This window comes from Scomber japonicus, chromosome 18 (assembly GCF_027409825.1).
Source record: "Scomber japonicus isolate fScoJap1 chromosome 18, fScoJap1.pri, whole genome shotgun sequence".
NCBI lineage: Eukaryota > Metazoa > Chordata > Actinopteri > Scombriformes > Scombridae > Scomber > Scomber japonicus.
This window is the reverse complement of record NC_070595.1, coordinates 24,963,831-25,106,374: the sequence shown is the minus strand read 5'-3', so window position 1 is coordinate 25,106,374 and position 142,544 is coordinate 24,963,831. Positions and strand designations below refer to the sequence as shown.

At 42.5% G+C, this 142,544-nt stretch overlaps 3 protein-coding genes across 3 annotated transcripts; all 3 read right to left on the bottom strand.

Annotated features, from left to right (window-relative positions):
- Positions 1 to 32,214: 32,214 nt before the first annotated feature.
- Positions 32,215 to 37,696, bottom strand: lrrc4ba (leucine rich repeat containing 4Ba). The gene is made up of 2 exons (XM_053338491.1): positions 37,451 to 37,696; positions 32,215 to 34,179 (listed from the first exon to the last, which is right to left on the bottom strand). Exons 1-2 carry the CDS (start codon positions 37,694 to 37,696, stop codon positions 32,215 to 32,217), a joined length of 2,211 nt encoding a protein of 736 aa, XP_053194466.1.
- Positions 37,697 to 78,567: 40,871 nt separating this feature from the next.
- Positions 78,568 to 99,739, bottom strand: med25 (mediator complex subunit 25). The gene is made up of 20 exons (XM_053338488.1): positions 99,620 to 99,739; positions 98,402 to 98,551; positions 98,257 to 98,302; positions 98,020 to 98,144; positions 97,817 to 97,915; positions 97,539 to 97,659; positions 97,201 to 97,357; positions 95,166 to 95,290; positions 94,931 to 95,006; positions 93,712 to 93,974; positions 92,260 to 92,361; positions 87,897 to 87,982; positions 87,747 to 87,804; positions 87,535 to 87,642; positions 86,702 to 86,878; positions 81,774 to 81,887; positions 81,466 to 81,537; positions 80,540 to 80,710; positions 80,310 to 80,430; positions 78,568 to 79,152 (listed from the first exon to the last, which is right to left on the bottom strand). Exons 2-20 carry the CDS (start codon positions 98,545 to 98,547, stop codon positions 79,049 to 79,051), a joined length of 2,271 nt encoding a protein of 756 aa, XP_053194463.1. The 5' UTR covers positions 98,548 to 98,551; positions 99,620 to 99,739; the 3' UTR covers positions 78,568 to 79,048.
- Positions 99,740 to 111,153: 11,414 nt separating this feature from the next.
- Positions 111,154 to 141,403, bottom strand: syt3 (synaptotagmin III). The gene is made up of 10 exons (XM_053338504.1): positions 141,256 to 141,403; positions 135,649 to 136,044; positions 133,587 to 133,695; positions 132,644 to 132,820; positions 123,972 to 124,098; positions 117,550 to 117,768; positions 115,875 to 115,995; positions 113,186 to 113,357; positions 112,315 to 112,444; positions 111,154 to 111,243 (listed from the first exon to the last, which is right to left on the bottom strand). Exons 1-10 carry the CDS (start codon positions 141,401 to 141,403, stop codon positions 111,154 to 111,156), a joined length of 1,689 nt encoding a protein of 562 aa, XP_053194479.1.
- Between the last annotated feature and the right edge of the window lie 1,141 nt (positions 141,404 to 142,544).

The window sequence follows — 142,544 nt, the reverse complement described above, 5'->3', positions numbered from 1 at the left end:
GAGAGAAGCCAGAGAGTAGTGTAGTAGCACTGCCCCGCTGTGACCACACACAGATGGATCCTTCTTATCTGTGAAGTGGACCTGTCACTGAGCACACTTATAAAACAGCCTTTCATCCATTACGGCTCCCCGTGTTGTCTGTTTTGTGTCCAGGACGTTTTTATAGGTTGGGATGAATTTATGATTGTGATGCAGCTGTAGCGGGCGAACCCACCGCAGTGTGACCGACCGGCTGCACACCCCCGCTTCCTCGCTGCGGTGTTAGGTTGTGTGATGTGTGAGCCGGGGCCCGTCGGCCCTGTGATGGTTGAATGGAGGGATCACTATTCAGCCAGGCATGGCCGACATCATGGAGCCACCAGGATTAAAGGGGTTCTTATACACAGATATGGACGTGCTGTGTCCTTCACGCACACACACACACACACACACACACATACACACACATACATACACATATACATGCAGAGGGCACACATGTCGAGTCACAGGCTCACACTCCCTGTCTTAACACGCTCTCATACTACATATCTCATGGCATGACCTGTAGTTGTTGGCCTTTACAGATACATGGCTTGCACTCATGCACATGCAAACACAAACACACACTTCGAATCAGGGTCTCATTAGCATCACACACTAGAGACTAATTAATGCACCCATCAACACTGCCCTAATTAGCTCTCCCACGTCATTACTGAGCAAACGAATTACCGCTAATTTACACACCCGCAAAACAAACACAGCACCGTCTCTGCTGGGAGAGTCCGCCGCAGCTCGCCTCACACACCAAATTAAAGCCTCACCGATGTGCTGCAACCCAGACCGCCGTCCCAAGCGACCCCGCCCTCCCTAACATAGACACACACACACACACACACACACACACACACACACACAAACAAACCGCGCTCCACCATGTGATTGAAGAAGATATGAAAAAAAAAAAGATCAAGTTGGAGACAAAAAGCAAAAGTTCTGACTGTTTGTTCTTTGGAGTTGTCTGCCGCAGAATAAATACACCCCCCCCCCCCCACTCCTTTTCTGGAGATGTGAGGTTACTTTACTTTCCAAGTCTGTCCCGCCACTGTCAGCATCAGGTCCTGGTCTCATGTCTCTCCAGCAGAGGGGGTAAGAGCACAGTGACAAAGACCACAACTGACCATCATTAGGGTCTGTGTTATAATCATGAGTGGCAGGTTCTTAAGGACTATTACAAACCATTATTTCATCACTGACCAAAGCCCCAAACCCCCAAACCTAAAGACTTCCATAATGTCCCAGCCTAATCCAGACTCCTGGCACTCACCCTAAAAACATTCAGCACATTCTTCTGACCACAAAGAGATTGCATTTCCTCTTTTACATCGCAGCATGCTGTTAAAGATGAGTTGAAACAGGGTGAGGGTATAAATGCCCAGATAAAGCTGGGAAAATCCTCCAGATACCTGAAAGTAGGTCACGATTGGTTGCACAGTAGACCTGCAGTGCAGCACAAAGCTTAAAATTTTGAACCCTGTCGAGCAGTAAATGACTGCAAGTGTGTGCGTGGCTGCGTGCGCGTGGATTATGTGAGGTGTTGATATAATCTTATTGTCAGTTAACCTGAGACACAGCGTGGTGTGTTACTTCACTGATTGACACATGAAAGCAGCGCTGAAGATCCACCGCATGCTACTTTGCATGTAAGTTTTTTGGGAAAAACAGATTCTTCAGAAGAGAAAAAAACAACAAAAAAAAACAGCTTGTAACCTCGATTCTCCACCTGAGCTTTACCCTCTGTTCCCTCTCTCCAAAGTGATGTTCAGTTGCTAAGCAATCAAACTAATTGTATCCACCGGCATCATCCGCGAGCCTTAAGAAACTTTCAAAACATGAGGAGATGCAGGTTTACAATGCTGCTGTCAGCGTTAGTGTTAGAGTGTGTGTGTGTGTGTGTTAGTGTGTGAGTGTATGTGTGTGTGCCTCTCCCTTTTTCTTACACATAACGGCACAGTTTCAGAAAGCTTTAAGTAGTAAGCAGGAAAAAATAAATAAATAAAAATGATAGAGCATTTTGTTTTCCCCTCATTCCCTGTGACACACCTTCAAGCTCTTTAAGTTTGTGATGTCTGAATGAATAATGAAGAAGCACGGCAGCCCAGGAGTAAAGCGTCGGGTTCTTCATACACACTGTATCTGCTCTGCTGTCTTTCCAATATTAGAACAGGCCTGCCTCAAAATGAAGAAGACGAGAGGAAAGAGAGTGACAAGACAAGTCTCACCACCGGGCGAAAGGGAGGCGAGAATCGACAGGGTGGGAGCACTATTATGTCTATGAGTGTGTGTGTGTCTGTGTGTGTGTGTGTGTGTTCAAGAAAAAGGAAGACAAGAGATACCGGAGAGACAGAAACAGACGTCCTGAAACAGTAGGATGGAGGGAACTATAATTATGCAAGTAATTATACATAGAATCACAGACTTGGGGTGAGAGAGGAAGAGAGAAAGTAAGTGAGAGAGAAAGAGAGAGAGAGAGAAAGCGCTGGAGGGAAAGAGCCTTGCAGTGAGTCTCATCCGTGTAATTACAGTATAAGAACTAAATGAAACAGAGGCAGAACACACACATATCATACAGGACCATCCACCTGTCTTCTCCACACTGCACACACTGTTTGTCCACCTATTTCACGCTGCTGCCAGATCGCCACACATTACATTTACACCACACACACACACACACACACACACACACACACACACACACACACATACCCACATGGAGTTTTTTTATCTTCATCTTCTTTAGCTCTGTGTGTAAATGTGTGTGTGTGTGCTTTTTTCCTCTCTTTGTTGCCATGGTATGTGCCACTGAATACCAGTATGACTTATACTCTGTGTCATCGTGTTCATTGATTAAAGAGCCCAAACCCTCCCCTCGAGCTCACGACCCATATAATGAGCACAATGTACGGTGGGGAATGGGGGTTTGGATGGGGGGGCGGGGTGGTGGGTGGGTGGTTGGGTGGTTGGTTGGAGGTGTAACAGGAGAGAGTTGCCCTCACATTTCACAATAACGACAACTTCATGATGGCATGACAGAAATAGACAGCTTTGTTTGCACGGAGGCTGTCTGGGTGGTGTTCTGCCCGCGCCTGTGTACGGGTCAATGACGCTTCTTTTTTGTGTCCATTTAGTCAAATTTAAAAATGTTAGCATTTGAAAATAAATGTATGAATAACTTGCATGCATAATCATTTTGTGGACCCAGCATTAAATATCTGCTTTTAATCCATTTTGAGAGAATATATTAGAGGATTATGGCAAAAATGTCTAAGTGGTGTAACCATAAAAACATTCTACCAAATAATTCAACTTGCTTAAAAACAGTAAATTCTCAATAAAACATCATATCAACTAGTTTGGCATGATCTTACATTATAACTTTTATATTAAATAAAGGTAATGGAATACAATTGTTCTAAATATTACATTTAATCTGGAGAATCATGTTAAGGATCATTTCAATTATTTAAAAATGAAGCAATTATTTGTATAAGTCCACTTAAATAAACTGTAGGTGGATAAAATATTGAATATATATCATTATTTTGGGGTTACACCATTTGACTTTTTCAGTAGCATTCAGTCTTTTGGTTAATAAATGGTGCAAATGTTATTTCAGATGACTTAAAACCAACAAAAATACATTTTAATAAAGCTGATGCTGCTTTTAAAACTATTTTTTAAAGATATTTTTGAATTGCTCATCTTGCCAACCCTTATTTGTCACTGACCCACAAAAGAAAATCCAACAACGTGACTCTGACTTATTATTATAAGTATTTTTACAAGGGTTTGGTTAAGGTGGAGTCATGAGAAACAGTCATTGTTTTGCAAGTTAATTTTAAATAGAAGAATAGAATATTTTAATTTTAACTGTTCCTTCTTTCCTCCCTTCCTTCCGTCTGTCCTTCCTCCCTCCCTCCTTCTGTCGTTCTTTCCTTCCTCTCTCTTTCCTCCCTTCCTTCTTTCCTTCCTCCTTCCCCTTTTTTCCTTGCTTCTGTCCTTCCTTCCTCCCTACCTCCTTCTTTCCTTTCCTTTCATTCCTTCCTCCCTCGCTCCTTCTCTCTTTCTTTCCTCCCCCTACCTTCCTCCCTTCCTTCTTTCCTCTGTCCTTCTTTCCTTCCTTCCTCCCTTCCTCTTTTCCTTTCTCCCTTCTTTCCTTCCTCCCTTCCTTCCTTCTTCCCTTTCCTTCCTCCCTCTTTTTATTCCTTCTTCCTTCCTCCCTTACTTCTTTCACCCCCTCCTTTCCTTCCTTCTTCCTCCCTTCCATCCTTCCTTCCTCCCTCCCTTCCTTCCTTGACTCGAGGACAACAGGACCAGTATGTCAAATATTTACTATGCTTACTCATAAACTGACCAGAATATATCATCAAATATTTAAAATGCTAAATTAAATACTGGCTTCTCTGACTATAACACTTCAGCCAGCGCCTCGTCCTTTAAAAATGTCCATTCTGTTTGTGGAACGTCTGTTTTTGTTCTGGCCCGTGTGATTCGACTCACTGCCCATTTAACCTGATTATGGTGCTGGCACGTAACTTTAACACATTACGTGTCACCAACACCACATAATACGGTGTTAAGAGCTTGTGGTCATTTCACATATTTCTGTGAGATCAGGTTGACGCCTAATTCAACACCCCAGGTTGCCAAATATGAAACAGTGGCACACAAACACAGCGTGCTGCAGCCATGGAAGCAAACAAACTGGATCAACTGAGATAGATTCCACCTGACCTAAAAACCCACGTGAACTTTGAGTATGTGGAGGAGGGGGGGACGAGGACAGAGGGGCAGACAGCTCTCTCCAGTATTTTAAACACCCATTTTAAAAGCCCTGCTGTTATAGTGTGACATATTACTCCTTTAAATTCCCCTCTATAACTGATAATAGAGACAGACAGGAAACATTGGGAGAGAGCAGAGGGGATTACATGCAACAGGGGTCCCTGGCCGCAGTTAAATCGAGGATGTTGCGATTACACGGTATGTATCTCAGACTAAAAGGGCCTAAAGTACTCTGTAAAATGTGTATTTCTTAGTTTTTCAGACACTTTCTTGACATAGACTTATTAAATACAACCAAATAACATCAGTGTAGAGCTATTATAAGCTGATTTAACATTGCATTAGAATTTAAAGTGTGTCTGGGTGCTTTTTTTTTCTTTCTCATTATATCACTAATTTCCCACCACTTAACATGATCCAGGTCATATGTGAAGCAGGCTAAATTAGCACAGATTGTCCTCCCCCAACTACATCCTCCAGCTCTTTCTGGGTGTATCTGAAAATGTTCTCAAGCCAGATAATTTCCAGCCTATAATCCCTCCCATGTGCTGTGGGTCTTCACTGGTATCTCCACCAAGCTGTACATGTTCATAATACCTCCAGAGTGAAGCATTCAGATCAGATCAGATGCCCAAATCACCTTCATTGGCTTCTTTAACCCTCCTGTTGTCCTCGAGTCAAGGAAGGAAAGGAGGGAGGAAGAAGGAAGGAAAGGAGGGAAGGAAAGGGGGAGGAAGGACGAAGGAAGGAAAGGAGGGAGGGAGGAAGGAAGAAGGAAGGAAAGGAGGGAAGGAAGGAAGGAAGAAGGAAGGAAAGGAAGGAAGGAAGAAGGAAGGAAAGGAGGGAGGAAGAAGGAAGGAAAGGAGGAAGGAAGGAAAGGAGGGGGGGAAGGAGGGAGGGAGGAAGAAGGAAGGAAGGAAAGGAGGTGGGAAGGGAGGGGGGAAGGAGGGAGGGAGGAAGTAGGAAGGAAGGAAAGGAGGGGGAAGGAAGGAAGGAAAGGAGGGAAGGAAAGGGGGGAGGAAGGAAGAAGGAAGGAAAGGAGGGAGGGAGGGAGGGAGGAAGGAAGGAAGGAAGGAAGTAGGGAAGGGAGGAAAGAAGGAACAAGTCATGTTGGGAGGACGACAGGAAGGTTAAACACAAATCAAACTGCGGTTCTTCTGGATATCTGAGCTCTTCATCCTGTATGAAGGCTGAGCCGCGACACCATGAAGTGGAAACGGTTTCAGCCACTTATACTCATGATCTTATTGTATCCGTCACCACTCAGAGCTCGTAGACCGTAGGTGAGAGTTGGAATGGAGATCAACTATTAAATCCACGGCTTTGCCATCTGGATCAGTTTCCTCTTCATCATGGCAAATCCATCCCTGTTTGATCCTACACCAACCTCCAGTTAGTCTAATGCTCAATGTTGATCTTACATATCCTCACTTAAAGGATTTGGCTGGCGATTTTTTCTATATTTTCTTATTGTCAATAATTCTCATGTGCAAGAGCCAAACCAATAATGAAATGATCTACTTACAAGTATTGCATGTGTATTCAAAACCGTGCATATTTGATTCCCCCTGTGCTGTAGACCTCTGTCATCAAAACGGGCCAAGTGTAGATAGAGACTGAAAATGGGATCACTCTTTAAAGCCCATTCGAAACAAACTAACATAACCAAATGAACCCAGTGCAGGTTTTGGAGGTTTAGGGCACAGAGGAAAAATATATCAGGCTTTGGTTTGGACACACACACACACACACACACACACACACACACACACACACACTGGAGTTGTAAGTCGATCAATCCATTGTCGGTTTGGCTCTACACCTGAGACTCCATGATGAAAAATATATAAAAATCACCAGCCATATCCTTTTAGAAACAACACTCTGAGTCCACAGAACTCCTCCGCTTGGGACAGCAACTTAGTCCAAAACCAGAAGGAAGCAATCCATAGTTTTTTTTTTTTCAAAGTATCCTGATCTTTAGAGGTGCTGCTGAAAATCATTCCAACTGCTGCAGTACAGTAGTTGGCTGCAAACCCTCTCAGCATGTGGTTTATGTGGGTCATCCAGTGAAGTCAGCAAAACTACATCATCAGCAAAAAAAAAAAAAAAAAAAAAGAAGTTGCAAATCTAAGGTCGCCCAAAACTGGACACTGCGTACCCATTTAAATAGATTTGTGACAAAGCCCAATGGCAGCAGAGGGTAACACCTGTACTGGACAGATGCCTGACTGTTCTTACCAACATCTGTCCAACTGCTTTATCATAGAGAATATTTCACTCATTGCTCCCCAGTAGAGCCTCAAAGCTATATCTGATACAGCTCTGTGTAATGAACATGTCTGCTGAATGTGAGAAGAGTGATCAGGAATTAAAAGTTGTAACACTTTAAAGCAAGGGTGTCAAACATGCGGCCCGCGGGCCAGATACGGCCTGCCGAGGGGTGCGATCCGGCCCACTTGCCTCCAGTGCTCTTTTCCTTCCTTTCATCTGTCCTTCCTACCTTCCTTTTCCTTTTCCTTTCTTTGTTCCTTCCTTCCTACCTTCCTTTTTTCCTTTCTTTGTTCCTTCCTTCCTTTCTTCCATCTGTCCTTCCTTCCTTTCTTCCTTCCTTCCATTCTTCCTTCTGTCCTTCCTTCCTTTCTTCCTTCTTTTCCTTCCTTCCATTCTTCCTTCTGTCCTTCCTTCCATTCTTCTATCCTTCCTTTCTTCATTCTGTCCTTCCTTCCTTTCTTCCTTCTGTCCTTCCATCCATTCTTCCTTCTGTCCTTCCTTCCATTCTTCCTTCTGTCCTTCCATTCTTCCTTTATTCATTCTGTCCTCCCTCTACTGCCCAGTAGAGCCTCAAAGCTATATCTGATAGAGCTCTGTGTAATGAACATGTCTGCTGAATGTGAAAAGAGTGATCAGGAATTAAAAGTTGTAACACTTTAAAGTTCATGGTTGCTATGTGGCGACGAAGAAACACTGATTTAAGGAATAGATATAATGAACAGAAGGCTCTCATAAGTAACATGTGTGGGTGCAACACACACACGCACGCATGCATATGTGTGTAGGTGTCTAATATGTTGGCACACACAAACGTGCCACATATTTTGTATGTAAATCCATCTGTACAGTGTGAAAAGAATAACAGTCTGGAAAATCATGAAAACATATGCAAGACAATGACAAACCCATCTGATGGAGACAAAGAGTGGTCGAGACAGACAATTACTGTAAGAGGACGGCTGCTACGTGATACCAAACTACACCCTAATGTTTTACACAGCTACTTCCTGTCTACAGAATAAGAAAGTAAAATGGTTAATCTGATGTAATGAACACATTTAATTCTATTTGTTCTCTTATCTTTCAAGTCAAGGAAGGAAGTGAGGAAGAAGGAAGGAAGGAAAGGAGGAAGGAATTAAGGAGAGAAGGAAGGGAGGAAGGAAAGTAGTATGGAGGGAGGGAAGGAGGGAGGGAAGGAGGAAGGAATTAAGGATAGAAGGAAGGAAGGAGGGAAAGGAGTAAGGAGGGAGTAAGGAAGGAAGGAAGGAAGGAGGGAGGGCGGGAGGGAAAGGTGGAAGTGAGGAAAGAAGTATGGAAGGAGGGAGGGAGGAAAGAAGTATGGAAGGAGGAGGGAGCAAAGAAAGAGGGAAGGAGGGGAAGAACGAAGGAAAAATTCAAGAAAGAGGGAGGAAGGAAGGAAAGAAGGAACAGTCAAAAGAGAGATGGGGTCAATTTGACCCGGGAGGACGACAGGAGGGTTAAATTTGGAGGAATTCAAATAAGAGATGGGTTCAGTGTGTATCATGCACCAACTGTGAAACATGATGGTGGAAGTGTAACAGCAGCTCTGTGAAGTCATGTACTGACATTATGATTGATCTGCATGGTCATGTAACAGACAAGGACTATGAGGCCATTTCAAATGGCAGTTGCAGCCTCGGGTGCAAACACTGCTGCATCGTGACGTCTCGACACTCCACCAGGCGCTAGTGTATCCGCACACACACACACACACACACACACACAAACATGCACTGCTACACGATGCAAAGGCACAAATTCAAATATCCAAACTGTGCTCACATATTGATTCTTGGACCCGTGCACCGATTGTGCTAAAAAAAAAAAAAAAGGGTGAGAAATACTTCATGGCACTTTGTTTAACTGTTAAAATTGGAAGATGCCAGACAGCACACACTGCCGGAAACTTGTAAAAATATTTTTAATCTGTTCTTGTCAAGAAAAATGAAAGCGTTCGATTTTTTATTTTTTTATTTTTTTTGCAGTGATTCAAAGAGCCTTGGACGTTTCTCCAACAAAAAGCAATTTGTTTTGAGCAGGAATTTATGATGCTGGTTAAAGTATTTTCTTGCATAATCTAGTCAGGTCAAGTTGAATTTATTTATAGAGCTCATTTAGGAATATGAGATACAGTTAATAAATAATTTTTAAAAAGAGAGAGCGAGAGAAATGAAGAGATAAATAGACAGTGTTAAAAATTAAGAGGAATCAAAGGCGAGTTTTTTCTAAAGGTGGGTCTTCAGCTGGGATTTAAAAGCTGTGAAGACGGGGAAGATCTGACAGTGAGGGAGCAGCGATGGAAAAAGCTCGGTCACCTTTGAATTTTGACTGATCTAAGGAGTCTGGATGTAAAACATAGACCAAGGAAATAAGAGATGTAGACTGGTGCCAAACCACTCACAACACTTTAAAAAAGAAATGAAAGAATCTTAAAAATAAATGCTTATATTTCGTTGGCCAAAAAAAACATGACCACCGCATCATCCCCCCGTATCAGTGAACTCTTATTAGATTTTACACCTCCCTCACCTCCTTGTAGAACTGGAGGTTTTCCCCTCTTTGAAAGACGCTCCAATATCCTACACTCCAAGAAGCAGCATGAAAGCATCACGGGGAGTTATGGAGCTGTTCTGGAGGCGGGAAAATGATGGCGATGGCGATGGCGGTCCTCCTTATTAACTGCCTGATACTCACATGTTGATAAGGTGCTTTTATTCTTTTGTCACCCCCCATCCGCCCCCCTGCCCCCCTGCCCCCCCGCCCCTAAATGTGTTCATTTTGTTCTCCCTGCATGTGTTTGATCTTAATGTCCACACCTCTGTTGGCTCCTCATCATTAAATCCCAGGAATCCTGTAACCGTTGGAAGTTTTATCTCCTCAGTCACACACCGGATCGGTTACAACCCCCTCACGCCCCCATACACACACACACACACACACACACACACACACACACACACACACACACACACACACACATACACAGATATACACATATAAACACACACACGACTCCCCAGAGAAGAAGGAACTGGCAGTACTACCAACTAATCTCTGCACTTTGGGAGTTTTTCTTTTCTCGTAGGCTCCTCAGCTCCTCACTGTTGAATTAGATTTGCTTACTCGTCCTCACCCATCTTCAAAGGACTCCGATAACTGAATATACCTTTTATTCATTTCATGGCACTGTAATTGTTTTTCTTTCTTTTATTTTTTATAAAATTATTATTCCCTCACTGAGTAAATCCTGAGCAGGTCTTTGGGGAATTGACTTGTGTATATGGCTGCTCTTTCATCTGCATTATGTTTAGTTATAGTATTATTATTTTAAGATATTGGTTTTGGTGAGATTTTTTTTCTTAGTATGTGATATATTTTTCTGCTGGTACCGTGTTTTTTCTGATTTTGGGGACAGCCTTGTGCTTTAGGTGAGAAGTCTCATCTGCTAACACGGGCTGAAGAAGAAGAAAAAAATGCCTCGAGGGCTTCTCATTAAAACAATTACGCTAATTTCTCTTTACTTGCTGAAGAAAAGACGAAAAAAAGGCTTTATTTTAAGGAATACGGCGGGATGGGAAAAACTGCAAAGCGGAGGGAAAAAAAAAAGTACTGTACATTAAAAAAAAAAAAGCTGAAGGGGAAGGTGAGATTGTCATGATTCAAGCAGAATACTGAGTAAAGCTTTATGTATGTTTTTTTTTTTTTTTTGGCTTTCTTTGATGAAGACAGTGAGAGTCGCTCAGCATTAAAGGGATGCAGAGATTTTTTTTTTCTCCCCACGTATCTGAACTTCCTCCTGTATTATTAAGGATGGAGATTATTTTATCTATTTTGTGTCGAGAGTGATGCTATTAGTTTCCCAGTGCTTGTATGACCACAGCTTTACAATTAGATCCTTCAGATAAAATCAAAGCACACTGATGCTTCAGAGCTGTGGGCGAGATATCAATTATTACTGACGGATCTAAAATAGGACAGATTAAATTTCACAGTTATGGCACTTCTTTTTTCCCTTCTTCTTCTTCTTCTTCTTCTTCTTCTTCTTCTTCTTCTTCTTCTTCTTCTTCTTCTTCTCTCTTTTGGCACTCAAAAGCATTGTTGGTTGCATGAATGTTTTCCTCACATCTCCTATCTCCTATCAGCACTGCCACACTCAAAGCCGCTCGGTGTTAAAGACACTTCTCTGATATCTACCTCAAAAAAATAAAAATAAACAACTTTTAATAGCTCTTAGATGATAAGTCAGATCCAGCTCACTGTGGTCATGGAGTCCAGTCAATCTGTAACTTCTCTCGGTAAGTAAAGGCAAACCTTTTCTTTTGGATGTGCTCCGCTCTGTAATTACATACAGGAAAACCACAGCGGATGCTACAGAAAGCTTTATGCTGTCTATAATCTTATCCATCCCTCTCATCTGAAGAGGGGGATCTTTCAAAGCTGGTAAATGAGGCAGTAAATATGTTTGACTAGATTGTCTGTGATGAAAATGAAAATGTCTGCTCTTTATGTTGCTCCTCTGTCGTAAAGTGAGCGTCGGCTGGTACTGGAGCAACATACACCAGTGCTCTTTTAAGCTTTAGACAACACTGGGGCAACAGTGTAAAGAGACAGATTCAAATGGAAACAAGAGGTAAGTTTGAACTACACAGGAGTCTGTTTTGACTGTTCCTTCCTTCCTCCCTGCCTTCCTTCCTTCCTTCCTTCCTTCCTTCCTTCCTTCCTTCCTTCCTCCCTCTGTCTTCTTCCTCCCCATTACCTTCCTTATTTCCTCTGCCCTTCTTTCCTTCCTTCCTCCCTTCCTCTTTTCCTTTCTCCCTCTCTCCCTCCCTCCTCCCTTCCTTCCTTCCTCCCTCCCTTTCTTTCTTCCTTCCTTCCTTCCTTCGGTCCTTCTGTCCTTCCTTCCTCTCTCTTCTTTCTTTCCTCCTCATTACCTTCCTTCTTTCCTCTGTTCTTCTTTCCTTCCGTCCTCTTTTCCTTCCTTCCTTCCTTCCTTCCTTCCTCCCTCCTTTCCTTTCTTCTTCCTCCCTTCATCCCTTCTTTCTTTGACTCAAGGACAACAGGAGGGTTAAATTAGGGCCCTCTATGTGTAGACAAACATGCTTATTAATAGGGATTATTGACGTCTGCCTTTTCTTATCTCTTCCTTTTCCCTTAAAGTCTCCCTCCACTTAAAAATGCATTTTTCTTCTTGTTCCTTCGTTCAGATGTTTGAGCTTCTCTGTTAGTTTCTACATTCATCTGCTGAAGAGCGATAGTGTTAGCTCTCACCTCACCTCACATTTCAGTTTAACGCCTGTTTGGAGCCAATCGTGGTCCAGTATGTAACTTACACATGATGTGATGTGAAAGCTGGAAGCCTCCAGTGCACAAACACTGAGAGTGGACTTTACAGTGAAGCAGGAGACATATTATTTCCAGCAGTTTAACTTCTGAAGTGGAAAATATTTGCATATTCATAGCGTCTGGAATTTTTCAGTGAGAATGACGGAGAAGATATGATATGATGAAGAATTTTTAACAGAATTTTTTGTGTAAAATTCACATCAGAAATAAATTATTTGTCAAAGCAGAGTATTTTTTATACATCTTAAAACATGTCTGGAGGGGATCTTTAAATTTAAGTGGTTTGCTTAATTGCGTTTACATATTTACATATTTACATATTTCTTTTTCTTTTTTTCCTTCATTTGGTATGAGTGTATAATTGTATTATATCCCATTCAGTATGTTTTCTATTGTCTCACTCAGAACTGTATTATATGTGTTCTACTTGTTAAAATCACACCATGGTGTTGAAAGGACCCTAAGCTTTACCGCAGCTTTAAAATCAAACCAAAATGTAATCTTTGGTAAGGGGCTTTATCTGGCCATAGTGGCTGCAGCAGTGCCAGGCCTGGTCAGGAGAGGGCTGCTGTGACTGGACTCCCAGGCAGCTATAGGCAGCTCAGTCTTACTCCGGTTCACATCATCAGGCTGCATCCCGGGGGAGGAGTCAGAAGTTTGACAGACAGGCATGCTGCTGAAACACTTGAAAGGACAAGCTCAAGGTAAGAAGTGGAGGAGGAGAGGAGGCTTATGCATTAGGCACTCATCCATAATCATGTTTGGTTCTTACAGAGAGTGCACAAGGAGAGGATGCAAACATGCACAGACACGCACACATGCATTTGTTAAACGACAATCGGCTCACACGGCCACATGGCCAAAAAAACCCTTCCAAAGCTCAAATCCATGCATGTGCACAATGAGGCATACTGAGGCAGGTGCAGCAGTGACATGTTGGGTTGCATAAAAAGTTCACCGTGCACTCTGCCGCACACACATGCACGTATATGCATGTGCAGGTGGACTGTAACAACAATATTGTCTCTGCTGAAGAGGTAAAAATGAAGCGTGTAAAGCCTGAGGGAGAGGGAAAAAGAGGTACAGTGAGGGGACGAGTGCAGCAGTTTTGAAAGCGTTTGGCTTATTTCAAATAGTTGCCATGGTTTCGAGATGTTTCCATGGAAATGCTAGCTGCCAATAAAATGAATTTGAGGAGGATCTTTGCAGCAGGTTGGCAGGAAGGTGAGAGCGATGCGGGAGAGGGAGATGACAGGAGGAGCAGCTGAATGTTGGAGGGTGTGGAGGCAGGGGGGTTTGGGGCACTCCACTAGTTTTGCTAATGCACCAGCCAATATCATGGGTGGACAACAAGAGGGAGTCCAAATAAGAATTTTGGGTAAGCAATGTGAGAGAAACATGCCATGCAACGGAAAGCAAAAGCCACTGAGGCTATTTCAGTCTGGATGGGTTGTCATAGTAACTATGGCCTCACAACACAGAGAGCAGGTAAATACATAGGAGCCTGGCTGGCCACTGATTAACATGTGTGTGATCACAATCACGCCTGTGTGTTTTAGAGAGAGGAGCATGTGTGTGTGTGTGTGTGTGTGTGTGTGTGTGTGTTTGCGCACATAAACTCACTCAGAACACTTTCCACTAACTCTCTTTCATGGAAGCGGAGCCAGCAAAGGGAGCTGAATGCATTAGTGGGGCGCCGACTCTGACGCACATTTGTTTATGTGTGTACACGAGTGTGTAAGATCACGATGTTTCATACTTTAGCTGCTCCTTCAAGGGCTAAACAAGGCTTTTAATGTGCGCTCAGACAGTGAGCGATGTCTGCCCCCCTGCATCTTGTGTCCCCCCACTTCCTTCCCCTCTATCTTCCTTCCTTGTGCCCTTTGTCTCATTCCATCTCTTCCTTCTCTCTCTTTTACTCTCTCTCTCTCTCTCTCTCTCTCTCTCTGAAGGACAGAGGTATTCCCACATTTCTCGGTCGCCATGGCAACGCTGCAGCAAGAAAGAAAGAGAGGCCGCAAGAGGAAGGGGGTGGTGGGGATGGAGGGGTGGGGGGCGAGGCTGGGGATGTGTGAACAATGCTAATGCTACTTCACTGATCATCGATTGTGTGTTTACCCCCCCCCCCCCCGCCCTATGTACCCACCCCACCCCCCTCCCCACATACCATCCAAACCCAAACTCCTGACACCCCCCCCCCTCCCCTCCACTCTTCCACATTTATTTCCCTCCTTTCATTTGTATCGCTCTCTTTCCATCCTCATTACTCTCGCGCTCCGGCCGGCGTCCTTCTCCCTGTGGTTTTAAAACTCAATCTCCACATAGTGCTGTCATTGTTATCATTATTATTATTGGGTCATTTAACAGGCAACGTTGGTATCCACGGCAACCCGGAGAAGTGGCACCGGTTCCTTGGTGAATACCAATATAGACAAGCATCCATCAATATCCCAGTGACTCATTATCAGTCTAATGGTGAGGCCGCTGCTGTCACACCGGACTATAAATAATGTCGTCTCATTAGGCGTAAACAGGTTCAGTGTGTGCAGTGCAGACACAGAGGTGCTGTGCCCCTGCACGGTCAACGATGTTTGCATGAGCACAAGTTTATGCTTTTATGATTGTGTTTAACGTTAGGTTGGCACAAATGCTGCCAAAGCCTGGTAAGTTAGCACACAGCAGTGGTGGAGGCAGCTGAGCCGAGAGGGGCAGGCAGGCAGGCAGCTGCATCAGAGCCTGACTGAGGGGGTTGACTCAATAAACCAGGTAGTGGAGTAAATAAGGCTCTCGCACTCCCTCGCATAGGTGTGCACCACTGCAGGCTCTGCCCCCGTGTCTGCTGTCTGTATCCCTATCTGTTGTTCACACTCGCAGGCCGACGCTTACACACACACAGACACACACACACACACACACAGACGATCCTGCAGGACCGCAGTGGCTGCTGCTTGTCAGTACTCCTCTGTAGCTAATCGATGGATTGAAGACGCAGATGAGACCGCGAGAGAGAGAGAGCAGAAAGAGAGAGAGAGAGATAGGGATTCACATCAACCATTGCCTCCTTGCCTCAAGTCATTACCGCAACTACTTGAATCGTTTAGTGCTGCAGCATAGGGGATGGAGGGGAGTGGTGGCAGCAGTGACCATGTGCAGGAGCGAAGGTTGCACGCTGCACAGTACATGGATTTTTAAATGTACTACAAGTGCACAATCAAGTCTCTGCGTGCACCATCAAGCCAGTCAATTCACCTTGGGGAAACAAACACAGCACCTTTATGTAACCAGGAGACACAGAGCGGAGAGTAAGAGCAGGTTGAGGGTGAGGGTGGGAGTGGAGGGGAGGGGAGGGGGTGAGGCGAGGCTGACTCTACTCCATCCAAGCAGCTGCTGTTTGCATGTCAATCATCTCTAGTGTGTAAGAAACCTGAGAGGACTCTTAATTCTGCAGGGTTGCACGACAAGTCATTGCGTGTTGATTGCCTGTCTGCTGGATGGTAATGCATTCATAATCGCATCGTGTTTGTTTGTACAGATTGTCTCCCGGTTGTTCTGCTCTAGTCTGGAATGCTGAATATCAGAGATAATTATCCGAGATAGCAAACCCCCGCTATCCGGCCGGCTGAAGCGCTCTCATCTCTTTTGTCAGAGTTCTGTCGGATGTCAGGATTTGAGAAGCTCTATGGAAACGGATGCGTGGACGTGAGCCCGTTGCCAAGGTCCAGACTGTAGCCTGTGATAGTGTCATATCACAAGTCACCATGCTGCAAACACTGTGCACCACAGAGGAGGCTCTGGCACCTCCTTAAAGAGCTGTTTTTTTACTGCACACGCACTCACACGTTGGCTGGTGGACTAGTGTTACGTTGATGCCTCCACCGGTGTCTGACAGAACATATGCTTGCTCTCAGGGAAAAAAAAGACATCTCTTCATGGATAGCTGTGCATGAAATAGTGTCCCTGGGTAAATCCTTGTTATAAATTACATCTTGTGTTGTTTGCTGGATTTTTATTATTTTTTTTATCTTCTCCTGGGATGACATATTCTCTGCTCTGTCTACTGCAAAACTGCTGGTGTCATACCTGCCCTTGTATGTGAGCCACATGTGGCCTAAGGTGTGTAGGTTTTTCATCATGTTATGGCGTTTATTTAACTAGCGCAGTTGAAATGCGTCACAGTCAGGTGAAAAATGGTATCATCCATATGTTGCCTTTCGGGGATTGAAATAAACCGCCTTGTTTTCAGCTTGACCGACGTGCATAGCCGTGCAAAGCCTCTCTGTTTCTTGCGAATTCAGTTTGTGGAACAAGATTTTATGCCGGAAAACATCCAGGGAGAATCGATTCTTGCTGGCAGCTAGGAGCCAGACCAATCAGACCGCTTTATGCAAAGTGGCTTATGTGATGACGACAACCAGCAGCACTAAATATTGTGCACCAACTCACTTTGCATCTCAACCCCTTAGCACATGGTCGTGCTCCTTAAACTAGGCACGGAAGATGTGAAATTAAGCAGGATTAAACATCAGCACAGCCTATTTGTCAACTCATATCTATTCAGAGAACGATGTGGGGAGGGGTTGAAATTAAATTTGTCCACATTTCCAGAATGGCCTCCATGATTTTTCAGTTGGCAGAAGATATTAAGGCCATCTAGAAAGGGTTCACATTGAGGTCTAAGTGAATGTCAATCATATGTTGGTTGGTCATTTTCTTTTCTTTTCTTTAATGAAACCCTGAACTCACACTCAGCAATATAAAACAATCCAAATCACAATGGATGAAACTAAATCTGTTATTTTCAAGGAACTAACAGGTTGTTCATTCATCCACTGACAGACATGTATACCTTAAATTAAAGTTTAAGGCCGGTGATGTTTTTCTTATTGTCATCCAATCTCATCCGTGGAACCAAATCAGCAATTAACTTATCCTAATTACAAGTATTGTGTGTCTATCTAAAGCCTGATAGATCTTATTCCTCTTTGCAAAAACTATTAAAACATCTAAATGACCCACACTGCTGCATTGGTTGACAAGTTACTTCCAGTTATAATAGTTTCTTTAAAAGCGGCTCCAAAGACTAATAACAGCCATCACGTTTTCAGTCTCTGGAGAGCAGTGTAGAAAAAGCTTGTTGTCCTACATTTCACAAGGTGTGTTATTGTGTGTTAATTTGTACTGAAGTTCTTTGACAAATTTACAACACTCAAGAGTTTGTGATATGTAGCACAATAAGCTATTGTATTGTGCTCTATTGCACATGCTCAGTAGCGTCTGCCTTACACAGAACTACTCTCCTGAGACTGGAAATGTGATCTCTGTTATTAATCTTCGGAGCAGTTTTTAAACAAAAAAAATAACATGACCAAACTCTTTGAGGCGAACAGTGGAGCAGTGGTGTAGCTTATTGACGTGTTTTTAATAGTTTTTGGATAACAACGGAGGTCTAACAGCACAGAGGAATAAGATACCTTAGGCTTCGGATACACACACAATACTTGTAAAGTAGATCAATTCAGTTTTGGTTCGGCTCTGCACATCCGATCTGTTGACAATGAGGAAAAATATAGAAAACCGCCAGACACATCATAGACACAGAGATTTCAGTTGACAAAGATTTCCTCACACAAACGCTACGATTTGTGTCACCTTTAATCATGTGTGCATGTAACAGCGTGCACACTTCACATTGCACATATGTTCCACCGGGATGCGTGGGTATGCTGCCTTGATACTGTATGCAGGATGTGTCATAGGTTGTACGTGTCATCCTTTCTTCACTCTCTCTCTCTCTCTCTCTCTCTCTCTCTCTCTCTCTCTCTCTCTCTCTCTTTTCTGAGTCGCATTACCTCTCCCCTGCAACCTGCTCTCTAATCAATAACTCATCTCTCGATGTCGATTCCCCTCTACCCCCACAGGAAAACAAACGTCCTTCCACAGGACAAACAAAGAGAGGGGAGGATGTGGGAGGAGGGGGGCAAAACGGAAGGAGGGGAGGTAAAGAGGTAGGTAGATAATTGAGAAAATACTGTAAACCCCATAAAATACCTAAATAGCCTGTTGCGGTGGAGAGGAGGGGAAAGGTGGAGAGGAGGTGGGAGGCGAAGGCGATGGGGAGAGGTGTAAAGAGCCAGCAAGGTGAAGGATTGAAAGGGTAGCAATGGGATGGATGATTAGCCCCTGTCTCCAAGGTTACACTTTACAACTGTATCACCGCAGAGTGGGTGAGTGGTGATGTGGAGGGAGAGTGTGGGTGGGGGCTGTGGAAGGGTGACATGGACCGTTCATCACAGGAGGCTGAATTAAAGAAGACAGAGGCATATATTTATTTTTTTTATTCTTTTTTTTTTCTCTTCCTTACTCTAACCTTGACATCCAGGAGTGACGCCAGCCTTGACCTCCAGACGAAGCTCACCTCCCAGAGTAACCACGCCGACGACCGAAACGCCAACGCAACTTGACCGCTAGAGCAGAAAAGTGGAGACAAATGGCAGAGAGGAGGCGAGTGGCATGCGACAGGCCCCAGAAGGGGAGAAGAAGGGAGGGGAGAAATCACTTAGATTCCAGCCAACTGCAAGAATTGGCCTTTTCATGAGAAACGGAGGCAAAAAAAAAAAAAAAACGGAAACTTGTTTGCTGCTCATCATTAGGACTCCCCTCCCCCCTCCTACATGTTTACCTCCTCCTCCTCCTTCTTCTTCAGCTTCACAAATCCCCATCCCTGTCTTCCCATCAGCTTTTATTTTGCCTTCACAGTACCTCCTCTGCCTGCCACACACCTTCAATCACAAGCATTTTAAGCTAACTAGAACTGAGAGAGAGAATAGAGCCTTGTGATTGAGCTGCATGCTTTAGCCTCACTCTCGTGTCATATATATATTGCCCCGGATTTCATGCAGTCTGTTCCAATCTTAAGTACGTACTCGCTGTTATACCCTTAAGTCATATAGATAATAGTGTCGGTGAGGTGAAAATGAGAATTGTTAGGTGGTTTTGCATAATCTATTCAGTGCGACCGAGGACTGCACCCGGCATAGCATGCATGCGAACGGAGGTGGTGTCGCATCAGCATTTTAAGGATCCAACACATGACTTCGGTACAAAAAGCACTTGCATTTTCCACTTATCGTACTGATAACCTTCCAGCATGCACTGACGCACAGGCATGCATGCAGAGAACATGTCACACTTTTTTATATGGTAATACAAATGACATGATGTTCATGCAAATCAAGCTAAAACATGAGTTGTTGTGCATAGACTTCATGCAAAAGAGGACAGTACTTGTTTGCATTTTCATCGTTTTTTTTTCTTTTTCTTCTCGTGCACCCCCCCCCCACACCGAAGAATATGAAAGCACAAGAGATGAAACTCTGGTGCTTTTTTGACAAGTGTTGCTAGACAGCCCTGCAATAGCCCCGGCCCCATTTTTGATTGAAAACGTTGCACTCAAATTCATCATACAGTATCTTACACACCCCAAAATAGGCAAATCTCAGTAAAATCAGAAGCACAACTTTACATTTTCAGTAAATTGTATGACACTTACAGTAAATACTAATGATGTCACCATACTAGATTTAACACTGCAGCTACACTTCTCTGAGTACTTGATTTGATAGTACTGTAGAAATCTTATTTAGGACAAACTCCTTTATTTTAAACTTTTAAAATGTTAAACATTTAAGAGAAACTGTGTGTTTTTCATTATTTGAGTATACAGGTTGCATTGGAATAAGAGTTAAAAATGAGATAATAGTCTGTAGTCTTCAAGTAGAAAACAAAAAGCCAGTCATTTTGAATCAGAGGAACTGTATGAAATGTGATGATGTAACAACAAATAATCCTGTGTGATTATGTGCTCTCATTGTGGTTTGCCATCTTGTAATGTTTAGTTACAGAGTGAGGCGTTGATACTACTGACAACTAAAAACGCAGGTGTTGGTATCATTTTCATCTACAGTATGTGTTTATAATATCTATGCATTGATTCTTCTTGATCGTTCATTTTAACCAGTCTGTAATGTGGTTATCGGGTTGTTTAGAGGAATGGTTTCCAAACTGGAAATCAAAAACCACCAGAGATCCTTGAGAAGGCTGCAGATGTGTCCCAGCAAAAGGATGAATAGATTAATTTTACTTTTATTACACTAACTTACAGGATACCTATCTTATCAGAGGGGATTCAAAGAGGGGATTTGAGATGGACTGTTTCTCAAAATCCCAAGAGTGATTGATTTTTCTAGCTTCCATTTATATCTATTGCGCAACCTTTGCTCCTCCTGTTATGCTATGCTATGCTATGCTATGTTATGCTATGCTATGCTATGCTATGCTATGTTATGTTATGTTATGTCCTATGCTATGCTATGTTATGTTATGTTATGTTATGTTATGTTATTCTATGCTATGTTATGTTATGCTATGCTATGCTATGCTATATGTTATGCTATGTTATGTTATGTCCTATGCTATGCTATGTTATGTTATGTTATGTTATGTTATGCTATGCTATGCTATGCTATATGTTATGTTATGTTATGTAATGTTATGCTATGCTATGCTATATTATGTTATGCTATGTTGGACCACAGAATTTGTAAATCTGACCCCATGATGGGGGTGGCTGGTTGGGGTTGGTGGCTTAATCCCTGGCTCCTCCTGTCCATGTGTTCAGGTGTCCTTTAGTAAGACACTGAACCCCAAGTTGCTCCAGCAGATGGTCAGGCCATCATGTGAAAATGTGTGTGTGTGTGAATGTGTGTATGAAAGGGTGAAAAAAATTGTGAAGCACTTTGTCTGCTAAGGTAGAAAGATGTTTGAAATTTGAAAGTTTGTCTTGTTTAATGGATGAAATGTACTTAATATATTAGTAAATTGATAATTAAGTATTATTTTATATGAATATTTATAATTTTTATTTAGAATTCTCATTGTTCAACACAAGCAATATCGGTAGAGCAAATATTTGACAATAAATAGAAAACATGTTCTTTTGCATGGCACTTCATGGGCGGGACAATTTACTGGTATCATTAAGTTCTCTGATAATACATATGGAAGTTCTTTGATAATATATATGGAAGTTCTTTGATAAAATATATGGAAGTTCTTTGATAATATATATGGAAGTTCTTTGATAAAATATATGGAAGTTCTTTGATAATATATATGGAAGTTCTTTGATAAAATATATGGAAGTTCTTTGATAATACATATGGAAGTTCTTTGATAAAATATATGGAAGTTCTTTGATAATACATATGGAAGTTCTTTGATAATATATATGGAAGTTCTTTGATAATAATATATATGCCTTCGGGCCAAAATGGCGGCGGTCTAGCTCTCTACTTATCAGTGTAACTTATTTGCCTATTGGCTGGAGGAGTAATGCATGATGTGTAACTGGATTGCAATAATCTGATTACAGAATTTACAGAATTTATTTGAGAGAAAAGCAGACTTAAAGTTAAATTGCTGAACTATCAGTTTTGAATAAATTCTTCTTGGTTTAAGCTGTTTTTTTATGGTAGAGTTTATGCAGAGGATCTAAATAATTCAACATGAGTTTAAACAGTTATAGGTGATCCACTGACACAGTTTATAAAAGCAAGATTACTCATGCATAGATTTTAATGGCAAAACAAGTTAAATTAAACATTGTGTCTGTGTTTTTGAATAAATTACACATTTTGCATTTGCTTGTTCGTATGTATCATACAAGTCAAGTATTCAGGAGCAGAGAGAGAACTAACATCTTTAGGGGCAAATCGAGACCTCGAGGACCCATCAAGTAACCGGAGTTCATAACAAGTCTTTCATTTCATAGCATTTGTCAATTTCTCCTTCAAAGGTGTGTCAGTTCTGGCTTTCAAGATTCTTTATTGAAGGCAGTTCAATGTTTTTTGCTTTCAAGTCTGGTCAAGTTTGAAGTTAGTCAAGTCTCGCAGCATTCAAGGCCAAATATAGTTTCAAGTCTGCTGCTCCGGCTGAGAGTCATTGATTATGTTTCATTCCAGATTACATTATTGAACACAGCTTAAACCTGGACATTTATAATACTTTATATTATCCCAATGAGAACGCTGCACCCCTGCTTGTGTGTACACATACACACATACAACATATCAGTTTTCTATCATTAGTTGCTGTTGTCTGTCAGCAGGTTTGAGCAGAGTTTGGTGTTAGGTTTGGAGAGGAAGTTCACTCAAATAACATCTAACACTTTCAGAGCTCAGCGCCTTTGTTGCAGTTCGACAGGCAGTTAACCGGCAGCGCTCTGATATTAAAATAGTTGAATAAAACTATTTATTCCGCGGAAATGTTACAGAAGAATCACAGTAAAGACAGTGAATCAATGTTAACCCATCCAAACAACCCCATCCTGCACACCCTATCCCTGCACCCACACACACACACACACACGCACACGGTAAGCCAATAATTGTAACCCTGAGTCAGTAGCATTCAGAAGCTGACCTCTTGGCAAACCCCCAGCCAGCACGAGCTAAGTGTTCACCGCAGGCTAAACAGCATCCCACGAACAACACACACACACACACATAGACAGACACACACAGACACACACACATACACACACACACATAGACACATGTAGCCACAAGAACACAGAGACACACACACGCGTTCATACAGGCAGACGTGGGGCGCAGGCGTAGGTCAGCCGCTCAGGTCATGATACACACCCTGCAGCCAGCCGGTCCACGGCCTCAGTGTCAAATCAGCTTTAACACACTGACACAATGCCTCGGAAACACTCACACACACTCTGCAACACTGCTGCGGCACACTGAGAAAAACCGATGCCGACTGTAGGAAGAGGAGGCTCGCTCGGAAACTAACAGCGACGTGGAAGAGCACACACATAAATTCATTCACACACACACGCAGGCAAAATAACCTGCAGACAAAACATGGTCTTCAACTTGTTTTTTCTGTCTCAATGATTTAAGTTAATAGACCTGCAGTCAAAAAATAAGCATCACAATCTCACAATGATTTTTTTGTGAAAAAATGTTATTTTTATTTCATAAATTTCTCAGTATGGCACATGAACAGAGATTGAATGTTCTGAAAAAAGATTTGGCACAGAACCTTGAAGCAGAACGAAACCACCCTCCTCCACATACACACACACACACACACACACACACACACACACACACACACACACTCTACCACACACACAAACAGACACACACACCCCGGTGACATGTTCCTCCAGTGTTAATACGCACATCTGTGGTTATAACAGGTTAAAACACAGTCTTAAGAAACAATCACAAGAACAACCATAGTCAATATTGCAGAAGAAAAGCCGAAGCGAAACAAAGAAGCAGATGGAGGCCATGTTTAATTGAACAGAGGGAAGGAAATATCAGAAGCCTTGGTTTGTTGTTGGGTTTGTTTTCCATTTTCCTGAGAGAGGATCGGAGTTGTGGAGGGGGGGCTAACAGGAGCGTGGGAATGTGTGTGTGGAGGGGGGGGGTGTGTGTGTGTTTATCAAGGGGTTAACACAGAATCACAAGTTGACATCTAAGCTGCAGGGGGGGTGAAAAATGGCAGACGGGGAAGGTGGGAGGAGTGAAACAGGAAGCATGAGGTAGATAGAGAAGAGCGGAGGAGGCAAACGGGGATGAGGGGTTAAGGGGATGAAAAGCACAAGAGGAGTGAAGGGGAATAATGCAAGACGCACTCCTGTGAGCTAACGAGCTAGCTACGAGTATTTATATGTGTGTGTGTGTGTGTGTGTGTGTGTGTGTGTGTGACTCAGAGAGAGAGAAGGAGAGGCCGTGACTGATGCTTTAGCTACATTTCTGAAGGAGAGGGTGAGAAAAAGGCAGAGAAGCAGGAGAAGTCAGCCGTGCTCCTTCTCTGCATCCCCTGGGTCGAGGACAGAGAGGAGTCATTTCCCCTCCGGCGCTGGGTGACATATAAGCACTACGGTGGCCGTTCCTCCTTCATGTCTTTATCTCTGCCGCACACAGATACACAAGCACGGATACCGTACGCACTCGAGTGCACACAAGTACGCACGCAAGCCACTCGGACGTATGCATAAATATGCATACTTATGCCACTCATGCAGATATTACACACAAACACATACACACAGAGTGAACAGAGAGCTGAGCTGTGTGTGTGTGTGTGTGTGTGTGTGTGTGTGTGTGTGTGTGTGTGTGTGTGTGTGTGTGTGTGTGTATGACATATTAAATTCATACACACAAGCGCAAACACAATCACACATGAACACAGATGCGATGTGGAGTGACAGGATGTCTCTCAGTATCATCTTTTATTTCTCCTGTCATCCTCGTATCTTCATATCCATCTCTCCTTTCTCTTTCTCTATTTCTGTATGCCCCGTCCTCCCTTGCCACTCTATTCCCTTCGGGCTCCGAGGGCGGGGAGGCCTGAGGCAACAGAAGCCGCAGCGTAGTAAGCGGGCCCTACAGTCGACTGAGCCTGGTAAACGCAGCACACAGAAACTCTGCAGCTTGAATGCCGTTCATGAGCATCGGGGGGTAAAAATATAACTTGTGAGTTGGGTGTCACATAGGATGTGTGCTGAAATGAGAGCAGACATGAAATGAGGGTACTAAGGGCCAGACCGAATAAATAAATCAGCACCAATGAGAAAAGCAGCATGCTTCACTTGGCTGACATGTGGGGGTGGAGACAAAAAAGGTTAAAGAAAAATCAATATCTCCAGTAAAAGTTTATTTCATATTGATGACTGTTTACAACTGTTTCCTGCTTTTTTAAAACTTCTTTCTCTTGGAGGATGCTGCTCAAAGCTCAGCTGGGGAGGCTTATCTGGGTCATGGATGATTTCTGCTCTGGCTTCACCTCTCTGGGCCCTGACAACTTCTGACCCTTCGCTTTTGACGTACAGTCCGGGTTTGACCTCACGTCCTCCTGGGCCTCTGCCACCTCAGTAGACAGATAAGGGTTAGACAGCTCTATTATCAAACCACCAGCTTATATCCATATGGCTGTCGCTATCTCTTCACTGCCCTCCATACGGTGCTCGAACCAGACCTGAATTTACACTTCAAAGCTTGAAATATACTCTATGGCCCCCGCCCAGCTTCAAACAAACATCAGACACAGCAGTGTGTGATTATGAGGCCGAGCCAAGGTGCCCATAAACAGTAAATCTAGGAGCCGGGCTGCTGTGGATAGGGGAAAATGTACGTTCAGAAACTTAACTGTGAGGCTGTCCTCTGAGAGGTGCACAGCTGCTGGGTCAGCACATCCTTTAGTAATAGTTACGGATGGTTCAGGACATTCCAATACAAGTCCCTGAATCCGCACACATCGCAAAAACACTGGATGGGTTTTCCACATCGCTCCAGGGCAAGAAGTTACTCCAGTAGAGTGTTTCCAAATCCCAACACGAGACACAACATCTCAGATTGTTCTCATAACATGAATCTCTTATTTGAAAGTGCAATATGGTCACTATCTAGTAAAAACCTTTCATCGCCCCAAATGTCAGCTTTTCAGGATCTGAGAAAAACAGCCTTCTTTTGAACGTGCAGCGCCATGTTTTTTTTTTTTTTAAGTTTTACCCCATGGAGTTCTGAAAGGGTTTCGCGAGCACAAAGGGTTGAAGACTGTTCCCGGCACAAATAGAAAAATGTAATCACTCCACTGATGTCCACTGAGTTACTAGGTTTTCACATGACGACACTGATATCCTCCTTTATAAAGCATTCATGAGAAGCTCTGTGTTAAGCAGCTCCGGCTTTACTATTCCCATTAATCGGTACTTTACAATTACATGGGCTGTGAGCGTGTCCCATTTTACTGTTTCAGTGACTGTGTGGATTTTTCTCAGTTTTCTTCTGAGCTGCCGCTCAGAGGCCCGCTGACCCACAGCCAAGTGACACAGAGGAGATAGTCATCTGGGATGAGACACCATTCATCACTCTCACGTCACAGCCCACACACACTGACAAGCTCCCTCCAACTCCACATAGCTCAAAGCTTGCAAGATGACCAAAACGGACATCTTGTGACCAAGGACATGGTTACCAGGGAAACAAGGAAATAAGCCACGTGCTAATGTCTCAGCCATTCTCAAATTAAGGACACCTTCACAGGATATAAAGCAAATGAACTGAACTGAAGTGAAGCACAGTGGCAGCGGTTGAGAGGTTTGTGTTAACCTCCACTGCACTCAGTCGCAAATTGTTTAAGAAAGCCCCACCTCAATCAATAAATCACTCAGTCACTCAGTGTCAGCGTGTGTGTGTGTGTGTGAGTGTTTCTTGCATGTGCATGTGTGTGTGTCACTGGTCAGATTTGATAAGTGGCTCCAGGGTAGTGTTGTTTTACAGTGATGGCAAAGAAAAACATCTGTGTGCATCTCATCTCAAGCTCCAGCAGAAGCAACATCAGAGTGAAAAAAAAAAAAAAGAAAAAAAAAATCTGTCTGCTCTCTCCTAACATGACTGAACAGAATGACCCGGGCATCAAAAAAACTGGTAGCATCAAATCTGCCTCAGACTAGCGTGATGGTGATGAAACCGGCCCATCACTGTCAAACATCCCGGCACAGCGAAGCATAGCGAGACAGGGCTGTTGCTGGTGGATAGAGGGGCGCTGACACAGTGGCACACAAAAACACTGCTGCACTTAACAGAATCTCAACAGCCATCATGTGAGGAGACAAGCTGCAATGTTTGCCTCAGCTCTTGCAGACCCTCTTGATGGCCACATGAAAAATAATAGCAATAACGATGCATATAAATTACAGCGGTTTGATGCTTTTGGCCTCTGCAACGGAGAGAAAATTAGCGCTGGTGCTTAAGCACATGCATCATTGACACCATGCGTATCAATAATGCATTGAGCTCTGCTGTCACTTCTCTGCTATTTTTAAAAGGGGGGTGACAGAAAAGAAATTAAGCAGTGTGGCGCTCACACAGGGCTTGTAGTGCTGAGGTTAACATGTGTGCAACACCGCCCTTGGGGACTGGCTCAAGTGTGGCCGTGATTTCTAACTGTGCCGGCCACAGCGAGCAGCAGACTGAACCTGGAACGTCCTCATATCTCTGATTACACAAACCTCACAAACCGTAAGAGAGCAGCCCCAAATCATTTCATGTGCATCGTTATGGTTATGACTAAAAGTCACATCACCGTCAAGGCGATTAAGCATAAATACAGCCACTGAAAATGCACATTAGAAATCACTTAAGCTTTACCAACAGGTGTTCCTCTCTTATATAGCTGCACCAGGGCTAAACAACAAAAACAAATGGCACAATACAAAATGGAAACGCTAACCTTGATTAGCTGGTTAAAAAGATGTGAGGTAAACAAAAGCTGCTACTAGACTTGAACCTAAAAACTCAACTCTGAAAAGCAGAGAGTGGCTTGTGTGAAGGGCCCCTTCATCAGTAGGGTTTGTCCTGATAATATGCAGAGAGAGAGAGAGAGAGAGAGAGAGAAAAAGAGAGAGAATGGGTGAACTGCTTAAGAGAAAGAATAGAAACATGCTTTTACTTTAAGTGTCGGTGAGAGGATCATAAAAGTAGCCTGAAGCAGAGGGAGACAGACAGAGCTGGTTTAAACTGGGGATTTAAAATGGAGGTCTGACCGCCCCTCCTCCCTCTTTTCCTCCTTACACAACCTAGCTAGAGTAAGCCCACCTGAACACGCACACATGTGCTCTCTCACACACACTCACACACACACACACGCACAGCAGTATTGCATCAACAATGGGTGTATCGTCTTTTGCCATAAACAGCGCACCGCTTCAAATGTCCTGATTTCTTTGCCTTATACAACAGTACAACAGGCATTTTATAATCTAAACCTGCACACACACACACACAAAATACACACACGCATACACACTCACTCTCACACATGCACACACACCCATATTTTGGTGTTTTTCACCTATTCCCTGAATGGGTGAACAAGCGGGTCCCTTCCTGCACAGTAAACACAGCATTTCCATTAGAGTGTTGGGAGTGTGTTCAGTGCTCTGTGACTCAGACACTGCAGCACTGTGACTGTGTGTCTCCGGCTCAAACGCTGCTCTCTCTAACACCGAGCCTCAATAACATGGCCTCTGGTTTGTGCCACTTAGAGCTATAGGGGCTACACAATGCTTTCCAAAGTGATGAGCTACTACAGGCGATAGGCAGGGCATGCAGTTTCTGAGGAATTAGGGGTAAATAGCTTTTGTAACAGTCCTTGCTTTCAGCCACTGATGTACACAAAACCGACATACATACACACACACACACACACAGCACGCGTACCCACAAGCATGCGAACATGATAATTTTTCTGTTATTTGCACACAAAGAGGCAGATGAATATGTAAATAACTTGTGAGGAGAATATGGATCCCTTGTGCTGGGAAAGGAATATGTTAATGACTGATGCAGGGTATGAGTGTTAATCACAAGTGTAGGGTGCATAAATGGTGTGGGGTCTATGCAAATTAAATGCATAGGGGAAAGTGGCATATAAACCGCATGATTCACTGACAGAAAGTCAGCGGTGTAAGAAATATAGTTGCTGGTGTAAACAAATCAAATACATTAACGAGGAACATTATGGCATGAATTACCTGGCAGAAAGGGGGGAAAAGATGGATGTATGTGCACAGACGGATGAAATTCTATACTGTCTGCTCCTGTCAATTTAGCATTCGAAACCCAAATCAAGATGCTGTGATAAGGGCTGTCGCAGCGGCAACAGTTGCCAGGGTAACCTGATGGCAGGATGCTGAGGGTTGAGGGGAGGGGGGTTGGGGGGGGCAGCGTTGCATGTGAGGACATGGGTACAATGCTCAGGTTGATTTGCTACCACTGAGAGAACACTGGCCGGCTCGTCGAGATATGGCACCTCGGAGGAACGTGACTGAGAAGGGGCAACAGGGTGCCATACGAGGCGCCAATGATGACGCTGTTTGGCGCAGTAGTCTGAAGCCTCTTTCACACATGCACTGCAACCCTGAAGTTATCCGGACATTACCCGGAGGAGCTGTAGGTAGGTGCAGTAGATCAGAACGCATCTGACATGGACAATCTCCTGTTGTGTGGTACATGTGTGAAAGGGCAACGCCGCACAATGTCCGGACCTGATGCTCCGGACATTGTCCAGAGTTCATATATGTGAAAACGGCTTGAGTGTGTAGTCATGGCAACAAGGTGTTGACATAGCGCAGTCGCACTCCGAGCACTGTGATGGCGATGACATTCAGGAAAGCACAGAGTGAGTGTGAGTGAGCTTGTAAACCAGAGCAGGGCCTTTCCTGTCCCCCTGTGCAGAAAAAAAGGACCCAGTGCTGACCATTTCACATTCGCTATGTCTCATCTCAAGCAGAGCCAAAGGGATACAAACAGTGATACTACAATTAAAGTTGATTATAACAAAAAAAAAGAGAAAAAAAATAGCCACCAAATTTCACAGACTTCAACTGCCATTTTATGTGCCAGGTTTTTTAATTTTCAAAGTGACCTCTGCTAACAGAACATCTCTCATAATTATAACCAGTGTAATTAGCTAATTATAATAACAATAACAATATTACAATAAAGATAACACTTGATTTAAAAAAACAGAAAATAATCAAACTAGATAAAAACCCAAAATGAAAGACACTTATCATAATAGTTTTGTTTTTTTAAAAGAGATCTATAAGGTTCTATATTTTTTCATTTAATTGTCTTTTTCTTTAGAAAAAAATTCACCCACCACTGTATACTGTACTGTATGTCACCTAAGTCTTTCTACTTCACTGAACGAGCTTCGCTTACCTTTAAAAATGCTTGGCAATGCCTGTCGTCCATTTAGCTCCCTGCTGCCATGAAATCCACTCAAACACGATAACACTGAGATACAGTTGTGAAATAATCCTCTGCAAAGGAGCAGTCTTCATCAAAGGTTCATGTCCTGCGTTTAATGCATGATAACATGAGGGGTCCTGACTGCTCCAGACATCAGAGCAGATGAGTCAAGTGAGGGCTGGACTGAGGAAGCCATTTTGAGGGCCAGGTTATTTCCTGCTGATGCATTTGGAGTTCACTTTAGTGGCAAGATGAGTCCATCCCACGGCTGTTCATTCGCCGAAGTCCAACAGGATCAGTCATTAAACAACTTCAGTGTCATATACAAATGAAAAAAAAAGATGTACTTCTCAGCTATTTGTAGGCACAAGTAGTAATAATAATAGTCATATGAATAATAATAATGATAACACAATAACAATAATATATCATATCATGATTGTGATAGATTTTATATCATGTTGAAACTGATATTGAACAAATCTAGATTTTTTTAGAGCATGCTAAACTAGCAGCTTTTTAGGAATATGCGCAGTAAAATATTCATCATTTAACATTTTAGGCATTAAATGATCATCATAACAAATAAACGCTTGTTATCATTATTACCATTATGATCATTATTATTAATACTGTAGCTATACTGTATACCAAATGATGACGAGCTCTAGTCGTATTTCATATTTTCGAAGTAGAGCATGAAGATCTCCGTCCTCCAATGACCCTGTTTATGTGAATGCGACAGGAGAGGGGGAAAACACTTTTTGTGTGGCTACAAAAGAGTCAAGACCAAAATAAATTCACTCAAACACTTTGCCAGGTTTTTGTTTTAGCTCCTGCTCAACTGACTTTATGCAGCACAGTTGGAGTGGCCATCTTGTTCCAAGTTAAGAAAGGTTGTAAGGGAGGGCCACTGCAACAATTGTGTGTATTTTTTTTTTTTTTAATATATTCTTCAGATGTTGTAGTTCTCAGTCAGAAACTCGTTAAAGATTCTTTATAATTTATTTCTTTGAATGAAAATATATTTACGGTATATATAATATGTACTTTCAGTCCTTTTCATATCTCTCATTGTCCACTATGCCACAGGACTTTTCTTCTCCCATGATAACCCACTCCGTTTCATTCCTCCTTCAAGAAGACAGTAGCCAAGAAGGTGTGATAGGGAAAAAAGTGAGAAAGTGAGAGTGAAACCACTCCGAAAAAACAATTGTTGTTGTTCTGTCTCCCTGCAAAGTACTAGTACTAGATGTGTGTCCTGGACAGAATCACTGCACTGCTCTAATTTAGCTTCCTCTGCTCTGTTTTAGTGCTTCCTAGAAACCTGGGACCGTAGCACTCACCCAAACAATTGTTTGTTATTCAGTGTCTCTGCCAAACACTAATCTGACAACATGTTCAATGGCCAATATTATGTCTCCCTCCAAATATATACACTGAATGTGTCTGGAAATATACGAAGCGTTCTGTATAAAACCTAGAGAGCTTCACTGCACATGTATATTCATAGCTTTCCACTTTGATTGTGGACGCAAATGAAAAGAGTTGGCGTGATCTCGGACTTTGGCAAAGACTATAGCAGGTTGCACAGGCAACTGAATGATTCTGATGTTTGTGGTTTACATTGTAAATGTAAATGTATCTGATTTAGTTGAACAGTATGTGCAGATGCTACTGGTGGGACTAGTGCTGATCAGATATCGCACTCTGTCTTCTACAGTCTCCCTATCTGCTTCTCTCTGTCAACAGATTGACAACGCAAAGCAGTGACTATGTGAAATTTCATTGTCCACGAGGACAGTAGGCTACAATCAGTCTCACGTACTTGGTCTCACAGGCTCTTTCTGTTTCTATCCAGCATCTCCTTCTTCTTACCTCTTACTTTCACTCTCACTTTTACTCAGATTTGAGTCTCTTGCACATTTTCTTTGGAGCCGCTTTTAAAAAGCAGTGGCTCATTCTGCCCTTTACCCATTAGGCCTTTCAGAGAACTGTGGAGACCCAACTGGGGCAGGGGCAGGGGCACAGGGGAGGGAAGGGTGCCACCCGAGGGCGTACCCCCAGTGGTGGACGTTGGAACCTGGGAACATGATATGGACATGTTCTGAGAGCAAGGCGAGGGGTTGTTGTTGTTGTTGAGGCCCATACCAGTACCCGTGCCCATGCCCAAACTCATCATGTTGTTGTTGAAATGATGGGTTTTGTAGTAGTGGTTGAGGTGCTCCGATCGGGCCAGGTTCGGCAGGTTGACTATCTCTGGGTGGTGCAACCTGAGGCTCTGGCCCCCTCCTAATCCACTGCTTCCAGTCTGCGTCACGGTGGAGCCTCCTGAGATACCGCTGCCCCGACCACTGGCCCCGGCACCCAGCTCATCCTCCACATTGATGATCTCGATGGCACGGGCGGGGCCGTGGTGTTTATGCAGCTGGTGTTGCTTCCTTAGCTTGTAGAACACCACCAGCATCACTGCTGCCATGAAGGTAATGGCTACGAAGCAGCCAATGATGATCTTGGTGGTCTTCATCACATCATCCAGGCCTGAGAAGCCCGGTTCCGTGATGGGCACAGTGAAGGTGGGTCGGGTGGCCCGCGGAGAGGAGGAGGACCAGCTGGCTGACAGAGAAGAGGCTGTGGTAGGAAAACCTTCCGACCACAGGTGGCCTGAGGGAGTCGGACCAGGATGAACACGAATGGTGGTCTCATTGATGGCAACTAATGCAGATTCTTCATTTCCCGGCGTCTCAACTGTTTCCACAGTGACTGTTGTAAAGTAGGTGTAGTTGACGCTGGCATCAGCAGCGGTGACATTGAGGACAGCGGTTGCCGTGGTATTGCCAGCTGCATTGGTGACCATGCAGGTGTACTGGCCCGTGTCTCGCAGGGTGACATTCGTGAAGTTGAGTGTGCCATCATGCAGGACGGATATCCGCACCCGGTAGGAGCCGTGGGTCATGAGAGTGCCGTTGGGGGTGATCCAGTTGACAGATGTTGTGGAGGTGCTTGTGCGACACTTGAGCTCAGCAGCCATACCCTCCGTGACATTGAGGTCTGTAGGTGGCTCGACGATGACTGGCGCATAGCAGGTGAAGTGGCTCTGGTCAAGCTCTCCGATGTACTTTCCCTTTAAGGGTGGGGGAGCATGGCAACGGGCGCAGCAGGTGGTGTTGCTGGGCACCGTCTCTTTCAGCCACCAACTAAGCCAAAGCACATCACAGTTGCAGACCCAGGGGTTGTGGTTAAGGTGCACCCTTTCCAGCTGGTGAAGGGGTGTGAAGAGGTCATGGGGCAAGGAGTGTAGAGAGTTATGAGACAGGTTGAGCTCCTCCAGGTTTTTCAGGTCGTCAAAGGCGTTGCGCTCAATGACGGACACCTGTGAATGCATGAGCCACAGCTTGCGGAGAGACACCAAGCCCTGGAAAGAACCGGGTCGGATGATCTCCAGCCGGTTTCCTGACAGCTCCAGCTCCTCCAAACGCACAAGAGCAGTCAGTTTGGGAATGTCCTTCAGCCCACACATGCCCAGGTTCAGGTACCGTAGATTGATGAGGCCCACAAAGGCTGCGTCAGAGATGAAATCCAACTTCTTGAGCTCACCAAGGTCCAGGCGACGCAGCGAGGGCACTCGGTGGAAGGCATAGCCTGGCAAAGTCTCAATAGGGTTGTTGCGCAGCCACAGTTCCCGCAGCTTGCTGAGGTACTCAAAGGCATGTGATGGCACCAGTGTGAGGCGGTTGTCGAAGAGCTCCAGTGTGTTGAGGTTGGGGAGGCCATTGAACGCTCCTACTTCAATCTGACGGATCTGATTCTTGGAGAGCTGGAGGATCTCAAGGTGCCTCAAGTGCTTGAAAGTGTCTGACTTGATAACCTGGAGGAACAGATAATGATAAAGTTACTGTACAACATGTAGAATGAAACAAAAGTGCTGTTAAGGTGACTTATTTGGTTATTTTTGATAATTTAAAGTATTGGTTAAAGTCAAATAGTGGTATCCACAAATAGAAGTAATTTGTTCTGATAAAAACACAATTTTTGACAAACTCAGGAACACATATAACTTTCAATGTGTGGAATCATTTCACAACTATTTACGTATGTGTCTTCTCACGTTGGCTCATGTTTCAATTTCCTTTTCTTAAACAAAATTTTAATATATGTTATACTGTATATAACATATGTTTATATGTATGTATTATATATTGCACAGACAAATGTATGGCTTCAAAACACGTCTTTTTTTAACACTCAAAACATTATGAATGAATAATTCAAAAGCATAAATGTGGCTGCTCACATGTTTAAATAAACAATCTATAAAATATGAATGATTTCTTTTATCTGCTCATATTGGCAACAGCTGACCCTTCCATCTCAGTGACTGTCCCTGCTGTCTGCAGGGGAAGAAGGGTTTTTCAGACACATGACAGACACAGATTCCCACTGACTGCTGACAGCAATGTGATCCGGCACTGCAGGCCACCGTGGCCTACATGCAGGAGCCTCCTTGTTATTGATGAAACAACACACATTGGGTGATGGACAGAGTGTGCACTGTTCCACTAAACAGGGTTGAAAATTCCTAACCCTAGCCTGCTGATGAGCACATTTCTCTGGTTTTGGTGGTTTTTCGTAGTTCAGATTTAGTTTTTTCACATAAATAAGTGGCAAGAGATTCAGAGAACTCTATTCACAACCCACTGCATGAATCATGACACTTTGGCATGGCACAGCTTGGTGGAGTACTGAGGGTAATAAATGGGACAAAAAATGATGACACAATTTGCAGTTTAGTGCTAATAATCAGCAAACTATCATGTGACAAAAAGCAGGTGTTCAACACTTGACTTTTTGTTACATCTCCAAGCACTGTGGTAAACCCAGTCCCATGTCTAATTCTGACCTTATTTCAGAGCACACACCCGACACCGAAAGTGCTTTTCACAGTGGGAAAAGTGAGACTCAGGGGACTGACACATTATAATCCCTTGATAATAAGCTGATTATCAGTGTTGGACTATTCACATGAAGTGTCACAACAAATCACCACATCTTGTTTTTAAGATGTTTTCATGTGAAGCAAGTGTCTAGCATCGTGTCAAATGCTTCTCATGTTTTTGTGATGTTTTTTTTATGTGAAGCAACGGACCATAGCACTGTGCCCAAAGATAAATTTCCCCTCAGGGACAATAAACTTTACTCAACTCAACTCAAGACAAAACTATGAAGCTAAATTAATCCCCTCCAAAAAAACCTTTAAATATTCTGTGTGACACTTTTAAAAACCCACTTTGCAAGTAAGCAAACAAAAGAGATGCTTTCCTTCATGAAGACATGATTCTGAAAAACATGGGTGCCATGGGCCATGGGCAGCACACACTAGTATCGGTGCAGTCCAACTGGAGCTCGTTTGGCAAGAAGTCAAAGACAAACAGCTAGTGAGCGCAACTAAAAGCCACTTAAATCTCTGACTGTTTGAGATATGTGTGGCCAAAGCCCTCTGTGAGACACACAGAGACTCCTGGAGTCAGGCCATTGCCTCTTCTGTATGTAGAGCAGGAAGGGGGGAGGATAGGCAAAAAAGGAGGGACAGAGAGAGAGAGAGAGAGAGAGAGAGAGAGAGAGAGAGAGAGAGAGAGGGAGGGAGGGGAGGGGATGTTAAGAGGGGGTGGGAGCTGTCAAGGCTTTACTCTCAGGGTACTCAGTGAAGGAAAAAATAAGCCAGAGAATCTAGGATGCCTTCAGGTGTTAAAACATTTTTAGATTTTTAATCATTTCAAGTGGGGCTGCAGGATACAACAAACCGAATCGGAATTTGTAGGCTAGAAATGAAACGCGATGAATATTATTATTATTTCTTTTTTTTTTTTTTTTTGTGAACCGTATCTTTTAAATCCTCACACACAAAATCATGTGTCCCATTTATGCAGCATTAATGTCCCATAACGTTTAATAAGATGTTTTCTCCGAGAAGCGGGGCGATGTAAGACGCCTCTGCCCCCCGACGTACGGAGCACTTTGACACGATAAGAGGTGCACTGGACAATTTTAACGATGTTTAGCAAACTCGTTCGTTTTCATTAGAGGAGATAAAAATGTGGTGGAATTGAATTAAAAATCACAAAAGAACAAAGCACTGTCAGCAACATGAGGAGGGATCCAATTACTTCAAATGCTGCTGCAAATAGTAAAATCAACCCACTCTGTTTATAAATGTAGAGATTAATGTGCTTTGTATCGATGGTCTGTGGTTAAATGATCTTCCCTTGCAGCTGTAAAGCCACAAAACGCTGTCGAGGGACTCTAGATAAATTGGTAATGCATACAAAAGGCAGCACGGTGTCATGGAAATATGCCTTGCTTTCAATTCATAAAATATTCCCTCAGTTCAGCAGAGGTTTAGCAGAGGTGCCTTTTTCTATCATCGTCACCGCTTTACTTTCTGCCTTTTCTCAGAAGTTAAGTTTCTAAAGAGAAAAACCTGTATCAACAAGTTAATCCTAAAATCCACAACTGGCTGTAAAAGCACATTCCTGATTGTGAGCAGACAAATAATTTAAAAAAACATAAATATTTTAAAATGTGTGTGTGTGTGTGTGTGTGTGTGTGTGTGTGTGTGTGTGTGTGTGTGTGTGTGTGTGTGTGTGTGTGTGTGAAGGTATTTGAGTCTGGATGTACTCTGAAGCAGAAAATCCCCAATCTGTTACAGAGGATTTGTCTTTTCTATCAATAACTATATAAATAGCAACAGTTTGAATCAATAACTCTATTAAGACGTGTCAATATGCTTTTTGTTGAAAAGAAACTGTAAAGCAGGAACAGACATGGAGAAACCGATACAGCCTTTGTTTTCTCTGTGTGATTTACGCTGTGATGTGATTGTAAATTAAAATGTGAGTGAACCGTGACCTCCAATCGGTCATCATGATATGGGAAAATATACCAGCCGTAAAAAACCTATTAAATTAAATCAATTGATATGACAGCAATAAATAAAAGGTATATATTCATCAGATAGTAAGAAAATCATCTCTGTATAATCTCTTTGATCTGATATTTACTCTCATGCAAAGTGTCTGTACAAATGAAGTTTTATATGACTTGATGTGAGCCGGAGTGACTTCTTACACTTAATACTTTACCTGTATTGAGTTCTCTTGCAGGTTGAGGTATCGTGTGTTGACTGATATGCTTTCGGGAACCTCCTCCAAGTTTTGCCTGGTGCAGATGACTCGGCTGGCCTGGTTGGAGCAGGTGCAGAGGGAGGGGCAAGAGGATGCGGCTCCCACCAACTCCGGCCCAGGGAGGAGGAGCCGCAGTAGCAGCTGGGCCAATAGAAAGAGGAAGGGGGAAGGGCCGGGAAGGCAGGTCAGCGTGGCGATGCGCATGGCAACTGGGACATGACCCTGCTCTTTAATCCGAAGGTACAGGTGAGGTGACTCAACGCCGGTGGATTTGTGAGAAAAGGTTTATTTTCCCTTTGGTCCTCCAGTGGCAATTTGTTCTTTCTAATTCCGCATCCTCCGAGATGTTTTTCGTCCTCTGTCGATCTCTGTGTTTCTTCCTCTTGTGTTTTGAACATAGAAATATGCAGATAAACAGATGTTATTCCCTTTTTTTTGTGTCTTGTGTTGTCTGGGGATTTGAGTGAGGCTTTTTGTGAAGTGAGACAAACCCAGGAGTTACTGCGGAAGAACAAAAGAGAGAGAGAGACAAAGAGAGGGAGAGAGAGCAGATATTAAAGACAGTACACAGACTGCGCCTCGTGTTTTCACCAACAGAGAACGAACAGAACAAATAATAGGTAGACATCTACAGTATAGCTTATCATGGGAGGGATTGTCAAAAAATCTTTGAGAAGCATTAGAACTTCTGTGTCACTGCTCATATCAAATCCCACATAATCCCTGAGCAGACATTTTGTCAGAAATCAAATCCTTGCACCAAGGGCAGGTAGAAGCGGATTTCTGTAATTAATGGTTCAAGGAGGTGATGCGGAAATATGACAACATGCAACCTTAAAGAAGGACAACGTGGTATTTCCAGCTTTTACAGGCCTGCGTGTAAAACTGGTGACATGAATAAATCACAAAGACATGAATCTTTTAAACATTGGTATGACTGTTGTTGTTGTTGTTGTAAACAAATGAGCTGGATTACAATCACACTGCCACAATTCAAGCAAGTCTAACTCATAAAATCACTGAAGCACCAATCTGGGTTTCCAATTTTTTACACTTGGTTTTAGGGCTGGAAGCTTTGCAGATATTTCTATTATCAATTCATTGTTAAAAAGTGATCTTTAGAAACCTGTATCATGATAAATCTGTTGATTACTGAATACTTTGAATATCTATTGTATGTTTTGATGACAAAGATTGATCAACATATAGCTATTTAATACATTTACTGTGTGTTTTTGTTATATAGACTCAATATAATGTCTAAAAGTGATGATGAATGCCCATTAGAAGTTACACCAGACCAGTGTGAGTCTTATTTTGTCAAATCAAGCTTCACAAAAACAAAACAAAACACTATTTTTAATGTATGTGATAGAGGGGAAAGTATAAATCATCACATTTGTACCAGGAAATGTCCACTACTGAATCACCAAATACCCACAGACTTAATTAATCTACACTCAAACGTTTAATTGGCTTATCGTTTCAGCTTCAATTAGGCTTTCGAAAGGTAAAGCAATTCATGCATACTCATACCTGACAGGAAGCAACAGGGTTTACTAGACGCACGGCCGTCATCTCATTTTTTAATTTTTTTTTAGAGCCATTAATAATATCACTGGTGTGAGATAGAGACTTCTAGTCATCTCTGCCACGCTCTCATTTGTTAACACTAATTATAAAAAGGTACAACAATTAATATGACAATGATATATTGATTCAGGAACATATATCCTTTAATTAAACGCATACTTATCAAAGCGATTAACAATAAGAGGCTGAATCCAGTAAGTAGGAATCACTTTTTTTAAACATTTCACAGAGGCATAGATGTAGTGGTGGGACTAAAATGCTAATTCCAGTCCTGTATGAGTGCAGCATTGCATGCTCTGGGGACTGGAGAATGGTAGCGAATGGTGCAGTCTATATTAACACTAATAGATGGCCAGCTCAAGTCAGGCTCCACCAGCTGGGAGAGGCAGTGAGACTTCCCTCCCCTCTGCAGGTTATTTAGACCTGAATAACCTTAAATAAGGGCATCCAGCAATCTAGATACGGTTATTAATGATGATGGTTGTAATGATGGGACTTTGACACGCAAACTCATTTGACACGCTGAGCATCCTCACTTGGCACGGTAAGAAAAGGAAGATGGGGGGAGAGAGAGAGAGAGAGGTAGAGAGAGAGTAGGAAAGAGAGAGGGATTATTAATCTGATAGATGACTGTATGGCTGCAGGCAGAGAAGGGAATTATCAACACTACAGTAATAGATGAATACTGAACAGCTGCAGAGAGCGGCCTGATGGTGAGAGAAAAAGAGAGAAAGAAAGAAAGCAAGCAAGAAAGAAAGAAAGAAAGAAAGAGAAAGAAAGTGAGAGAGGAGATAGAAATGGAGACAGATGAAGGGAAGGTTGAGTGAAAGGGATGATGAGGGATAAAGACCCGGAGAGAGGTATAAATAGTGGGAAGAGGAGAAAAGAGATCAGTAGTAAAAGAAAGATTTAAAAAAAAAAAAGTGGAAGAGGGAAAATAAGGAGGGAGAGAAGAGGAGACACATTAATATTAATAATCTCTCTCTCTCTCAGTGAGATAGAGAGAGAGAGAAGGGGGGAGAAGGGAGGAGGAGGAGAGAGGGAGTAGGGGCTCAATAGAGAGATGAATATAAAACAGACAGAGATGGAGGGAGGGGAATGACAACACAGAGACGCATATAAAACAGAGAGCGGCAGAGAGATGGAGGCAAAAGACAATACAGAGGGATGAATATGAAACAGGTGGACAGGCAAAGAGAGAGAGAGAGAGAGATGGAGAGAAGGAGAAAGAAAGAGAGAGAGAGAGAAGGAGAGGTTTGTCTTGAGTGCTGGACAAGTGGGGGGTTGGATGGGGTGGGGGCAAGATTGATCAATAATGCGCGTGCAGTAGTTCAATGACATTAAAACACACACACAAGGACACTATGATAAATCATATCGGCAGCAGCATCTGTGGTCAATGTGAGACAGAACAGGACGCCAGTGTGTTCGCGGGACGGCAACCAGCAACGGCAACCCGGCAACCGGCAACTAGCAACTACAACAACGACGCAACAGTCATCATCCCTGCAACTGCTTGTCATCCTGTAACCCAACACACACACACACACACACACATAGCAGCAGCAGCAGCAACGGATAAAGAGGCACTCAAGTGTTATTTTTGGATCGACTCTCACCTTTTTCTTTTTCTTTCTTTTTTTTTTTAACATATTTTAATTTCCAGCCACCTTTTTTTTTTTTTTCTTCCCACCCGTGAAAACTGAAAAGTGCCAGAGCTATTTCAGGTAGAGAGAGTGAGCGTCTGAGCTGAGACAAAAGGTGCAAAATATAAAAAAAAAAAAAAAAAAAAAAGAGAAGGCAGAGGTTAAGATGGTAGCTGAGATGTTGTGTGTAGGTGGGAGAGGAAGAGGAGGAGGAGAGGAGGAGGAGGAGAGGAGGAGGAGGAGGAGGAGGAGGAGGAGAGGAGGAGGAGAGGAGGAGAGGAGGAAGGAGGAAGGTGGAGGTGTTGAACAGGAGTCCATAGAGGAGACTGAGACTAGTTGGAGCTGACAGCTGGTTAGAGGCTGGTTGATTGTATTCTGCCTCACTGCTGTCACTATCCACATGTTACAACAGTCTCTACCTGTAACTCCCCCTCCTCACCCCCCCCACCCCCACTCTCTCTCCCTCTCTCTCTCTCTCTCTCTCTCTCTCTCTCCTGCTTCTACTTTTCTCTCCATCCCTCGATATCTTCCTCTTCTTATCTCCAATCTCCTCCTATAAAAGTAGGAACACTCTCTTCCTCTCTGCGAACTCATTCAACTCCCCCAACTCCCCTCCCCCCCACCCCCCTCTCTCTCTCCCCTCCCAGCTGCCTTACACCTCCTTCCTCCCTGCTACTACACATTTCCTGGACCTCCAATCTGCCCCTACCTTCCCCTCGCCCGGTGTGGTGCACTGTAGTGTCCAGTGGCGGGGGGGGGGGGGGGTAAACGTTGCACTGACCTCGCAGTTTGATGAAAGATTAACCTGCTACAATGATGCATATTAACCCTTAACCCCCCCCCACCCCCCCAAACGCCCCCCCCCCCCTCCCCAAACGTTCTCTTTCCGCCGTACACAAACACACTGCAGCTTCCTTTCCCCCCCCTTTTGCTCTCTCTCTCTCACTCTCTCTGCATTCAAATCTTAGCCAACAGGGTTACCATGGTTACCTATTCACCACAGTCTCCCACTCCGTCCAGCTGTATCCCACCAATTCCACATCCACCCCGCTCCTCCTCCTCCTCCTCCTCCTCCTCCTCCTCCTCCTCCCCTCATTAGCACCCTATACACACACTCCTATACAAATGGCACGGACCAAACATGAGTGTGAGTGACATCAACACTCCGAAAAAAGCTGCGAGGGTGCGTTACAGCGGGGCCGCATCACTTGTTTTTTGCACCTGCGATGACGCTGCTGTGATTTACGTCGAGGCAGAATACACTTTCATTTGTCCAGAGTGTCGCCACTAATGACAAGCAGCCACGAATAACGAGAGCAAAGATCAGGGTCATTTTGCCTAAGAGTGATGATGTAGAGGCAAATTAAATGGTGAGTAAATTGACATTATGGCAAGATTAAAAAAAAAAACAAAAAAAAACATTGAATTAATAAATTAAAAATGACAGCAGTACACCTGAGTGTTTGCACATTTTAGCTTCTTAAAGGCCAAGGCCAAAGTTAGAATATCTTATTATTATTTTACAGGAGGGACATGTTGCTTTTCTCACTGTTTGAAGTGGATGAAGCTCAGTTTGTTAAAGGTGATGTCACATGTTTTTTGAAGTTTATGAACTTTTAAATCAAGACGTGTCATCGTGTTTGGTGGCGTTGGTTCGGTTTCCACCCAACGGACAATCAACTTTGATCAATTCACATTCACACAGCTCTGATGGAGCAGATTAGTGGACTTATGGGTGTTAAACTCTTAACCCTCCTGTTGTCCTCAGGTCAAGGAAGGAAGGAAGGAAGGAAGGAAGGAAGGAAGGAAGGAAGGAAGGAAGGAAGGAAGGAAGGAAGGAAAGGGGTAATGAGGGAGGGAGGAAGAAAGTAAGGAGAGAAGGAAGGGAGGAAAGGAGTAAGGAGGGAGGGAGGAAGGAAAGGAAGGAGGAAGGAAGGAAGGGAGGAAGGAAGGAAGGAAAGGAGTAAGGAGGGAGGGAGGAAGGAAAGGAGTAAGGAGGGAGGGAGGAAGGAAGGAAAGAAGCAAGGAAGGATGGAAGGAAGTGAGGAAAGAAGTATAGAAGGAGGGGAAGAACGAGGGAACAATTAAAGAAAGAGGAAGGAAGGAAGGAAGGAAGGAAGGAAAGAAGGAACAGTCTTAAGAGACGGGGTAAATTTGACCCGGGAGGACGAGAGGAGGGTTAAAGGGAGTGTATTTTTTATTCTGGGACTCCATTAGAACATATTTTCATGATATACAGTTAAAATATTCCTCTTATAATAAAACACTGCTCCTCAGTTCAGCCTCTGTCTATAAACAAGCCGTTTTGGCTCCTGTCACTTTAAGACCCCCGACTCCTGATGAGCCCGCTCCATAGCCACCTCCCAGAAGTAACAAACTATAGCAACACATTTCACTTCCTGTCACACTTAACCTGAAATATGAACTTGTTAAATACATCCGTACAAGTTCGAGCCTGAATCTGATCTGAAACATGAACGAGCCAGCAGGACGAGCTCAGCGACAAAGTTTATGGAACAGACTAAAAGGTTGAAGCCCTGACTCTTGAGTCCCTGCGGAGCATTTTTGCATTTTGCACAAATTTTGGACCTTTGACCTTTGACCACCTTCGTCCTCCCGGGTCAAATTGACCCCGTCTGTTTTGACTGTTCCTTCCTTCCTTCCTTCCTTCTTTCCTCCCTTCCTTCTTTCCTTCCTTCTGTCTGTCCTTCCTCCTTCCCTCCTTTCCTTCCTTCTTCCTCCTTTCCTTCCTTCTTCCTCCTTTCCTTCCTTCCTCCATCCCTCCCTCTTTTCCTTCCTTCTGTCTGTCCTTCCTCCTTCCCTCCTTTCCTTCCTTCTTCCTCCTTTCCTTCCTTCTTCCTCCTTTCCTTCCTTCCTTCCTCCTTTCCTTCCTTCCTTCCTTCCTTCCTTCCTTCCTTCCTTCCTTCCTTCCTTCCTTCCTTCCTCCCTCCCTCCTTTCCTTCCTTCTGTCTGTCCTTCCTCCTTCCCTCCTTTCCTTCCTTCTTCCTCCTTTCCTACCTTCTTTCCTTCCTTCCTTCCTCACTCCTTTCCTACCTTCTTTCCTTCCTTCCTTCCTTCATCCTCCCTTCCTTCTTCCTCCCTTCCTTCCTCCCTTCCTCCCTCCTTTCCTTCCTTCTTCCTCCCTTCCATCCTTTTTCCCTCCCTCCCTTCCTTCCTTGACTCGAGGACAACAGGAGGGTTAAAGTCTCCCACCACTAAAAATGGTGTTTTGCTTCCAGTTTGGTGTTGGGACTCAAATTCATCTGCAAAATTCATCTCAGTGCAAAGTTACAGCATATAAAGATGAAACATCATGAATATAAAAGTCAGTTGTAGGTTGATGTCAAAACGTATTGTTTGTTATTTGTGTATTTTTTTGCAGTTCATTTTGTAGGTTTAGTTTAATTTTGTTTATATTTTGCGCTGCTAATAGTTCATTTGAATTTAATTTGTTAATACTAGTTTAAAGCAGGATGTATTTCTACTGTTTATCTGTGGTTAATTCTTTAATTGAGGTTTATCCATCCTTCTCTCTTTGCCAGCCTCACGCTCCCTTCATGAGTCATTAGTTAGGTCAGTTTTTATATTTATTTTACTTCTGTTATGTTGACCTCTTTTAAGGCCCAATTTAGTTATTAATTACTTTTTTTTTAATGATTTTTTTTTTGATAAATAAAAGTCTCTTTTTGAAACAAAGCCCGTGCCGCTCAGCCACTAACCAGGGTTACTTCTTCAGTCACTAATGTTAAATGTTACAGAGACATTTTCAGGCGCTTTAATTACACTCTGTATACTTTTCATTTAACGAACCATTTTTCAGTTTAAAACTTTTTAATGACTTTTTTTTTCTTCTTCTCGGCCTCAGTTCCGGGAAGCCATTGGTTTTCATTAATTTCTGTTTGAAAATTCAATTATTGGACTGAAATTACCTTATTTTGTGCACTCCATCAAGTCTCCATTCATTTTTTTTTATTGCAGATTGGTCATACAGTTTAAGTGCAGATTGTTTTGAAAAGTCTGGACTGCATTAACTCACAACAAAAATGAAAATGAATGCAGAATTTGTGTTAAATGTGATGGACTGGAGTCTGGAATAAATAGACAAAATACATTTAAACGGTTAGTTTGGATGTTAACGTCTGAGTAGTTGGTTGGAGATGGATTAAAACATGTAAAAGCACGAGTTTGGTCCTTTAAATATAATGTAATTAATCATCAACACTTAATGTTACCAATATTTCTCTTAAAGTTTCCCCAGAGTAGCTTCAAAGTGAAATGAAACATTTCCCCCACACTGTTATGCAACATCACATTTATAGTAAATTTTCTGCTCTGTAAAACATTCAGGAGTTTTTTTTTTTTTTTTTTTTAAAGCTGCACGATTACATCAAATAAAAAATTCGGGATGTCCCGTGCATCATTTCCTGCACACAGTCCTTCCATCTAATTCAGTCTGACATATTTGATATCTTTAGGATCATGACGAGAATTTAAAATAAAGTTTTGTGCATCTGAGCAATGCTTGGTTGCTCAGTATGAATTTTTAATGCTTGACTTGCCAGAGGCTCCGCAGGGTTGAAAAGGTTAAAAGACCCCTATCTTCATGTTTTTGATCCTAGCAGCAGTGATGTATCCTGCAAATTTTATTTCATAAAGATTTATGTCAGCCTCTAAAGGTTGGGTAATTGAGTTTGGGTAATTTTACCCTCCGCTTCATCTCTGCCTGTGACCACAGAACCATAATGTAACAGTGCAGGTTTGGAAAAGAAGCAGAATAAGGAGAGCGGGACTTTGCTTTCTTTCGCTGCCAAGCAAAAAAAAAACAAAAAACAAAAAAGCAGCAGGTAGCAGAAGAAGTCATCATCAGAAGAGTGTACCAGTACCGGCCTGCGGACTATAAACTTTTCTAAGTGACAGAAAGAGCAAAAGAGAGAGAGTGGCGGAGAAATAAGCAGAAAGACGTGCTGACAGTGGAACAAGCGACGAGCAGCACAGACAAGACTACTCTCTCTCTTTCTCCTCAGTGTCCTGTCTGCAGATCAGCACAGAGGCCCATCAATAATGACTCGGCACACACCAAGATGGCAGCTCAAGCAGCCACAAGCAAAAAAAAAAGAAAAAAAAGAAGAGAGAGAAGAGAGAGGAGAGAAAGCTCATCGTGTTGGTTGCTTGCAGAGTGTAGTCGGGAACAGAGCGATGACCTTTCCCTCATCGCGATGACATCTCTGCAATCTGGGTTGTGCCTGTGAGGCTTTGCTGACAGTCACACACAAGGAAGTCATTTAAAAAATAATAATGTACAATAACAGCAGAAAGCAAGTTAAGTTATAAGTTATCTAAGGAGGAAGGAAGGAAGGAAGGAAGGAAGGAAGGAAGAGAGGAAGGAAGGAAGGGAGGGAAGGAAAGAAGGAAGGAAGAAAAGGAGTAGGAAGGAAGGAAAGGAGGGAGGAAGGAAGGAAGGAAGGAAGGAAGAGAGGAAGGAAGGAAGGAAGGGAAGGAAAGAAGGAAGGAAGAAAGGGAGTAGGAAGGAAGGAAAGGAGGGAGGAAGGAAGGAAGGAAGGAAGGAAGGAAAGTAGGGAGGAATGAAGGAAGGAAGGAAGGAAGGAAGGAAAGTATGGAGGAAGGAACGAAAGTATGGAGGAAGGAAGGAGGGAAGGAAAGAAGGACAGAAGGAAAGAAGAAAGGGAGGAAGAAGGAAGGAAAGGAGGGAGGAAGGAAGGGAAGGGAAGGGAAGGGAAGGAAGGAAGGAAGGACAGAAGAAAGGGAGGAAGAAGGAAGGAAAGGAGGAAGGAAGGAAGGAAGGAAGGAAGGAAGGAAAGTAGGTTAGTTATCTAGCTGCTGATACTTGTGTTAAATCAGGGACGGTGTGTTTAATGGCAGCTGCTGATTCGGTCAATTTACTGAATCAATTCAATCAATAAGCTTTTTATTCAAATTTAGTTGGCGCTGGTCCAAGCCTGATATGATGGATTTGATAGAGCTTTTCTGATCAATATCAGTATTGATTAAGTACACTGTCTTCAAGGCGGCCATATTAACGTTGAAACAGGTTCTGCCTGCTGTAATCACTCCTCCTGGTCTTATTGACCATTAGAGGATTCCCTTCAAATGCACTTATAATGGAAGTGATGGAAATCAACAGTCCAAACATTTGAACTTAATATGGAGCTTAAACAGTCTGAGTTAGTCCAGTGAAGTGGATACAGTATCTTCTACAGTTATAGCCAAAAAGAGGAAGTTTTGAAGCATATCGTCATGATTTAACTTATTTGGATGGCTGAAGCTTCATATTAGCTTCAAATACACTTTTAAACACATTTTTGCCTCATTTTGAGCAAGAATGTATTTAAAAGTTAATATGGCGTTTAAACAGTCTGAGTTAGTCCAATAAAGTGGAGATCATGAGTTATAGCCAAGGAGAGGGACTTTTAAAACATATTGTCTTGATTTAACTTATTTGGACGGCTGAAGCTTCAAATTAGCTTCAAATACACTTTTAAATACATTTTTGCACAAAAGGACGTCTGTGGGTTTTTCCCTCCATCACTTCCATCCTAACTGCATTGTAAAGGGATCTCTTCGTGGTATGAAGTAGGAACAGGAGGAATGATTACAGCAAGAAAAACATATCAGTGTTCATTTGAGACTGCTGTTTTTAAGACAGGCTTGAAAAACTGGCAAACTCATCCTTTAATCTGAACTGAATTTAATGCGTAAGAGTTTCCACAGAGAGCAGTCGTCATCTGGTGCTTCGGAGCAGACTTTTAGTGCCCCACGCTCTACAGTAACTGCTGTTTCAGAGGCTATACCACCCCGAGAAAAATAAAATTCGGAGGGAAATTGGCTGTTTCGACCTAAACGGCATCAATATTGGCCTTAACAGCCCACATAACAGATACCAATAAAAAACTATTCAGAAACAATCTTGCAGAATTTGCTGCATACAAGATGTCTGTAAACAAGGACAGTGTTCCTGGTCTAATTGCTTACGACTGGCGGGGAGTTCGTGCGCTGGGGTAAAGAAGAGGGCAAGTGTAAGAACCCAGATCCAAATCTTGCCTCGTTCCCCTCCAACCCTTCTGTCTCCCACTTCAGTATGAATGCCAACAGCGACGAGTGGATGTCTCCTCACACAAACTGACACAGGCTTTGCACCTTGGGGCATCGCTAGGGGGCGAAGTCTCTGGGGGGGGGGAAGCGGAGTCCTTGTGTCGAAACAGAGGATGATCCGCTCTCTCCCTTCTTTGTGAGGGGGGATTCTGTTGAGAGAAGCTCCAGCCTCATTTTTAATGGACTGTAACAGATTTTCTGGGTTCTCGTCGATTGCAAACTTACACCGAAATGATCTGATCCGCGTGTCCCACTTATACTCTATGCTGAGTGTGAGAAGGAGAGCAAGAGTAACTAATTTTAAATGCATTTGGCAATATATCAAATGTGGTTTGGATATTTCCAGGTAGGAGGCTGCAGAGGTTGAATCAGCTACATTGCTACATTTTTTACAGATCCCCTCCAGATATATAAAAAATACTCTGCTTGGAATAATATCATCATTTGTGTTTCAAACAGGAAGAAAGAGCCAACAAAGAAAATCTAAATACCTCATTAAAATCCTTAAAAATACCACTTTGTGTAACTGCTGGACACAACATGCCATATGTGTGTGTGTGTGTGTGTGTGTGTGTGTGTGTGTGTGTGTGTGTGTGTGTGTGTGTGTGTGTGTGTGTGTGTGCTGGAGATTTAAAGTTTCCACATCACACTTGTTTAACCCTCCTGTCGTCCTCGAGTCAAGGAAGGAAGGGAGGAAGAAGGGAGGATGAAAGGGAGGAAAAGGGAAGGAAGGAAAGAAGGACAGAAGGATGTAAGAAAGGGAGGAAGAAGGAAGGAAAGGAGGGAGGAAGAAGGAAGGAAAGGAGGGAGGAAGGAAGGAAGGAAGGAAGGAAAGTAGGGAGGAAGGAAGGAGTGAAAGAAAGAAGGACAGAAGGAAGGAAGAAAAGGAGGAGGAAGGAAGGAAAGTAGGGAGGAAGGAAGGAGGGAAGGAAAGAAGGACAGAAAGAAGGAAGAAAGGGAGGAAGAAGGAAGGAAAGGAGGAAGGAAGGAAGGGAGGAAGGAAGGAAAGCAGGGAGGAAGGAGGGAAGGAAAGAAGGACAGAAGGAAGGCAGAAAGGGGGTGGAGGAAGGAAAGAAGGAAGAGAGGAGAGAGAGAGAGAGAGAGAGGAAGGAAAGAAAAAGAGAAGGAGGGAGGGAGGAAGGACAGACGGAAGGAAGGAAGGAAGGAAAGAAGGAACAGTCAAAACAGACGGGGTAAATTTGACCCGTGAGGACGACAGGAGGGTTAAGTAGCATACTGGACCACGACTGGCTCCAAACTCTCCCTCTCACAGACACACACCTTTCACTCAGATTTAAGGTGAGTGTGCAGAAACGTTCCCCTCTCAGCAGATGAGTGTGAAAACAGCCTTCAAGTGTCAAACTCTGCACGTACATCATTCTGCACAGTGAAGCTCAAACATCCAAGTGAGATAACAACAAGCAGAACACATTTCTGAGTGGAGGAGGACTTTGTTACTTATAAGTGAAAGTATTTCAAACTCAGTCTTTCAACCAAGTGACCAGAATCAAACGTTGGCATTGTACGTTTCTGTAAACCATGGATATGTTGTCTGTCTACGTTTCAGTGTCGGCCATTGACAGATGAATAATGATGGTTTATGATGTGATAACGCCATGGTTACGGTCTGGTTAGGTTTAGGCACAAAAACCACGTTGTTAGGATTTAGGGAAAGATCATGGTTTGAGTTAAAATAAAATAAAAAGCAGCAGCAAATGTCCCAACATTCGGTTTTGTTGGTTGAAACAGGAAGTGGGTCACGGTCTTGAGGTGGTCTTAAAGCAACTCTTACCTTTCTTGCATTTCACACAGCACTTTGAAAAAACTTGAACAGCAACAACCCCTCCTCCCTCCTATATCCCACCCCACCCCTGCACCAATCATATCATTCGGACTGAATGATCACAGATAATGAAGAGTTTCTATGCCTGGTGGATCTCTCTAATGTTTTAGAGTGCCATTACCTTATTGATTGCATTTTAACCTAGACAAAAAAATGTGTAAAAATGTAACAAAAGGTAAGGGTAGCTTTAAACAGAGGTTTCTGCTGCTTTGGTACTTTTCCAAATTTCCAACTTTTTATCTAATTAAGTTTGTAGCCAACCACCTGACCCTCATATAGGTATCATCTGAGCTACGTCACTTTAAATGCTCGTATGATGTGTATTAAACATATTAAACTTATTAAAACACAATGCATTCCGTGGTTTGCAGAACTGTTCAATGCTGACATTATATTCTGGCAATTGAGCAGCAATTTGCATAATGCTAACAGCTTATACAGTATACAGTAGACTAGTGAACACTTAAACCTGCATTAATTGATTCTTTGGTCATGTGGAGTCAGTGAACACACCACTGAGTTATCTATCTCACCTTTCTGTCCACCTGGTGATTGTAAGTCCAATATTCACTCTCTGTAGCTCTGCTTTCTCTCTCTACCAACTCCTGAGGGAGATATCTGCCTCTTTACCTGCTAAATGCTCTACTTTGTTCACCAGCTAGTCTGCAGCTAACTGTGTCAGTTTGCTGTTTGGTGCTGAGCAGGTAGAGTACAGCAGGCTTTTTAGAGCTTATACCTCTAAGAAGCAGATACCTGCTGCAGCTACAAACATTACAATGAGAGAGCTGCGAGTGAAGCAAAATAGTTAAGATGCAGGCGAACAGCTAAAAATGAGTTGAAGCTCTCTATAAAGCTCCATAAAGAGAGAGTCACTGATGATTCTCTGTAGGTTCATCACTACGAGACACAACCAACACATTACACACATTACACAATGTTTACTTTCATTTAAAAAATGAGTATAGGTGCTTTAACCCTCCTGTTCTCCTCAGGTCTAGGAAGGGAGGAAGGAAGGAAGGAAGGAAGTAAGGAGAGAAGGAAGGGAGGGAGGGAGGAAGGAAGGAAAGAAGGAAGGAAAAGAGTAAGGAAGGAGGGAGGAAGGAAAGGAGGGAGGAAGGAAAGAAAGAGTAAGGAGGGAGGGAGGAAGGAAAGGAGGGAGGGAGGAGGGAGGGAGGGAGGAAGGGAGGAAGGAAGGAAGGAAGGAAGGAAGGAAGGAAGGAAAAGAGTAAGGAGGGAGGGAGGAAGGAAAGGAGGGAGAGAGGAAGGAAGGAAGGAAAGGAGTAAGGAGGGAGGGAGGAAGGAAGGAAGGAAGGAAGTAAGGAGAGAAGGAAGGGAGGGAGGGAGGAAGGAAGGAAAAGAGTAAGGAAGGAGGGAGGAAGGAAAGGAGGGAGGAAGGAAAGAAAGGAGTAAGGAGGGAGGGAGGAAGGAAAGGAGGGAGGGAGGGAGGGAGGAAGGGAGGAAGGAAGGAAGGAAGGAAGGAAGGAAGGAAGGAAGGAAGGAAAAGAGTAAGGAGGGAGGGAGGAAGGAAGGAGGGAGAGAGGAAGGAAGGAAGGAAAGGAGTAAGGAGGGAGGGAGGAAGGAAAGAAGCAAGGAAGGATGGAAGGAAGAAAGTGAGGAAAGAAGTATAGAAGGAGGGGAAGAACGAAGGAAAAATTAAGAAAGAGGGAGGAAGGAAGGAAGGAAAGACGGAACAAGGAACAAAAAAGACGGGGTCAGTTTGACCGGGAGGACGACAGGAAGGTTAAAACTATAACTGTAATAAACATCCAACACTCGTGGCTGTTTTCAGTTTTCTCATCATTCAAAAAGTCGCCAGCAGATAAACTGACATTAAATAGTGAACACCAGAGCAGCTCAATCACTATTTCTAACAGTTATTCTCATCTCTTAGAGACCGTCCACCTCCAGTGAACTGCTTTTGAACACAAAGCGCCAAACCAAATCAGTCTCATCTCACTGCTTCTTATTAGAAGGGAATATGACGGACCACAATACAATCAAGTAGGAGGCTGCAGTGAGGTCTTTCACTTTCCCAGACGTTAATTTCTCCAGGCCTTCCCGGGCCGAGACGGAGCCGCTCTATCACAAGTGTGATCTCCGCTCTGCACAGCTCATAAGCAGCAGACAAATTTAGGATATGATAAATCAGCAGCTAATATGATTACCCTCAGTGTCTGCTGGTTAACATAAAACAACCACTAAATTTTCACTTAGCAAGCGCTCCTCAGTCAGCCTGCAATCTCTTGTTTGTCCCATCGAGGGAGGGAGGAGGGAAAAAAAGCAGCTCATGCAGAATAACACACACTCAGAGGTCAAACTAAATATAAACTGTGTCACCTTAGCTAAAAAAAAAAAGCTTTCCAAATATAAGCTATATAATAATAGACATGCTATTTGTTACTGTAGTCATGTCAGATGATAATCCTGCTATAGATACAGTTTCATCCTAATCAGCCCATTATAATCCCATCCAGACTTTCCACAGTCTGCTACACAACCAGCATTCATTTTTAGCTCAGTCTGCTCATCTAGCCTCATTTTTTGCTTCACACTCAGCCCCGTCCTGGTCCCAGGGTAGTCTATCACACTTAAAGCTTACACTCTTCACAAGCACTTATAAACATTTAAAGCATTTGACTAACCGCCAGCCAAAATTGACTTTGGGATGAAAGACCAGGGGGCTTTTAAAAAATGAAGAAGGAGAAAAAAAAAGGGGGGAAATTCTGCATCAGGACACAGAAGCTCTGATTTAATGGAAAACAAAAAAAATAAAAAGTAAAAAAAAAATAAAAAAGCAGTCTTATTCAGCAGAAGTACACACACGGACACACACACACACTGACACACACACACACACAGGGGTTTTCTCTTTTTTAATGATGGAGGAGGTGCTTGTGAATAGTTTTTAAATGGGGAATGGTGAGGAGGGGTGTGTGTGTGTGTGTGTGTGTGTGTGTGTGTGTGACAGGGGGGGTTTCTGGGGGACACCGCTGTGTTGCATTGTGCTGGATGGGAGAGAGGAAGTCCCGCACTCCTCCACTTCCTTCCCTCTGTCTCCTCTCACGGCCTCCTCCTCCTCCTCCTCCTCCTCCTCCTCCGCTGTGTTTACCCTCCCACCCCCCCCCCCCCCCCGGCACTGAAAGAAAGCTGGACGAGCGCTGCCTTGCTGGTGAATGAAGCCCTGACGTCACTTGCCCACACACACACACACACACACACACACACACACAGTAAGCAGTGTGACTAATAGTGTACTAATGTCCTTTGTGTTGCCTCAGTTATACCTGATTCATGTCTGGCTCCCAGGGGATGAAGCCCCCCCCTCCTCCCCCCTCCCCAGGTTATTGAAGTATTTCAGAGACGTTAGATGTTAGTGCAGGTGAATCAATGATGCCAGTCGATAACACCCCCACCTCACCTCACCCCCTCTATGACAGGGATTTAAGGACAGGGGTGTGTTATGCCAGCACACATCCAGATTCAGGTCTCTCTCTCTCTCTCTCCTCTCTCTCTCTCTCTCTCTCTCTCTCTCTCTCTCTCTCTCTCTCTCTCTCTCTCTCTCTCTCTCTCTCTCTCTCTCTCTCTCTCTCTCTCTCTCTCTCTCTCTCTCTCTCTCTCTCTCTCTCTCTCTCTCTCTCTCTCTCTCTCTCTCTCTCTCTCTCTCTCTCTCTCTCTCTCTCTCTCTCTCTCTCTCTCTCTCTCTCTCTCTCTCTCTCGTTTATGTAGAAACATATTTGAGTCTGCCTATCATATCATTATCATATAATGGCTGGTATGTTATAATGGGACAAGCTGGAGGAGGCAGAGGTGGGCAGGAGGAGGTGAGTTTGGTTTCAAGTGTGGTTGGTGTGTGTGTTTTTTTGTTGTTTTTTGTTGTTGTTGCAATGATGAAACAAGACCTGGAGGAGGCTAATGTGCAAGACTGTAATGTTCAACATCCTGTGATATGCTTTAAAATAACACACACACACACACACACACACACACACACACACACACACACACACACACACACACACACACACACACACACACACACACACACACACACACACACACACACACACACACACACACACACACACACACACTTATTAAGCATAAAGCTGAAATGATTACTCAAAAATAGCTCAAAACACACTGCTCCCAGCTTCTCACATTTAAACATTTGCTTGTTTTTTCTTGCTTTTTTTATAATATTAAACTAAATATATGTGTGTTAAACTTGCTGGGGGGGGGGGGGGGTGTGGCAAAATGGGAACATTAAATGTGTCATCTTTCCAGTTGGATCCACTAATTTGCTTATGGGGGATTCTTACAACCAATTAGTGCACATTTAAGGAACTTTCAGAAAAAGGTTTTTAGAGATAGTTGAATGCATTGTGTGGAGGTGGACGTGTGTAGTAATGATATCGGAGTCTGGTTCCTATCTCCTCACAGCTAGATGATTTTTGGAAATGAGCGGTTGCATTTCTCTTAACCCTTACATACGGTTCAGGGTCAGATTTGACCATTTTCAGAGCTATAAAAACACCCTATAGGCATATACAGACTTTTCCTAATGTGACCCACAGTATACAGAGATGGAAATAAAATGCATCTTTAGTTTTTTGTGCAGCTGATACATAACTTTATATATGCAAATGTACAAGTTTGACCTGTTTTTATTCAAAAAAACTACAAAAATCTGCATTAAAACATGTTTCTGTATTCTTTCTATTCTATAAAATGTTCTCCTGGACCATAAAATATGATTGTGAATGTCTTCAACTCTCCTGTTGTCCTCAAGTCATGGAAGGAAGGAAGGAAGGAAGGAAGGAAGGAAGGATGGGAGGAAGGATGGAAGGAAAGGAGGAAGGAAGGAAAGATAGGAGGAAGGGAGGAAGAAGGAAGGAAAGGAGGGAGGAAAGAAATAAGGAAGGATGGAAGGGAGGAAGAAGGAAGGAAAGGAGGAAGTGAGGATGGAAGGAAGGAAGGATGAAAGGGAGGAAGAAGGAAGGAAAGAAGGGAGGACAGAGGAAACAAGGATGGAAGGACAGTAGCAGGGAGGAAGGAGGGGAGGAAGAAAGAGGGAAGGAAGTGAAAGGAAAGGAAAGGAAAGGAAGGAAGGACAGAAGGACATTGGAAAGAAGGAAGGAAGGAAGGAAGGAAGGAAGGAAGGAAGGAAGAGTAAAAACAGACAGGGTCAATTTGACCCGGGAGGATGACAGGAAGGCTAATCAAACATTTATGAATGACTGATGGGGGTTTTATGAATGTGATTAGTTGTAGACACTAATCATGAGTCAGAATATGAAGAATATGTAAAAGGTTAAAAAGATCTCACAAACTCTCCGAAATCAAAACCACAGAAATCCTAAAGATCCTGTAATCCTTTTTGACTCATATGGACATGTTGTCAGAGCCTGCGTCAGATTAGATATGAAAATGTTATTGACTAACACACCATTAGTCATCTATGAATGAGTCAGGATCCTCTCTTTTGTTCAGTTATGTATTTATGTATATATATTCATTTTTTATTTCCCTTTTTTATTTTATTTTATTTGAGTTGAGTTGACTACTACCTGCTTCTTTTGACTGCAGTCATTGTTCCGTCTGTCTGTATGTGGGTGGGTGGGGTGGGACGAGGAGGGGGACGGGGAGGGGAGGGGATGTGGAGCCATGTCTGTTTGTATATCTTGTTATTCCAATATAATAATAAAAGTTATATTTCTACATCAAAACCTGGAGACTGTAGAAAGAGGAAACGGCCAAAGAACAAGTGATTAGTCTATTAATGCACATCCAGATGGATCAAGGAAGTTTTAACATTTAATAAAAGGACATTTTTGACTATATTAGCTTCTAATAAACTTCATATGCATATCTGAATGGAGATGAAAAATTAATATTTCTACAGCAGCATATTTTAAATTATTATATTATATTATTGGTTTCTTGTGCTTCTGAACTCTCCACCTCAATACATCTCTGAGTCTAAACAAAGGTCGAAATGAAAAAAATCAATCATATACATATATATATATAATTTAATCTACATATTTTAAACGTATGTACAATTCATATTCCATGATGTATGTTCTTTATATACTTTAATGTGCATATTTTAAATGATTAAATGTAGAGCAGCCTTGGCTTGGCAGAGGCATGCGCTGTCTAGTTAGTGGTTACTGGATTTATATTGTCGCATTTTCAAACGTCCGCTTTTAATCATTAACATTCAATTTGAGGAAATGAGGAAAAGGAAATGTGTCAAATTGCAGAAACAAGATGCTCTCAAAGTCTCATTTACTTGGAAATTTGTCTAAATACCTGAATTAAATTGCATTAGGACGGATTACACCAAGATTATACGCTCATCAATATTTCCTTAAAGTAAAATCATCATAAAAACGAACAGCAGACGACTTCACTCATTTCTCCTTTAACACACAACTCATTAAGTATTTAACAATGATAATAACTTTATTTTTAAAGCACTTTTCGTGATATGATTTTTTTTAAAAGTGCTTTGTATGAGAAACTCGAATGAAAGAAATTAACTTAACCAAACATATTAGGTTGTATAAAAAAAGTTAAACATGCAGGTGACAATAATTAAAGGTTTGTTAAAAAAAATAATAATAATAAGGAAGAAGGAAGTGATTTAAAATATTTTACTGATTCTACAAAACTCACATGTTCAGGCAGGGAGTCTCAAAAGCTCAGCAGTTTTATTCTCTTACATTAGTTTCATGATATCATTTTCCACTTGTAATAAATATAACATATTACTAATATGATAAATGCACTTTTGATGATGTTTTTTTACTCCTCAGCTGGATGTGTGGAAGGTCAGTTGAGTTTATGTAAGTAAGAGTATGATAAACTATTAATTAGACAGAAACTCCTCCCCATCTCCTCCCTGTTTACTTATTAAGATCCTTAACCCTCCTGTTGTCCTCCAGTCAAGGAAGGAAGGGAGGAAGAAGGGAGGAAGGGAGGAAGAAGGAAGGAAGGAAGGAAGGCAGGAAGGAAGGAAGGAAGGAAGGAAGGAAGGAAGGAAGGAAGAAGAAAGGATGGAGGAAAGAAGAAAGGGAGGAAGGTTGAGGGGAGCAAAGGAAGGAAGGAAGGAGGGAAGGAAGGAAAGAAGGGGGGACGGAGGACGGACGGAAGGAAAGAAGGAAGGAAGGAAGGAAGGAAAGAAGGAAGGAAGGAAGGAAGGAAGGAAAGAAGGAGGGAGGGAGGAAGGAAGGAAGGACGCAAGGAAGGAAGGAAGGAAGGAGGGAAGGAAGGAAGGAAGGAACAGTCAAAACAGACCCGAAGGTGAATGTGATCTCACAGCAGGACACGCAGAGGGAGGGATGGAAAGAAGGAAGGAAGGAAGGAAGGAAGGAAGGAAGGAAGGAAGGAAGGAAGGAAGGAAGGAAGGAAGGAAGGAAGGACAGACGGGGAAGGTTAAAGTGATCTCACAGCAGGACACGCAGCCTCAGATACTGTTCCACCAACGTTTCCTGTCTGTTCTTTGCTCTGAAAACCTTTTTAGTTTAGTTTTTTTTGGAGCGATATTACAATACGTGCTTATTTTTGGAAAACTGCATAACGAGCTGATGAGGTTTCTTAAACCCCAGAATTCAGCGTTCCACATTTTAATCACCACTCATCCTTGTCAAATAGGATATGCTGCAGCCCCCCCTTCTGCACTGTATCTGTCTTCTACCTCGCCCTCCCACTCAAAAATGTCCAAAGACGTGCCGTTGCTCTCATTAGGATGCAGGATGCAGAGAGAGAGGGGAAAAAAAAAAAAAAAAAAAAAAAAAGCCCTGATCTATTCAGAATTGCTTCTACAGGAGGAGCGGGGACATCCTCCTCTTCAGTGGGGGCCAAGAGCTGCAGATTAAAAGTCAGTGTGTTCATCACCCTGCTAAAGCACTCCCATTAACAGACATTACATTACCTACCCCACATGTTCAAAATCCCCTAACTGGGGGGGCTGCACACCACTTTGTCATTACATGCTGGGATAAAAGTCTTTTTTCAGTGTTAACATCTTCACATTCACAAGCTCTCAACTTCAAATGAAATCCCGTTATTACTGTCCGTTGTGTGGCGCCGCCTGGTCGGAACGCTGATTTCTGGAACAATTAATCCGTATTTAAGGTTGTTAAGTGTGTTGATACACTGGGTCCCCGCGTGCTGAGAGAGAAGGGGGGGGAGCAAAAAGCCAGCAGCTAATCAAAATGTCTCTCAGCCATTTGCAGAGCAATGTAAACTGAGCTGCACAGTTTTTTCTTTTTTTTTTTTTTTTTTTTTTTTTTGGGCTGCTCTAAAACCTTTTTCGCAGCGTTTCTCAACAGAGCATTTGTTGCTCCGAGCTGTTTTAGAGAGGAGAGCTTGCCTCTGTGTTTCAGTGTTTCAAGCTGCCCTCACTTTCATTTCTTTTCTTTTTTTTTTTCTTAGGACAAAGCATAGAAGTGTGTGTGTGTGTGTGTGTGTGTGTGTGTGTGTGTGTGTGTGTGTGCGTGTGTGTCTGTGTGTCTGTGTGTGTGTGTGATACTTTTTTTTGGGGGGGGTCAAACTATGGCGTGTATACTCTGACTCGGTGTGATTGTTTGTGTGTATGTTTGGTGACATTTCTGTGATGGGGTCAGTCTACGCTGCCTTCACTGTGTGTACTTTGTGATAAAAAAAAGTTTTAAGAGTACACAATTCTCTTTTTTTTTTTTTTTTTTTTTAAGGTGTGTGTGTACGTACATGAACAAGGACTCTTTAACACTTTAACACACTAAATGAAAAGAATACAAACTTTCACCTCCTTAGATTATAATCAATGTCAAAGTTAACCCTCCTGTTGTCCTGGAGTCAAGGAAGGGAGGAAGAAGGAAGGAAGGAAGGGAGGAAGGGAGGGAGGACGAAGGAAGGAAAGGAGGGAAGGAAAGAGGGGAGGAAGGAAGGAAGGAAGGAAGGAAGAAAGGAAGGAAGGAAGGAAGGAAGGAAGGAAGGAAGGAAGGAAGGAAGGGAGAAATAAGGAAGGAAGGGAGGAAGAAGGAAGGAAAGGAGGGAGGGATGGAAGGAAGGAAAGAAGGGAGGAAAGGGAGGGAGGGAGGAAAGGAAAGAAGGAAGGGAGGAAGGAAGGAAGGAAGGGAGGGAGGAAAGAAGGAAGGTAGGGGGGAGGAAAGAAAGAGAGAAGGAAGGAGGGAGGGAGGAAGGAAGGAGAGAAGGGAAGGAAAGAAGGAAGGGAGGAAAGAAAAGACGGGGTCAATTTGACCCGGAAGGACGACACAAGGGTTAAATGTAAGAAAAGACACATTTAAGCCTGATGAATATAAATCTGTTATCATTTAAAATATGGAAGATGGAGATGACTGTTTGTTTTCTCTCACTGACACTTGTTGGGTTATTGATGCATTAGAGTGATTGTTGTGTGATGATGCATGATAATACTGAGACATCACAGCAGTATCACATCGCCTGGCTGTCACATCCACATCACGCTTTAACTAAAGAAACATTTGCTGCTTCTGATTCGTCTAAACCAGATTCTCTTATTAAATATGTTGTTGTTGCTGCATGCACATCCTTAAACGTCTCAGCAGCTTCTGTGAGTGGTATGTTTAACCTTCCTGTCGTCTTCCCGGGTCAAATTGACCCCGTCTGTTTTGACTATTTCCTCCCTCCTTCCTTCCTTCCTTCCTTCCTTCCTCCCTCCCTGCTTCTTTCTTTCTTGATTCCTTCCTTTCCTTCCTCCCTCCTTTCTGTCTGTCCTCCCTCCCTCCTTCTTCCTTCTTTCTGTCCTTCTTTCCTTCCTTTCCTTCCTTCCTCCCTTCCTCTTTTCCTTTCTCCCCCCCCTCCTACCTTCCGTCCTTCCTTCTTTCCTCCATCCTCCCTTCCTTCTTTCCGTTCCTTCCTTCTTCCTTCCTCCCTCCCTTCCTTTTTTCCTCCGTCCTTCCTTTCCTCCCTTCCTTCCTCCCTCCTTTCCTTCCTTCCTTCTTTCCTTCCTTCCTTGACTCGAGGACAACAGGAGGATTAAACACTGTCAGATGTAATTAAATTATTTCATATTATCACATTCAAATCATCTTGAGTCATTTATTCTTTGCTTTTTGACAAAGTTGCATCTAATGTAATATATTTAAATATTTTGACTCGTTGTTTTCATGACGTAAGATGCAACAAAGATACACAATAAAGTTATTTTGATCCTGATTATTATAAAATGATACAGTGACTGTCATATGTATTAAAGAAAAGAGATATATATATAAACACTGTAATGCTTAACCTTTGGTACATTTTTGCAAGTCTGCATAAGTAGATTTTTATATTAAAATGAAATGTCTGGAAGCTAATATAGACAATGTATCACAGTGGCACAAAGGATATTGAGTTTGGCGATTACAAATAATATTCAGCAACATTTTCAAATACAGTTAAAGTTGTTGAGGCTCTCTGGAGAAGCATAGAAAAGCTCCTCCATAGACATCAATGTAACACACTTTAACATTTGCTCTGCTGATTTATATGCACTATTTAGGTGGTGCAAAGCCCCAGAGTGTGTACTCTTACTATTAAATATAAATCTAAGAGTTGGCGGAAGCTAGTGTTCTGCACATCTACATCTACATACACAGCTCAGTGATTCGCTGATTGGAGCGAGGAAGTCTTTGAGCTTCAACAACACTTTGGAATAAAGAGGTGCACTTTTTTTTTAAGTTGACATGAAGCCTCTCTCACTTCTTATCAAGCTCCACCTGAGCACCTTTAAAACACACTCGTTTGTAATCTGAAAAAGTCACGTCATTACAAATACTCCTTTACTACTCAAGGTCACCAATGAATGCTACAAGAGAAATAAGAGCGATGAACTATTAAAAAAAAAAAGAGAGAATATTAATAAATCAAATAAGTGTGCTACTCTGTAAATATAAGTATGGAGGAATAAGCACTGAATATAAATATGACAATGATGCTGCTGACCAAGTTGTCAAGGTGTATATAGAGTATATATAGTTTATATGTTTGGTGTAAAAAAGAGGGATAATGCAAAGAATACACTTTAATAATATAATTTTAAAAAAGCCATAATAGTCAGATGACATCACAATGAATCAGAGACATAATGTTGCGTAACAGCGACAGTGTCACATCGCTGTGTATTGTGGCATCTTGCACTTAACAGACGAGATAACGTTGTGCAAAATCAGCAGCAACAGATTTCACAGTGTAACAGAGCTCAGTGTTTAATTAGGATTTTAGAGTTTTAGAGAAAGAAGAGAAATAAACAGACAGTGTGGCGCAACATGTGGAGCAGAGGTGGAGACGCTTTAATTACGCGTCCATCTGCCTGTGCATCTCCACTTCCATGACTGTACAGCAGACCTCACATTTTAGTGTAAAAATGGCTGTCTTAGTACAAACAAGCCAACAAACAAGTGTGTGCATGCATGCATGATAAGCAACGCTCTCTTGCCCCCCATCCATTCAGGCCCTGCCCCAGCATTCCCTATGAGTGACACGCTGACTAATACACAGACAGATAAACACTCACACTGACAAACACGATAAGGCTTTGCCCAAGAAACACTGACACGGACTGACTGATGGACGTCTCCATGGAGACCAGTCACCAAGACTGACACAATGTCTCTCGCAGCCGAGCACTGTGCCAACTAAATCAGAGAGGTGAGGGAGAGAAAAGAAAAGAAAAGAAAAAAAGGGGGGTAGAGAGGAGAGAGATAAAGAGTGGAAACACACTGCGCCGGCAGAATGATTACAAAGCAGCGCTGAAATATTCCAACGTGTGCGTGGATGCAGTGCAGATCTGGTCTAACAGGCCACGTGATCGCCTTCCCTGCCCTCCGATCTGCTCCGCTCACACCTCAGTCTCACCCCATCACTCACACCTCTCCATCACTTTTGCTCCTTTACACTCCTCTCCTCTTATAACCTCTCCATCCCTCTTTTATCTCTACGTCTGCTCCTTGTGCCCCCTTTTTTCTCTTTGCTACACCTAAGGCATGTTTATTTCCACACCTCACCTCCTCTGCTGATTTCTCCACCCTTCTCTTCTCTGCGGGTTCTTCTCTCCACCCCTCTCTCTCTCTCCCTCTCTCCCACGCTGTGCGATATGGAAGCTCTCACAGAGACCTGAGGTTGCCATAGTAACCTGCCATAGTAACCACTCACCATCTTGCGTGTCTCCGACACGTCGGCGGGGGCTCGGGGCGTCCGCGGCCCTGCTCTGCAGCTCCCAAAGCGGGGCGTCACTTCAGTACACCCTGCAGTGTGATGGCGGGGAGCAATGACTGATAACTGACAATATAATTGTCATCATCAGGTCACTTTGATTTATTATTAGACATACCAGACGGTGACAAATGAAAGGAAAAACCAACATGAAGTGTTTTAATAAGCTGTTGGGCCAACACGTGCCATCAGAACAGCTTCATTGTGGCTTGTTATTGATTCTACAGTCTGTGAACTCTACTGGAGGGATTAACACCGTTTCCTCCAAAAGATATTCCCTCATTTGGTGATAGAGAGCACTGGCTAACACACCGGTCTAAAATCTCTCATAGGTGATTACTCACAACATCTCTGTTTTGATTTTTGCGTGACCTTTCCCTCTGAGGGGACAAGTGGACCCAAACCATGCCAGCAAAATGCCCCCCCACAAGAGCCACCAGATCCCCTCACTGCAGAGGTCAAGGATTCAGGCCTGTACCGTTCTCTTGGTTGAACGCCACATATACCATCGCCCACTTGTGGAGAATAAGGTGAAGGATGACTCATCTGACCATAACACGTCTGTAGACCGGTGCCTATGGTTTTTGCACCACTAAACTCTTAGTTGTACATTCATCTTTGTAATGAGGGGTTTAGCACTGAAACCCTATTATAGTATTTCTCTCTATGTAATTGTCGGCAGTCTGTTCTTGCTGACAGAGTCTGATCACGTCCTGCATAATCTCTATAAACAGATATCTGCATATGAATGCAACAGGACAGGATCTTGGTACTGGAGGCATTTGTAGTCCATTTGTAGTCTGAGTAGTATTGACCAATCAAGTTTGAGCTGACATTGGTTGCATGCAGGTAAACAGTCTGTGTGGAGAGCAGAAGAGCTAATGTCTGACAATGATTTAGCTTTTCTTTTTTTTAATGATTCATCTGCATTCATATACATATATCTGTTTACTGAGATTGTTTGATGTGTCATCTGGATCATGTCAAGTTGTTAATCTGACTGTAAACAATGACTGGCGCGCAGAAGACCAAGTTTTGGGCCAGATATCCGTCATCCGGATATCTGCTGGCTACACCAGAACTGCTCAAATATTGGCTGTTGCCCCCAGAGGCTTAATGGTCGTCAGACAGAAAGCCGATGAAAGGCTCCAACACTTTGTCCTGCATTGACATTTTTAGTCTACTAAAGAAGAGTTCCTCTTTAGTTTTTCCTAACATATCGCACTAATGCACCAAGATCACAGTCATCAATGTCTGACCTTATTTAATAGTCTCTTCCATAGATCTAAACGCAGATATCGCTTTCATCACTGTAGCTATTGAAACTTTCACTAGTTGATCAGATAGTGTGAGTGAAGCTGCTGCCTCCTGTGCCTCAACAAAACTCTTTCAAAGTCACTTAAATCTTTTCCTCTTGTCATGTTCATCAACTAGCCCTGCTCAGCATTTTTATACATGCCACAGAGCATGATTGGATGTTAATTTCTTAATTGTACCATGCAGTGCAGCTGTGTGGAAGCATCTGCATTCGTTATGTTTCTCCACTCATTTATTCAGGTATTTCTTTTAATTTGTTGCCCGTCTGTGTGTCACCAGAGGCACACAGCTGAGAGGGAAATTGCCTTTGAGTGCTCCTGATAGGCTTTTATAGTTTTAAGTTTTTGACATGATCTTGAACTCACTCGGACTTCAGTAATGACAAATATTACACCTTCACATACCAATTAATGGCCATTGTTTTAACATTGGTCCACACAGGGAAATCTGAGCCTCGAGGCCTCACCGCTGTGCCACCCAATCCTACCACAAGAGAGAAGTGCAAGAGGGGCAAAATATATAAATAAACCAGTAAAACTGAGTCAACACTCTACATATATATCGCGGAGAGTCCGGGGAGTTGGAAAACAAACAGTGAAAGCATGTACGGGGTCACGTGATGGCACTGAGAGTAATCATCCTAACCATACGGCCGGATCTGTGATTTATCACAGCAATGGTGCGTAGCATCACTAACTATCTCCTCTGTGACTCTTAGCAGCCTCCGGGGAACACTGCTGGCATGTCTCACCGTCCTCCTCTGAAGCCACCTCACTGTGACATCACCCCCCCCCACACACACACACACACACACACCCCAACCCCCCACCAGCACCTCCTCTCTTTGCTGCCCCTGAAAAAATGACAACCTCCATCAACCAGATCCAAAAAGGACGTTTGATTACGTGTCATCTTGTGCGACAGCGCACGCCCACGCTTCTCTCCAGGCGTCTCATCGTGATCTCTCAGAGCGCCGTGGAAACCAAACCTGTCTGTGTCAGGCTTGAATCACAAGGAGTGAAAAAAAAACCCCAACAACAACAACAAGGAGGAGGAAGAAAACTGTTAAACATCACACTTCGGTCATCAGGATTATAATTTCATGTTTACTTTGCTCATGCACTATCTGTTTCTTGCCATCTACATCATCAATATTTATACTGTCATCATCATCAGCATCAGTATGCCACTACTGTTGTGCCTCCAGCCAGCGCAGCCAGTCAGTGAGGCAGACAGAGGAAAGGCCCCAGCCTGACTCTGCAATGCTGTATTGAGCTCTTATGCCGTCACTGACCCGAAACAAACTCCCTCAAGACTCTATGCCTAGATGCAGCCAAGCCGGCAGTAGCTGCAAAGTGCGGGGGTCACTGAGGCCTGACCGCCTTCATTACCCAATCCCATTTACTAATACTTAATCTAACCAGAAGAAGATAATATCTCTTCTTTTTGCCAAACTCAATATCAGCCACACAGAGCTGACCGCTCTCTCCGGTCACCTCATTTCAAACGGTGTGAACTCAACTGCATCCCGACTGTTTCTCCAGTGACCGCCACGACACCCGAGCGAGCAGCCACTTTTTGACCATTACTAACACATGATAAGATATTTGGCTGAGCCCTACCAGACATCTCTCGGGCGACACGTTCACAAACTCATGAGGAAGGAAGGAAGGAAGGGAAAAGAAATCGCCTCAGTCCATTTTTCAGGCATCCCTCTCCACTTTAGGTCATGATGAGAATATATTCCTCAGGGGAAATCTCACCATTTCTAATTATGTCAATTCAATGGATTATAGCATTCATTTTGTGTCATTAACCATTGCCATTCTTCCATCTATTATTCAATAATTAATGCCCGGACAGTTATCATGATCCCCGAAGGGCCAACACCCAGGCCTGGACGGGAGACTCAATCAAACCAATCACGGCTAATTATATCCGCCCCGCCATCATAGGCAACTTAGCATTTCTGCTGTGGATGGGTCAGTGCCCATGTACTCCTCCAGCCCTCTGGTTACTGAGATTCAAATTGTGCCATATCATGCGCAAAAAAAAAAAAAAACACAGAATCTCACATCTCTGTCCCATCTCGGTCCAGGCATTGGCGTGAGCACGTGGAGACTGGCAGCTACATGTGTGATACGATCCCAGCGTCTCAGATAGGGTGGGACGGTGGGAGGGTGGGTGAGGGGAGGGTGGGGGGCTCATTGTGCTGCATTATTAAGGGACAGCCGGAAGGTTGTTCCCACAATTTTCAGCCTCTCATGGCTGATCAGCGAGTCTCTTTTCACCCTTCAACCTGTGTACATCAGCAAATCGCAGAGCCATCAATCAATGACACCCTCGCCCTATGAAGAGATCAGCGACCAGCTTGCCCTGATTAGAGCGGTTTGGGTGTCATCTATAATCTCCATCTCTCTCTTTTTGCTCTCTGCCATATGCACAGAAATGAGTGTGTGTGTGTGTGTGTGTGTGTGTGTGTGTGTGCCTTGATACACACACACACGCGCAAACGCACACACTCTCACAGACACCAAATTTAGGGCAACAGTTACTCTCTTTGCATCCTAATGTAGGGAGCGGAGACGTCCCTCGGAATTAATGCAGTCCTTTGTCCTTTTAGGTACAGTAAGGAGACGAGGGGGGGGGGTGAGGGGGGGCAAACTACACTTTAACCAGATTGAAGCATCCTGGATTCATTTGAGAGAAGCACAAATCTTTGACATTGCGTAATATTTTAGGGGGTAATCTTTTATAGCCGGACTCTCCTCTAACACACCCTTTCCCTCATCTAGTGTATGCGTGTGTGTGTGTGTGTGTGTGTGTGTGTGTGTGTGTGTGTGTGTGTTTGTTATGGAGGGATTTGCTGTGACTTTCCCGTGTCTCCTCTGGAAAATAATCTGCAATGGCTCCTAAATTCCCACATTGCTGGAGTGACAGAGGGGGGTGATGGAAGGGGAGGGGGGGGGGGGGTGGCTGACCATTATCTCAAAGTCGCACCTTCCCTCTAGGCCAGGCGTGCAGGTGTATAATATACAGTGTCCCTGTTAACCTGCTTGCTTGTTTTTATCAAGCTCATCGGCCATGCATAAGTGGTGCGCCTCGGAAATTAAAGAGCAGCCTGGCCTGATTCCTCAAATGACTGAAATCGCTCAGCTGGTGCTTAATTTGTAACACAGGAAGGATCCAGCACTCGGTTTTGTGGGATAGTGTGCGCCTAATTTAACTGTTAACCTTAAATTAACGGTTAACAGTTAGAATTAGTGAGATGGCCGCGTGTTATGTCTTTCTTTTTTTTTTTTTCCTAATATCATCAGGCAGGTGAGAAAAGTTAAAGATATCCTATCCTTGCTTTATTCCTTTTTTCTTCAGTAGCTCAACAGATGAAGAATAAAAAGGTGGATCAACTGTCTAAAAAAAGCTTTAAAGAATGCAGCTTTCATAGTATGAAAACAGTCAAAATGTATTTCCTTTAATCAACCATGAAAAAAAAGAGCTTGAAGCCAGACAGTCTATTACAGGCTGTTACAGGTGCACAATCCTTACATCCAGCTGAATAAAACATGCCACCAGTATCCCATTAAGTAATCCCTGTTAACCTTTCCTTGTGAATCATGACATTGTTTAATTTTAATGTCATGCATATTAGGTGAAGAGGTGTCATGACGTTGCACAGTCAGGACTTTAAAAAAAAAAAAAAAAAAAGAAAAAAAGGAGATTCAGCCTTAAGTGGTGAGACAGATCTGCTCTACTTCCAGGGCCTTTTTACTAATTCAGTACGATGTGTCCCTGAATTTTCTTTTGTCACAAAATTCCCAAGAATGAGGCTTTTAAGAATTCATTAAAACCACATCACACATGCTGGATACAGTAAACCACTTTGTTGTTTTTTTTTTTTTCCTTAGACAGGCCCTCCGCATCATAAATGGCTGCCTCTTAGTAAACCTGGCCCACTTTGAATTCATTTCAGCTTAGATAACGCTTTGGTCAGGGGGGGTTTGGGAGGGTAAGGGGAGGGGGGGGCAGCGACAAAGTTCAAGACAAACAGATTCCTATGACATTTTGGCCTTGCTTTTGGAACAAGTGAGACGTCTTGATATTTTGAAACGCTGCCCTGAGCTGGAGGACCTTGCCTTTTTAAATGTGATATCATGTGACAAGCCTCTCATGAAGCCGGGGCCCTCTCGCAGTAACTGGTTGCTGTTGCTTCTGATCGTCTTGTGAAGGAAGCCTCTCTTTCCCACACAAGTATAAGTGGATAAAATACATACTTTTACAGCCGGCATAAAAACTTACCATCCTCTTAAAGTTTTACGTCTGTAGGCCTATTTTGGACCTAATGGACACAATATGCTGCGAAGCGTGGGCTCATAAATGGTATGTGTCATGGTCATTCACTTGATGCTTGAGCTGCAATGGTGTAGAAGTTTACAGGTACTCTAACAAGCATTAAATCTAATATGGGTGCATGAATAAAAATCACAGGATGTAAAACGCAAGAGGCAAAACACAAGTGCATAATCAAAAAAAAAAAAAAAAAAGAGTCTATATGACACCAGCCATCTTCTAATAACTTGTACAGAATGTCCTTTAAATTCCTCCCATGCAAATCTGCTAAAACTTGCAGTGTTGGAGGAGACTCTCAATGCATTAACACCCACCCCCCTCCCCTCCAATCCCTCCTAGTTAGAGCCCATACTCCCCCCCCCCCCCTTCCAACCCCCTTCTCTTGTCTAATCCTGCCCCAGTGCCCCACTTCACCTCCCAACACCCCATTAATAACTTATTCTCTCTATCATAAAACTCAGGAGATCATCCAGCTGGTCCATAGCACACACACTGCCAACAATCTCCTCCCGCCAGTCCCAGCCCGCTCGGATTTCTCTGAAACACTGCACATTAGCATTTAAATCCTCTCATAACCGTATCATTGTGTTGCAGATAGAGGCAGTAGATCTTCATTCATCAGTCTCTAATCTATCTGCTCCTTGTTCTCAGCCGGAGGGGCCCCAGGCTCTGACTCAGAGCTTAACCCACCGCGCATAAGCCACAAGGTGCCTGCGCATTTTTTTCTCCCATCCTTCCCTACCTCCCTCCTCTAAAATCTGGGGTCATCAGCAGGGGCCAGCGAGGGTGACTGAACCCCCAACAACACAAATTAACACTGTAAACTGTTCCGATTAGGGAGGTTTAATTGAGTATATTTGAGTGAAAGCTGCGCGTTAGCCGGATCAAACATTATAAGCCCTGTCAACAGCTTGTGCTACAGTGTGATGCTCCTCTTATCGCCAAGGTTAGATTAACTTGTGTTGACAAATAGGTTCAAATTAAATAAATAAATAAACAAACAAACAAAAAAAGAAAGGATGGAGGAGGGGAGGGAAAAAAAGGAAAAGTTGGGAATGAATGCAAAGTTTGAATCGTGCGTAATAGCAATAATCCTAATCCATTTAATGTCCAGATGTGTGTGTCCCCTTTTCTCCTCCTCCTCTTCCTCCTCCTCTTCCTCCTCACATATGTCTGTCTGGTCATACATGTAATTCCTGGATATCAGCCGAGCAGGCCCGCAACCGGATTACACACGAGGACACTTCACACATCATATCAGGTCATGAATGCGGATTTCCATTGCAACGCATTAGTAGTTTGTTGCGCGTGGAGGAGCGAAATGCACACACAGAGACACACGCACGCGCTCACACACACACATATATATGCATGGACGCACGCACGCACGCACGCACTCTCTCTCTCTCACACACACACACACACACATATACACAAACAGACAAATAACAGAACCAAAAGAGCTCATGAATCCGCATCTAGACATCTATATACATGGATGTCATCGACAGAGCAGACAGAAGCAGTGATGGAGGAGACTCACCTTTGGATGCTGTGCGATCAAAGTCCTGAAACGCATCTCGCTCCACATGCACTTGGCCGATACTCCGAGAGCTCTCACCTTCCCTCAAATAACAACGTATTCCACTGCAGAGCCGCCGCCGAGGCTGTCTTCTCCCCCCTCTCTCTCTCCTCCTCTCTCTCTCTCTCTCTCTCTCACTCCCTCTCCCTCTCTCTCTCTCTCTCAGATTGATTCACCCTTTCCAAGTGCTGCGCTGCCACGGCTGGTAATGAGAATTGTCACCGAAATCTTCAGGTGGATGGAGCCGAGCTGTCCGTCGGTATAAAAGGATGTTACACTGCTGCTGCTCCTTCTTCTTCTTCTTCTTCCTTTTCTTCTTCTTCTGTTGCTGCTGCTGCTGGGACGTTTAACATATATACAACTTTGTCTTATTTATTTATATTCTTTTTTTTTTCTATTTTAAAAAGGCAATATCACAAAAAACACCGTTGCAAATGTGCAGACTTATCACCATGCGTGTGGCGCGCAGGAGGACACAGACAGCCCCGTGGCGAGCGCGTAAATTTTTAATAACCCGAAATTAGATGATACAATAAACAAAACGCGTTTTCGTAATTATAATTAATACTATTAGTTTCATGAACTCCTCAGCCAAAATCACTGTTGGATTTGATTATTATAAATGGCTCATTTCACTCCGGAGACATCCACACACGTGTCCATACGGTCATATATCTCTATAATGTGATGATGGTGGTGTTTACAGCTTGTTACAGGGAACATTTGCTGCTTGGCCGGTTCCCTAGGCAACGCTCCAGCACATACACACGCGCACACACACACATAATGCTGAGCCCCACCTGTATAGCACTGCCTCATTGGACTTGCTTGCCATTGCGGCTCCCATCATATATATATATAAGTATATACAGCATGTATACAGGTATATTGATTGACATGCTGAGTGTGTGTGTGTGTGTGTGTGTGTGTGTGTGTGTGTTTCTGCCTTAGAGAATATGAGATTGATCTAATGTGTGAGAGCAGTTTAGCAGACACACTCTCCTGGGATAAAGGTTTGGGGAGGTTTACATCATTAGAAAAGGGTGGGGGTGTGTGGGGGGGAAGTCAGGTGAGGTTTAAGGTCAGGTTAAGGTTACAGGTCTGGTGGGTGGGGGGTTGGGAGGGGTGGGGGGGCTTTGAGTTGTCAATCACCACAGTGGGATATTAACATGAGGACGTATGTGAGAGAGTGGGTGGGCGGTTGAGTGTGTCCATCAGATAGCAGAAGGGAAGGAGGAGGGAGGTAGAGAGCCATGTGTGTGTGTGTGTGTGTGTGTGTGTTGGGATGAGGAGGAGGAGAAAGGGGGTTGGGGGGTAGGGGGGTGTTCAGACGGGTGATTAGTGCTGGATTGATAACGCTCTATATCGTGACTCAGAGGATCGCTCTTTCTCACATCCCATCCTCGCACCTCAACACCAGCTCTCCATCAGAGGCACGTGTTCTCTCACACACTCCTCACACACACACACACACACACACACGTGTCTTTTGCTCTCAGCTCCGCTCTGTCACACACAAACACACACATATATAAACACAGAGGCGTGATTTAGATGGGGAACAAGGCATTGACTGACCCCTACATATTCAGTCTGGATGCAGCAACACGGTGGCCACCTGTTTCTCTCTTATTTATCATTTCACACTGCACACTCCGCATGGCCTTGGCCGCCCTTTTCCACTGTATGCACAATATGTAATCGCTCACTTGACCCCCCCCCCTCTCCCTCCTCCTCCTCCTCTTCCTTACCCCCCCTTTCACATCCCCATACTCTGCAGTGAGGGTCACGCAGTGTCCACAGCCTTGTCCCAGTCCTCTGTAATTCCAACAACAACATCGGCTTTCGCTCAGTGCTTTTTGCATTGCATCGCTCCTTCCTCCCTCTCTCTCTCTCTTTCTCTCTCTCTCTCTCCTCTCCCCTGCTGCCTTCCTGCCTCCCTCCCCTCTCTCTCTCTATTAAATTTCCAGTCACACAACAGTGCAGTGGATATCCCTCCCTCTCTCTAACTCTCACACACTCTCCACCACCTCATCCCTCCCTCCCCTCCCCTCCCCTCCCTCCTTCTCCCACCCTCCCTCTCTCCCTCTCTCTCTCTCACACATACATACCTCAGTAGTCTGTGGAGGTGTTGTCTCGTCCTGGATCTCTCCCTATCGCTCGCTCTTGATATTGACTGTTCTCTCCCTCCTTTACTTTGAACCTCTCAATCTCACTCACTCTTGATACAAGGCTGCTCTCTTTTCACCTCCAGTTGTCTCACCCCCCCCCTTTTCTCCTCCCCTCTTTGCCTCATTATTTAAAAGAGCCCCCTCACATTTCCTCCTCTTCCTCCCCAACCCACTCTGTTTGTATCTCTGTGCTGCAGTGTCTGCTCAGGCTATATGGTTTGGAGTATAAACTCCCCCTCCCCTCCCCTCCCTCCCTCTCTCTCTCTCTCTCTCTCGTTCTCTCTCCCTCACTGTGGTGGGTGTGCAGGGCTCGCTCCATCAGGCCAGCCTTTAACTGACTGATTGAGTGGACACCACAGGCCGATAAATGAATAAAGATGGGAGCCACTGTGAGGATTAATGTGCCACATATGAAGACAGAAAGCTTGCCATCTAGTATTTCTGCCTCTGTCTTATGGACGAGGCTGCTCTCTCCTCTTGAGTTCTGCCTTGTGTTGCTGTGTGTTATGCTATGCCAGCATACCAGTCGAGAGACATACAGACGCTCCGTTTATTTGCCCTGGGTTATGCTCGGGGCCCGCGGCCTCGGCTGCAGTCGCTGCGCCGGGGTGCAACCTTTGCCATGGACGTGCTGTGCTATGCTGTGCAGCACCAGGGTGGCGAGAGGAAGTGGGGCAGGTATGCTGCTGGTGTTGAGAACACACCACCTGCCCTTTACTTCCTGCCGTTTATGCATCTTCCCCCCCTCCTCCTCCTCCTCCTTCAGCACACACTATCTCAAAACTGAACTCTCCACAGCCTCTGAGGCCCTAACTGAGCCCTGATCCGTATCTGATGGTGAAACAGCACGCACCGGCTGCAGAGATGCTAACCTGTGTGATACCAAATTGAACATTTGGGCTGTCGTGACTGGCAAGCAAGGGTTGAACGCTCTGACACTCATCCTTGTGTACACCCAGAAAAAAAACACACTATTTCCACCCAGAGAGAGAGAGAGAGAGAGAGAGAGGGGGAAGAATCTCTTTTAAACACAGAGGTAACCAAGCTTGTGTCTTCACCACTAAAGCCAATACTCCTGCCTTATCAGAAACAGCCCTATCTGGCAACCGTATCCATTAGGGCCGATAGTGACATTGATCTTCCCACACCCAGGCCAAGTGGACCTCAACCACGAGGCCCCTGAAGACAAATCCAATTGTAGGTGTTATACGCTCCTCCATCCTGCACCTTCCTCCTCCTCCTCCTCCTCATCTCTGTCCATGTGCAGGCTAAACTGATCCTCCACCACGACCATCACAACACATTCACTCTCTGTGCGGCGAGGCTTAATAATAAGACTGTCTCTACTGCTCCTCCATCGCTCGCTCCTGTCAACACCTCCTCCGGCAGGGCGTAAAACAAACTCTGCCCTCAAGCCTATAAACCCCCATTATGCTGAGCAGCATTTCTGCCACCAGGCTGTATAATCTTCATCTCTCGCCCATAGCCTCCTCTCCTCTAGCTGGCCCTTAAACTGGTCCACTGCCTTCTCTCATAGTGACAACTAAGGCGCAGACAACAGGCAGAATGCCACACAGCCCACACGCACGCAGGAGAAGCAGTTTTTAATTTTAGGCCACAGTTGCTGTGAGCGAAACCGCTTTGCAGTAAAAAGCAGTCAGCTCAGACTTCATTCACATGTGTCCAGGGATGTAATGGGTGAGGTTAAGGCCGCTTTATGTGTTTGATCGCATTATTTTTAATGCAAATGTCTATAAATCTCTATGAGGCATATTAAAAAGGAGATATCTATACTCTGATGCTTTATATTGAGATGGTAAATGGATTATGGGAGCTCTTATGTGATATCTGGATTTTTTAAATTACTTTTTTAGTTAATTGGATTTCATTTCTGTGTCTGAACATCACAGTTCATAACACTACTTTAAGTTTTGATAACTACTGGTTTTGGCAGTTAGTATAAAAGAAAAATAATGTTTTTTTTTTCATTTTTTGAAAACAGGAAGTGAAGTCTACAAGGGGAGAGGTGATAGTTGTCTGTTTTAGTGCAACTTGATAGCAACTCATTCAGTTTTGAATTTGCAGACTTCTGAAAAACTGCTATCTTAAGTATTTTATTAATTTATTTTTTCTGAGTCAGCACAATCACACCACTGTCCATTCATTGTTTCATTCATAAGTAGGTCCATCATGTACAGAGGGCCAATACTGTCCATGAACACCACATTAAAAAGGTGTGACTGGTGATTTTCTATATTGTTCTTATTAACAACAAACCTCATTTGTAGAACCAAAACAACAATGAATTGATATAGACCTTCGTTATTGTCCAAAAACTATTAAAAACATGTTAATGAATCACACCACTGCACTGGATTCATTGCAAAGAGTTTGGTCAGGTTGGTTCCAAAGACTAATAACAGCGAGAGTTGTTGTGTAATATGTTTCAGTTTATAGCATCTTGACTTTATACTTAAGTTTTTTGAGAAATTGACAGTGCAGAATGTATGTATGGTATGTAATACTGTAGCATTAAGTCAAGAGGTTACAATATGTATGTAACTGTTTCTATAGTTTAAATAGTCCGGTTTGTGCTATTTGTCATTACAATTGCACATCTATAAAAGGTAGGGGAGGCCAAGTCAGATATAAAAAAAAAACTGGTCAAGATATCCTGACTTTTAATCCCAATAATGTAACTCAATAGCATCTTTCATTAGCCCACTTTACTCCCACATCCTTTACCTCCAGTTCCAGTGCAGGACTCCTCCGAGCCCATAGCCTCAAGCTCAAGCCCGACCCTGTTGACATCATCACCTGTTGAATTTTGAAACACTCCCAATGAGCCTAAAAATACAATATTAAACAGTTATCACAGGCTGAGTAGTACTCCATCAGACAAATAAACTCAACTTCACGTGTGTAATTTCAGTGAAGTGCCCCTTTAAGGTTCTCTTGGCGGGGGAAAGCAGCACTTGCAGCTCGAATGCATTTTGACTGAACTCTCAGCATTACAAGGATGCCGTTCTCAGATTTTTTTTTTTTTTTTTTTTTTTGCAAATTAAGTTTGAAATAAAAGGTCTCGTATTTGTGAGAGACCACTTATGTAACGTTGAGACACTGGTGCTTTCTTTCTCTGAGTGTACAAGGTCCAGATGGCTCATATCAACAGGCATGAGTCCCCATATTTCCACTGTAACCTCTATATGACACCACAAGAGACAATACTCCAGTTAGATTCATTTTCTCCAGCTGCTCCGAGAAAGAAGGGGAAAATGACTTTAGAAAATGGGAGTCGAAACCTTTTCTGCACAGGGACTTCCCAGTTCACCCTCACAATAGTCTGTCCATCAGACCAGATCCAACTCACCAGCTGTCGGCCGGGTGACAGCTCTGCTCCTCTGTCCACACAATCTGTGGCTAAAAAGGTGCTCTGGTACCAGCTACACCTCATGCCTGCATGTGATTACAGCTCAACAAAAACATCACTTGTGTTCAAGAACAGTCTCTTCCAACCTCAAGGCCGTTTCTATTGTTGCCCCGGTAAGTTTTTGGAAGTTTCCCAAAGCAGAACTATGAAGTCTGCAGGTGGCTCCAAGAACAAGTCAAGTACTTCAAACTGCTGCCCTCTGCAAAAGGCACACAAACACAGTCGGACTCTTCCTCTCAACAAACACAAAGTCACATTGGGGCAACCTTCTCCTCATCGGTGGAAAACATCCAACTCAGCGGTGTTCAGCCAGGGGCTTGAGACTATTCCCACACTGGCCTGGCGCCGGCACCTTCTTGTCTGAGGCGATAGTTTTCTGCCAGAAAATGGTGGATTGTCCGTCTTTCAGTTGGGAGAGTTACATGTGAACGTGTAATGAGTTTGAGATTGGGATTACATACTGAACCCGGTGGAGGAAGTGGAAGACCCAGATCCTGATGAGTGTAACAAACCAAACAGATAACTCTTAGACTTAGAGTGTTTTTTAACCCTCCTGTTGTCCTTGAGTCAAGGAAGGAAGGGAGGAAGAAGGAAGGAAGGAAGAAAGGGGGATGGAGGAAGGAAGGAAGGAAGGAAGAAAGAAGGATGGAAGGGAGGAAGGAAGAGGGAAGGAAAGGAGGAAGGAAGTAAGGGCGGAAGGGAAGGATGGATGAAAAAAGGACGGAAGGAAGGTAGGAGGGAGGGAGGAAAGAAGGAAGGAGGGAGGGAGAAAGGACGGAAGGAAGGTAGGAGGGAGGGAGAAAGGAAAAGAGGAAGGAAGGAAAGAAGGAAAGAAGGAGTGAGGGAGGAAAGGTGGACAGAAGGAATGAAGAAAGGGGGGATGGAGGAAGGATGGAAGGGAGGAAGAAGGAAGGAAAGAAGGAAGGAAGGAACAGTCAAAACAGACGGGGTCAATTTGACCCGGGAAGACGACAGGAAGGTTAAAAGTATTTTTCTTTCTAAAGTAAATCATGAACATTCCTCCTCATGAGAAAATGTGTCCTATCTTTTGGCTGCTGCTGTATTTTTTGGTGCATTTTAGACTTTTATTGGATCGCTACAGTTGAGATATGACAGGAAACAAAGGGGAGAGAGACAGATGGGCAATGCAACAAAAGTCTACTGCCTGAATCTAACCGACGTTGCATCTACGTGATGTGTTTTAACCAGTATGCTGCAGTGGTACACTATATATATATACTTCTTTCTTAAATCATCCATAAGTCCATGTTTTAGATGCAAGCTGCTGTTTGAGGAATTGATCTCCCATCCTGTTGAACTACAGTACAAAAGAGCTCAGCGCTGATCAGAAACACTGGATTCAAAGAAGGCCTTGTTCTTTCATTTTAAGAAGCCCGACACCAAAACGAAAACTGCACATTGAGGTGTTAATCTCCATTGTGGGTAATATATTTTCCTTTGACATCGTGCCATTTTTTATTTGGACAGGAGTTTGGACTGCAGCACTTACATTATGCTCTGCCAAACAGTATATATACAGTACTGTGCAAAACTTTTAGGCACTAAAAGCTAAAATAAAGCTATGAATAACTGAGTTCAAATTCATAGAAACAGAAGAAACCTAAATTAAATCAACGCTTTAAAACCACAGCAGCAGCAGCAGCTCTCCTCGCTACACCTGCACACCGTTTCTCAAGGTAACTTGGCAGGTCGGCTGTTCCTGCATCTTAACCCTCCTGTTGTCCTCGGGTCAGTTTTGACCCTGGAGAACAACAGAAATGAGGTATGGTTTAACCCTTGTCTCATCCTCCCGGGTCAAATTGACCCTTTCTTCCTTCCTTCCTCCCTCTTTTCCTTTCTTCCCTCCTTCCTTCCTTCTTCATCCTTTGCTTCCTCCTTTCCTTCCTTCTTCCTTCCTTCCTCCCTCCTTTCCTTCCTCTCTTCTTTCCTTCCTTCCCTCCTTCCTTCCTCTCTTCTTTCTTTCTTTCCTTCCTTCCTCCCTCCTTTCCTTCCTTCTTCCTCTCTTCTTTCCTTCTTCCTTCTTCCCTCCTTTCCTTCCTTCCTTGACTCTAGGACAACAGGAGGGTTAAAGAAGTTACCACGGCACCACACAACCACAGTTCTTCTTCTTCTGTGGATTTTGGTGTCTAAACAACCGTCTCTTCATGTAATCCCAGACTGACTCCATGATGTTGTGATCAGGGGGGCAAATCTGCAGGGGGGCAAATATATATCTATTGCAGGACTCCTTGCTCTTCTTATCAATGAGGACAGTTCCTTATATCTATGTCTGGATATTTAGGGCAGTCGTCATGCTGCAGAGTAAATTCGGGAGCGATAAGATGGATAACGGATAAGAATCTAAAACGTCTAAAGTGCTAAAACTTTTGCACAGTACAGCATATAAAACATTCCTAGCTAAGGTAATGACTGATCCAATGTACTACTTAGGGAATATTTCTTTGTCAGCATACATACCCACTGGGGTTTTATTAAAATGAACTGCATTTTAAAGCATAAAAGGACTTCTACTAGTTTTAGGAAAAATCTGATTTCACTTCTTTAAAAATGCAAATGTATGCAGCGAGGCCCTTAAAAATCTAATCAGATCACGGTCCTTTGGTGGAACCACAGGTTGTATTTATATCCATTTGTATCTATATTTCCTGAGCGAGCGTCATATAAATAGCATCAAATTAGTGAAGCTGGGGTGTTTAAAGGAAGAAGAAAAAAGATAGAATTATGCTTTTTTTTAAAAATATGATTCGTTAAAGTATTGATTTTTTAAAAGTGACTATTATAGTAGAGGTCAGTTTAGTCGGTTTATTGACTACTACAGTTCATCAAATGGACCTGTGAAGAATTCCACTGTTAATAAAAGAGATGCTGAAAAACTTATGAGCTCAGACAGGCGCTAATAGCTCGATGTTGAGATAGCGGCAGATAGATGGAGATGGAGATACATAGATAGAGAAAAGATAGAGAAAGATTGAGAGAGAGAGAGAGAGAGAGAGAAAGAGAGATGGAGAGAGAGAGAGAGAGTGAGTGAGAGAGAGAGTGAGAGAGAGGGGAGAATAAGTGAAGCTAAGCCGGGCTCCGAGGGCCGGCCAGTGATTAAGGGATGGGAGGGATGAACACCAGCCACTGAGGGACTAGTGTCTATCTGTGTGAGTCCATGTGAAAGCGGGGCTGAGGAAAAAAAGCTCAGAAACAAGAACCCACTGTCACGGTATCTTAGCAACCGTCTCTGTCTCCCAGGTGACAGGGACTGACATCACTTCCTGTTGTTGGTGTGTGTCGGTGTTTGTTGGGTGCGCAGGGTTTTTTTTTTTTTCTTGTTTTTTTTAAACTTGCATGCATGGCGTGGTGTGCATGCGATGGATGCATTTTCAGAAAGCAGACTGTGGGCATATATGTGGACTCTGTGCCATGTGCGCATGCGGTCAGCCTGATTGTGTGTTATGCCAGTGGAAACACGGCCAACTGATACCATCTGGTAGGACTACTTGGCACGAGTGGGACTCTCTATGGTTCCACGACATATTGGAGTAGTTAAAATTAACACTGTGACACTATTTGGCAGTAAAAGACACTGAACTATCTATTACTGTTTCTATTTCAGTCTCCCTCTCACCTTAAAGGGTCCAAGCTGCATTCACAAAAGGCGGAGGCAAGACTGCGGAGAGACTCTGGCTGGCCATCACAAGCACATCATCATCATCATCTTCATCATCTTCATTATGTGAATGCATCAAAAGGCAAAACCTCTCGACATTGACGAACGACCGCCCCTCAAATGAATGCTCGTTAGTTTTTTTATTTTATCCTCATAAAACAACTTTATCAATAATTAAAAAAGAAAGAAATCTAACAGAACAAAGTCAAAATCTCAAATAAAAAGGAAAAGAATAACGCTATTTTCTGATTACAGTGATAAAATATAAAACGTATTTAATTGTTGAGTTGCTTGATGCATAACATAATTTGACTGTTTCCACTGGTTTGGCTTCATCCAGTGTGTACCATGGAGGATTAACGCGCTGTCGGTTTGACCATTTATATGAAAAACTAATGCTCGCACTTGTTTGCCCCTGATTAACTTCAGCTGCTCAGTCCCATATTTAAAAAAAAAAAAAAAGGAAAGAAATTCTACTCATGATTTGTTCCTTAATTATGTTGAACATTTGTAGCAGTAAAGCGACAAAGCGAATGTGTGTGTCCAAAAACTGGCAAATAGCTGCCGAGATTCTTGCTGAAATCCTCCTGCTCCGGAGTCCAACACTGCTCCATCAGATGAGGTCCATGAGGATTTCATCCTCCATGACGCTGGAGACTTGAGGCATCCCGGGCTGCGGTACGGCTCCTCTCTGACCTCCGGACATCAACATCTGACCTGCACACAGGATTGGGAGGGGAACAGAGATTTAGAATATATTTTAAAGAGTAATGTACATTTTAAAAAGTACTTTAAAGCAGAACAGGGACAGCTAACATTTTTTATGATATATTTTGAATTTTGTTTTACTTAAACATAAGCACGATGAATTCTGGAGGTTTAAAGTCATATTTTAGCCTTTTGTCTGGATACATTCATTATTAGAAACTTTACTTTTTCTCATGTTTCTTTAACTTCAATGCAGCTGTCTACAACCATTCATTTATCAAGTTAGAGATAATATAATTAATAATGGTAAATATCATGTTACCTTGCTGATATGTTTATGACAGCTATGAAACAATCTGTATTACTGTGTTATTCTGTCTAAAGATCAAACCCCAACAACAAACAAACAAACAGGATAATGTGGACGTAGATAAAATATAATCTAGTATAGAAAATGGATGGATGGATGAATGGATGTAGGCCCACCTCACACCTGTTGAATGATACCACTGGTAGTAATTGAGCACTTTCTTATATAGATATGCACAGAGAGAGGGGAAATTATTGAAAATATGGCTGAATCAGATGAAATGTGGTTGCAAAAGATAATACATCTTATACATTTTGTTCATCATCAGTGATGGAAATCTTACAATTTGGAGTTTAAAATCAATGAATAAATGCACCAGAAGTTGCATAAAACAAAGTAAGTTTGACAAATTTGAGCAGTATGAAGGAAAAAAAGCACTTAAAAAATATGGTATGCTTTAGAATATAGTCAACTATAATGTAAAGCTTGTTTGTGTAGTATACGGGATAAAATAACCAGACTAAGTCAAAACCTAGTTAGTATATGACTGGACTGTGCTTGGAGTGTTAGAGGGCTTTTCATTTAAAATGGATACAGGAAGTGGCAGCGTTCAGCTGACCAATGGTGTAACCTCATCACTTAGTCAGTCACAGCCTTGTGTGTTTGTAGGGCTCGGCCTTGCTGTTGTGCTTCAGTCAAAAATGTAAACTGATCAAAAAGAGACCATCTGAAATAACTTCTATCAACATTTCCTGTTTCTATTTCCTTAGACGTCACTCTTACTACTCCTTCAGGTGGTACATTTACAGACTCATATACTAAAACGTTCCTCCTCCTGTCAGGGGTGTTTGCTGACCTGACAAGGGTTGCCTCCACTGGCCCTGCATTTGAGCCCCCCCTCCTGGTGCCGGGTGAACCAACTGCTGCCCTAGACCCTGATGCGACATCATGCCTTGCATGTGAGACACTCCACCCTGCTGCGAGGACACAGAAACAGAAGAGACATGTTAACCTCTGCGTAGAGAACAGCAGTTAAGGTCACTTGATGAACAAATTCACTCCGACAGTCGTTTGTTGCGCTCTTACAGGCTGCTGTTGGCTGAGGAGGAGACTGCGAAGCTGTGGATTGGCTCCCGGGTTTGAGAGGCGGAGTATGGGACCCTGGGGTTGGGGTTGTCCACCCTGTGCGATCTGGTTGGGTGGAGCTCCGCTGACTGGTGGCTGCTGGTTGGTCGGTCCGGCCGCTCTCATTGTCATCTGAGGAGACGCCACAGTTTAAGAGGTTAGAAGAAAAAGCTATGAATGTTTTTAAAGGAAAATCAAAACAGACAGAGATACAAAACTGAGCTTTTTTTCTTCTTTTCTTTTTTTACACTTGCAGTATCTTACATAAACTATCATGTTTTGAGCAGGTTTCTCCTAGCTGGTGTTAATGCTCAATGCAAACAGCTCCTATTCAAAATATACAAACGTATGCATGCATGTTATCAATGAAATATGTTTTTTTGTCTCTGTGTGTGTGTGTGTGTGTGTGTGTGTGTGTGTGTGTGTGTGTATGCATGCTACAAGAGAAGCATTCAAGAAAACCTGAGAAAGTTAACACATGCTGATAAGAAAGTTAGCTTCCCACTGGTCTGATGCTGAGCAGTGGGAGTGACAGTAGTGTCCACAACAATATGACGATACTAGGATGTCCACAAGTTTCACAAAGACTGGACTTTAATTGATCTTATCTCATTTAAAAGAAAGAAAGAAAGCAGTGTAGTACTTATTTATTACACTGCGTACAACATAAGAACAAGAATGGTGTTGAAACTAAATAATAAAAGGACACTGAGTTATAAAAATAACATTATACTGATAAATATGTGTGCGCTGTACTGTGTAGATCAATGCAAAGTGGAAAACTTAAAGATGATTTATTACCTCAGAGGCTTTAAATTTTAATCAAGTACCTGTGGACACCCTGAACATATGTTGCTTGAATATTAAGCGGATTCTGCAGGTCTCACCATGTTGTTCTGCCTCTGCTGCTCCTCCATCATAGTGACCTGACTAACAGGGGGCATGCCCACCACCACAGACTGGACACAGGACAGATCAGAGAGAAGAAGGAGGAGGAGGAGGAGGAGAAGGGAGAGTGGTGGAGGTGTGATAAAAAAAAAAAAAAAAAGGACAGTGGAGGAAAGGGTTACCAGTAAGGCATGCAGAAACCAGCGGGCAACCGGAGAAGTAAAGGTGTCAACAACAGGCAGTGAGAAGATAGGAATTGATGTGGAAACACAGGCGAACATGCCAGCCCAGAGGGGAGTTAATATACCTGCTGCTGGACGTTTCCATGGGAGACAGGAATGGGGCCAGGCGGCCTGTTGAGGAAGTTCTGGTTTGGCGGGACTTGACCGGGCTGCATGGGACCACCTGCGCCACCCAACTGCTGCACAGAAAACAGACACAGCGGTGAGTGTATTTTTAAAAAGTGTCACACGGAACAACAGAAAATATTATCACCTTTATTTAGCGACTCAGTGTGTATACTCTTCCCCCGGCACTGCTCTGCTTCACCTCCATACTCATTAACACCTCACGGTTGCCCAGAACAAACTATTTCTTCTTCTTCTTTCTTTTTTTTTAAAATAAATTGTTCCCCACTGTTCAGGTTAAAAGACTAAAACAGAGCCTAGCATCTCAACTCATCTTAAAAGCGGGGCGAGCATGAAGATCAAGGTGAACATAACAAAACAAAAACACACAGAACAACATTTACCAAAAAATAAAAAGATGGTTTAGCCGAAAAACCTGAAAAACACATAATATTTAACCTACTTAGTTATTCATTTATTTAACGGTTTCACATGTTAGAAGGGAGTCTCAGCTCTACAGGAAGTGCTCTATAGAGTTCAGACACCCTGACACCAACTCTCTGATCCCAAAAACAAGATAAACCACAGACACACCATGACTCAAAAGTATTATCTACATGTCTGTATGTTCTGTTGAAAGGCTTTCAGTCAAATACATGAGCTTAAAGAAGACATAATGCTGGATGTAGATGTCAGATTGTTCACACATGCCCACAAATGGCCGTTTATCCCCTAGTCTTTGTCGTGACCGCTTTTCCCCGAGCTCACTCGCATATTTCTGATCTGATTCCTTTGCTCCTACATGTACTTGGATGTATATATATGAGAAGCTGATATTTGTGACTAAAGAGCGAGAAAAAGAAGTGAAATCAAACTACTACTAAAAATGTGTTTACGTAGCTTTTTGGGGCTAAAACGGCTTGTTTCATACAGAGGCTGAACTGACAGCTGCATAAAGAGCCAGTATAAGGTAAATACGGAGTTTTTGAACTGAAAACCAATGAAAGGTTTTCCAGTAGAGACTAAAAACATAAGATGTATAAATATTTTATCCTTTTTAACTTAAAAGGTTTGTATCTTCTTCTAAAAAGCTGAACTAACAACCCCTTAAAAAGCCTTCTTGCCTAAAATAAGTGAGTAAATTCAGTGACACATGCTGATATTGGGCTATTTTTGCATCCTGATCATGAATCCATAATCTATATTTAGTCAATATATTTGTGGCATCTAATTGATGTGTGCTGTATTAAAAATGGCTAGAGTGCAGGGCTTGTTTTGTTCATGAGCGTGCTGAGTGGAGATTTAACTTCTAAGCACCACCTGCTGAGGTGTTAGCTATTTTGGATTTCACAGTTTAAAACAAACTGATGCTCGGTGACTAAAGCTGTTAGCAAAGTCTGGAAAAACAAAAGTCTAATTCAATATCCATCTGGAGTTAAGACACCGTGTAAAAAAAGAAAGGAGGTAACCTGTTGCTTGCATGCTAAAAGATTATAGAAACCTGTATGAACTGTATATACTTTAAACTGTGACATTATTTCACTATTTATTTGCACTAAAAAAAAAAAAAGCAATATGAAACATCTGACAAATGCTTATAAAGGCAGAATTTGAAACTGAGCGTTGCTACAGAGTTAGCTGAGCTCTGCAGTAGCTGTGGCGGCTTCTACGCTGAGGGGAGAGAGACAAGGAGCAATGAAGGGTGTTTCATCCTTACTCTAAGCACAAATTATTAACTACAGACTCGGGGTGTGATGGAAAAACACCTTCACCCATCCATCTTGCTGAATGTGAACAAATCACCCCGGGATTGTGCTAATGCATGGTGTGTTTTCTGACCAACGGTAATAGCGCAACACACACCTCTAGGTCCTTTTTTTTTTTTTTTTTTTTGAGGGGACGAACAAAACAACTGCCTCTTCCTCTCGTCTAGTGTCTATGATTTATCTCCTGTCTTTAACCCAGTAACCTGTAAAATCCTGGATAAAGATTTAGAGCCTGCATCACTTTTCAGGGAACAAAAAAAAAAAAATATATATATACCGTATATAAAAAACTTACAATTTTTTTTGTCTGCCTATGAACAGAACAAACTGCAATATCATTCCTGAAGAATGCCACTCCAGGGCTTTACACAGAGAAACCTTAACTGCTGGTCCAAATTGAAATTTTAATTACGTTAAGATTGCTGTAGCGCTTCCCTATTAGCAATGCAGCACTGAATATGTGATGATACACAAGAGGCAGCGAGGGAAAAAAAAAAAAAAAAAAAAAAATCATCATTATAATTTCATGTCTTCTGCTTTCTCTAAATGTCCTGATGCTCATACGCACATATAGAGGCTCACTCGCTTTTTTCTGAAGGACATAAAATTAGCAGAGTGAGCAAACAAGTGTTATCGGTGTTGATGAGAGCAGACTGTGAGGAGAAAATGTAATCTAACTCATGTTAACCTGACATCTTTAAAACAGACGTGCTGCTGCTGCTGCTGCTGCTCTGTGACTGCATGCTGCATTGTTTCAGAGTCATGCGGCACCTCTCCTCCTCGCTGGATGCAATAAGACGGAGTGGAAACACGGACAGGGGGGAGAGAAAAAAAAGAAAAGAAAAAAAAAGGTGGATAATCCAGGGAACACGTTTTTAAATCATCCTATCTCCGGGGATGAAGATGAGTAGTGAGAGAAAGTGAAATTTCCGAAGGGGGCGGGGGCGGGGGCGGGGGCGGGGGCGGGGGGGAGGCGTTTGTAACCTGTGATGACCTCGACGACAAGAAGTGGTCTACATTTAGCGGGGGAGGAGGCTGGAAGGAGAGGCCTTGATTTTCCTCATTCTGTCCCTAAAGATTGGCACACACACAGACACACACACACACACACACACACAGACAGACAGACAGACAGACAGACAGACAGACAGACACACACACACACATAGACACACACACAGACAGACACATACACACACAGACACACACATACACACACATACACACAGACACAGACACAGACACACACAGACAGACAGACAGACAGACAGACAGACAGACAGACAGACAGACACACACACACACACACCCACACCACTGCCACTCCATCTCCATCTACTACAGAGTGTCTCATGTAATGTTAACATCTGAGCCGCCTGCACTGCATAATTAATACCCATCTGAGCTGTGCTTTGTTTAAGGCTGAATCTCATAACTTTCATGTTCTCACTATAGCGGAGACGACCGAGAAACTAGTGTACATATTTAGTTTTTATTACTTTCTTTGTAGAGGTGGAAACGAGCAGCCGACATAAGAATATCTCAACTATTTTGATAATCAATAAATCATTTTTAATCTTTTTTTTCTTCTTTAATGTAAATATTTTCTGGTTTATTTCGTCTTTAATGACACTAAACTGGATATTTTTGAGTTGTGAACTGTTGATCAGGACTAAACAAGACATTTTAAGTTGCATCTCAGATTTTGGGGAAGTTTGATTGACATTTATCACAATTTTCTGACTTTTTAAAGAACAAAAACCAATCAGTTAATTGAGAAAATAATCAACAGATTAGTTGATAATGAAGTTTTAAGTTGCAGCTTTAGTTATTTTATATAGTTGTGGGTATAATGTAAAGTCATCAACTGACATCAATGTGTTTTTTGACTGCTGTAATGAAATTAGACGGAAGGTTGTGATTTACTTAATTAATTATTTCATCATTTGGTGTATAAAAGTCAGAATTGGCGGTGTTTGCTCAGTGGGTAGAACACCCGCCCCATGTGTTGAGGCTACAGTCCTCACTGCAGGTGACCCCGGTTTGAATCCCGCACCGAGCGGTCCTATCCTGCGTGCCATTCCCCCCTCTCTGCCTCCAGTTTCCTGTCTCTCTCTACTAAACCTGTACATTTAAGGCCAAAAGCCCCAAAAAATATACTTTAAAAAAAAGAAAAGAAAAAAAAAAGGTCAGAAAACTGCTACCATCCGTCACAATTTAAGTTTGTTTTTTCTGGCCAACAATATAAAACTCAAACTGAAACCTGTAAATTGACTTTTTTGCTTAAGAACATGACATGAAATTGTCAGATTAATCAATTACCAAAACTATAAATCAGTTTTCTGTAGTTCTGTAGACTAAATGATTCATCAACCAATTGTTTCAGCTCTAAATAAGTCAAACCCACCAGTGCTTGTGAGTGGCAGAGTATGAAATGTGTCTCATAGAATAGTGGAGTTTCATCACATACCACGACACACACACACACACACAGTGGTGTTATACTACATAAAACAATTATAATGAAAGCTGAGAGATTTGCTTTAGGTGCTTTTAATTCAAACACCTTCAATTCACTTCCTATTTCAACTGTTTTGTCGTTAATGTATAAAAGAAAGACTTCAAAGCAGCCAATCTCTAAATACATGTCAACAAAGCACATTTTCTATACAGCGTGTACCTGACAGCGCGCGCCGCAGTGTCGAGGAGACAATTTTGTGAAGGATGCAATTAATCTGACATATAGAGCACATGCGCTGCACCTATATTTCCATCACTTCAGCTGAGATAATGAGGTGGGAGCGCAACAGTGAGCTAATGTTGCAGCAGGAATGGAAATTTAGCAAATGCTATCGCTATTAGCCTCTGGTAGAGTGAGAGACGCTGGAGGCTGCTGTGAAGATACCGGCCTCGTTAAATCAAATGTCAATAACAATGCAGCTTAATGCCTTAAACAATGCACCTCAATTCCCCGGTGCTCCTCTATAATGCCTCCATTATCACCTCTTTATTCTGGTCTGCCCACTCCACATATTCTCTCTCTATCTCTAACAGTGCCCCCCCCCCCCACCCCCCCGACACCTCCCACCTCTACTCAGCTCCACTTCCTCGTTACCACTCACCGCTCGGTGCTGCTGGACCTGCTTGTGGTTAGTGATGACTTGCCGGATGCCGTTGACGAAGCCGCTCTGGTCGTTGGGGATCAGGCCCATGAATATTCTCTTCTTGGAGGAGTAGAGGAGCATCAGCACTCGCACCTCACAGGGCGAAGTCGTGTGGGGGAAGTGGACGCAGCCGGCCTGGGAGAGGAGGGTCACAGGGCAGATTAAGACCCTGACACGGGAGCCTGACATAATTACAGGATGATCTCGGGATTGGGCTTAGGGGACGTAACCTACCCCTGAGCTCCTCTGCCCAATCAAACATATCGGTTTTATAAATTGAATGCAAATGGTATTAACTTAATTCATACTGTCCTTTCCCTGGACCGTAAATCAAATTCAGCCAAAGAGGCAGAGCTCAGCTGGACTGAATACTATTAATGGCTCTGCTATTTCTTAATGGTATTACCTGATTAACAATGCACCACACTGACAGAAAACCCCTATCATTATGCTAGCTTTCTGGAACTGAATCAAAACTAAACAATTAAAGTTTTTTTTCCCCCTCCCCTGAACTGATGGCAAAGCATGTTTAAAATCCTATTATCTGGCTTGAAAGCAGTTTAAATGTATGGCCTGGAACCCCCTCTAGAGTCGCTACGGCAACACTGCAGCACAGCTCCATGCTCAGTCCATCTACTGGACGGAGGTGGGACCTGCGCTCATGAAAAAATGTATTTGGGGTGCACTGAATGATGGATAACGTCGGGGAGGTGATGGCAGGGGAAACACATTTAAAAAGGTTCGGGGGGGGGGGGGGGGGGGGGGGAGTTAGAGAGCACTCGGAAACTCACAAAGCCGTTGGCCATTATGCGGTACAGGCCTTTCAGCGACTCCACGTCCTTATTGGTGAAGAGAAATTGAACCATTCGAGAGTTTCTGAAGAGGTGACCTAAGGTTGTCTACAGGAAAAAAAAACAGAAGAGAGAGGGGAGTAGTTATGCATCATTTATCAACAAGTCACCACAAAACTTTTAAACACAATAAAAACTCAAAATCTTCTCACCAATAGCTGCTGTGGAATCAACTGCATGATCAGCTTCTGCGGCCACTGATCTGTGTTTCTGTTCAGAGACACAAACAGAGTGGAAATGTCAAAATGACGTCTGTGTGTTAAAGCAACACCTCGTACTAGAACACTTTACGGACTACTCACAGATTTTCTCCCTGGTTGACGTGCACTTGACACGGCAGAGAACGCGTAAGTTTGGTGGTTGAGTCCATCGATGAGGCTTTCGGCTTCTGTGGTAATTAATGCAGCAGAAGGAGGGCAGGGAGCAGGGAAACACAAGGAGAAAGAATTTTAGGACCATAATCTTTAGAAAAGCTATACAGGAAATAGTTCTAATAATACTGAAGTTCACAAAAAGCTTGATTTAAAAAAAAAAAAAAAAAAGAGACATGCTGGTCTGGTAACAGCTGGAGATTAACACTGAGGAAGAGGACAGGTGGGCTGCCCTGCTCACCCCTTTGTCACTGTGACACATAGAAGGACAAGCAATTAAAAAGTGGACAGAAAGATGGAATTTTAAAGACCTGCAATTAACCTGTTGCATTACTTTGGGCTGTCCAGCACATCTCACAAAGTCAGATTTAAAACGTACCCTAAGGAATATTTGACCATTAGTAGCATTACAGAGCTATTTTTTATTTATTCTTTAGTTTCTGCACAAGGACAAACATGATTAGATTCCACTAATCTAACAGCAGTAAAGAAGAAAAGTTGGCAAATAAAAATGGATCTAAATGATTTTAGGTATCAAACTTTTAAAAGGCAAATTGGCTTTTGCAAATGTTTTATATTAGATAAGATAACGCATTCAGCACTTTTGTTAGACTTTGAGACTACACACAATGAGTCTCTTAGATTCTGAGTTTAGTTTATTTGCATTTAGAAATGAAACTATAGCGACCTGCAGCTATCAGGCTTCACGGCAATAACTTCACTGGATAGTCACGGGGCATTGCGATACTGGACAATGTGCAACACTTTTTTAGGTTGCTTTTTAATCTGCTCTTACATTCATTTTTATTTTCAAGGTTTTTTATATATATTCTTATTTATTTATTTATGTATTTGTCTATATGAGACTGGACAATTTATCTATCTATCTATCTATCTATCTATCTATCTATCTATCTATCTATACATATATATCAATTCCCATACACAGATAAACCTGCAGACATGTAACTCTGGATATTAACAGAACAGAGCCTATGAGCAGACAAAATGAAGAGCCACTATTACCAGACTTCTGAACCTTTTCATCGTCAATTTAGAACATTTTAGAATTAGTCAACACTGTATTTAGCCGTAATGACTCGACTATATTATCAGTCTGACAACACCAATATTCCTCTTGCAAATAGTTCCACTTGTTCTTATTGCTTGTTTACTTATTTATTTATTGTTCTTTATTCTTTTTATTGAGGCTCTTTCTATTTTTTTGCTATCCACTTTGCTGCTGTAGCGCTGAATATTTGCCCATCGTGGGACTTATAAAGGAATATCTTATCTTAAATTTTATTCTACTGAGCCTGCATGCATTTTGAATTGGAGGTTCAAAGACACCAGTTACTGCATTGTAAGAACAAACTGTGCTGCTCTTAACATGCTCTTAATATTTTTAACTTTAAAGTGGACCGGATAGCATGTTGGACTCAAAAAGCAGCCTACGCCAAAAGTGCTGGAAATGAGACTCCAAACTACTGTGAGATGTGAGATTCAGGAGGTGCAGCAGTCAAGATTTTTACTCCGCCACAAATCATTAAAAAGGTACATGGGAATTGGCTATTTTGGTCTCCTGTAACTGCAGAGCTGCTGCCAGATTATGACTGCATGAGATGCTGTTGTGATCCATTTGTTTCCATTACACATTCGGGCCAGGGTTGTGTTCACATCTTTGGTATGAACTGAAGTATTTTCAGTGTGGAGTACTGGACTCCAGCTAAGGTGTGATCTGTCACCTCCCTTGTTTGTAATATTCACCGGCAGGATATTTACATGCCGCTGAGGTCTGCTGCCACCGGAGCTGCACTCCTGCTATTCGTAGATGATATTATTTTTTTTTAGACCTTTTTGGCTTCAACCGACCGTGACATCCACTGTTCACTGGAGCAGTGTGGATGAGGAACAGCACCTGTGAGTCTGACATCGTGGTTCTCTACGGGAATAAGCCTGATTTCTTACTCTTAGGCGAGGCGGGAGCAGTTATATCACAAGTGAAGAAGGACAGGTAGGCAGATTCAGTAGTGGCTAGTCTAAGGCTAAGTGACAAATAAGCTCAGTTGAAAGTGGTGCAGCTACAGATGCATCCTGACTGCCTGTGTTTTTCTTAAAGGTGCTCTGGGAATTAACAAATAAAAAGGGAGATACAAAGGTAGACCCAGGACACTGTCTTCTTGGCCTGGGAACAGTTGGAGGAAATTGCTGAGGAAAACGATATGTCGGCTGCCCTGCTCTCACCCCTTTGCCACTGTGACCTCAATCGGAGACAAGCAATTAAGAATGGATGGATAGATGGACTTTTAAAGACAAGTACCTAAGGAAAAACGTCAAGGACGGTAAAAAAAAAAGAAGAACACCTCTTTTTAAAATACATCAATACGCCAAATCCCGCTGGGAAAACCGCCAACGCTCTTCATCCTCAGGGCATCAATACAAGATCAATAATGAATCAATCACATATTAGTCAAGCCTACTGTAGTCACTGCACTGTCCATTACAAATGTACTGCGCTGGGCTTTCTCTGCAGATAAATGGGTTATTTATTTCCAGGGCTTGCTAAAGCAGAAAAGGAAAGGAAGCCTGAGATGTGGACAGAAAGTTACCACCACATTTTTTTGATGACAAAAGCTTTCAGGAAATAAAAGATTGAAATTCAGCCAAAAACGAAACATTCCATATTGATGACGATGTTACTCAGATGCGAGCTTCAGCCAAGTCTGTTGGCATTCAATGCAAGACACTTTTTTCTTTCTTTTTTATCACCGACTATTTCTTCAAATGATTTTTCCCCCTGTGTCTGCGGTGTAATTCTTCCCAGCGTTACAGATGACTCCGGAGAAGGAATCACTTACAGAGCCGAGAACCTAATGAGTGAACCGGAGGAGGAAATTGCAGATTAAGAGCAATCTTTCATGCTCCTAATCTGTCCAACCGCTGGGTGTTTCGCGACTTTACATTTTCATAGAAAAGATTTAGAGCTTCCCGAGCTTTCCCGCTCTTATTCCTGTCCCGTTTAACTGACTTAGATAATTCTGACAAACACAGGAGGGAGGATGAGACCATAGTCGATAGAGGGAATTGATCCCAGTTTGTCCACCTAACACAAACACTTGAAGGCCCCATGAGTGTCGCATAAAGCCATTAACATCCATTTTCCTGGCTCAGCACTGCAACTGTAAACTAAAATCGATTTGACCTTGAGCTAAACCAATAGTAGTACAACGGTAAGATGATGAGCCATTAATCAAACTGTACAGCAGTGACAGGTGGTTATTAAGACTTACCACAGTAGACAGAGGTGGTGATCGCAGCATGTTGACAGGGAAGGGCTTTCTAACTCTAAACTCTGTTGGTTTATTTATTCCAGCTGTTTGATACAAGCTCATCAACTCACTTCTAACCTTTGAGTTTAAATGACTGAAGCTAGGCTAAAGCACCAAGTTTAACTCTGAAATGCTGGTTTATCCAGTTTGGGGTGTTATGTGTGACCCTGTAGAGGCGGTGTTGTCCTGCTTGGTGCTGTTCTGTCTCTCCATCTCTATCTTGCTCAGTCTCTGGCGCCCTCACTCCACCTTTACCTGTCTTCTCTTCGGGTATTGCTTTTAGGAAGGGGCACCTAAGAGCAATTTTAATCACCTGAGAGAGGATTTGAGGAGGAGTAGGAGGAAGCCTCATTCTCTTTCTCAAGCCCAGTGATTGCTGTGCTATGCTGGGGAACTTTTTTCTTGCTGAGGTTTTATTGTGTTAGTTATTTTAGTTTGGGAATGAGATCACTTGTAGTCTAGTTATCGGGTTAGATTAGATTCCTGTTTTATAGTTTAGGGGGGATAGCTCAGTGACTTCCCCACCTTCTCTTTATTTTGGCTTGAATTTCCATCCCCCTTGTCATTTGTAACAATTTATTGAGTATTTCATTGTTGATTTAAAAAGTAAACATTATTTCTTATGGTTCATTTAGAAGGTTTCCTTTCCATATGTTTCAGTCTCTAGTTGTGCCTGTCTGTGTTTAGACGGACCGTAACGAGGGGGGGGGAAAAACACTACTTAACATTCAGCTGTCAGCACTGTAGTTGATTCTAATGTGATTATAATTAAAATAAAGCCGGAGAGCTAAACAACACTTAAACACATATTCCTAACCTTGTTCTACATTACAGTTTCAATTTTCAGGGTGCAACCCGAGTCTGTCAGAGTTAGGAAGTGATTCTTTTCCAAAAAAGTATATTAATTCAAAGCCAGACTTCTTCTCTCTCTCTCTCTCTCGCGTCTTTTTCTTTTCTTTTTTTACCTCTTGCCACTCCAGAACACCGGTCCATGCTACAATCTTATTCGCCACACCTTGCGGCTGTCCGATTGGATTTGCATTGCCTTGAGCTCCGGATACACCAGGCTGTCAGGGAAAATAGAAGAGGAGGGATTACATGTGGTGGTGCTGGTATGATTTAAGAAGAGAAAAAGATCCTTTACCCGTCAAGAAATAAAAGTGCTTCTAAACTCAAACGTGAGGGAGAAAAAAAAAACAGACTAATGAATTATTTCCATAAAATAATAATATAATCACTTACAGATTGGATTAAATTGGGACATCATTAAAATTATATTTGACTTATATTAGCAAATGTTCATTTCTGTTTGTCCAAAGAGAAAATGAGATTCACGAGTTCGTTCCGCTACCCGAGAGAAGAATTAAAGGATAAATGGGAAAACACAGAAAAAAAAGCCAACACTGACTGTACTCACAATGAGGAGGGGGGGAAAAAAGGGGAAACCTCATCTGGTTTTGATCTGATAGCAGCACCAACATTTAAAATTAATTTTGATATTAAGACTTCAGACACTGTGTTAGTGTGCAAACTCAGCTCTAGGCTGCTTGGTGGTGGTGGTGGTGGTGGTGGTGGTGGTGGTGATGGTGGTACGACACGGCAGATTAAAGTCTCGGTTCTCTGAGTTCTAACTCGAGCACTCACATTTGCAAATATCAATATGATTTAAACATTGATAATGTTTAGAAAGGAGAATATTGAATCGAGTCTTCATCTCGGGTGCCGTGGGACAGTTCAACCGCACAGAACATAGACTGTGATGAATTTACAACAAACATCCTCTCTAGACAGTTCATCTAAAAACTGACAAGATGAGTCAAACGGAGCAGTTACATACGAGGATACGTGTAATTCACCTATGTGCAATATAACTGAGTGCATGTACTCTGCTTTTATATTATTATTTATTTACACAGACCGTAATGTGTCTACTTGTCTGTAGTTTTATGTGACTGTATGTAGTTATGTTTAATGTATGCACCACTGGAGACACTTGATTGTACATGTTGTGCCATGACAATAAAAGACATTGAATTAAATAGCGGATCATTCATGAGTAAAGTGGGATAAACATAATTCAATATTGTGTCAAATGATGATAGTAGCATAGCACGAGTCGTTATCTTCACACTAGAGGTTGACACGGCAAACTTTACGGCAATGTTGCAGAAGCTCAGAGTAATGTTATAGATCAAACAACTACTTAATTAATCAATAATGAAAATAATGATTGGTTGTAGCCCTAATAGAGATGTAGAATTCACTACTGGATCTTTTCCACAACAGGAACTTAACAACCCGTAACCAAGAGCTTCCTAAAAGTTCCTGTAATGGAAAAGGCCTTCTAGTTTTGCTTCAATCTCTTCAAATGAAAAAAACAACAACAGTATAAGTATTAGTGGTTTTATCATAATCACCATGTTGGGCTGTGCTGTAGGCGCTGTGGCCTGATTGGCTGTGGGCTGCTGCTGAGGTGGCTGTTGCGGTTGCTGATTAGGCGCAGGCTGTCCTGGAGGTGGGACCGGCTGCTGCTGATTGGGAGCGACCTGTTGCTGTGGCATCATGGGCTGTGGGGCTGTGGTGACCGTCGCTATGCTGGGCTGATTGAGCTTCAACCCCGGGACCGATGGGATGGCTGGCTGACTGGTGAAGGGAGGGCCTTGACTGACCATTCCTGGGACTGGAGGAGGGAGACACAGCATGACAAATAGGAGGAAATGTGACAAATAGAGTTAGGGTTACAACTTTTATTGTTAGTTCATTCATTTTAGGTAGTTCCATTCAAGACCACTGAACACAAGAGCACACATTACTGACACCAACACAACATGGATGTACCATAAGAGCTGGATATGATCTGGCCCACGGTACTATATAGTTACTATTTTATATCCAGGTTAAAGAATGTTTCTCGTTTCATGTGCTTATGATTGAGCTCTTTTGAAGCACTTTCAATTTGAATCTATCATTTGCACTGTAAGTCCTTTTAATTCATTTTAAAGCAATTATTATTCATTATTTCATGCTGCACTCTCATATGTTATGCTCTGTTTTAGTCTAGCTTTTTATTTTCTTTCTCTCTTTCTATTTTTCTGTACTTTTAAAAATTTTATTATAATTGTGTTTTTTTTGTTTTTGTTTTTTTAATTGTATGTTTTCATGCTTCCAAATCTTACTGTTAAATGTTTGTTTTTATGTAAAGGCACATTGAGTTGACCCTGGGTATGAAATGCACTATATAAATAAACCTGCCTTGCCTTGCCTATATATTTAGTTGGCTGCATAACATGGAAGCAATTCTTATAAGACTTAATGGGCGCTATTTTTGGTCTGGTATCCAGCTCTTATAAAGGCATATAACACACTCTGATAGCTATTATACCTTAAAAAATCCATCCTGTCTTTTCACTTATTTTCCAGCTTTGGTATATGCTCAGAGACAGCATATACCAAAAGTGACTAGAACAACACTACTGTCTTTGTAAAGTTTCTTTCTAGACAAAGTGAGTATAAGCTTCACTGTAAGACGTACGGACACAGTCACACATACAGTATGCAGACACAGAGACACAGCAGCTAAAAGCTTGGCTGACATAAAATGTTCACAAAGGCCCACAGAGTCCACTGGTAACTCACAGCGACTCTTCTGGTTGTTGGCTGCCTCCACGGCCATCTGTGCAGCCACCTGAGCAGCAGTCATGGGGTTCGGATTCTGTCAGCAAGCAGATTAAAGGAAGACAATGCCGGGTGAAAAAAAAAACGTTTTAGGGGAAGGAAACATAAACACCGCTGTCTGAAACGGAGCCAAAAAGCAGGCGATAGGAATTAGTCTCCAGGCAGCCTTGCGCTGTGATGGCTGCGTGCCCATTACCTGATAAGGGTGGGTTGTGTTAATGGGTGGCGGAGGCTGCGAAGCTCCACCAAGAGGCTGACTGACAGGCAGCGGCTGAGGAGGAAGGACAGGTTTGAGCGGCCCTGGTCCTCCACCTGAAGAAACTGGAGACAGACAGTGAGAGTAAACTTTAAGAATGCATTTCAATTATTCGTTAAAAGTGAAGATAAACACTTTTACTCACTCCTACTTGCAGAAAAGTGTGGGCGTAACCTTTAAAAGTAGCTCAAAAAGTGCTTATTTGTGACAGCTGCGGTTAGCACGAAGTATAGAATGAATCACCAATCACATGGGAGCTCAGAGAGAAACATCTAATTGCTGACAAGGATTTATTGTAAGCCTGATCCACTGATAAAACTGTACAAATATATTCCCATAATCGTTTTCCGTGATGATATTCAGAAAAAGCTTTTATGATATAAATCATAGGGAAATTGTGTGAAAACTAGTAGCTTACAATCATATCACAAGAGATGGAATTACAGGAAACTGGCCAGAATGAAATAAAAACTAAATCAGAGCCGGAGCTCGGAGGAAAGTCTGCATCTGTCTGATGAAACCGAAAAAAAAAAAAAAATCATAAAAATAATAAAAGGAAGCAATTTAGTAACACACTGAAAGACACAAACAAAATAGAAGATGCATGGGAAGAGATTATAAACAACATTAATGCCAGCTTTACTCTTGTCAATCGCAGCCCTGAGGAACGCGGGAGAGAGAAAAAAAAAAGGCGGTATAACATCCTATCAAAAGTGTGTCTGGAGATAAGAAGCTTACAAAAAAGGCAGCTGCTACAGACTGCGTAACCACAAAACTAGCCTATTCTGCATTTTACTGCAGATAACATTTTGTGCACTATGAAAAATACTACACTGCTCATTCCAAGACACTCTTCATGTGTGATAGTGTGTGTTTGCCTTGGTCTCCACACCAGGGCTTGAGAGAAAGAAAGCAAGATAGAGAGAGAGAGAGAGGGTGAGAGAGAGAGTGAGAGAGAGGTAGAGAGAGAGGTAGAGAAAGAGATTGGATCGACAGTAACAGTGTGTGTACAGTTTGAGGTATTTGTCAGTGAATAAATACTACAAGCCAAGCTCCTGTGCCCTGCTTGCCACCTGCTGATTAAAGTGAAAGGGCTTAGCTCTGAAGTTAACAACTATGGGTTAGCCTAACCAGTTTCACTTAAGGTGGACTGAACTTTAAGGTAGACCGGCTATTCTCATTTTAATGACAATCTCAGCTGCTCCTAGACAGAAAACAGAGAAGTATCTGGCTGTTGAGCCTCTTCTGGGTTTTGCTTGCCTCATTTATTCCTCTAATTAAGTTGTAATAATTGAGTCTAGCACATGTTTATCAATAGATCCCATCATGTGACCAGACAGCTTATTCCCTTTCAAAACAGCCAGTAAGTACCATACATGCACATCTTTACAGATTTTTGATCAAGAGCATTTTTGAGTGCCTATAAAAGTGCTGTATAAATTAAATGTATGATTATTACCATTATTTTTTAATTAGATTTGACATATTGTCTCCTGATTAAGTTAAGATTAACCCGCTGGCAATGCGTTGGAATCATGATTCTGGTCAGCCAACAAATGTCGATCTAATTGTTACTCCTCGTTTAGCACTGGTTTGGTCTCCCGTTAACTCTTCATCTGCTAGATTTCCCACTTCCTTAACCAGCTCAATACTAACTCTGTCTACTGTTTAGTGCTTGGCAAGTAGCATACAGTAAGACTACTTCCATCAAGATCAAGCTCCGACTGTCACGCATAGTTTAATGACAGTGTTTATACTTATGAAGGAAGTCTTTGTTGTACCTCTGAACCATAAAAACACACTCAATTTAAGATTTGTGAACTACTTATTCACACATACTGATTAAAACAAACATTATATCATCATACTCATCCTTACGGTCAAATATAATCCCATTTCCTTAAACTGATTTGGGTAGATTGGTCAGAACAGCATGATCACCACATAAACTATGTGCTAAACAAACATTTCTCACCAGGAAGGGAAATGCCCCTGACTAGGACCATGTGGAAGGGGTCCTGACTGTAGTCTGGATGTGGTTCCACCGCCCCTCCTACAGGGGAGGCCCGTTCAAACAATGACCTCAAAGCGGGCAGCTTCCGGGGAGCCACCACAGAGAAGTGAATTCCTCTCTAAGAAATGAGAAGATGAAATATATGAAAGGAAATACATTAATTAGGCTTATTACTGCTTCAATACTATGTCAAAATAATACTAACTCATTCACATATTAGACTAAAAACTAAAATAATGAAACCACAATAAAATTAGTCTTTCAAGCTTCTGATGGAGAAAATATCAGTGATAACTTACATCTCTGATGATTTTGACTAGGTTGTCTGCAGTGCAGCCGGTGTAGCTCACACTCTCCACAGCAGGAAGCAGATATGGAGGAGAGTTACACAGCAGTACACACACCTTGTGGGTTTGACCTCTGGCAACGGCAGAAAGAGAAAGAGGAAGTTAAATGCTGAGAGTTTTATCACTATTAGCAGTTAGTAAGAGTATATTAACAACTGAGTCTCTAACTTGTGGCTCTAGACAAGTAAAATGTGCAGAGACTTCCTGTGAATTGGTGTGCAGTTCCTTACATTTGCTCCCTCATCTTCTTAAAGTCATCAAAGAGCTGTAAGGCCACCGAGAGCCCCTCTGCAATTAGGCTACAGCTTTCTGCTCCACCTCCCATGAATCTGTGTGGAGATATTTGATATTTACACATTCATACTGTCTGCTTTAAAGCTGTAAAGAACATCAGCATTTATTAGAATCAAATAGATCATTATAAACAAGTTACTGGATGCTGTCGATCCACGAAACAAACTCGAAGGCAGAGCTGGTTGGTGCGTGACACTGTACGTATGACTCAGGCGCGCAGTCCACTGTGTTGAACACCACAAGGCCGTACTGTGTTCCTCCATACTGCAAGGACAAAAAGGCAGGAATCATTTATATCAGCAATAATAGTAGTATAAAAACTCATTGAATACATGGGCACAAAATGAAAATGATAAAACATGTGGGAAACACTCACATCTCCACCAAAATCTGTTTCTGCTGGGGGTCCTCCATTGAAATATCTACGGTGAAAAAAGTTAAATTTAGTAACATATAGTATTTAATTGTGATATATGAGAGGATTAACTTAACAAAAAGGAGGAGTTTCTTCATTTACTTACTCTATAGCTGGAAGGATGTAATTTTTTCTCAGAGACTCAAAGTACGGTCCCAGGTTTGCCGTCCCCTCGATGACGAACACCACATCAGCCACCTGGTTGGTCCCAGGCTTAGTGGACGGTTCCATAAGTACTGAACCTGCCACCATGGATCTGGACATGAGCAAGGGTCAAATTTAGACTTTAATGACTTTAATGACACTTCTACGGCATGTTTTAACCGCAACTCTTAAACAAAGTGACACAATAACATGTAGAAATGAGCAGCATCACCCAGGTGTAGAAAATGAAGCTTTAATCATCCAAAATAGTCAAATAAAGTAGATATATTTCAACAATGCAATCTTTTTGGTGCCAAAGTCCCTCTTTTTGTCCAAGATTTTGACTTGATTTGACTCATTTGGACGACTGAAGTTTCATATTAGTTTCAAATCAACTTTTTTAAGTACATTTTTGCTCAGAAGGAGGTCTGTCATCATTATGGGTTAATATGAAGCTTATATGAGGCTTCAGCAGGCAAGGTTAGTCAGATTATATAGATATCTGTCTTTTTAGCATCAAATTCCCTCTTTTTGTTTCCCTGTTGAGCTGTTGTGGAAGTATAGTAACAAAAAAGGGGATTTTGGCACTAAAAAGACTGTAATGTTGAAACTTATCTACTTGATTTGACTCACTTGGACGGCTGAAGTTTCATATTAGCTTCAGATAAACTTTCTGTGAATTTTGGCCTCCATCACTTTCATTGTGAATGCATTATAAAGAGATATTTTAACGGTCAATTAAAGCAGAAAGAATAATTAAGACAACAAAACCCTATTTAAATTGTTTGACTATCGTTTTAAGACAGGCTTGAACAATTGTGCACCTATATATTTTAAATGTGCATCTTTCTATTATGGGGAAAGTAAGAAGTTAGCTTTGGTTGCTATAGTTACTACGCATTAAGGTGTTATCCTGGCTGTAAAGCTAATATCATAACCCCCTCTTATACTGATAAAACAGTAATTTTATGCCTGAATAATAAATACCATTATCCCTCTCCTGTGCCATCTGGATGTAAGAAAGAAAAGAAACGAAAGCAAAAGCAAACCTGCACGGTGCAAACTGAGCACTGATGTTAGCTCGGTAGATTAAGCATCAGTGAGAGATTTAAGCTAATATATAGTTTAAATATCCGTAACTAGGCAACCGCTATATGTTCAGAAAGTGATGCAGACTGACCTGGTGTTTTTCAATTACCAGTCGAGTAATTGTGTAATCAGTTAAATCCACTTGAAATGTATCCAGCAGCTCAGCATAGTTAGCACCAGCGTTTGTTGTATTATTATGACTTCTTCTTCTTTGTCTGTGCACGGCGATGGCAGACTCTAACAGTGCACATACGCCACCTTCTGGTCTGTTATAGGTACTGCAGTCTGATATTTCATTAACCCTTACCCAGTGTTTGGGTCAAATTTGACATGTTTTGACATTTGACAGCTGTAAAAAAAGAAAATAAATTAAAAAAAACACCCCAAATGTCTTTTAACCTGAAATTTGATGACTTTTCCTACAGTGGCCCAAAATGCACAAACCATTTAATTATTTTAAACTGTTATACTTTTTTTGTTGTTGTAGCTTTTATTTAGGAGTTTTGCATTTTCACAACATGGAGAACAAAATAGACAAAGTGACACAACAAAACAGAACAAATTAAAATAACACAGAAAACACACTGCCAGCTCACAGTAAAGATGCCCATGCATGTCAATCTGTGCAATGACTAAAATGTCCATAGGTTAATTGAGGGTCAGAGACTGAGTCCATGTAACTAAGGTAGAGATGTCAAGGAAGGTCAGGAAAATTTATTTAGAAAATTGTTTTAATTTGTTAGAGAAGATAGTGTTTCTTTGACCATATAAAAACATATAATCTAAGATCATGCCAAACTAGTTGATAAGACGTTTTATTGAGAATTCAGTGTTTCTAAGCAAGTTTAATTATTCAGTACAAAGTTTTTATGGTTACACATTTTTGCCATTATTCTTTCTCAAAATGAATTAAAAGCAGAAATTTTATTTTTTCTACAACTTTTATGTATGTCCTATTCTCATCCTGGTAACTGTTTCCTCCCTCCTGTTCCTACCCACATGACGTATTTCTCCAACCAATGGAGTAATAGAAAACAGCTGTCTCCCTTTATTTCAACTACTTCATTTGTTTTGCCACACTTCCTTGAGTTGCTTTTTTATTATTACTTTGGCTTCTGTCCAGCCCAGATTCATTTTAATTAAGATGATCTCTGATCTTAGAACTTGTCTGCAAGTTCGTTTCCATGCACACCCACATGGACAGGCACCAAAATAAGTCTAACATGTATTCCTAATGTCTGAATTAAATAAATCATCATATTTGACAGATAATATCTTGTAATACCAGTTTGTAGACTTTTTAAAACCGAAAGATAATCTGTACACACTGTTACCCTTACTGATAAGCTGAGACTTCTTCTTTGTCTCCGTATCACATTTAGTCACAGGTTATTGAGCAAGAATGATAAAAATGAAAAACAAACCTCTTTTCTTCTGTTGATTGGCACGTCGCTGAATTACTGTCATGTCTCGAGCAAGGTAAGGCATATCTGTTTGTATAGCAATTGTATATTGTGTTTTTACTTTTTCCACATTGGTATGGCCATTCATTGAAGGTTAATGGAGTTCAGGTGTTTTTCATGGGTACTGACATGATTTATAAGGGAGATCATTTCTTATAAAGTAAGATTTATCTCTCACATAGATGTTTGGAATATAAAATAAAGGTATTTTATGAAAAAAGTCAAAAGTCTGGCAAAGGCCTAATTGGTACTGTGACACCATTTAATGCACCAACATGAAATGCTATTTCCCTCATGTTTACTTTTGACTCTGGGGAAAATAAGCACATCTGTCCCAAAGGAGCAGGAAAGGTGTGGATGGTTTAAAGCACAGCAGTAGATCACAAACATACTTTGTCCCTAAACTGTTCAGTGTTTTATAAACCAATAGTAGGATTCTTGACACACATGAAACCAGTGCAAAATCCTCTGAATTGGAGTTACGTGTTCAAATTCCTTGGTCTGACATTCACAGTTATATCAACCTAGTCCTTGTCTGATTGACATCTTATTTTATTGACTTGTTGAGACAGCAAGGATAAAAGTATAGACAGTTTTTTTGAAGTCTTTTAAAAGGAGGAATTGTTTAGTTTTTCAGCACTTGGAGACAGCAGCAAGGAAAAACTCCCCTTTAACAGCAAGAAACCTCGAGCTGAACTGGGCTCAAGTTGGGCGACCATCTGCCTTGACCAGTTGGGCTGAGGGAGAAAGAATAAGAGAGGGGGAGGTGGCAGAGAGAGACACAGGGAAGAACAGCAACAAGAGTAATAGTAATAACGTCAAGGATAATAATAGAAACATGACTAAAAATAAAAGCAGCAGTGGTGGGCGTCAAGCTGGACAGCCGTCTGTCCATAATCGAAGGAGGAAGCACCAAACTATGGGACGAGTGCCAAGTTAGTAACATGTATTTATGGGACATGAATGCATACAGATGGAGAGGGGGAGGAGGAAAAAAGGAGTTCAGTGCATCATGGGAAGTCCCCCGGCAGTCTAGGCCTATAGCAGCATAACTAGGCACTGTTCCAAGCCTGGCCGACCTATATAAGCTTTATCAAAAAGGAAAGTTTTAAGCCTACTCTTAAACATAGATATGGTGTCTGCTCCCCAAACCCAAATTGGAAGATGGTTCCCCCTGAGAGGAGCCTGATAGCTAAAGGCTCCGCTTCTACTTTTGGAGACTCTAGGAACCACGAGTAAGCCTGCACTGTGGGAGTGCAGTGTTCTAGTGGGGTAATAGGGTCTTATGAGCTCTTTAAGATATGATGGAGCCTGACTGTTAAGGGCTTTGTAGGAGAGGAGAAGGATTTTAAATTCTATTGTGGACTTTACAGGGAGCGAGTGCAGTGAAGCTAACTGGGAGTATTTTAGTATTTGTCGGTATACGTGCATATCTTTAAACAGTTAAAAAAACGAATTAAAGAAAATAAATCCTGCATGTGCAATCATATTGTACTGGCTGCATAATATTCCACAGCATAAACTAAAAGCATTCAGTTTATTCTTGTGCATCCACTGCATGCATTCACTTTATCCCAGTTCTCTGGTTGCTTTTCTATGAAGCTACCTGCTTTTTGTAAATGCCTTGAGGCCTAAGGTCATCACTAAAAATTATCTTGCTTTAAACCTCTAAACCTCACTCTTTGCAAGTGTTCTGCTTGTGGCAGTGTTCATGACAAAGGTCATCTGCTATCTGATTATAATCCATCTGATAGGCATCCTAAGGTGGAGAGAGCGATGGGGGACAACAGGCTGGTGATGCCTTCAATAGTAAATTTGAGAATCACTATATACTGTAAGACTTTTATCCTCCTGACTGACTGTGAAAAACCTTTGCCTCACACAGTTAACCACATACTTTTACATATTACATTGACAGACACATGCAGGGTACTAACAATATTTTCATTATCAATTAATTTGCAGATTATTTTCTTGATGAATCAATTAATTGTTCAGTCTGTGAAATGTTAAATACAGAGAAAAACTGGAACCAGAAAAGGTTTGGCATTATTATTTGAAAAATGACTCAATCAGTTATTAAAATAGTTACAAATTGATTTTCTGATTCTTGCAGCTGTAGATATTTCAGTTTTTCTCTGATGTCCAGCTGCTGATTATGTTCAGATTTATCCACAAAGTCATAAAAGTAATAAAAGTCAAATGTGTTTGATGTAACTATGATGCTCATTCAAGCCAGTCAAGTGGAGAAATTTGAATCATAAACCTGAACATGTTCTCCAGACGGCAGATGTTACCGCAACACCTGCTTGATCATATACTGTTTACTCTTTGCCTCAACAAATATCTTGCAGAGAGCACATTTCCGTTGGGGTGACGTCTGAAACATCTGCCATTCACCAGTTGGCCCATTATCAGTAAATCCGTTAGAGCATGTTAAAGGTTTGCAGGGACCATGATTAAATCCTGCAAGATGTGTCCATTTGATGAAAGCAAAAAAACAGTTTAGACTCCCAATAGACATAAAGACACATCGAGACACTACCTTTAACTTCATGGGGTTGTTTTTCCCAATAATATGGTAATTCCACAGTGAATGATCATGTAGGTCTTTTACTGTGTGATCAGCTCTGTATAATGGATGCAAGATCAGCCCTTGCCATTTTGATGACCGTGCACCAGCTGTGATTTAGACTAAACTTCTCACGAGTCTGAAGAACATTGGAGATTTCTAAGTGCTGTTGAGCCAGATCTCCAGGAGATGTCAGCAAATATCTACAGTATGTAAAGTAGATGCCTTTCATTCATCAGAGACAAGGTTACAGATTATAATTCAAAGGGCCTTTTCCTCACTGAGAGTCAGAAAGCCTTGAGATGGTGTATCCATTGTATGCATAAATTAAACTGAAGTTACATAAGGAAAAAAAGCTCTGAGGAAAAAGTAATTCCTTCCTATGAGTGCTATTTCCTCCAACCTTTGTTTTAATTAACCTAACACGTTTCTTCATTTGATACCGAAAAATACTGAACCTGGTTTTTCAGGTTGGTCTGCAGGTTTATCCTGTCCGAGGTCTTCCCCCCCTATACATCCTAAGTGCTGAAAACAGGTGCATAGAATTAGGCCTACTACAGCAGCTCCAGCATGCTAAACTGCTGTCAGATCAGTACAATACACCAGTGGCTAACCTGTAGTTGTAACACATCAGCACACTGTGTTTTGTGTGTCCAACAATAGCATCTACTCCCCTGTGGCCGTGCCAGCCAGTCGGCTCAGCACAACATTCAGCAAAGGGCTTCAGAGCTCATCAAACTCAAAACCTCCCACAGAAACAATGATCCATATCAATTTAACCCAAATGCTAAAGCGGGCACGAAGCAGATTTTCCTCGTGGGTTTCCGATGACGTAAGAAACTTTAATCCGGAGGAGACTTTATGCCCAAGGCTACCCCCTGGATGCAAACATTAAACACCCCACAAAGCTTTTTATTCTGACTGAGCAACGTGTTCAAATTAAACTGACAGAACGGATAGTGGATTTCTTTGGTGTGTACGTGTGTGTGTGTGTTTGTATGTGTGTTTGTGCATGCGTAGGCACCCCTTTACTTTGCAACTCTGATGCTTTGTGCTTCTCAGAGGGATATACTGTGTATCTCGCAGCTTTGAACTTCAACACACACAGTGCAAGCAGTTGCCAAGCAATTACAGAAAGCCTGCTCTCGGGGTGTGCCTTTGGAAAACCAGACAATGTTTTCTTTTTTTTTAACCTTTTTTTTTTTTTGTTTGGTCAGAGAATGATATAATAAAATATGAATGAGAAATATGTTTGGTGCCTTGGTGCTCCCGTGTCTGCGAGGTCCAGGTGGTGTGGTAAAGACAATCCGTCTCCTGACCATGGTACCCAGCTGGGACGCTGAGGACCAGATGGTCTGCTCACAACAGGTAATCACAGCCAGCATGCTGATAAACTGACATCTACACAAATAGGTTACCAGAACTACCCAAAGCATTTGGGATGCCAGTCTCTGGGGCTTTTTGTATTCAGTCTGGCACCGGTGCTGTTCAGTAGTAGTAGTGAGTAATGAAAAGGAGCTTAAATGTGGATTTTTCCTCCCTTAAATGTTAAGATTCTTTTATTCATTTCATCCAATTATAGATGTGACTGTGCATGCTTCATTGAATTCTTCATTGTAAGAAACCCACATTCATAAATTCCTCCCGAACGTTCCTAGTGAGAGTAAAGATGTAATGCCAAAGGATGTCTCAAAGAAGTTTCCGTTTGTAAGGTGAATATTATTAAGTTCTGCCATGAAAGCAAATTATAGAGAAGGTCAGCTGCAGGGGCCCGGTTCCTATATTAATACCCTGTTCCCCCACAGAGGAGAGCTACTTTAATACTCCTACTAGTTGAGGTTTCCATTCGCATGCATTCTTCGAATTCATTATTTTGAAAGGTTTGGGGTATTATTTATAGTGTATATGTTAAGAACTGTATACGTGGCATAATAAGGGGCCCTTTAAAAAGGCTGGAGTCGTTTCAGTGCAACGCTTTTAAGATGACGAAACAAGAGTTTGGAGTCCTGGAGGCATGAAAGGTCTTGAAAGTGCAGGTGATGCAGGTGATGCAGGTGATGCTGTGACATTAAGTGAATTTGAACATGTTATATAAAGATGTAGATTTGGCTACATGCAGATGTTGCCGTCAAGAAAACTGTAAAACTACAGTATCACCCAAAGCTATTGCATTCATCTTTAATGAAGCGAGGGAATTCATTATCATTATGTATAATAATCAGATATATTAGCAATAAGGGCTAATGCCTCGCTGTCAGCTTATTTTAGATAAATCCCTCCAGTGTGATACAAACAGCTCTATATTGCACACCTCCCCCAGTCTCTAACTTGCTCCCCCTACCTCCCTCTCTGCCTCTTTCAGCTCACTGAACTGAGTGAAATGTCTTTCCGACTAAATGATTTTTTTTTTTTGCACGGTGGGAACGTTGCCATGGAGACAGAAGTCCCCCCTTCCTCCTCCTCCTCCTCCACCACCACCAACGCCACACCATCCCAGCTCCTCCTCCCCTCCCACATTTCTCTCTCAACAGTCTACAGCATTAAAGCTTTGCTAACTGCTGCGTTGTCATGTGTGTATGTGTGTGTGTATGTGTGTGTGTGTGAGTGTGTGTCCACGCGTGATCATGAGGTGTGTGTTTCGCTCTTCTTGAACTGTTAGCACTGTCAGTTTGCTGCAGGTGCCCCGTGATGAGTGTGTCTATATACAGAGCTATCCTCCTCCACCTCCTGTCTCTGCTTCTACACACATTCACACACATCCTCCATGCAGCTATCTCCTCTCCAGGTTTTTCCCATTTGTGTCCTCCTCCTCCTCCACCTCCTCACTGGCATTCTCCCTCTCTTCATCCTCCTTCATTTGTTTAATCCTCTCCTACTCCTCCTTCTTTGTCATTCCCCTGCACATCCGAGCTCGGTCTTCCTTCTCTCTCTCTGCTCTCTCTCTCTCTGCTCTCTCTCTCTCTCTCTCTGCTTACAAGCCCAGGAGTTGCAGCTTGCTACTGGTGGGCATATATGCTTTAACAGGAGATAATAACCACATGACAAATAATATGAGTGTTTTAAAAATAAAGGGAGACAAAATAGAAGTAGGGAGGCCAGATGGAGGAAAGCACACAGGGCAGGCAGTCGTGCTCCATTTTGCATTTAGGCAAAATGCGGCCACAATAAAGAATTCATGACAAAGTGACTGAATAATTACACACGACTTAATGTACTTTCTGCACAGTAGAAAGTCAGAGAGGTTGGTGATAAAAAAAAAAGAAAAAAGTTGGGTTCAGGCTGCTTCTGTCCAGGTAGAGCGTCTTACCTCCCATACGTGAGTCAAATATAGACTGCACATCTGAAAGGCCCAGGGCTTTCCACTTTATATATAGAGCACTGCCTGGCACTTGTGACAGTAGCTTCACCCCCTTTTTCTGCCTCTCAACCCAGTGGATTAAAGAAAAAAAAAAAAAGCCAGTAACACAAGATTGGATGATACATATCCTTTATTTCCATTATCATTGCTTCAGTCACACTGTTACTTACACATTCACCGACATCCTGCGACCTGGTACAGCTGTCCCGACTGAAACAATCGCCCTGACTGAACCCCTCACTCAAATTCTCAGTTATTAACCAATAAAAAAGTAAACCTCTTGAATAAATTATATATAAAAAAACCCCAAACGATTGAAAATAAAGAAAAAAGAATACCAATTCGAGAAAGATAAATACAGCATAAACAATGTTATTTCATCATTGTTGTTTTTGACCACAGAGATAAACAATTGCTAGGTCTCCATTTAGTCATCATTAGTAGTATTAGTATCAAGTTCATTGTCAGATTTTGCTTAAAGCATCACTTATATAATTTTTCATTGCATCAAGTTGACATCATTCATGTTAATATAAGCATGCAAACATGTTTCCCCATGACCATTCAGAACTGCACTAACACGAGAAGACAGCGAGAGAGAGAGGGAGAGAGAAAGAGAAAGAGAAAGAGAGAGAGAGAATAGAGAGGAAGGGGTGTCAAAAAAGAAAAAGTATAAGAAAGAAAAATCTGGGTAAAATGGAAGGACGTGAGATAGCTGTGGGAGGTGGGGAAGGGACGAGGAGAGGGAAAAAATAGAGCGATAAATGCATAGGTGAGGTTGAGGGTGAGGTGGAGGTGGGGCGGAGGAGAGTAAGGGGGGTGGGGGGTGTAAGGATAGCTGGAGGAGAGAACGAGAGAATGAGTAATCAGACAGTAATCAGGCAGACAGAAAATGAGAGAGTGAGAGAGTGAGAAAGGGGTGGGAGGAGAGGAGAGGAGGGAGGGAGGGATGCAGGGAGGTGGCAGGCGGACGGACGGATGGAGGGATGGAGGGAGAGAAAGAGGGAATGATGTGCCGGTTCCACTATGAGTTTTGTAATCTATCACCAGTCAGTAACGCCAGGGCTAAATAGGGTTAGACACAAGCAGAGAGAGAGAGAAAGAGAGAGAGAGAGAGAGAGAGAGGAAGAAAGAGAGAGAATTATGGGGCTTCGAGACCAATGGTTCAATACCATATCTACTTATACAAGCGGATCAATAATCCCCAGATTGGAAAAACCACACAGAATACTTGCAGGTATGATGCAGGAAGTGTCACCGTCCCGTATATATATACCCAATCAAGTACACCAGGAAGTCTCACCATGTTTCCAACGGTCCAAAGGTAAAGAGAAAGAAACTAGATCCCTCAACAGACAACACACACACGCACACACACACTCTCTCTTCTATGATAAAGGTGCGTGTGTTTGTGTGTGAAAGGATGAGAGGGGGGCGGGGGGGAGAATGGCAACGTTATAGCAATACAAGTAGCTGTAGTGAGGTGTTGTACTGTTGTTGTTTTTTTTTTGTTGCTGAGGTTACGGTAGTAGTCGTAGTAGCGGTGACAGACATGGCTCTATAAGTCTGTATCGGTTTACACAGGAAGTGCAGAAAATCCCAGGCGCTTGTTTTCTCGTAACACCTCCTCCTTGTTTTCTTGCTATTTTTTCTCTTTTCTTTTTTTTTTTTTTTTTAAGGGGATCTAAATTTGTCATGATCGGTAGGCCGTAACAAATGAGCCTTATAGAAGTTGTTGTTTTTTTTCTTCTTCTTCTTCTCTTTTTTTTTGTGTTACTTCCCTTAAATTTAATCAAAGCACACCCAACAATTTTAATTTCAATCATTATACCATCTGTTTTTATCCCTCGGACATACAGTACACAAATTACTGAAAGAAGTACACGATCAACACAGTTACTTACATCAGGCAAAGGGTTAGAGAGGATGGCTGAATGATTGGCAGCTGATTTCAGAGACGACATAGACAATACAAACTAATGTCTATGAAAGACAGTGTTTCCCCACCTAGTGCAATGAGGCACATATAGTTCACACACACATAACACACATTCTCCCACATACACACACACATACACACACATACAAACACACACGCAATGGCTCCTTGTAAAGACATGGGACAGAAGACACGTTTGGCTCCGAGACGAGCATTTTTTTGTCTGTGGATGCCGGGGAATTTAGGGAGGGGGGAGGGGAGGGGGGGCTGGGGGGTGAAGACAGAAACAGGACGAGGGAGGCGGTGAGCACAGAAACGTGTCACACACAAGGTCACAGTGACACACAGGCATACACACACACACGGACGCGCACGAATACAAAACAAACACGCCCACAAACACGGAAACACACACTAATAAAAGCAACACGGACGTGTGTGTCCTTCTAAAGTCTTGTCAGGGACATGATGTGGACGTTTTTTTTCCTCAGTTGAAGCTGGACGATGACTTCTTGAGAAAAGAAAAGGAGAAGAAAAAAAAAAGTCCTGGAATGGTAGAAAAATAAAAATGGTGATATCCTTCCCTGTGGGATACATCCTCCAGCGAGTGCGCTCCAAACAGATGCTGGTCCGATCCTAAACGCAGGGTTCAACCTGTGTTGTCCCCCGTTAGGAGAAGTCTGCCAGTTTGGCCAGAAAGCTGGGGATGATCCGATAGTCCGTGTCTCTCAGAGGCTCACACCATCTCATCCTCCGTGGACTAAAAAAATGGCATGAGTAAACTATTTTCCTGATAGTTATATGTGTATGTTGTATCACACAAATGACAGAGCAAAATAATTGGAAGAAAATAAAAAGTTGATACTGATGAGCACCATGAGAGTCGTGACAAAAAGCATGAGGAAGAGGGACACATTTCAAGGTTGCGTAACATGCTTAAGACTAGTGAGTCTGTCCTCATTTTTCGCTCCTCTGACATCAATAAAGACCACTGGACACTTGGTCGTCTTTCCTCTGGAGAAGATAAGCCTGATAAGTCTAAAAACCAGAGGGTGCGGAGCCTGGAGAAGGTGTCCAAAATGGCCAGGAGAATCCTCCATGGATGTTTTGTCCTGCTAAGTACTACATGAGATGTTTTTTTTCTATACAGTACGTTAGATACTGTACACGAGAGTTGCAAAGAAAAATATCGACATAGTGATTTTCTTCTTTTATAGTCTGTACAAGGGCATGAACCTTTGGTCCTGGTTGAAATGACCATTCTCAGATGGCTTTCTCTTTTTTGTTTTTTTTTGTTTGTCTCTTTTTGTTTTCAAGAGATAAAAGTTTATCACATCACACTCCTCCTAGATGAAATACTACACTACTCTGAAGCACACATGGACTACGCACATACTACAAACTGTGTGTGTTAGTGCGTGTGTGTGTGTATATGTGTATGTATGTGTGTGTGTGTGTTTGATTTATGTGTATGTGTCTCTTGCCAGAACCCAAATTTACACCCGGTATCGGTCCTACTGTTTCATTAAGTGTCGGCATGTGTTTGTAAATGTGTAGTCTTATGCTCAAAGTGTAGCTTGTGATGGATGTTGTTTTTTTTTTTTCTTCTTTTTTTTTTCACCCTGGCTTGGTAACGGCAGCACAGGACTTGGAGGACTCATTAGCAGGAGCAAAACAGCACTAGCAGTTGGACACTAGCAGTGTCTCCGCGTCTCTCTTTCTTTGATGGAAAGAATTATTCACAGATGAGAGAAAAGAAAGGAAAGTCTGGAGCTGGAGAGATGATAATGACCTAAGGAAAGAGAGAGTAAGGGAGAAGAGGCAGATTAAGCAAGAGAGACAGCAGGGGGGTGAGAGAATACATAAACAGTATGCAGTACTGTAAGTCTGAAGGGAGGAGGGGTAGATGCATTACATAACCCATAACATCTAGATTATACAGATGCTTGTGCCTTAGAGCTCCTACATCTGACAGCTCCACAGCCTCCTCTTTATCACACACTCACAGTCAGGTCATGCTTTTAAAGAATCGACCAGTTTTTCTGTGTAAATCTGACTTGAGAGCGCACGCTGCAGAGAATGTGGATGTGTACTATACTTTATTTATAGTGAAGCTCTGTTTACTTGCAGAAATAAAAAAAATAAATAAATAAATAAAAAAGGTACTGGCTTGTTTGTAGAATAATGATGGACCCAATTCTAATACACTGCTATCTAGAAAACATTCTCACAGTATATATATATATATATATATATATATGAAAGCATATAAAACCAGGAGAGGCTCACAGTTTTAATCAGAGTGAGGACTGTCCACCACGATGTGCGGCTTAGGGGAGGGTGTTGTTGCACTCTTTGACACAAATGTACCGATTGCTTTTTCCTGCAATGGAAAAAGGAGAATTGACTCATGTTAAATCTTCACGACAAAAAGAAGCACTTTATATATACTCACTGAAGTAGAATAAAATTAATTTCTTTAACATTACTGTGTTCATTATCACAAGTAGCCTACTGTTAAAGCAAGGTTATGCTCCACAAGAAGCCTTTCTGTTAGAAGCTGAATGAGTTTATAGTTATACTGAACAGGATTGTTATAATACGGGGGATAATGGTGCACACAGACTCAGTGTCTCCTCCTGCAAGGCATTCATAGCGTTGCACTTGGGTGTTCACATGAGAAGTGACAGAAATAGTTGCATAAAGAAAGAAAAAAAAGGGGGACTTGAGAGAGAGTTTTCAGGGTATAAGGATAGAAGATGATGTATGCTGTGCAGATTTTTTTAAAACCCATCATACTTTGTGAGCTGGTTTTGAGAAAGTTACAGAAATTGTTGGACACAACTGCCCCAATCTAACGTCAGAAAGGTTTAGAGGGAATTGGTTTCCAAAGCTATTCTGATGGTGTATGCACCAACTACTGCCACTATTATTATAACCATACTTAGTGGTAGGGAGAAAATAGTAAGTTTTCAGCACAGTGCCGAAAGTTGAGTGAGCATTGCCATAGAAGTAGGTAGTGGGTATCAGACTGTGCTGTCATAAATCTACTGAGAGGTGACAGGTGACTCCATTCTCTCACCGAAGCAAAGAACAGACCTGGCCTTACATCTACACTGTATCTGCCCAGGCTACCTTACACTGGCTCCATATGCTGCCACAACTAGCTCAACTAGTCTTATAAATAACTCCTATCTATGTCAGAAGCTTAATATCATTCTCCTTCACACTGTGTGGACCACATGCTCAGCTACCTCTATACTTCAAATAATTGTTTTTAGTCATCAAGCCTAGCACCAACACAAGAACTAAATATAACACATAACATTTGCTATGACATTGTACTCATGCCACATAGATGCACAATCACACCTCACGCACACACACACATATGCACAAACATAGAGTCACGCTTCCACACACATGAACACACACATGATTATATGCACATTACCTCCACAAGCTGATGCCAGTGCTCTATTGGTTTGCGTGGATTGGCCAGCATGGCTGCCCAGTGCTCCCTCCCAGGACCTTCAGCTTCGCTGCCCACACGACACATCCCTATAACCTCGTTATGACCAATACTGACACGCAGCGAGGGATGGAGGGATGGGAGCAAGGACAAGAGAGACAGAGAGAGAGTAGAGCAGAGAGCAGACAGGGGAGGAGGAGGGGGGGGTGAAGAGAGGGAGAGAGCGGGGATATAATATAGGAGGGAGAGGGAGAGAGAGAGGGAGAGAGAGAGGGAGAGACAGGGTTTGTAAGAAACAGACAGAGAGAGTCTCATTTATCAACCTTGAGTACTGGGAAAAGAGTACAGCGGCTGAGGAAGGATATTGAATAGCAGCTCACAAATACACACACGGCCCTTTATAAAAGCTCGTTGTCAGCGGGGGAGCAGGCACGAGCACAAACATACAAAAACACACTGGAGATGCCAAATGGAGGGCAGACTACATAATAGGGTGGTTGTGCGTCTATACACAAACACATCAGCCAGCCAAGTGTTGCTGCGAGCGGCAGACAGCAAAAAAAAAAACCACACTGGCAGGTTTACACTTCTTCCTTCACCATTAGCATAAATCATGCTTATTCATGAAGTGCCCGCCTATGTAAAACAGGGGACGTCCACCAGGAGGCTGACTCATGAGGGGCCTTCGTAGTGTTCGACACAGGCGCAAAGATGTGATAACCCAAAAAGCAACAGCAAACATCGTGCTGCATGTGTGAACACGCGTTCAATAAGCAGTGCACTTCACAGTAATGATCGGCTCCATCTTAAAGCCCCCCCAGGCTACAATATAATAACAGCTCAGCTTCCTCACCAGTCATAGTCCATCACTGCGATGATGATGGATACACTTTCTATGTTTTCATTGGGAATGTCAAACACCAGCGCCTCGTTGTACGTTGGATTCAGTGTGTTCTTCTTAATGGAGGTCTTCCTCTTTTTTAGCCTGCGCCCGTCACATATCAGAGACGCCTTCACGTACGGGTCTGAAGGAGACACGGAGAGAGAGAGAGAGAGAGAGAGAGAGAGAGAGAGAGAGAGAGAGAGAGAGAGAGAGAGAGAGAGAGAGAGAGAGAGAGAGAGAGAGAATGACAGGGAGGGAAGGAGAGGGAGAGAGAAAATGAGCAGGGAAGGATGTAGAAGGAAATAGGAAGAGATGGAGAGAAAAAAAAAGGAGGAAGTGAGAGAGGTGGAATGAGAGGCAGCGAAAGCAGCGAAGAAGAAAGAGGAGAGAGAGAGAGAGAGAGAGACAGGAGAACGAGGGGGAGGAAGCAGAGAGGAAAAGATAAGAGGGGACTCCTGCAAACGCTGTTCGGTATTATGCTCACAGGTATCCGTGTCTGTAACACATAAAAGGCATGAAAATCAAGTCACCTTGGCAAAGCTGGATTAAGAACACAAAAGGAAAAAAGCAGCACAGGTTGAATCACTTCGGTTATCCATTCAACATGTGCAGCTCGGTGACAGCATCCAGGGGAGACACACACATACACACACACACACACACATGCACACAAGCTCACGACTCCAGTTTAATGCTGCATTTTTAAGCATCTTTCAGGCTCTGCAATCATCCTGGGATCACTCTGGTAATAATAACTGCGTGTGGCCATTATCATTTGAGATCTCATTTAATGGGAGAGGGCATTGCCGGTGCAATCATCACGTCTTTAAGTGAGGGATAACCGAAGAAGAAAATGCCTTTTGTTAATTCAATATTAGCATTAGCAATCACATCTCTTGATATTGTTCTCATGAGTAAAGCAATTTTTTCTCCTTTCTCCTTTCAGCCGGCTCGCTTTGACAGAGCTGATGTTTTACGGCTGAAGGTTGATTCTGCTTGAAACAAAAACACATTGTTAATTTTTTTTTTTTTACTGGTTGTTATTGTTTGTTAAAATTTAAAATACTTTACAGCTTCAGGGTGAAATATTTATTATGTATAAACTCTACCTCTTCTACTTCTATAAGTTAAAACATCTACCCTTCCGCAGTAAGAAATTATTCATCTGGTGATGCTTGGTGCATTTCAGTAATAATTTAGAACAATATTAAAGGTAATTTACTTTTTTCTACTTTCACTTTAACAAGCTTTTCTCAATTCTACTTGATTTCATAATGTCACAAAAGGAGCAAGCGGTAATGATAATGAGAATAGAAGCAACAGATTTGATAATAGGTTATACAAATACAAACTGACCCTCAAACTGCAGCAGATCTGGTCTACTGAGGCTGAAACCTTTGTCTCTTTATTTGCTGCTAAATGACAACTCTGCTGACTCTTTTATTCTGAAGGACTGGCCCCATGTTTCAGTGTTAATGGGTTTTTTTATGAAAAATGTCTCTCCATGGCCCAAACATTATATGTCTTCAGTCAGAATGTATCAGCTTAAAGCACCCAGGAAAGCAAAATACATCACTAGTAGCAGTTTCTTTTTCAGATAGTGTTAAAGGTGACATATGGGAGTTTTTTCTTAGTTTTGTTTGGATGTCAGATGTCAATGTTAAATATGGTTAACCCTTTGAGACTATGAAAGACATAAAACATGGATTTTTTTTCTCTTTGATCCTATATTTTATATTTTACAGACCTCATTTGTTCCATGCTAGAGACTCATTCTGTACAAGATGAAAAAAAATGAAACTCAACTTCAAAAATGTCTCTGGCAGGATTTCTTATGTCGGCAGTGATTTGTGTTATTCTTCCTTTTCTACACTAGCACAATCTGTATCTATAGCAACCATAGAACAACCTGTATCTAGCCTCTATCTCGTACAAATGGTAAAGATTGCCCAAAAAGTTAAAAGGGTTCAATAGATTTTGTTTTTGACCAGATATCATGACACAAAGTGACCTCTAGCTCTACCTCTAGCTCTACCTCTACCTCTACCTCTATCTCTAACCCTACCTCTACCTCTACCTCTACCTCTACCTCTACCACAGCAGACCTACAAAGGCTTAAAGGTCCAAGACTTGGGGTGAATGTGTGCAAAATGCTCTCTGAAAATCAAAAGCTTGAGCCATGTTTGTACAATATTTACCTCTACTTCCTCCTCTCGATGACACCACATTGTTCATGTATGCTCATAAATGGCTGTCAGTTCTGCAGCCTTTGTTACTAAAGTTGCACCACTGGTTGTTCGTGTTGTCCACTCTCATATTTCAGATCAGATTTCAGCTCGAAGCATTGAACCATTTCCAGTAATGAACAGGAAAAAGAAGTGAAATCCGACTACTATCGTATAGAAGGAGAGTGGGTCTTAAAAACCAGCCTGTTACAGACAGAGGCTGAACTGAGGGACTGAATAAAGAGCCAGCATAAAATGAATAGGAAGCTTTTTGAACTGTAAATCATGCAAAGATATTCCAGTTGAGCCCCAGAATATAAATATAGACATGGAAATCTGCATGATACACCCCCCTTTAAAGCAGTTTTCTGTCATATTTTTTCCTTAAATGAGTTTTCAGACAGACTTGCTAGCTATGTGTGTTAATCCCTTACCTGAGAAGCCAGTCAGGTCCATGGCTTTGAGGTTGGTGGCCTTGATGACTGTAGCAGTGAGCCTGCCTGCAGTGGGCAGGTAACACAGCGAGAAATTAAGCTCCCCGAGATCAGCTTTCTCCTGTAAGTCACCACACACACACACACACACACACACACACACACACACACACACACACACAAACACACAAACAAGGATCAGTAATGGAGCGGGGCTTACACACAAACACAGAGTGAGACAGGAAGAACACTAACAGACAGATATACTTTAGTTTGTTATGATTGACTGTGGCCAAAAAAAGAGCTACATCTGTGGCAGATGCCCGTTGACGGCAGGTGTCCTAATGTGGACAGGCAGAGTGTTTAGGCGGAGGGGGGAGCGCCGTCACTGTAAATGAATCATATGCCAATCTGTCGATGTCCCCGAGTGGAGGAAAGTGTTAAGTAGAGGTGACGATTCTCCAGGCTTTTTATATCTCTCCCTCCTCTCTCATCTACTGATCTTCTTGCTGCCTGTGGTCCATGCCAAAGATTTTTTAAGACATTGCTCAGTATAATTTGCTAATAGCCTTCTATGAATATTTCATATAAATCTACTTGAACACCGCTTGATAAAAAATTTGGATGTGACCAGCGGTACCTTTCCAGTAATCTATCTAAACTCTCCTGAGCCATTTGTCTTACATTACCGGACTGAGAATGAATCTATGCTTTACCAACAACTTCTGTCTATATGATACAATGCTACACAACCTTCCTTCCTCCTACCTTCCTTCTTTCCTTTCCTTTCCTCTCCTCTCTTCCTTCCTTCCTTCCTTTCTTTCCTCTTTTCCTTCTTTCCTCCCTCCCTCCATTCCTTCCTTCTTCCTCCATTCCATCCTTCCTTCTTCCCTTCCTTCCTTCCACCCTTCCATCCTTCTTTCCTTTCCTTTCCTCTCTTCCTTTCTTCCTCCTTTCCTTCCTTCTTCCTCTGTTCCATCCTTCCTTCTTCCCTTCCTTCCTTCCCTTCCTCCTTTCCTCCCTTCCTCTTTCCCTTTCTCCCTCCCTCCCTCCCTCATTCCTTCTTTCCTCCCTTCCTCCTCCCTCCCTCCTCCCTCCCTCCTACCTTCCTTCCTTCCTTCTTTCCTTTCCTCTCTTCCTTCCTCCCTCCTTTCCTTCCTTCCTCCCTCCCTTCCTCCCTCCTTTCCCTCCTTCCTTCCTTCTTCCTCCCTTCCTTCCTTGACTCAAGGACAACAGGAGGGTTAAATGAAACTATAATAATAAACTATAATATGAATAGTTTTGCATGTGAGTATCTTGTTGCATTCATCATTTGGATTCACGCTCCCATATGATGTTTGTAATTTGTGTTTACACTTACTCTCATTTATTTTTCTTCTTGCCTATATTCCCAATTCATTTTCACACCAATAATGCATGGATTTCTTCTTCTCTACTAGAATTGGAAGTGTCACCTGTGTCGTGTTTGATATGCTCAATTCTTGATTCAATCCTATTTTCCCCGCTTCGGCCTATAATTTGCAGCTGCATCGGCCGCATATCATCACAAGGCTCATTGAAATCTCATCTATTCTAATCTAATCGAACGTGCGCATCTTCTCCAGTTGAATGCGATTATTTTCGGGGGGGGGGGGGGCTGATGTTGATGTCTGCTGTGATTGAGCGTGATTCTTACCGCGGTCCCCTCCACGATGTCCCTCCAGACGGGTTTGTCCCCGCTGCCCTCGCTGAAGTCCAGCAGGTTGTCCACCACTACCTGGCCGATCAGGTCGTGTCTGGAGAAGCGGTCGAAGTCATAGACAGAGAAGTGAAGCTTCCTGGAATGTAGCTCATTCAGCGGCACGCCAAATTGAAACGTCTCGTTGAACACTGGGTTCAGGGTCTTTCTGTGGACCTGAGAGAGAAAACCAGAGACAAGAATTGTTTGAATTTATTTCTTTTTTTTAACCTTCGCGTCGTCCTCCCGGGTCAAGTTGATCCCGTCTGTTTTGTTCCTTCTTTCCTCCCTTCCTTCCTTCCTTCTGTCCTACCTTCCTTTCCTTCTTTCCTTCCTTCCCTCCTTCTATCTTTCTTTCCTCCAACCTACATTCCTCCCTTCCTTCTTTCCTCTGTCCTTCTTCCCTTCCTTTCTCCCTTCCTCTTTTCCTTTCTCCCTCCCTCCCTCCTTCCTTCTGTCCTTCTTTCCTTCCTGCCTTCCTTCCTTTCCTTCCTTCCTTCTTTCCTTTCCCTCCCTCCTTCGGTCCTTCCTTCCTCCCTCCTTTCCTTCCCTCCTTCAGTCCTTCCTTCCTTCTTCCTCCCTCCATCCTTCCTTCTTCCCTCCTTTCCTTCCCTCCTTCCATCCTTCCTTCCTCCCTCCTTTCCTTCCTTCCTTCTCTCCTTCTCTCCTTCCTTTCCTTCCTTCCTTCCTTCCTTCTTCCTCCCTTCCTCTCTTCCCCGTTTTTACAGTTGAATCTTCTACAGTAGTGATTCCAGTTACAGATATAGAGACAAGCTTTTTCTCAAAGATCAATTCAAGCAAGATTTAACAAAAAAAAAAAAAAACCCAGTCATTTTTCTTGACAACTATTTCTTGCTGTTTTGAAGACGCGTCCAGAATACTCAAAGAATGTTGTATTTTTTTTTTTCTTGGTATGAGAAATATGCCATCTGCTGCACATAACAGCACATTTCTAATCTGTTTCACAAGGTACAACTCTATTTCCTCAACTAAACAAACATCCTTTTTTTCCCCACTCCAGCAGAAGCAGAGTAGATACCAAGGATTCTGGACCAGTCTTCAACAAAACAGTAAGTGGAGGCGGATTTTTCCATTTGTCTGGTAGCTTTTATCTGGGATCTCAACCCTAACCATCAATGCAGAAGTTACATGTGTGAAAATAGTGCTGTAGTGCTGACTAGCAAAAAGATTCAAGGCTGTGACCTACAGGATCCTTTTTCTACTACAGGATGGTACGGGGGGTCTCGTTTTTAGTAGAAGCATCTTTAACAGTGAGCTCCTGCTGTTGTGTTGTTTGTGTGCTTGCCAAGGATCACTTGACATTGGCCAGCATGTACAGTACTGAATCTTTTCCTTCTGATTTAAGTTGGAGTTTCAGTAAGTGGTATTTTTTTTCCCTCTTTTTTTTTCTCTCTCCTGTTTTCTTTTTCTCCTTCAAACCACCAAGCTCTTCTTTTTTCATCCCAAACAAATTGGAAACATAAAAGACATCATTTCCTGTGAACCAAATGTTTTTTTTTCCCCCTCAAAGAAGAGCTACCAGAGACTTGATGTTTGCAGCAGTGAATATAAAAGCTTTGATTAACTGCCTGTAGGATGAATCACATTACGCTGAAAGCAGGAAAAAGCCATGTCATGACTCAGTATTTAAATTGATCTGCATTCCTTCAAAAATGAGCAACGCACCCTCGTAATTAAATGACAGTATACGTCTAAAATTACATTTACGCTATTTATTTACTGTAGAAATGCACTCCAGCACGACCCACTGGATCATAATGTGCTGCTCTCCAAAACAAATTACTGTTAAAATAATGATGCTTTATGGGGTGACAACGCTGTGGTTAAGCTCCAGTTAGATTCAGGTACCAAAAAAAACATGAAGTTAGGGTTAAGATAGTATAATAATTTGTTTATTGGGACCATGTACAGTGTTAGACCCTTACCCCTAACCCCTAACCCTAACCCTAGCCCTAACCCTAACTGTACCAGAGCTTATAGCATGTTTTCATCTGCAAGTCCTCTAATGAACTTTTCATCTAGTTATTTATTACTCTTTCCAAAGGACAAAAAAAAGAAATTACAGAGGTTGAAATACCCGTTTTTAAGTTGGTTTTTCGATTTTGTTGGGAGGCATGTGGTGGGTGGGTGACCGTGTTGGCTGCTCCCCTGTGTGTTTCTTTAATTTTTCCTTCGTTCTTTCCCTCCTTCCATACTTCTTTCCTCACTTCCTTCCATCCTTCCTTCCTCCCTCCTTACTCCTTTCCTTCCTTCCTTCCTTCCTTCCTGCTTTCCTTCCTCCTTCCTTCCTTACTCCTTTCTTTCCTTCTTTCCTCCCTTCCTTCCTTCCTCCTTTCCTCCCTCCCTACTCCCTTCCTTCCTTCCTTCCTCCTTTCATTCCATCTTCCATCTAGTTATTTATTACTCTTTCTATTAATCTATTTATTTTTTAATATATTTTTTTTATATATATAATCATATAATGATTGATATGGTTTTATCACACAACACATCCCAACAGCCAATCTTTTACCCCTATAAAGCCTTGATAAACCAAAGGACAAAAAAAGAAATTACAGAGGTTAAAATACCCCGTTTTTAAGTTGGTTTTTAGATTTTGTTGTTTTGGGAGGCACGTGGTGGGTGGGTGGGTGGCCGTGTTGGCTGCTCCCCTGTGTGTGGGAGACCTGGGATGCCAGCGCTGGGATTCGAACCACAGACACACTATACTCACTGCCATACTTCCTCCATTTACCATTCCACACCACACCGTATTAAGGACATGGATAGCCCAGGTCTGTAGGCCAGTGCACAACCTCAACCTCAACCCTATCCCTAACCCCAACCCCAACCCCAACCCTAACTGTACCAGAGCTTATAGCATGTTTTCATCTACAAGTCCTTTCATTAAGTCAATTTTAAAACATATTACAGCACAATAAGAAACAGTACAAAGCCAAAAAGCACACAGGACACAATAGAGTCAGTAGTTACAGAGCTGAGAAGCTTTTAGCAGACCTTTTCATTTGGTTTTAAATGTACTGATGGAGCATGATTTGGGATAAAATAATCATTTGAAAAGTGGTTTAGACATCATTAAAGTTAGATAACCTTCATCGTCATTGGCAACAGTAAACACCACAATGTCCTGACTCGCAGCTGGAAGCATTAGGCTCGCGGTCGGCGGTGGGAAGCTAACACCAAAGTCCGCTTTTTGCCCTCGAGCCATCCGGCCAACCTGCTTCCTACTAATGAGGCAAAAATCACCTCATCTCAAGTCACCTTATACTGACGTCACCTGAGCTGTGTCACTTCCCCGTCAGACTGAATTTTAGACCCATCCTGTTGTCTCCCGAAAAGGAGACATATCTCGCCAAGATGTCCTTGAGCAAGATAATTAACCTCACTGGCTGACCTCGCTCCTCAGCCGGAGGGACAAAAGCGAATTTCACCTTTTCTTATGGGATGAGGACTAAAAATTGAAGCTGCAGAAATGAAACAAAGACCTCAAACTAAATTTAACACTCAATATTTTCTTCCCAAACGCATTTACAAAAGATGCAAGAGGAGTTCTTGAAATGCTCACAACACATTTCTCATGTGACTGTGTTTGTGTGTGTGTGTGTGTGTGTGTGTGTGTGTGTGTTTGTGTGTGTTGTGTTTTCTGCCTCTTTCATCCGTCACATTAATAACAAGTCAAAGAAAAACAGATTATACCAAATCGGAGAATGCAGCCTGATGGAAAGAGATCAATTGTAATTTCCTGCTCATCATATGTTAACACATTGCAGACGGCATTTGGAAATTTGTCTTCAATCTCATTTCATCTCCAATACAAATTTTTTTATTTTTTTTTATTTTGCTATTTGTTGATTCACTGTTGGGATTTATTTGCTATGAAAGCATTTGATATAAACGCTGCCACGCAATAAAGCCGGTGATAATTAAAATGTGACACACACTCAATTTTCCAAATCCAACTTTTGTCACTGCATGAGTGGGTCCGTCACTCTGGCTTATTGGCACTTGATGATTACTTGTTAGCTTTGGATTAAGCATGCAGCTGATGGAGATGCTGCTCAGCGTTGGAAAAGCAGAAATTCAAAGCTGTAGCAGAGACTCGTAGGTGACTCGTCTGGGTTTTTTTTTTTTCCCTCTGAAATTAGCTTGGGGGGATAAAAGCGTGGCAAAATATGAGTGGTGTAAAAAATTCAATGTTAATGAGGATGTGATTGAAATTAAACAATCGCACACTCTAAACAAAAGAGGAGCAGTATTATGCAAATGACTGAAGCATTCATGCTCATTGAACTGCTGAAGGGGCTTTTGTGATATACAGGAGACAGTCATACAAAAGGGGGGGGGGTGGGGACCAAAAGGGACAAATTTCAAACTGACGCAGCTTCATTATCACCGAAAGCATACTTTTCCTACTTTTCTATCTCTATAGTCAATTCGGACCCTTTTCAACTTCACTATTTCTCACCTAACACTGTAAAGAAAACAACCTCTGCTGACATTTATGGATGTGAAAACAGAGAGCTACAACTCACTTTTTTTGTGAGACAGCTGAGCTCATGGGTCTTGAGCTTCTCCACTGAGAATAAATTAGAGGGGAGGAAGGTTTTTTTTTTAGGGCTAAGGGTGCATTTCTTGGTACAGAGCGTCCTGAAATGTACTCACATATTGACTCAACTGTCCTCAAATGCCAGAATAAAACACAGAAGCTGAGTAGGAGTACTCTGTAATAGTCTGGAGCACATTATGTTGAATAAATTATGTCCCAGATTAGATTAGATTACATTAGTGAAACTGTGATGATTCCCCATGAGGACGCAGGGTCATCAGAGCAGCAGAAATAGGCAAGAAGAAAATCAGCAAATCAGTCGGAGCTGATCATCTTTTAAACATGTGTTTGTTTCCACTGAATTTAAGGATAAGTTCGCAGTTTTTTAAGTCTTTCTAAAAACAATAGTCTTGTGCCCGTATGAGGACCTGAACAGGATTTACTTCCTGTGATTTGAGTAAAAAATGTATTTAACCCTCCTGTCGTCCTCCCGGGTCAAATTGACCCCATATCTTTCGACTGTTCCTTCCTTCCTTCCGTCCTTCCTCCCTCCCTCCCTCCCTCTTTCTTTAATTTTTCCTTCATTCTTCCCCTCTTCCCCTTCCGTCTTTCTTTGCTCCCTCTTCCGTCCATCCTTCTTTCCTTCCTTCCTTCCTCCTTTCATTCCATCCTTCCTTCTCTCCTTACTTCCTTCTTCTTTTCCTCCATCCCTCCTTACTCCTTTCCTTCCTTCCTGCCTTCCTTCATCATTCCTTCCTTCCTTCCTTCCTTCCTTCTCTCCTTCCTCTTTTCCTACATCCCTCCTTACTCCTTTCTTTCCTTCCTTCCTTCCTTCCCTCCTTCCTCCCTCCCTCCTTTCCTTCCTTCTTTCTTTCCTTCCTTCTTTCCTTCCTCCTTCCTTCTCCCTCCCTCCCTTCCTTCCTTGACCCGAGGATAACAGGAGGGTTAAAAGTTCATTTGAAGATAATATGAAGCGTCAGCACTCTGAATTAGACATTAAATGGACATCTTCCACAGTTACAGTCTCTTTCTTATATAATTCCCTCGTTGTGAAGCATCGTAACTTTGACTCATTTCGATGGCTGAAGCTTCACATTAGCCTCAACCTTTAAATACATTTTAAACTGAAGGAGGATTGTGGATTTTGTCCCCCCATCACTTACATTCAAAGTGCAAATTACACAAATGTACCACCCACATTGTATGCAAACACTTTGGACATTGATTTGGATTTGAACACTTTGATTTTCAGGATAAAAAGTGCATTATGAAGAGATCTCTGAATGGCCGATATGAACAGGAAGACTGATTACAGCAAGAAGAACATGTGTAAGTGCTCATAAGGGCTCTTAACTTGAGAAATGAACCCCTCCTGTCATCCTTCCGGGTCAAATTGACCCCATCTCTTTTGACTGTTTCTTCTTTCCTTCTTTCCTCCCTCTTTCTTTAATTTTTCCTTCGTTCTTCCCCTCCTTCCATACTTCTTTCCTCACTTCCTTCCTCCCTACTCCTTTCCTTCCTCCTTCCTTCCTTCCTTCCTTCCTTCCTTCCTTCCTTCCTTCCTCCCTCCTTACTCATTTCCTTCCTTCCTTCCTTCCTTCCTTTCTCCTTTCCTTCCACCTTCCTTCCTTCCTTCCTTCCTTCCTTCCTTCTTCCTTCCTTCCTTCCTTCCTTCCTTCCTTCCTTCCTTCCTTCCTTCCTTCCTTCCTTCCTTCCTCCTTTCCTCCCTCCCTACTCCTTTCCTTCCTTCCTTCCTTGACCTGAGGACAACAGGAGGGTTAAGATTAAAGTTTGCCACTGAGGATCAACTCACCTTGGTCTGGAATTTCTTCTTCCTGTCTGGCAGTAGGTAAATCTTCACATACGGGTCTGAGAAGCCGTTGGCGTCCTTTGCTGGCAGATCCAGAGCTTTCAGGATCTTCACCACCAACTGCTCCGTGCTAAGACACAGAAACACACACACACACACACACACACATTCATATTATACAGAGCAAATAACATCGGACTTTTCACATAAAGAAAGGCAGGGGTCCCACAAATTTACATAAATCCTCCATGAGAGCTCAGACGAGATCAGCCCAGACCTGTGCAGGTAGGTTTTGTTCACACTGTGGGGTAAGACACAGCCTGAATAAAGTGTGTGTGTGTGTGTGTGTGTGTGTGTGTGTGTCATCCCTGCAGCTGTATCGTGGTCGCACTATCAGCGATGTCAAATGTAAGCACAGTGAGCACAGATGTACAACCAGTGACAGAGTGTTTAGCCAAGCCGAGCTCATTAATAATCCTTAACGCAGTGCTGTTTAGTCTACAGTCAGTTTGGGACACACATATAAACAGCTGCGGATGAATAGCAGATACCAACAAAATCCACACACACACACAAATAAAGAATTAATCCAAGCAAACTGAAACCAGCCTTCGAATGTCACTGTTATCAACCTCAGAACATTTGTTTGCATGTTTAATCTACATTTTCATATTAACAGCTGATTAAAAACCTTCTGAGTTCATAAACAGACACCAGTTTAGGCAAAGGAAGCAACACATGGCAAAATATAGAGACATTTAAATACGGTTAAAAGTGTTAAATTGGAAATAATATTAAGCTAAAATAGAGTAAGACAGGAGAATAAAAAGTCTCCATTTGGATTTAATAAAAGTCTTCAGCAGTGATTTAGTGCTGATATGAGATGAGGAAACCACCAACTGTCAGATATAAATGTGGGATGATTGGACTTGTGAATATGACTCAATAGTAAAAGCAGCTCTTGAGAAAAGATTTTTTTAAATTGTGACATTTTGCATGGACACCCTGCCCTGATATCTTCTATGATCTTTTTTTTTTTTACTTTCCGAAACAGATTACGGTGTAAAATTCATGATGCCTTGCACAGACTGTTCCTGATGTACAAAGTCTGTTGATGTTTGGCACAAAACATATTGTCTGATGAAAAATAGCAACTGTGTGAAGCTTTATGTGAAGCAGGCTTTATCCCAAAAAAAAGATCTCTGTGTGCTCGGTGACATTCAGTTACAGTCCTGTTAGTTATAGAAAAAGGAAGGTTTACTGCCATCCCCGAAGAGAAAAGACTGTTTGCTTTGTGGAGTTTATTGCTCATTATAAGATGATTTAATGGCTACGCTATTTAGTTAAATGTCCTTAATATCTGATTATTTTTTTCCGGATGATTTATCATTTTAAAAAAACGAGAGATGTGTTTCGGGAAGGCTTGGCACAAAAACACAAAGTTGTTTGTTTGCAATGTGAGAAGTGTTGTTTTTGTTAGGCGTGGGCGATATGGATAAAATCAAATCACAATATTTTTCACCTAATACCTCTTTATTGATATTTTTATTACTTTACTGTAATGCAGTCTTTAAAACCAAGAAAGACTGAATTTAAAATATCAATATAATATATATATATATATATAGCCCAGCCCATATATATATATACATGTTTGACAGATGTTTCACCACTGCAGCTGTATTTTGGTGACTATCTATCTATCTATCTGTCTATCTATCTATCTATCTAACTATCTGTCTATCTGTCTATCTGTCTATCTATCTAACTATCTGTCTATCTGTCTATCTATCTATCTAACTAACTAACTAACTAACTAACTAGCTAGCTATCTAGCTAACTAACTAACTATCTAACTATCTAGCTAACTAACTAACTAACTAACTAACTATCTAACTATCTAGCTAACTAACTAACTAACTAACTAACTAACTAACTAACTATCTAGCTAGCTAACTAACTATCTATCTAACTATCTAGCTAACTAACTAACTAACTATCTAACTATCTAGCTAACTAACTATCTATCTATCTATCTATCTATCTATCTATCTATCTAACTAGCTATCTAGCTAGCTAACTAACTAACTATCTATCTATCTATCTATCTATCTATCTATCTATCTATCTATCTATCTATCTATCTATCTAACTAACTAGCTATCTAACTATCTATCTAGCTAGCTAGCTAGCTAACTAACTAACTAACTATGTATCTACTGTATCTAACTAACTAACTAACTAGCTATCTAACTAACCTACTAACTAACTAACTAACTAACTAACTAACTAACTAACTATCTATCTATCTATCTATCTATCTAACTATCTAACTAACTAACTAACTAACCAACCTGATTGTGTCTCATTTTGATTTTAACTGTCTCTAATGGAGCATTTTGATTCGACTCCATAGATAGATGACACACAAAACAAAAGCCTCATTATTCTTCCTTTTCTTATCTATTTTAATATCTATCATTTTATTGAAGTGCATGCTCAAAAATGACACTGTGTCAAATCTACATGCACTCCGTGATCTGGGCATTAATACAACAAAGAGAAAAAGAGGGGAAAGAGACCGAACCCAACAACCTGAATACCAATACACGCTATAAATAGCAAATAACGCCTCGGGGGGTAACAAACCACTGACTCTCAGTCAAAATCATACAATATACTCATTGTTTTTTAAAGTTTTTCCTGTGTTTTGTGTAAAATGCTGCTAATTAGAAACAAATCTGGCAGCTTGTAACTCTTTCAACCATTAAGGTATTGATCATGTTTGAGAGCCACGTCTGTTTCTTTACTTTTTCCACATTGAGATTTTTTTTCTACAGCAATTATAATTATACGAAAATGAACAAATATCTGTTGAGAGCTTTTTGAAGTCTCTCCGATACATTGAAAATAACTGCTTGACAGTTTGGTTTTATCAATGCATGCACAGCCTCAGATATAATATTAGTTAGATTAATAATAAATATAAACAATTAATAAATAATAACAATTGCAAGTGTTATGGTGCTATAATTCATCTTTTCCCAAGCAGTTTTAATAGTTTGAGTATAGAATGATTGCTACTATGTCAAATTATTTTAGCTTTATAGAGTTATATATTTAAAGGCACAATTCTCTAATCTATCAGTACTCCCAAGTCACTACTAAATAATTTACATGTCTTTTAACCCTCCTGTTGTCCTCGAGTCAAGGAAGGAAGGGAGGAAGAAAGAATGAAAGGAGGGAAGGAAGGAAGGAAGGAAGGAAAAGAGGGAGGATGAAAGAAGGGACGAAGGAAGGAAGGAAAAGAGGGAGGATGAAGGAAGGGAGGAAGGAAGGAAGGGAGGAAGAAGGAAGGAAAGAAGGGAGGAAGGAAGGAAGGAAGGAAGGAAAGAAGGAAGGAAGGAAGGAAAAGAGGGAGGAAGGGACGAAGGAAAGAAGGAAGGAAAGGAGGGAGGAAGGGAAGAAGAAGGAAGGTACATAGGAAAGAAAGGAGGTAGGAACAGAGGAAGGAAAGGAGGGAGGAAGGAAGGGAGGGAAGGAATGAAGGAAGGAAAGGAATGAAGGACAGAGGAAGGTAGGAGGGAGGAAAGAAAGAAGGAGGGAGGGAGAAAGGAAAAGAGAAAGGGAGGAAGAAAGGAAAGAAGGACAGAGGAAAGAAGGAAGGGGGGAGGAAAGAAGGAAAGGACGGAAGGAGGAAAGGAAGGAAGGAAGAAAGGGGGATGAAGGAAGGAAAGAAAGAGAGAAGGAGGGAGAGACAAACAGTCAAAAAACAGACGGGTCAATTTGACCCAGGAGGACGACAGGAAGGTTAAAACAGGAACTGAAATGAAGACGACAGCTGGAGTTAATTTGGTTCTCTGCTGCTGCTGAAGCTTTGTTTACATCAACATCATGTGTAAGCGTCGTTGTGTGAAACAGGCCCATACTTTCAACATCAGCAAACACAAGTCAGGCTAATCAATTATGTATGTGAATATTTAATGTTTGTATGTGGTCAAAAAAATGAGATTGGGGCTTTAGAGGTTTTGTGTCCCACGCTCAAGGTGCTATTTCAGCAACAAAAATGAAATGCCAAATTCATAAGATTATATAATTGCTCCCTTGTATTGCATTTTTCTGAGATGTTGTTTCGGCATAAACACATTTAACCCTCCTGTTGTCCTCGAGTCAAGGAAGGAAGGAAGGAAGGAAGGAATGAAAGAAGGATAGATGGATGGAAGGAAGGAAGGAAGGAAGGAAGGAAGGAAGGAAGGAAGGAAGGAAGGAAGGATGGATGGATGGATGGATGGATGGATGGAAGGAAGGAAGGAAGAAGGAAGAAGGAAGGAAGAAGGAAGGAGGAAGGAAGAAGGATGGAAGGAAGGAAGGAAGAAGGAAGGAAGAAGGAAGGAAGAAGGAAGGAAGAAGGAAGGAAGAAGGAAGGAAGAAGGAAGGAAGGAAGGAAGAAGGAAGGGAGAAGGAAGGGAGGAAGGAAGGAAAGGACTGGAAGGGAGGAAGAAGGGAGGAAAGGAGGAAGGAGGGATGGAAGGGAGGAAGAAAGGAAGGAAGGATGGATGGATGGAAGGAAGGAAGGAAGGAAGGAAGGAAGGAAGGAAGGAAGGAAGGAAGGAAGGAAGGAAGGAAGGAAGGAAGGGAGGGAGGGAGGGAGGGAGGGAGGAAGGAAGGAAGGAAGGAAGGATGGATGGATGGATGGATGGATGGATGGATGGATGGAAGGGAGGGAGGGAGGGAGGGAGGGAGGGAGGGAGGAGGGAGGGAGGGAGGGAGGGAGGGAGGGAGGGAGGGAGGGAGGAAGGAAGGAAGGAAGGAAGGAAGGAAGAAGGAAGGAAGGAAGGAAGGAAGGAAGGAAGGAAGGAAGGAAGGAAGGAAGGAAGGGGGGAAGAAGGGAGGAAGGAAGGAAGGAAGGGAGGAAGGAAGGGAGGAAGGAAGGAAGGAACAGTCAAAACAGACAGGGTCAATTTGACCCAGGAGGACGACACGAGGGTTAAAGATATAGGAAATGTAGCAAATACAGGTAGAGTAACAGCAGCTTTGCTCCTAAAATAGCATTATTGACCCTTCTATCAATACACCCAGCAGATTCACGGCACACTTACAAATGCACATGTGAGTGATGCAGCGGGACACACAGACGGATGTACACGTCTTTACATTCGAGAGCTCCATCCACAGTCATGGCTATGTCTCATGCACCGTTTATTATGTATTTAATTACCAGATGAAGCCGGCTCGGAGGCCTTTAATCAGACCTCGTTAGACAGTGTCTCCCCTTGTTAACCAGTGTGTCAGCACTTCATTAGCTGCTTTAGGAGAACAGCGTGAACTTTGGGGGGTGAGGAAGGACAGCAGGGCGAACGCCAGCAGTGACCCCCGAGGTTGTAATGTCTTCTGTTCATGTGTACCGATCACAAATAAGACATACTCGTACGCAATATACAATAGAGCTGTAGCCAATGAGAACACGTGTTTACCTCTGAATCACATCCAATTAAGGCAATCAGATAAACATGCCCACCCTGCAATCACATCAAATCAGGGAGATGATATACAAGGCAAATTGCTGTAGGAAATTACATTTCCAGCGCAGCCAGATAAACATTTTAACAAGAAAACCCTGACCAATTCAAATATGTATCTAATGATGTTTTAATCCAGTATGATGTTGTGCAGTGTTGGTGGTAGAGAGTCTGCAGTCACTGTGATTAACCAGCCTGGTTCACCACAAAGCTCAGATGTACCACAGTAATTGGGAAATGACGGAAAGCTTGTGCACAAAAACAAAAAAAAAGCATCTCCCTAATCATCATGAATTTTTCCTGCATTTGTTGTTTGTCACCAGGAAAAGGTTTCAGGTTTTTTTTTTTTTTTCCAGGTGCTCACGTGTCTTATTACAGAACAATACATGAGCCTGAACCAGAACCAAGGTTTTTACACAATCCCTGAGGCATGCTGCAGAGAATATACCTATTACTGCTCGAGCAGAGAGCAGAATTCACGGCCTTATCCCTGGCAGACAATGCCTGAAAGCTAGCTGTTATTCCCACAGTGGAAATGTGTCAGCTTTTAATGGGATTGTCAATAGAAATGCCTTTCCCAGAGGATCTGAGGAAGATTGACATTGTTGTTCTGACTGTTACACTCCAAACAGCGGGGTCTCACACATTAACATACAAATCTTATCACAGCTTCTGTGCTACCACACCTCACCGTATGTATCCACACACACACACACACACACACACACACGTATGGCCCACACTCTCATGTACAGCTACATCTCAAACCTATCTTCTTTATTCTTCAGTCACATCCTCTCCCCTACCGGTCTCACTAAAACAATTTCCCTTCAGTGTACTGACAGACGACCACAGCGCGACATAAATTATCTTGTGACATCATAAATGGGGGGAAAGGGACACGTGAATAGTTTTCATCATTAACCTCCCTCTCTGTCCAGCTCCCTTGCTAATTCTCTGTATCTGTAACTCAGGCTATAACACAGTCTGGTGTTATTATGTGTTGACAGGAGCTGCTGTTTAAAGTGGCTCACCATATATAATTCATGACAGAATCGGCCTCTCGCTCCTTTTCTTTTCTGACCATCAGCACTTTCGCCCCTGTTGTAATGTTTCTACATGTCGGACCAGGCAGAAATGGGGGGTGGGAGGGACAGGGGGGGAGGGGGGGGTGGCTGCCAGCTGAGCCACCACAGACAACGAGCTGCACAATCTCTCCACTCCGTCCGACTTACAGTACACACACACACACACACACACACACACACACACAGATTCCTACACACACTCTCCCATCACCCAAATCCTCACAGCATGGTGCCCACCAATTATATACTTCATACATACTACATCAAAGACATGTATATTAGGGTCAATACCCCTGTCAGTCCTCCTGACCGAGGCACTGGCAAAAAGAACTGATTTCCTGGCAGCTGCTCACTGCTCCCGTGTGTGTGTGTGTGTGTGTGTGTGTGTGTGTGTGTGTGTATAGGACAAATGGCAGATAATCAACTTAATTTCAATGCATGTGAGTACTGAGAAATTACAATAAAAAAAAAAATCTAAATCTTAATCTTAATTAAAGGATCAAATTCTCCAGCAGAGCATATTGAACAGCGGCTTGTCCAGGGGAGCAAAATGAAAGTAGCTACAGCAATCTGTGCCACCCATTACATAAAAGACACAGATGCTGATTTGTCATCTAATAGGGCGAATTTCTTCATTTTAATAATTAATATTCAATGTGATTATATGATTACAGCAAACAAACAAGACCACAGTCAAAGACAGCTGGAAACCTCTCACATCTCACGCTGGTGGTATGTTAGTCTTTTTTTTTTTTTTTTTTTGAAGAGGATAAACATGCTGAAAGATATTTTCCCAATAAGAGCACCTTCTCTCTCTCTCTCTCTCTCTCTCTCTCTCTCTCTCTCTCTCTCTCTCTCTCTCTCTCTCTCTCTCTCTCTCTCTCTCTCTCTCTCTCTCTCTCTCTCTCTCTCTCTCTCTCTCTCTCTCTCTTTCTGTTCTGTGCCATGAAGAAATACAGCAAACCAGTATGTGTTTGCAGCCCCTCCAACTTTGTGTTTGAAGAACAGCACATCAAAAAACGTGCAAAAAAGCAAACTTAGGAGAGGAGACATACTGTGGTCGTCCGACGCAGCGTTGCATTCATCAAACAATGTAACTCAGGTTTAAATCCTGCAAACTGTGCACTGCCATCACTAGATTTCATAACATGCAGAAGCTTCCTTTCTTTTTTTTCGGAGTGAAAGGATAGGCTCATATTATTCCAAGCCTATCTTGAACCAATACTCAGATGCCCATATGTACATTGGAAGTGGAAGAGTTATTAGTGGCTGTAATAATTCCTCCTGTCCAAACTGTCTCTGAAGAAATTCCTTCCTAAAACAATTTTGATGTAAGTGATAGCGGGCGAAATCCATAGTCCTGTTTCTGTGTGAAATATATTCTTAAATTCAGCTGAAGCCGAACAAATCAAGTGGGTATCCCCCAAACTTACTCTAGTATAAAATTCCCTCTTTGTGTTTCCCCATACAGTGTTTCCTTGCTAAGCTGCAGTGGGGGGAGGGGGGGGGGGCAGTAGCACAAAGAGGGAATTTCGTGTTAAAAAGACTGGAGGATACCCACTTGATGCGTCTAATGCAAGACTGCTGAAGCTTCATATTAACATCCGCTGAACTTTGCATAGAACGAGAACTGTGGACACAAAAATCCCTTCAGGAACAGATTTCCTGACAGTCAATATGATAAGGAGGAATGATTGCAGAAACCATTAAAAAACGTGTCCTGTGTAGTAAAATTCAGCATCTCTTTCAGCTTTAACTGTGAAGACACCAAGCGATGAAGGATGTGTAATGTCCTGAATAACCAGCTCCAAAGACATAAATGAAGTAAATAAGTTTAGTATTTTTTGCAGTATTTTAATGAAAGCAGAGAGCGTGCAGTTTTTACAGACAGCAAGTCAATATGGAGCTGGACACAGACACTGATGCAGCATCTTGTCTGAGCCGCTGGTGATGTAGAGCTCTCATTGTACACAGTTAAACTTTACATCTTAAAATGACTGTGTCAGTGATTGTGTATATTCTTTTATGGAAGAGGACACTGACAGAGCTGTTTCTGGTGTAAACTTACTTGAAGGCATAGCGCAGGAGGAAGCTGATCTTGCCGCAGTTGTCGCCCTGTTTGCCCTCACCCGTGTCGCCCTTGGGTCTGTAGAGCTCCGGTTTTATCTGCCCAATGCAGGTTACCTGCTCCTTCTCTTCACCGTGGAAATCAGGACTGGAGAGCTGGTGAGTCATGGGCTTGGGCCTAAACAGACACATACAGTATGTCAGCTCAGAGCGTGAATATTAAGTGAAGTGCACAAACACGCATATGCACACGGACACATGCGCTAGAAAAACAAGTTACTATGCAGCAGTGTGATTGTGTAAGCTTAATCAGAGATGCAGTGGTGGGTAAAACATCTAAATTCAGTTGACTCGCTTTTTTATTTTATTTATTTGCATAAGAGTTTACACACCTTTTTACACTCGCATGCATCATAGTAAGTGTTATAAAACAAGGGCTGGATGTGCGATGAGGAAACCACCAAGAATATCTGTTAAAAATGTAATAATAATGTAAAGTGTGAGGGTGTTTTATGTATTTCTAGAATTCATATGTGTACCTGCATTTTGGATTAATCAGTTATGAATCAGCCTCAGTTAGAAAATGCTTTTCAAGATGAAGCTTCATGAAGATATTCAGAACAAAGTCAAAGACGTTTTTTTGCTTTTAGAGACCTCAAACAGCTTCATTAGAGGAAAGGAAGATTAAAGCAAACATCATGTAACTAATATCGTCTTTATCAGTGTACTCAGAAAAACATTTTACCAGGTGGAGCCTCTCTCTCTTTTTTTCCCCCCTAATTTTCAATCATGTATTTTTCCAGTTGATTTTCCTTTAATGTTCACTAACTGAAGATTAAAGTTCAATCCTGTTTTCATTCTCCATTACACACAAAAAAAAAAAGCACGCAACCAGCATTTAGTAGTCTTAAATGATAAATGCACACACACCACTGGGTACTGACCGTGCAGTGACCTGCTGCTGGGAATGAGCGTTGGGCAGGTCCTTTTGAGGATGGGCTCCACCCTCGGAGTTGGGAACATCTGGAGACGTCTGACTCAGCTTCAGAGTTCCTAACATGACGGAAAAGAGGAAACAACAAACCTCAATGACTCACATGTCTCATTTGATTGTGCTGCTGAGCCGTCAGTCATTACACTGGAGCTAAGAGCAATGTTTTTTTTTCCGTTTTCTTTTTTTCTGTTACTCGGGGTCGGTATCATTGATTGCATTGATTGTATCACATTGATTTAACAGGCAGTGATTTATTGGCTGAGAGAGGAGGGAAGACATGAGCAGACTCCCCTTAGCAGATGAGAACATGAGCCAGCATGAATAGCAACACAGAGAAGGGAAAGAGGAAAAGGTAGCCAGCAAACATTTGACTGTAAATAATGATAAATGACCTGCACCGGTAATGACAGCCAGTTTATTCCCAGCACAGAAAGTACACACATAGTCACCCACAGCTCCTTCCAGACCTGTTTCTACTTCCACTTATCATTAAATTTCCTCCTTATTTTTGGCTGAACTGACTTCACCTTTACCAGCTTTCCACAGAGGATCTTGAGGCTGCATTAATTAATATTTTTTATATAATACTCTGCAGCTCCAGGAAGCTTCTTAGCTCATTGTTTTGGTTCCACTGCACATTTACTGTTTGGTTTAGTCTCACTGCTCTATAATAAACCCAATTTTTAACAGTAGCAGGCTGCAGTTTTCTGCAAATAAGCTCTGATAAAACTAACTAGTGGAAAATGTTGAGGATTTTGCAGCTACTGTAAATACTTTTCTGGGTTTAAGGAGTTTGACGAGACCAAAAGTAAAAGATCTAAAACAAAAAAAAAAAGATTAATGTTTGACTTCTATTTCTCAGCTGGACAAAATATGACTCCTGCTGGATAACTGCTATCTGCTGTCATCTTAGCAACTGTTTGCTAAGACGTTGGCCATAAGCAGCTTTGTCAGATTGGAAATGTTAAGGTATCACATGTACCAGAGGCTTAAAATGGTCATATTTTGAGGAATTTTATTTTCATAACCAAGTGAACAAATAGCCGTAAATGTGTGATTTCAGTGTCAATGGTTATTTAGACAAAGAACTTTTTGACACCACCTACAAATCTAGCCACGTACTCCTGACATATTTATACGATGGTTGGAAGAGGGCAGTCTTTCGGGACTGTCCCAACACTGAAAAAACAAAAGCAAATGTGTTCAATGAATAAATCATTCATTCTTGACTTTTTTCACATGGGTGCAGCAGTAAGCTATATTTTGTGCAAACTCTGCAAACAGACATGCTCATGAGTCACATTCATCATCACAACGAACATGATTGACTAGAAAAACAACACGTGAGAAGAGATGCATAAGCAGACGTACTGTAGCATCCATATTTTACTGTTTTAATAAAGTTAAATAGCATAGCCTGTAGATTGACAATTATTAATACTTAGTGTCACAAGATGATCAAATTATCATCATATAATTACGGGGCTTTTGGTATTATTGATCATCCATCGTACAGCCGGTGAATTTATCGTGCAAATCTGGCAACGCTGGCCATAGCAACAGTCTTTCCAAAAGTTCCCCTGCATAGTTTTGCCAAAATAAGTAAACGCAGCTTTAAGAAAAGAACAAATGAATCCTTTAATAAATGCAGCAGATTTGTTTGTTGTAATTAAAATTTCCATCTCGCAGTCAAGTGTATCTTTTTTTAAATGTTACTACTCTATAACTAAGAAACTAAGAAAGACAAAGCCAATAAAATGAAAAATTAATAATCCTTCAATACAGAATTACTGAGAGAAAACCCACTCATGTGTCCAATAATGGTCAGCCTTCATCGCACAGGTGCAGCACAGATGAATTATTTTAACTGTATGAAGGTAAATGTATTAAATTCAGAGCTCAGTGATTATATTTAAATGAGACATTATTAACCGAGGCATTACATTACTTTTCCAGTCAGACTGGGATTAAGAGTGTCTAAAGATAAAACCATTGATTGTGCCTTCTCTCACCAGCATTGTTAGGGTAGGAGTCCATGTCCAGGTAGGAGGGCTCCTGGGTCTCATGTGGCCCCCCGACCACAGCTCCGACCTCCCCCCTCTCCAGCCCCACCAGGTCAGAGAAATGGGGGTGATGCTGTCCCTGCTGGCCCAGAGTTGGGTAGAGCGAGGACGAGGAGTGGCCCTCCTTCCTCTGCAGCAGCGGGGGTAAGAGCGACGATCCCCCGGCTCCTCCGAGGCTTCCGACGCCGGCGCTTCCGGGCAGCAACCCCGACGTCAGGCTCAGGCCTCCTCCCTCCTTGTCCCGCCATGGCAGCCAGCAGAGCTTCCAGGAGACGAAGAGGGACACGGAGAGGAGGACGATGCCGCAGAATGTCACGATGACTGACAGCAGACTGACAGAGATCTCTACAGAGGAGAAGAAAACAGAGAGGTAAAGGAAGGAAAAACAGAGCAAACAGAAAGCAGCCACCACTCCATCATTGTATAGTCTGTCAATAAATAGAAGGAAGCAAAGACTCTGCCATGTTTCTACAGTAACTCTGGCTTGACTACTGGTGGGCCTTTTGTATTCTTCACAAGTCTCATGGCCACCATAGGTTCTCCCACACACTTTGGGGCGGGGGGGGGGGGTTGATTGTAATATACGACCTCACCGCTACATGGTTTATAATAATGTACATTTCCAGGTTTATATTTATGTATGTGTTTTTATTCTGGAGCTCTGCTGGAATATCTCTGCATGACGTAATGTTCAAAAGCTCTTTATCTATCTTATACTAGCCCTTTGCAGCCCCTCAGATTAGCTTCTCCCCCCCTCCCCCCCATCCATCCTGATGAGGCTACTCTAGGAAGAAATGGTCCTTGACAGACCTTCGTCAGCTCCGGAGGCTACATTAACACAAAGTAGGAATTTGTACAAGTAGTAGTTGCTTCATTTTCATATTCTTTATATGATTCATGAACTTTTTAAATACATCTGTTCATGTTTGAGCCTGAATCGGATGCAGAGTATGAATGTGTGCAAGATGAACAACATCAGCAAGAGAGGCTAGAAATGGCCAGCTGTTTGTGGACATGAGGGGATAACCTGATGCCTGATCAATGGGAGAAGTAGATGTCGCATTCAAAGGAGGCTGAAGCTGGCTTTTAAGGATCAGGGAGCATTTTTACATACATTCATCTCAGGTTTGGGATCTTTCACTATAGACATCTGACACCATTACAGTGTATACACTTTCAACAAGTCCCATATTTTCACCTTAACACATTATTCACATGCCTTACAAATCAGAACAGTAACCCACTTTGTGATCAACACAACCCATCCACACACACACACACACACACACACACACACACACACACACCATCGTCAGCATCACCACAACATCGACAAATCACACATCATGAAAAGCAGGAGAGGGAACCTGCTGAAGGCATAAATTGATATGCAACCAGCCCCTGAAGCTCATATCCTACATTTGAATCCTGAGCTTAAAATGGGGGCAAACGCTGGCTGAGAGAGAGGATATACTTAGGGGAGAAAAAGGAGGCGAAGGGGAGAGATGGGAGGGGATGGGATGGGAGGGAAGGGCAAATAAATTTTTTTTAAAAAGAAGAAGAAAAAAAAAAAGGAAACACCAACACCCACTGTGATGTCTCTATGCAATGTCATCACGCATTTCCTCATGGTTATGAGCTTTTTAATCTGTGACGGCTCAAGGATTGTTTCTGAGGGGTTGGTGTGTGTGTGTGTGTTTGTGTGTGTGTGTGTGTGTGTGTGTGTGTGTGTGTGTGTGTAGAGGGTGGAGTATGACTCATCCGAATGAAAAACTGTACAGAATACAAGAAAAGGCCGTTTCAGCACCAGACTGCCGGACAGTTCCACCAACAGCCTCCGTCACAGAGAGCAGGGATAAAAAGAGAGTCGACACAAGCTTTCTGGGAACTTTTGAAGATCTGTTTAGCGCACAACTGCACGTGTCAGAGCCTATGATACGTAAATTTGTGATGAATTCATAAATTTGTAAATACCCTATAAATATAACATGAATATTTATAAATAAATAGACTAAATATACAATGAATATTTATAATTATCCTGAACCATTTGAAGTCTTTTTATAAATAGCATGTTTTGGTCTGCTGACTATCTTGACAAAAGGACCAATCAGAGCCCACAATTAAATACAGGCCCTGAGCCCTTACCATGAATATTCATGATTTGTAAGTAGACCGAGAAGACTCATTACGATATAGTGTGCAGAGTATATTCCCCCCACGTTGCAGCGTCTAACTGGAGGTTTTGCCACTTGTCATCTCGGTCTCCATCCAGACCAGAGGGCCACCAATTAACAATCCTTCCTGTCTTCCCCCGTCAGAAAGAAAAGTTTCCCAAAGCCCCCAACCTCACATTCATTCAAGACCCACACAAAAGGCCTTCCCCGTCTTTAACCCCCTTTTCCCTTCAATTTACGCCACTTCAGAGTGTCTTTATGGGCATGACAAAGACATAAACACTGTTAAATCACACAAAAGTATCTGTAACAGGCTGACAACAAGACTGAGAGCAAATGAGTAAAAAAACAAGACAACAGTAGCCAATCCTTCGGCCCTGGGGTGCATCTTCTGGAATTCGGCTCGCCTTATGTCTCCACCCGCCCAGCTGCCTCTTTTTCTCTTTCACTCTCTCCTCTATATAATCCCCTCAAACACCCCTGATTCCTAGCTGTTATTTCTTTTTTCCCCCTGCTGTCTGCCTCTGCATGCTTTGACTTTATTCTTCTCCTCAGCGTCCGTCTCTTTGTTCCTCACCCCTATACCTTCCCCTACCGTCTCTCCCCTCCTCTCCTCTCCCCTCCTCTCCTCTCCCCTCCTCTCCTCTCCTCTCCTCTCCTCTCCTATCCTATCCCGCCTGTCTTGCCTCTCTCTCTCTTCTCCTCGCGCGCTCTCTTTGGTGAATTATTCATCAGTCTGTGTATGTCATTAATCAGCACTTGTTCAAAAGATATGATTGGGGGGCCGCTGAGGTGGGGGGGGGGGGGCGAGGGGGGCCATCGATCTGTCGCAGTGGAGAACAAGGAGGGATGGTATGTGAGGAACAAGGGATGGAAAGGGAGAAGGGGGGGTGAAGAAGAAGGGGATGCACAGAGAGAGAGAGACAGAGACAGAGAGAGAGAGAGAGCATGACGATGGTGAACAGGAGACAGGGAGGCAAAAGTGATGGAGGAGAGGAAAGGAAGGTAAGACAGTAAAGGAAGATAGGACGAGGTAGAAAACATCAAGAAAAAAGGACAGTAGTCATTAAGGTGGATGAAAAGGGGGCGAAAAGAAACGATCGAAACCACAGAATGGCTTGCAGGGCTGGGATAGATAGAGGGAGAGCATTGAAAACAGATTGGTGCACATGTTGAAACAGACATATAAGCTGACTGGGTCTATTCCCCTTCTTTTCGTTTCCAGGAGGAGGAGGAAGAAAGGGAGGACGTAGGATTGATAAAGTCAATGCAACTACTACGCCATGTGTGTTAAAGAGTCGAAACCAAAAGAGGCAATGAGAGAGAGAGAGAGAGAGAGAGAGAGAGAGAGAGAGAGAGAGAGAGAGAGAGAGAGAGAGAGAGAGGAGAGGGAGAGGGAGAGGGAGAGAGAGAGAGAGAGAGAAGGTGCTGGGGAAACAGAGAGATAGGGGAAAACAAGCTGACAATGATTTAGAGCGAAACCTAAAGAGGGGAGGGGTTTTTAAGGATGAGAAAGGTTAATGTATTGATCTGGAGGGGAAAAAACAAAGCGAGGAGGCAGAGAGAAGTAGGTGGTGTGTGGTTGGCAGATCAGGATGCGCTGATAAGACACGGCTGTGATCAAACGTGTACGGGGACGGTCAGGGGCCAAACCACTCTCCTCCATTTGTCTCTCTTTAGGGCAGTTGCTGTACCTTCCTGAGCACTGATCCTGCCAAAGATCCACCGCTAATCCACAAAGCATAAAAAGCGAGTAAAGCGAGAGAGCGGGTAGGTGGGTGGGTAGGAGGCCTCTGAAGTGCACCGTGAAGAGGGACTGAGACTCCCTGTCAATCAGGCAACTGATGCAAGCCCACTGAGGATTCGTACATTGCTCCACATCAAACACATCTCTGCTGCTTACACAAGCCATTCGCTGACAGCTTTTGGCGGTCATGGTCCTCGGAGGGGCTGCAGAGACTTCCATCAGCAAACACCGAAAAATCACAGCTGGTAAGCGAGGGGGCCAATGCCTCAAACCATGGCATGACATTTCTTCGCAGAGCCATCTAAATCTCCAGAGGCAACACGTAGCTAATCCAGGCTAATCTACACTGAGCCACAAATATCCAAGCTAATCTGCATAACATTGCACTTCCCAATGCTTCAATGAGAACCCACATTATCCAATACGCTGCATGGTGCACCTATTTGGTTTGGTTAAAAAAAAAAAAAAAAAAAGGAAACCAGTTCTAAGATAACAATAGTGGGATTTTACTGAGACTCTTTTGGGGCTCGTAAAAAGAAATGGGATGGACTTGTACTGTAGCCATTTCAATCTAGCTGATGAATATTTCATGGTTTGTTGTTCTGAGTGCACAGTACCTCTAACCATCTTTAAACATGAGCACTCTTTTTAACATTCGGCTTCACATTTCTCAAACTTTAACATATGTCATGATCCTCTGTGTGTCTGCCGAGCTGAGCTGAAATGTTCTGTTTAAGCTCTTGAAACACAATATTTTCTGTCAATATTCAGGATGTTAAAAAACTTCACGACAAAAAAAACACACCAAAACATTTTAAGCATCAGACGTCTGCCAAGTCTTTTGTTCCTGACATTGTGTAAGCCTCATTTAGACCATCATGGAGTACAAGAGTCTCTTTTTGAGTGGGTGATCAGTTCCTTTCAGCAATACCCAAAATCTTTTCAGTATCAAAGGCTTACCCCCTGCAGGCATGAAGGATGTCTGTTAAGTTCGTACTTCCCTCCTTCACAGAATTGCAGCAGCTGCGGTCTGCTTGAATACATTAAATCAAAAAAAAAAAAAAAAAAAAACGACGCCAAATGTAGTAGTTTTTGTGATGGAGAACATTTAGCAGTTGGATGCACAGCAGAGGAGCTGTTTATTCCGCAGGAGATGTTTGAGATGCTTTTTTTCCCACCAAGAGAGCTTGTTATCTTTGGACTACATTTAAACTAGCATGGATTCGAGCTGACGACAGCATCTGTTTTCATGTGAAGGAGGAAACTTCCAACTTTTACACGCCGCCTTTCAAGTCTACGAGGGGTGATTCTTTGACACCACAAGGGTAGATTTTGATTTGGTTTTTTTTGGGTTTGAGACAAGATAATATAATCTTTTATTATTCCCAAAATGGGGAAACACATAATGGCATTTCAGCACCAAAGTGGATAGCCAAACTTGAAAGAGCAAGCAGTAAAGCAAGTACAATTTAAAAAGCAGTAACAGTACTGATATTGCTGTAAGGCTGGGTGAGGTTGTGGGTTTTTTATATTATTGAATGTTTTGAGAGCAAATGTGACATAAGCTTTCTTCAGCTTTGATGTATGAATGCAAAAAAAACACTTGTGAGAAGCTCCAGGTGTGTCAGTTACCTGTGTCCGGCTGTCTGCGTCCTCTCATCAGGTAGCTGAATTCCTCGCAGCGTTCATTCTGGCTGTAACCTCTTGGGGAGCGGAAACACAGCTCCTCCACCAACACCAGCGCCTTCTTACACAGGTCTTCATCCCAGTCCCCCGACATCCTCCAATCCGCATCGCACTCTCACCAGCAAGTCAGCCAATGACAGCGCAGCCTTCGCCGCCCTCACCTATCGGACGGCACTCGGAGGTAAGGGGAGTGTTGGCCCGTCCACTTTTTATAAAGGTTCAAACTGAGAGAGAGGAGGCAGAGGAAGCGGAGAGAGAGAGAGAGGGTGGGAGAGGGGGGGGGGGGGCGGTTGGGGGCTGGAGGAAACTCGAGGGGCTCTGCTGGGTGTCTTGGTCTGGATCACAGACACCAGACTGACGTGCCCATGTATGACTGAGCGACACCCACCCCTCTCACTTTACCTGAAAGAGATAAAGGGAGAGAGACAGTCAATGTAGGAGTAAGGACATAAAAGTGTACAAATCAATGTATTGGCAGAGTGGTCACCTTAGCTATTAAGGTGCACACTGATGCCAAAACCATCAGGGTGTCTCTAATAGATCTTTGGCTCTGGTGCTACAAGATATTTCTTTAGCATACACTGTGAGAGGTGATATTCTGCAAGCAGCATCGTGAAAAATGAAAGAAAATTTGATGATGTTACAGAGACGGCCAAATGCAAAGAATCCTTGTGAAGTGAAACTACTATACTGATAAAAACTGTTAACTGATGCTGATTTACCAGTGTCATCTCTTGCAGAGTACAGTACATAGCTGTTGAATTTCTTAAACATTAAATCGTCAGTAGAGCACAGAGTTTATTTCATTCCCTCTACAATGTGAGTAGCAGCAGAAGTTGGTGGAGCAAGTCAAACTACCATAAAGTCTACATGTACCCAGAAGAACAATACCAGAGCTGATGAGCCTTGAATGTCTCCTGAGGAATGAAAAAACTTAATTTAACAGAGTTAAAAAGCTGTGTGGAGCTGCAGTGTTGTTCAGAGCATCAACAACTCTATTAACAGCATTTTTTTTTTTTTTTTTTTTAAGATTTTATTAGCATAGACGCCTTTATTCATCAGTAGATCGACAGGAAACATGGGAGAGAGAGGGGGGGGTGACATGCAGCAAAGGACCTCCGATCGGGATTCGAACCGGGGTCGGCTGCGTATATGGCATGCGCTCTAACCACTCGACCACCTGCACGCCCTTAACAGCATTTTCATATTTTTTTAAAAATAGCAGTATAATAAGT

What these genes read in the sequence shown, in the direction of transcription:
- lrrc4ba (XM_053338491.1), bottom strand. Translation starts at nt 37,696, where the DNA reads ATGCGCATCGCCACGCTGACCTGCCTTCCCGGCCCTTCCCCCTTCCTC. An exon ending in TGCAAGAGAACTCAATACAG is followed by an intron (nt 34,180 to 37,450) that starts GTAAAGTATTAA and finishes CTGTTCCTCCAG; the next exon opens with GTTATCAAGTCAGACACTTT.
- syt3 (XM_053338504.1), bottom strand. Translation starts at nt 141,403, where the DNA reads ATGTCGGGGGACTGGGATGAAGACCTGTGTAAGAAGGCGCTGGTGTTG. An exon ending in CTCCTGCGCTATGCCTTCAA is followed by an intron (nt 124,099 to 132,643) that starts GTAAGTTTACAC and finishes TCTGTGTCTTAG; the next exon opens with CACGGAGCAGTTGGTGGTGA. An exon ending in GGACCTGACTGGCTTCTCAG is followed by an intron (nt 113,358 to 115,874) that starts GTAAGGGATTAA and finishes TGTCTCCTTCAG; the next exon opens with ACCCGTACGTGAAGGCGTCT.
- med25 (XM_053338488.1), bottom strand. Translation starts at nt 98,547, where the DNA reads ATGGTGGCAGGTTCAGTACTTATGGAACCGTCCACTAAGCCTGGGACC. An exon ending in TCGTGGATCGACAGCATCCA is followed by an intron (nt 97,916 to 98,019) that starts GTAACTTGTTTA and finishes ATCTCCACACAG; the next exon opens with ATTCATGGGAGGTGGAGCAG. An exon ending in TCCTCAGCCAACAGCAGCCT is followed by an intron (nt 80,431 to 80,539) that starts GTAAGAGCGCAA and finishes GTGTCCTCGCAG; the next exon opens with CAGGGTGGAGTGTCTCACAT.